The sequence below is a fragment of the Spinacia oleracea genome, chromosome 5 (genome assembly GCF_020520425.1).
Source record: "Spinacia oleracea cultivar Varoflay chromosome 5, BTI_SOV_V1, whole genome shotgun sequence".
In the NCBI taxonomy this organism is placed as follows: Eukaryota; Viridiplantae; Streptophyta; class Magnoliopsida; order Caryophyllales; family Amaranthaceae; genus Spinacia; species Spinacia oleracea.
Genome location: NC_079491.1, coordinates 7928991 through 8070236, shown reverse-complemented (window position 1 = coordinate 8070236; position 141246 = coordinate 7928991). Strand labels below are relative to the sequence as shown.

The 141246-nt window shown below is 38.4% G+C and overlaps 10 protein-coding genes and 2 long non-coding RNA genes across 19 annotated transcripts in view; 10 read left to right on the top strand and 2 right to left on the bottom strand.

Moving 5' to 3' along the window:
• Positions 1–188, top strand: part of LOC130460745 (uncharacterized) — a 1134-nt gene extending 946 nt beyond the window's left edge. Inside the window, exon 2 of the long non-coding RNA XR_008920862.1 lies at positions 1–188. This exon is cut by the window's left edge and continues 8 nt beyond it. This is a non-coding gene — a long non-coding RNA (uncharacterized lncRNA).
• An 18528-nt stretch (positions 189–18716) lies between these two features.
• LOC130460744 (uncharacterized) lies at positions 18717–22501 on the top strand. Its single transcript, XM_056828256.1, has 3 exons — positions 18717–20443; positions 20563–21575; positions 21659–22501. The coding sequence occupies exons 1-3, from the start codon at positions 19051–19053 to the stop codon at positions 22262–22264; spliced, it is 3012 nt and encodes a 1003-aa protein (XP_056684234.1). The 5' UTR covers positions 18717–19050; the 3' UTR covers positions 22265–22501.
• An 8918-nt stretch (positions 22502–31419) lies between these two features.
• On the top strand, positions 31420–41421 carry LOC110788124 (uncharacterized). Its single transcript, XM_021992769.2, has 4 exons — positions 31420–32104; positions 35872–36243; positions 36358–40656; positions 41024–41421. Exons 1-3 carry the CDS (start codon positions 31973–31975, stop codon positions 40594–40596), a joined length of 4743 nt encoding a protein of 1580 aa, XP_021848461.2. The 5' UTR covers positions 31420–31972; the 3' UTR covers positions 40597–40656; positions 41024–41421.
• Positions 41422–60400: 18979 nt separating this feature from the next.
• Positions 60401–65763, bottom strand: LOC110788125 (rac-like GTP-binding protein ARAC8). Its single transcript, XM_021992770.2, has 8 exons — positions 65054–65763; positions 64557–64644; positions 64296–64405; positions 63907–63970; positions 62692–62756; positions 62530–62595; positions 61644–61741; positions 60401–60928 (listed from the first exon to the last, which is right to left on the bottom strand). The coding sequence occupies exons 1-8, from the start codon at positions 65156–65158 to the stop codon at positions 60889–60891; spliced, it is 636 nt and encodes a 211-aa protein (XP_021848462.1). The 5' UTR covers positions 65159–65763; the 3' UTR covers positions 60401–60888.
• Positions 65764–68991: 3228 nt separating this feature from the next.
• LOC110788126 (protease Do-like 9) lies at positions 68992–76455 on the top strand. The gene is made up of 10 exons (XM_021992771.2): positions 68992–69227; positions 69858–70334; positions 70746–70945; positions 71031–71211; positions 71371–71562; positions 73065–73297; positions 74194–74289; positions 75721–75771; positions 75884–75988; positions 76105–76455. Exons 2-10 carry the CDS (start codon positions 69995–69997, stop codon positions 76213–76215), a joined length of 1509 nt encoding a protein of 502 aa, XP_021848463.1. The 5' UTR covers positions 68992–69227; positions 69858–69994; the 3' UTR covers positions 76216–76455.
• Positions 76456–80906: 4451 nt separating this feature from the next.
• Positions 80907–87807, top strand: LOC110788129 (protease Do-like 9). The gene is made up of 10 exons (XM_021992774.2): positions 80907–81073; positions 81729–82211; positions 82897–83096; positions 83180–83360; positions 83515–83706; positions 84657–84889; positions 85809–85904; positions 87055–87105; positions 87242–87346; positions 87454–87807. Exons 2-10 carry the CDS (start codon positions 81872–81874, stop codon positions 87562–87564), a joined length of 1509 nt encoding a protein of 502 aa, XP_021848466.1. The 5' UTR covers positions 80907–81073; positions 81729–81871; the 3' UTR covers positions 87565–87807.
• A 754-nt stretch (positions 87808–88561) lies between these two features.
• Positions 88562–103007, top strand: LOC110788127 (protease Do-like 9). Of its 2 annotated transcripts, none has more exons than XM_056828434.1 (9): positions 88562–88946; positions 97914–98113; positions 98201–98381; positions 98484–98675; positions 99972–100204; positions 101271–101372; positions 101507–101557; positions 101657–101761; positions 102447–103007. In XM_056828434.1, exons 1-9 carry the CDS (start codon positions 88655–88657, stop codon positions 102543–102545), a joined length of 1455 nt encoding a protein of 484 aa, XP_056684412.1. In that variant the 5' UTR covers positions 88562–88654; the 3' UTR covers positions 102546–103007. The 2 variants fall into 2 exon arrangements, with proteins under 2 accessions (XP_056684412.1, XP_056684411.1); XM_056828433.1 differs by lacking the exon at positions 88562–88946 and adding an exon at positions 90279–90890.
• Positions 103008–106771: 3764 nt separating this feature from the next.
• Positions 106772–108019, top strand: LOC110788093 (uncharacterized). The gene is made up of 4 exons (XM_021992738.2): positions 106772–107114; positions 107276–107458; positions 107551–107738; positions 107948–108019. The coding sequence occupies exons 1-4, from the start codon at positions 106772–106774 to the stop codon at positions 108017–108019; spliced, it is 786 nt and encodes a 261-aa protein (XP_021848430.2).
• Positions 108020–108730: 711 nt separating this feature from the next.
• LOC110788130 (K(+) efflux antiporter 1, chloroplastic-like) lies at positions 108731–112134 on the top strand. Of its 6 annotated transcripts, none has more exons than XM_056827900.1 (6): positions 108733–109294; positions 110996–111065; positions 111262–111314; positions 111413–111454; positions 111619–111693; positions 111789–112134. In XM_056827900.1, exons 3-6 carry the CDS (start codon positions 111282–111284, stop codon positions 111963–111965), a joined length of 327 nt encoding a protein of 108 aa, XP_056683878.1. In that variant the 5' UTR covers positions 108733–109294; positions 110996–111065; positions 111262–111281; the 3' UTR covers positions 111966–112134. The 6 variants fall into 6 exon arrangements, 4 of the variants coding, with proteins under 4 accessions (XP_056683877.1, XP_056683876.1, XP_056683878.1 ...); XM_056827901.1 differs by having other exon boundaries at positions 111218–111314; XM_056827899.1 differs by having other exon boundaries at positions 108732–111065.
• An 871-nt stretch (positions 112135–113005) lies between these two features.
• On the top strand, positions 113006–116437 carry LOC110788131 (bifunctional protein FolD 4, chloroplastic-like). 2 transcript variants are annotated; one of them, XM_021992775.2, is made up of 5 exons: positions 113006–113252; positions 113714–114051; positions 114909–115145; positions 115276–115443; positions 115934–116437. In XM_021992775.2, the coding sequence occupies exons 1-5, from the start codon at positions 113057–113059 to the stop codon at positions 116102–116104; spliced, it is 1110 nt and encodes a 369-aa protein (XP_021848467.1). In that variant the 5' UTR covers positions 113006–113056; the 3' UTR covers positions 116105–116437. The 2 variants fall into 2 exon arrangements, with proteins under 2 accessions (XP_021848467.1, XP_021848468.1); XM_021992776.2 differs by having other exon boundaries at positions 113008–113252; positions 113726–114051.
• Positions 116438–116568: 131 nt separating this feature from the next.
• On the bottom strand, positions 116569–125657 carry LOC110788094 (putative threonine aspartase). Its single transcript, XM_056830253.1, has 11 exons — positions 125423–125657; positions 124937–124987; positions 124484–124604; positions 124248–124332; positions 121305–121386; positions 121021–121153; positions 118957–119108; positions 118295–118458; positions 117470–117593; positions 117255–117359; positions 116569–116855 (listed from the first exon to the last, which is right to left on the bottom strand). Exons 1-11 carry the CDS (start codon positions 125555–125557, stop codon positions 116769–116771), a joined length of 1239 nt encoding a protein of 412 aa, XP_056686231.1. The 5' UTR covers positions 125558–125657; the 3' UTR covers positions 116569–116768.
• A 1929-nt stretch (positions 125658–127586) lies between these two features.
• LOC110788082 (uncharacterized) lies at positions 127587–129384 on the top strand. Its single transcript, XR_002533242.2, has 3 exons — positions 127587–127807; positions 127887–127984; positions 128857–129384. It is a non-coding gene; the product is annotated as an uncharacterized lncRNA (long non-coding RNA).
• Positions 129385–141246: the final 11862 nt, after the last annotated feature.

Here is a 141246-nt window from a genome sequence, read left to right as displayed (position 1 = left end):
TGATGATATAGAGGATTAAGAGATATAGAGGATTAAGAGCATATTGGACGATGAAAATTGGTGCGATGGTGCAAGCTACTAAGTTATTGTGTGATGATTTGCACTTTGCTAATTATTTCCTTGAGTTTGTAGCTTTGTACTAACTATTTTCTAATATTTGAAGGGAATGCAAATGTATTCGACTAGAATTTTTTTCAGACAATTGTAATGAATTTTGTCATAGATTCGAGCAATATCATAATTGATATATACATAAAAAAATCAGGGCAATTTTATATATAATGTAAAAAATTGAGCAGTTAAAATTATAAGCTTAGACCCATTTAGGACCCAGATCCGACCCTAGACCCGCTAGATCCAGTGGATCTGGGTCTGGGTCTAACTTTTTTAGACCCAATGGATCTGGGTCGGATCTGGATCCACCTCTCAAAAATCGGGTCTGGATCTGGATCTAGTTGGACCCGGTCCAGATCCGGCCCATTGCCATCCCTACTTGCAATAACTCCATCTAGCCTTTGGTAGAGACCATGTTGTGAATTTGTTTCCAGGAGAACTATTGTTGGAGACAACTGATATCTATGGCATTAGTCTGAGCAAGAAATTGATGAAGGACTCTACATTGGTGCCTGGTAATTGGGTTGCCCCCTATTTTGTCAGTTGTAGACAACAACTCAATAAAATCCCCTAAAAGTATCCATGAGGGGATACATTTTCGTAAAAAGTGGTAATTGCATCCCAAAAACCATCTTTATCTTGGTTTTGAGCTGGGAAATAAGCCCCTGACACTAAAATTTGTTCAATAGTTGGTTTGTGGAGGATCTTTAAATGTGTCCATCTGTCAAATAGAACATGACTTAATACTTGAATGTTATCATTATTCCAACATATCCATACTCCACCACTATGATTCGAGGGGTTTGTTGTAATCCCCCGTAAATTTATAAATTTTATTAATATATTTTAACGTATATTATTTATATTTAAATAGAATTTATGAATTTTAAGTAATAAATATATAATTAACGTATATTTATTTTATTTTAAGTACGTTCTAAATATTTAACGATTTTTGAATTTTATTATATATTTAATGTATATTTAATTTTATGTAAATATATTATAAATATTTTAACGATTTGTGCAATCAAGAATAATTTTAGAATTTTAAGTTGAAAAGAATTTGAATTACGAAAATTGATTGAATTTAGAAAACGATCCTATTCAGTTTTGGATTCGAATCATAAAAGCTAAATCCTAATTCTAGCCCACTTGGGAAAGCCCAACATTAAAACCCAAACCTCAAAACCCCACCCAAACTATTTTCACGTAAAACACCAAAGCCCTTCCTCCTCTCTGTTTCACGTACAAACAAACCACAAGCAAGCCCTCAACCGTTTCTCTCTCTCTCCTTGCTTCAACATCCACGACGCACAAACCCTGCCCTCTCCTTGTCGCCGCCGTCCAGCCAGTCACGCCGGACCACCGTCGTCCCTCGCCAGCCGCCGGTAATTCCCCTTCTCCTTCTCTCTCTCTTCGTTCTCCTTCTTTTCTTTTTCTGGATTTTTTCGTCCTCCCTCACCATTGCTTCCCTCTTGTTTAAGTTTCGCGCAGCCAAGTCGTGAGCCTCCCTCGCCGCCAGCCGTCGTCGCCGCGAAAGGTCGCCGTTGTTGCACGGTAGTTCGCCCATCCTCCCTTCTCTTTTGTCTTTCGTTCTCGTTCTTTTTCTATTTCGTTCGTGGCACTCATTCGTGCCCTGTTTATGCCGACAGCAACCGCCGCCCACCAGTCGCAACCACCAACCCAGCAGCTGCCGCGCCGCCGTGCCCCGGACCGCCGGCCGCCCACTCTCTTCTCTTTAGTTTGGTTGTTTTCTTAAACCCTAAGTTATTTAAATGTTTAATTAAGTTTATTAATTTAATTTATGTTTCTTGAATTAAATTTATGACTTTTTATGAAATTTCAGATTATATGTTGTTGAAATTAATTTAATTATTTTCAGATTTATTAACTACGTTTAATTTAGGGTCTTAATGAAGTTTTATTAATTTAATTCATTCTCCTTGAATGTAAATTATAAGTTATCATGATTAAATTATATTTTCATATTATATATTATGTTTAAATAATAAATTTAATTTTCAGATTATGTAATTGAATTGAAATAAGGAATTTAATTATTAAAGCATGGATTTTTAAGGTTTTAATATTCTAAAATCATAATAGAATGATTATATATTATTAAAGCTATTATTTTTATGATTTTAAGAACGTTGATTATGTTTTGTGGACGTTTGAAATAATTTTATATTGCTGGAAATTTTTAAAAGGGATGTTTTATTGGAGTTTAGAACGATTTGGGATCATTAGTTTAATAGTTATTATGCTTGGAGGTTATTTAGTTAAGTTTCGATATTGGGGATGGTTCAAAATATGTTTAGGATATATTTGGAATACTTTAGTATTGCTGTAAATTGTTGGAAATTGATTGGAGAATTTTATTGGTTGTTTTTAGGCGGAGAATTCTTTGTGGGCGAATTTTGAATTCGTTAAAGTGGCATATCAGTTTGTTTACACAAGGTACGTACATGCCTGTGTGCTTGGATGTGTGTTGTATTGAGAATATGATGAATATATTTATGAACTTGTTTATGTTGGAATTTCATGTTCAATGTCGTTGAATTAATGCGTTGAGCATAGAACTTTATTTATAAGAATTGAATCATGTTAGCATGGAATATTGATGTAAGCATGTTGGTTTTGTGGAACTTTATATTATTTAATATTGGTTTAGATCTTTATTGATCGTTGTTCCTCTTTAGATTTTCACTACTTTATAAGGGCCGAGGACCTTGTTTGGTAGTTGAAACTTATAACTATTAAAGGTTTTTAAATATGGATAAAGGAAAGATTAAAATAGTTGGAATTGGCTCTTGGTTGAATGTTGTGATCGCTGGTTTAATTCAAAGATAAAAGAAGTTGTGTTTACTTGTTGAATATAATATTTATGTTTGATGAGTCATAACCAAGTATTAAAAGTTAAGTCATGTAAAGTGAAAATGAGTAGCAATAGCTTTAGACTGTGCACGTCTAAAGTGACGGACAATCAGGAGTTGGGGTCATGGGTAGCCTATGGCTTTTTCTGGGGCCGGATTGATCACCGGTTCTATTTTTATTTAAAAAGTCCCTCGATATCGCAGGTCATTGGGGTTTACGGAGTCGCGCCCGTACCTCGTCTTCCTTAGTGAAGAAGAAGAAGTTTCTAGTAGTCAACTCAGTCCATTGACTATTTCAATTAAAATAATGTTAATGATACAAAGGTCTAGTTCAGTCAAATATAGTCTTCAAGTCAATATATCTTGATTATCCTTGCTTATGTTTTATTTAGTACCATGTTAGGATTGTTCGTTTAATAGAATCATGTTAGGATTATTATTGATTTAGTATGTAGTACTCAGCTTTGCTGATTACGTGCTTTTGCTTGTGCATGTTGATCATGGCTATGCCTTATTGATCCTGTGATGACCCAATCTTTGGTGAGCAGTCTCTAAGGATCAATAAGCATTGTCCATCTGCAGGTTTGAAGATGTTGCATCATTCGGATCGGGAATAGAGAGCTTGTATTTAGTTTTGATTTGCTAAGTTAACTTGGGTTTGTTAATTGGGACTTTAAACTTGTCGTACTATTTATATTTCCTTATTTTCGTTGGATGATTTTTGGGATTAAACCTGTAATCGATTATTTATAAACCTAAAGTTAGTTTTATGTTTTCCGCTGCAAAATTCTGAATAAGCCGTTACGTTTTCACACGGGCGATAATGCCTTGATAATTCTCTACGTTTTATATTAAAATGTTGTTTTAGAAAAGAGAGAATTGTCGGGGTGTTACAAAGTGGTATCTAGAAGCTAAGGTTTTACTTTAATAAATTTTTAGGCGCCTAACTATCTAGTTATTTAAAATAAATTTCTTAAAAAATCGAGATTCTACGTATTATAGTGTTCAAAAATTGGTACTTTTTTTTTGGGGGGCCGATTTCCTTTTACCTTGTTTGAAAGTATACGATATTCCTTATTTACGTTCGAAATCAAATTATTTTTCCAAGTTAAAGTGATACTTTCGACATTTTTATTTTTCTTATTAATTATTATTCAAACAAATAAATAAAAATAATATGAATACATTTTTTTTAAAAAAAGGAGTTCAAATATTTTTTTAAGTTGTTTCAAGAGTTAGAATTCGTTAATTAGGAAATATAAATCTTTTCGAATTAATAACTTTATTCTCGAATTTATTCGCTACGCATTTTCTTAACTTATTTCATTTTATTTATTTTATATTTTTATTTATGTTATTATTCTATGTTATAATTTTATTATATTTTCGTTCTTTTATTTCGTTATATAAATGATTCTAATGCTTTAGTTTATGAGAGATGGGTAGTATAAGAAGGGCATATAATATAGAATTATATGTGCATTAGTAGCTAGTCAATGATAAGAAATTGATTGTTATGTATGTGCATGTGCTAATTGTTTAAGTGTTACATTTACAAGTGCATAAAGAATTGTTTGATTCCACCAAACTTATTGATTATTGAACCTTGTTTATGTTTTGGCTGGAAAATCGTTAGTGAGACCTTGAATTGTTTATTTCAGGAATAAAATGTTTCTTTCCAAGTACACCAATATAGGATCCTTCGAGAAACTTGATATAGAAACCCCAGATATTTACGTAAAAAAAATTGTGTTTGGATGTGAATATAATGCTAAAGTTCAAGGGCAACCTATCTTAATGAGAAAGAATATCATAGCAGCCACTATCATTAATTGCTTACCTAACAAATTTCCATACCTAGAACTCAAGGAAAAGTTTAAAGACATGCATTCTGATAATGGAACTCCAAACTTGGCTAAGTATGGAACTTGGGATGGTAGATGGAAATATGATTCAGAAATTCTGACCCCCATTATTGAAGCGGCAGAAAGTGGGTTTAGAGACGGTAAAATCGTAGGGAGTCATGTTGGGGATTCAGTTACAGAAGAACCTATGGGAATAAGTGTAAATAATGAACTAGAGGAAAATGATGTAGCTGTGGAGAATGAGAATGTAGGTGTTGAGGCAGAGAATGCTAACCCAGCGGCTCATGAGCCAACCATTGAGATCTCTAGTGATTCGGATGCAGAGCTCGAAAGTGAACAGGAGATGGAAAGTGAGCCTAATCAAGATGAAGACATGGGTGAAGATGCAAACCCTGAGGAAGACCCCGATGAAGATCCTGAAGAAGAGTTCGATGATCTTGAGATCTAAATTTCACTCCGCAAGTTTCAGGAGCAATGGATAGGCAAAAGGCCACAAATATTTTGAAGTCATAAATAGTTAATTAGCTCTTTTATGTTTTAAAGAATAAGTAGCAAAGCTACAACTGTTTAAGGTTTAAGTTTATTGAAGTTTGAAATATTCTTTATTATTTTCAAGGATGTAATAAACCTCTATAGAGTTAGCAATAAAAGTTAAAGTTTTCAAGGAATTGTTCTTTATTCTATTTTGAGGATTCCATAATACCCCAACCTCTAGGTAGTACGTCGTGGATTAATCTTCCTATTGGTTGCATACTCAGTGTGAGTTGTGGATCAATTCAATTGCCACAAAAATATTAAATGATTTGAGTACATAAAGGAAGTGAGGGCCAATCTAGACCCTCATGACCAATATGATTCAAAATGTTATGCCTTAGGTGTAGTGTGTAAATGTCTTTCGTGAATTATCGAGGATGATTATTTTTCAATGATTATTGCATCTTGTAGACGATCGTTGCACCTTCGTAAACGATTGTCGCGCCTTCGTAAATGATGTGTATTAATGTGAACATTGTTGGTTGAGGCGATCTTTATGGTCAATTCAAGTATTAAATTGTATGGGATAACGTAAGTGATGTTTTAAACCTAAAGTAGAATATACTAATTGCAGGTCGCGTTCTAGAATGGCCAACAACAATGATCTAGCTGCTGCGATTCGCCTCTTGGCGGAAAAGCTAACCCAAGAGAGAACTGAGCGCCCCGACTCTGCAGGGGAAATGTTTGAAAGACTTTCTAAGGTTAAGCCACCGTATTTCAAGGGGCAAGCCGACCCAACCTTCCTGGAAAACTGGATTAGGGAGTTTGAGAAACTATTTGAGACTGTGAGTTGCCCTGAAAGTATGAGAGTAAGTCAAGCTGTCCTTTATCTGAAAGATGAGGCCGACCTTTGGTGGAGGGAAAATGGAAATAGACTAAGTGCTGTTGCGGGATTCAATTGGGATTCATTCATAGTTGCCTTGAGGGGGAAGTTTTATCCTCCTTTTATGAGAAAGCAGAAAGCGCAGGAGTTCATCAACCTTAGGATGGGGAATATGACTATTACTGAATACTATAGCAAGTTTATAGCTTTATCGAGGTTTGCACCTGAGGTTGTAGCTACTGAGGAGCTGAAAGCTCAAAGGTTCGAGCAAGGGCTGACTGATGAAATTCAACTAGGATTAGGTGGGGAAACTTTTACATCCTTAGACATAGTGTATGGGAGAGCTGCTCATATTTATGGTCTGCAGTCTAGAAGGGACAAGAAAACTTTGGTAATTGGGGAAAAGAGAAAAGATTTTAATACTGGGGGTAACCAAGAAAACTTTAAAAGGAATAGAAACAGAAATGGGAATGGAAATGGAAATTTCCAAGGAGGAAACAATCAGGGGCACCACAACAACTCGAACCCATCTGAGAGAGTGCATCATTGCAAGATGTGCAGTAACAATCACCCTGGTAAGAACTGCAAAGGAGAATTAGTGACCTGCAACTATTGTCAGAAAAGGGGGCATAGGGAGTATGAGTGCTTCACTAAGCACAGAAAGGAACAAAATAGTAATGGAGGTGGAAACCAAGTGAGGTTTAACCAGTCTGGAGGTCAAAATTCAAAGCCTGGAGGGGCACAAAACAATCAAGAGTGTTGTAGATTAAGAGTTTTCAAGGCTAAAATGAAGAACAAGAAAGTAAGACTTACGGAACTTGTTGTGCCGTGGTAACCAAACCACTGCCTTGAAAACGAGATTCGGTGCAACCGGGGTGCACAATTGTATTCACCGATTCGTTCCCTAAGGTTTACACAACCCTCAACACACAATGGCACTCTTGGGTGTGAGATGGAGTTACCAGAACTTATGCCCAAAAGAGAGGAAGAAAGGGAGATGATAAGGGAATGATTTTTCTGTAAACAAATCAAGAAATGAAGCATGTATTTATAGGATTAGAGGAGAATACAAAACAACCCAAAGAAACCAAAGGACTCAAAAGAATCCAATGGTATTGAATCACCAATTAAATCCATGATAATGAAGGGTTTATAACCCCCATAATCAAGAGAAATAATGGACCAACTTAATCATCATAATCAGAATGATAATTGTCCATAAATCATACATAAAAGGTTATCATAAAAGAGGAATCCAAAGAGAAGATAAAAAACGGACAACACTAAGAGCCGATCTCGAAACCTGCCGGTTTCTCAAAACCGGCCGGTTTTCGGTGCACTTCAAAAAATGCCTTTTAAGTCCGTTTTTCAACTCACGCTCGAAACCTGCCGGTTTTGGAAAACCTGGCAGACAGGTTTTGGGAAAACCTGCCGGTTTTCCAAAACCTGGCAGGCAGGTTTTGAGCGATTTTCCATCTTTAAATTCCAACAATCCCCCACTAAAGATGAGAAAAGATATCAAATGGAAGAGGAAAATATTGGGCATAAGAGGAGATCAATACATAGCATTCGGTGTTACATTTAAGTAAATTAAAACCAAATGTTTAGTGAAGTGGAACAATGACTTACAAGTCCAAGGGTGGACTAACCTTGAAACCCTTAAACTTTTGATCAAAGAGTGGACTAACCTTGAAACTCTAAGATTTAAGTCAAGCCCCCCACAACACATACATCACCCCAAAGATCTAGTAAACTCCGCAAAGTGAACGCGTTTTAAGCCATGCGTTTACCTTAGTTCTCATGGAAGCTCTAGGAAACCGCCCAAGTTTCCATGGAAGATGGCGAGTCTTCACAACCACGTAGGTGAATCCCTTGTGCTTCTCAATAGCACAAAACATCTCTTAGGATTCATTAAGAGTTTAAACAAACTCAACCTCCACATAAATTACAACGGTGGATTTCTCAAATGCTTAGCTAGAGCACCTACCACGTAAGTATAAATCCATTAAGAATTCCAACGAATTCAACCTACACTAAGCATTACAAACACAAACTGCCATAGGAATGGAATATTAGTAATGCTTATCATATTCACTTCATGGGCTTAAGCCCCATTCCCCTCGACGAGTCAAGAACTTGGTTCCTTGCCAACCCCTTAGTCAAAGGATCCGCCAAATTTCTTTCGGACCTTACATAGTTCAATGCAATCACTCCATTTTTGAGTAGTTGCCTCACCGAACTATGTCTAAGGCGTATGTGCCTCTTCTTACCATTATAGTTGCTATTATTAGCCACACCAATTGCCGCTTGAGAATCACAATGCAAGGATACCGAGGAAGTTCTCTCCCCCCACAATGGGATATCGGCTAGGAGGCTCCTTAACCAATCCGCTTCTTGACCTGCCAACTCAAGAGCAATGAATTCAGATTCCATGCTGGAGCGGGCTAAACATGGTTGTTTCGAGGACTTCCATGAAATAGCACCTCCACCCAACATAAACACATAACCACTAGTAGAAACCACTTCATCATTATCGGACACCCAATTAGCATCACAATAACCTTCCAAAACATTAGGAAAGCGATTAAAATGCAAACATACCTCCATGGTACCCCTTAGGTACCCAAGTAATCGATGAAGTGCTTTCCAATGTTCACTACTAGGATTGTGAGTATATCGACTTAATCTACTTACCGCATAGGCAATGTCGGGACGTGTGCAATTCATCAAAAACATTACACTTCCTATTACCTTGGCATATTGCTCTTGAGATACGCTTGAACCCTTATTCTTTGTAAGCTTTACACTTGCATCATAAGGAGTCTTACATGGCTCCACATCATAGCAATCGAACTTCTTCAAGATTTTCTCCACATAGTGAGATTGACTCATTGAGAACCCATCCTTGGATTTGGTCAAACGAATACCAAGGATCACATCGGCTTCACCTAAGTCCTTCATTTCAAACTTAGTAGACAAAAAATCTTTAGTGTAATTCACAACCTCAAGGTTAGTGCCCATAATAAGCATGTCATCAACATAGAGACAAATAATAACACAAGAGGAATCAAACACTTTAGAATACACACAAGAGTCCGAAGAATTAGTCACAAAGCCATCACTCCTAAGAGTACAATCAAACTTTTCATACCATTGCTTAGGAGCTTGTTTCAAACCATACAAAGACTTTTTAAGTCTACACACCTTATGCTCTTGACCCTTAACTACAAAGCCTTCCGGTTGAGTCATGTAAATTTCCTCATCAAGATCACCATTAAGAAAGGCCGTTTTAACATCCATTTGATGGACCACTAAGTCATGAATTGCCGCTAAAGCAACCAAAGTCCTAATGGTGGCAATCTTAGTCACAGGTGAGTAGGTATCAAAAAAGTCAATTCCCTCTTTTTGAGTGAAACCTCTAATAACAAGTCTAGCCTTAAACTTATCAATAGAGCCATCGGGTTTCTTCTTCTTAGTAAAGATCCATTTATTACTTATGGGTTTAGACCCCTTAGGCAAATCACATAAGTCCCAAGTATGATTAGACATGATTGAATCTAATTCACTTTTAATGGCCTCTTTCCAAAAACTAACATCTATGGATTTCATAGCTTCACTATAAGTCTTTGGGTCTTCTTCTAAGAGAAACAAAGAAACAACAATTTCACTCAAATAATCCACATCAAAGTCTTCTACAAGAAAAACGGTCAAGAAATCTGGTCCAAAGGTAGTCTCTACTCTAAGCCTTTTACTCTTCCTAGGTTGGACTTCTTCCACTATAGTGGGAGGAGGAGGAACACTAGGACTAGGCAAAGAAACATCCAAAGGCACATCAACACTTGACTCATGCACATGAGAAGACAAAGAGGATTTCAACGGGAAAATATGCTCAAAGAAAACTGCATCCCTAGATTCACAAATAGAATGATCACTCAAAAGCATGAATCTATATGCGGCACTATTATGAGCATAACCAATGAACACACAATCAAAAGTTTTAGACCCAATGGTGGTTTTCTTAAAATCTGGAAAAGCAACCTTTGCTAAGCACCCCCACACTTTCAAAATACTCATGTTAGGACTATAACCCTTCCAAAGCTCATAGGGTGTCTTATCCAACTTCTTATGGGGCACTCTATTGAGTACATAACAAGCGGATAAAACCGCCTCCCCCCACATGTTGTTGGATAATCCGGAACTTAGAAGCATGGCATTCATAGTCTCTTTTAAAGATTTGTTTTTCCTTTCGGCAATACCATTTTGTTGTGGGGTGTAAGGAGAACTTAGCTCATGGATAATTCCATTGGTTTCACAAAATTCTTTTAAAGACCATTTTCCATATTCACCACCTCTATCGGTTCTAACTCTTTTGATTTTAAGGTCAAGTTGATTTTCAACCTCGGCTTTATACTTTAAAAATGCACTTTCGGCCTCATCCTTAGTTTTCAAAAGATATACTTTAGTAAACCTTGAAAAGTCATCAACAAAAGTTATGTAGTAATTTTTCCCTCCTCTACTAGTAGTGCAATTTTTAAAGTCCGCTAAATCCGAGTGAATCAACTCTAACAATTTAGTACTTCTCGTTGTCACTTGCTTAAAAGGTTTCTTAGTATGTTTGGCCTCAACACAAATAGGACATTTAGAGGCTTTGTCAATTTTATCAAAAGAAATTAAGTTCATGTTTTTTAACTTTTCCATGTAAGAAACATTTAAATGTCCTAATCGATTGTGCCAAACATCCATAGACTCAACGATGTAAGCAAAAGAAGAAGTACTTTCATTATTGTTCAAAACATTCAACACAAACAAGCCTTCACTAAGGTAGCCTTTCCCAACAAAGTCTCCATTCTTAGAGATAACAATCTTTTCCGCCTCAAAGACAAGTTTTAGGCCGGCTTTGTTGAGAAGGGCACCCGAAACAAGATTCCTCCTTAGGGAGGGAACATACAAGACATTATTCAAAAACAAAGTTTTTCCGGAAGTGAGTTTAAGGTGGACCTTTCCTTTGCCAAGAACTCCGGCGGTGCTACTATTTCCCATGTAAACATGGTCTCCATCGGTAGCATCCTCAAATTCCGTCATGATAGCCTTGTTAGCACAAAAGTGTCTTGATGCTCCCGTATCCAAGATCCATTCTACCTTGTTCTCCACCAAATTGGCTTCAACCACCACCGCGGCTATCACCTCATTCTTTTCAACAAGGTTGGCTTGGGAGGCACCATTGGAGTTGCTCTTGTGGCGGTGATCACATTGATAGGCTTTGTGTCCTATCTTTCCACACACATAGCAAGCTCCTTTGGTCTTTTGAATCTTGTGGTTGTTAGTGAAGTTTCCTTTGGTTGAATGATTTTTCTTCTTCCCTTTGAACCTGTTTTTAGCCATAGGAGCACTAGATTCAACCAAGTTAGCTTTAGAAGAATTCAAAGAAAGGGATTCAAACTTATCCTTGAGGCGATTAGCCTCTTCGGTCCTCATATGACCAATGAGTTCTTGAAGGTTCATGTCCTTCTTCTTGTGCTTCAAAGAATTGCGGTAGTCATTCCATGATGGTGGAAATTTCTCCAAGAGTACATTAGCTTGGAGAGTTTCACACATCTTCATACCTTCACCCAAGATGTCGGTGACGATGTTCTCGTAATCATGGACTTGATCCATGATGGACTTGTCATCCGTCATCTTGAAATTGATCCACTTACCAACAACATACTTTTTCTTACCGGCATCATCGGCTCCATACTTCTTTTGCAAGGTGTCCCAAATGGACTTGCTTGACCGATTGGTGATGAGGAGGTCAAACAAGATTCCATTCACATGATGGAGAATGTGAGCCCGAACAAGTTTGTTGTCTTTCTCCTTCTTGGTCAATGCTTCGGCCGCCTTCTTGACATCTTCCGCCGAAAGGGAGGGATCCGGTGCTACCGCCTTGCTTGCTTCAATTGCTTCAATCACATCCTCATAGAGCACATAATCTATTTCAAGTTGCTCAAAAAAGATCAATAATTTTTGTGACCATCTCTTGTAGTTCTTGCCATCAAGAGGCTCCAACTTAGAGAGGTCGGGAAGGGTCTTGTTCATCATAGAGTTAGCCATAACAATAGACATAATATCTCGTTTTCAAATTGTTGTAGATTAAGAGTTTTCAAGGCTAAAATGAAGAACAAGAAAGTAAGACTTACGGAACTTGTTGTGCCGTGGTAACCAAACCACTGCCTTGAAAACGAGATTCGGTGCAACCGGGGTGCACAATTGTATTCACCGATTCGTTCCCTAAGGTTTACACAACCCTCAACACACAATGGCACTCTTGGGTGTGAGATGGAGTTACCAGAACTTATGCCCAAAAGAGAGGAAGAAAGGGAGATGATAAGGGAATGATTTTTCTGTAAACAAATCAAGAAATGAAGCATGTATTTATAGGATTAGAGGAGAATACAAAACAACCCAAAGAAACCAAAGGACTCAAAAGAATCCAATGGTATTGAATCACCAATTAAATCCATGATAATGAAGGGTTTATAACCCCCATAATCAAGAGAAATAATGGACCAACTTAATCATCATAATCAGAATGATAATTGTCCATAAATCATACATAAAAGGTTATCATAAAAGAGGAATCCAAAGAGAAGATAAAAAACGGACAACACTAAGAGCCGATCTCGAAACCTGCCGGTTTCTCAAAACCGGCCGGTTTTCGGTGCACTTCAAAAAATGCCTTTTAAGTCCGTTTTTCAACTCACGCTCGAAACCTGCCGGTTTTGGAAAACCTGGCAGACAGGTTTTGGGAAAACCTGCCGGTTTTCCAAAACCTGGCAGGCAGGTTTTGAGCGATTTTCCATCTTTAAATTCCAACAAAGAGAACTATAATAAGTCTGCAAATGATCACAACAACTCGAATAAGGCTCCAGGAAAGTTGTACATGATGAATCAGAATGAAAATGAACGATCTGCCGATATAGATTCTGGTACTTTTCTATTAACTCCGCGCAAGTTAAGCATTATTTAATTCGTGGTGACTTGTTCTTTTGTTTCGTCATCTGTTGTGAAAAGTCTAAAATTAGTAGTTTTAGTGAAACAAGAATTTTGAGGATAGAATTCGTCGAAAGAAATTTTGGTTAGTTATTCCCTGAGGTGAGTTACGAGGGCGTAACTCGTTTTCTTTAAGGGGGGTAGAATGCGATAGAAATTCGCGTTTTTTTACCTATTTTATGGCATTTTTATGCATTTTTATGCTTATTTTAGCAAATTTTACAAGTTTAGGCAAAGCAAATAGACTCTCCGCATAAGAAAAGGTGTTCACGAGTAACACAAACAACTTTGAGTTGGCAAAAGAGTGCACATATGTGGCACAAGTACTTCTCTAGTAAGAATAAGTTAAAAGCTTTTGGGGAAAATGTGGGAAATTTCGTATCAAGTTTCGGGACGAAACTTCTTTTAAGAGGGGTAGATTGTAATCCCCCGTAAATTTATAAATTTTATTAATATATTTTGACGTATATTATTTATATTTAAATAGAATTTATGAATTTTAAGTAATAAATATATAATTAACGTATATTTATTTTATTTTAAGTACGTTCTAAATATTTAACGATTTTTGAATTTTATTATATATTTAATGTATATTTAATTTTATGTAAATATATTATAAATATTTTAGCGATTTGTGCAATCAAGAATAATTTTAGAATTTTAAGTTGAAAAGAATTTGAATTACGAAAATTGATTGAATTTAGAAAACGATCCTATTCAGTTTTGGATTCGAATCATAAAAGCTAAATCCTAATTCTAGCCCACTTGGGAAAGCCCAACATTAAAACCCAACCCTCAAAACCCCACCCAAACTATTTTCACGTAAAACACCAAAGCCCTTCCTCCTCTCTGTTTCACGTACAAACAAACCACAAGCAAGCCCTCAACCGTTTCTCTCTCTCTCCTTGCTTCAACATCCACGACGCACAAACCCTGCCCTCTCCTTGTCGCCGCCGTCCAGCCAGTCACGCCGGGCCACCGTCGTCCCTCGCCAGCCGCCGGTAATTCCCCTTCTCCTTCTCTCTCTCTTCGTTCTCCTTCTTTTCTTTTTCTGGATTTTTTCGTCCTCCCTCACCATTGCTTCCCTCTTGTTTAAGTTTCGCGCAGCCAAGTCGTGAGCCTCCCTCGCCGCCAGCCGTCGTCGCCGCGAAAGGTCGCCGTCGTTGCACGGTAGTTCGCCCATCCTCCCTTCTCTTTTGTCTTTCATTCTCTTTCTTTTTCTATTTCGTTCGTGGCACTCATTCGTGCCCTGTTTATGCCGACAGCAACCGCCACCCACCAGTCGCAACCACCAACCCAGCAGCTGCCGCGCCGCCGTGCCCCGGACCGCCGGCCGCCCACTCTCTTCTCTTTAGTTTGGTTGTTTTCTTAAATCCTAAGTTATTTAAATGTTTAATTAAGTTTATTAATTTAATTTATGTTTCTTGAATTAAATTTATGATTTTTTTATGAAATTTCAGATTATATGTTGTTGAAATTAATTTAATTATTTTCAGATTTATTAACTACGTTTAATTTAGGGTCTTAATGAAGTTTTATTAATTTAATTCATGCTCCTTGAATGTAAATTATAAGTTATCATGATTAAATTATATTTTCATATTATATATTATGTTTAAATAATAAATTTAATTTTCAGATTATGTAATTGAATTGAAATAAGGAATTTAATTATTAAAGCATGGATTTTTAAGGTTTTAATATTCTAAAATCATAATAGAATGATTATATATTATTAAAGCTATTATTTTTATGATTTTAAGAACGTTGATTATGTTTTGTGGACGTTTGAAATAATTTTATATTGCTGAAAATTTTAAAAAGGGATGTTTTATTGGAGTTTAGAACGATTTGGGATCATTAGTTTAATAGTTATTATGCTTGGAGGTTATTTAGTTAAGTTTCGATATTGGGGATGGTTCAAAATATGTTTAGGATGTATTTGGAATACTTTAGTATTGCTGTAAATTGTTGGAAATTGATTGGGGAATTTTATTGGTTGTTTTTAGGCGGAGAATTCTTTGTGGGCGACTTTTGAATTCGTTAAAGTGGCCTATCAGTTTGTTTACACAAGGTACGTACATGCCTGTGTGCTTGGATGTGTGTTGTATTGAGAATATGATGAATATATTTATGAACTTGTTTATGTTGGAATTTCATGTTCAATGTCGTTGAATTAATGCGTTGAGCATAGAACTTTATTTATAAGAATTGAATCATGTTAGCATGGAATATTGATGTAAGCATGTTGGTTTTGTGGAACTTTATATTATTTAATATTGGTTTAGATCTTTATTGATCGTTGTTCCTCTTTAGATTTTCACTACTTTATAAGGGCCGAGGACCTTGTTTGGTAGTTGAAACTTATACCTAATAAAGGTTTTTAAATATGGATAAAGGAAAGATTAAAATAGTTGGAATTGGCTCTTGGTTGAATGTTGTGATCACTGGTTTAATTCAAAGATAAAAGAAGTTGTGTTTACTTGTTGAATATAATATTTATGTTTGATGAGTCATAACCAAGTATTAAAAGTTAAGTCATGTAAAGTGAAAATGAGTAGCAATAGCTTTAGACTGTGCACGTCTAAAGTGACGGACAATTAGGAGTTGGGGTCATGGGTAGCCTATGGCTTTTTCTGGGGCCGGATTGATCACCGGTTCTATTTTTATTTAAAAAGTCCCTCGATATCGCAGGTCATTGGGGTTTACGGAGTCGCGCCCGTACCTCGTCTTCCTTAGTGAAGAAGAAGAAGTTTCTAGTAGTCAACTCAGTCCATTGACTATTTCAATTAAAATAATGTTAATGATACAAAGGTCTAGTTCAGTCAAATATAGTCTTCAAGTCAATATATCTTGATTATCCTTGCTTATGTTTTATTTAGTACCATGTTAGGATTGTTCGTTTAATAGAATCATGTTAGGATTATTATTGATTTAGTATGTAGTACTCAGCTTTGCTGATTACGTGCTTTTGCTTGTGCATGTTGATCATGGCTATGCCTTATTGATCCTGTGATGACCCAATCTTTGGTGAGCAGTCTCTAAGGATCAATAAGCATTGTCCATCTGCAGGTTTGAAGATGTTGCATCATTGGGATCGGGAATAGAGAGCTTGTATTTAGTTTTGATTTGCTAAGTTAACTTGGGTTTGTTAATTGGGACTTTAAACTTGTCGTACTATTTATATTTCCTTATTTTCGTTGGATGATTTTTGGGATTAAACCTGTAATCTATTATTTATAAACCTAAAGTTAGTTTTATGTTTTCCGCTGCAAAATTCTGAATAAGCCGTTACGTTTTCACACGGGCGATAATGCCTTGATAATTCTCTACGTTTTATATTAAAATGTTGTTTTAGAAAAGAGAGAATTGTCGGGGTGTTACATTTGTGAATAGAGTTTTTTTGGAACCAAAGACGCTTTGTTACTAACTTACTAGTCGCATTGGAGGTCATTGTTTCTAGCACAAAAACAATATATGGGCGAAAGATAGTCGCGTAGAAGAAAAAAGAATATGGCCTTAAGCCCATCCATTTCAAAGCAGATCAATAGTTCGGTTCTTAAGTTTACAAAAACACACAAAGACCAAATGCTGATGGGGAATTCAGTCAACAGTCCGGTTCTTAAAATTATACAGTGACCAACTAACATGCCAAGCTTAGTATAATAAGGGGGAAAGAGGACCAAATGTAAATAAGCACACAAGAAGTAGCCGCATTTGGGCATTTAAGACGGGATCAAGGATGCCAACTAGATGCACACTAGGTAAGTCTGATAAACACAGCTTGCAATACTGGGCAAAAGAACATAGCTAATAGGAGAAAGGCAATTGACTTCTCGATATACGTAGAAGAATTAGGAGAGAAAGTCAACAGGCAGAAGCACAACTGTTTGATAGAGTACATAATCCTACTGAACAAGAAGGCAAGATAGTGTAAGACACTATACATTCTCCAGAAAGAAGGAGAGTAAGGGCCCTTAGGTAAAAGGAGAAGAGATCCTTTTACTGCATCATAAGGACTACCCAAAGTGGTAGTGATCTGATAACTAACTTCAAACTTACAAAGAGCTTCCTATACCATGGGTACCTCTATTTGTACGGTAGCCAAAAAAGACTACCAACTAACACAAAATCCCAGACCAAAGATCATGATACTAGGAGCCATATAATCCAAATCAGAATTAAACTTTAAAAAGGCAGGGACAACAAAAGATTAAACAAACTTAAGCAAATTCATATCATTAAGAGATATTGCTACACTTGTAGAGCTGATATACAACATAACAACTACCATAATACAACACCAGGTTGCAAAATAAAAAACAGTCTTACAAAAAATATAAGTAAAAAGCTGCAGGAGCAATTACAATGGATAAGGCAACCTGGAACAATACTACTAAATCCTAAAGGAATAAAGCACCGGCTAAGACTGGTTAACATACCTGACAAAAACCACCACCACCCAAAAAACAAGTGTAGCCAATAAATCATAACCAATCAGCTGAGGATGAGGGAGAGATGTTACTGTTCCGGTATGATTTGGGAACGGTTGGAGATGTCTTGCTGGTTGAGTGCTACTGTTATCCTGTTGATATCCTGCGCAGATAACAAAGATGAACTAGCCTCGAGGGTGATTCGAGGATCCCCCCTCCGATGCTAAAGTCAGATATGATGAGTGATAAGTATTTTGGTTTTAGTGGAAATGATTGTGTTTGCGTACCTTTTGTCATAAATGAAGCCCATATATATAGGCGCGGGTCGGGCGTACGGACAAATGGGTCCTACCCGATTGATAGCGACCCGTTGACCTCTTGGTTTGGTCACGTGCCTCCCCCCTACCGGCTTGTAAGAGATGCTGGTAGGGAATAATAACTGCTGATAAGGATTAATAATAACTGGTCACGTGCCTCCTTAACAGTTTGGCGATGCTACCAGCCAGCTGGTAGCATACCCGTACAACTAGCCCCCTCGGAGTGAGCATATCTGTCTTGACTGATGTGCTTGCTCTGAAAATAGTGCTCTCCCTACAACTAGCCCCCTCAGACTGCGCGCTTTCCGCGAAATGCTGGTGTGTTTATGTGTTAAGTGCTGATTAGCTTTCTCGTAGTGAATACCACCTGTAATTTCGCTGAAACTAAGCAGATAGGGTGTCCTGCTCCCTCTTACCGATATGCTCCTTTGGGGATGCTTGGACGCTGACTAGTCCCTTTGAGATTTTGGATGCTGACTAGCCCCCTTGAGATTTTGGATGCTGACTAGCCCCCTTGAGGTTTTGGATGCTGACTAGCCCCCTTGAGGTTTTGGATGCTGACTAGCCCCCTTGAGGTTTTGGATGCTGACTAGCCCCCTTGAGATTTTGGTTTTTTTTTTTTTTTTTTTTTTTTTTTTTTTTTTAGGAAGTATTTTGAATTTGTACCGCTTAAATTTATTCCACGTGTGATGCATCTGCGTGCTATGCGACGCGTGTCGCTTTATCATTTTATTTCAATGGCTGAGATTTGCTCTGTCCCTTCAACTGCCTTTAACTGTCAAATCGCCCGTTTTCCTCGATTTTTGACTATTTAACTTTCTTTTCTTAAAACATCAAAACACTTTCGCTCTTTTCTTCAAACTTTTCTCTCTCTTTCTCAAATCTTCTCCTTTGTTCCTGCGAGTTATTTTTTCGGCGTTGTTTCTGTTGCTGACTGCGGTGCTTGCGGAAGTGTTGTACCTCGGTTCTGGGCTGCTAAATTTCCGTTGTGCGAGAAGGTATAGTCTTTTTTGTTTTTGTTTCTTCCTTCGTATAGGTTTATATTTGGGTGCAATGTCGAGTGAGCGAGATAGTGATAATGTGTTGAGTGGGGCTGGGTATGACGATGTTGACCCTGCGTCTACCTCTGAGGATGTCAATTTTGAGGATGATGATAAGCCGTCTGCCTCTGACTATTTTGAGCCGTCTTGCGAGGATGCTGCAAAGGAATTACAGGCTCACATGCGCAAACAGGTACGAGCCGACATTCGTCATGATTTGAATTTAGTAGATAATTGCGAAACAATCCCGGCAGTGGATGCTCCCTCTATTGCCCTTGAGTACGAACTTCGATCATGGACGCAATTTATGGACCCTGCCGGTAAAGGATATGGTGACTATGGCACTAATTTTGGCAATGTTGTTGTGTCTCTCAACCAGGATGCCGTCAGGGGTGCCCATCTAGAGGACGTGGCTGGTGGGAGCCGTCAGATGGATGAAGGGGAGGTTAGCAGTCGTGCTAACGATGTTGCGGGATCCGATAACTCCGCCGGTAGCGTTGGGGGAGATGATGAGGATGCAGGGGATTCAATTTTGGAGTCTGATGATGATATTGGCCGGTTGTGGGATGATGGTGAAGACGTGACCTCTCTGTGTGAGCAGGTTTTGAGAGAAGGGGATCTGGATGTGGAACCAGATTCCGATACGGAGGAGATGAGCTACAGGGTTGAGAGTCCTCCTCCTGCTGGTAGTGCCGTTTACAAAGCTAAAATAATCAAATCTTTCCGTGATAGGGCTATCAAAGACGACCATCCGCGCTGGGCCAAAGAGTATTTGAAACTGCCCAAAGGGTACCGTCTCGTGATTCCTGCTGAGGGGAGTGTGATTTTGGATTGTCCTCCTGATCATATCGGCGTGTATGCCCATCATCTAGATTTCGGCCTCCGATTTCCTCTTCATCCTTTTATAGAGAAGGTATTCCGGGCTTGGAATGTATGTTTGGCGCAGGTAACGCCTCAGGTAGTGAGGAATGTTGTGGCTTTTACCTGGCTGCTATCTTTTAAACAATGGCCCCAAACCATTAATCTGTTTAGGCGGCTGATTTGGTTGAAAAAGTACAAGAAGAAGTCTGGATGGTGGTCTTTTTACACCAAGGCAAGCAAAATGACAGTCAACCCCAAGCTGTCTAGCTGTAAAGATTGGGAAAAGAAGTTCTACTGGTTGAGAGTGCCTTCTGATTTCCCCATTCGGACTCGCTTTCATCTCCCCCGTCCTCATATGAACCATTACCCCATTCGGGAGTTGGGTTTCAGGGAGAAAAGGGCCCACCAGTTTGTGTCCTGTTTGCATGTTGACACCGGTTTGCAGAAGTCTGTGACCGTTCCTAAGTACTGGTTGCCTCCTGCTAAGTATATTTTGGGAAATGGGCCGCTGTCTGCAGTTGGCTTGTGCCACACCCATACTCTTGGTATGGTCGTGGGGCTGATAGCTATATCCCCCTCTTATGTTGTTTAAGTATGCTTTTCTTGTTTTGTACGCATTGTTGTTTGTCTGTGTTTAAATCTTTTGTTTGTTTCTTCTTACCAGGTCTGCATACTCTCAACTTTGCTATTCTCGGTTTGGGCAAAGACGGTCGTCCTACTACCAACAACCCTCCCAATCCGAAAGGTGTGTTTTCTACTCTGTCGACCTACGCAACCCAAGCCAACAAAAAGCGTGGTTCGACTCGGGAGGAGGTTGCGAGTGAGTCTCCTGCTAAGAAGACAAAAAGATTAAGCTCCATACCAGCTCCCAAACCACTTTCCATCCGTGCGCCTACTGGAGTTGTTTTCAAAACGACTCATACTGCTCCTGACAACCCTGCTCCAAGACCTGTCTTCAAGACCGTCCATACTGCTCCTGACATGGCTGGAGGTTTTAAAAGTTTGGATTGCGGTCGTGGTGCTGCCCTTACTGGCAGGCGTCCTCGCGATCGTAACCAACCCTTCACTCGGGTGAATCGGTCTCGAGTGGACGGTACTACGCAGCCTGCCCCTGATAAGTCTCAGCAGAAGTCTCCTGAGAAAGGTTTTGAATCAGCTGCCGATGTGAACATCGCAGGCCAAGGGGGTGATGCTGTTGCGGATGTTGAGCCGATAGCCCAACCAGACTTGATGGTTGTGGATCTTATGACTCCAACCCGTCAGAACCAAGAGCAAGAGGTAAATGATACTGATGTTGCTGGTATGGGCCAGAAGACTCCTCCTCTCATGCCTCCTACTCTTCATACTTCTTCTGGGTATGTTCGCCCTAGCCAGAGTGCTGGTACCAGCTCTGGTCTGAACATGGGTGTCTTTGTCCGTCCTGGGGAGTGGATTGAGAAGACTTCGATTTGCCTATCCCCCAGGAAGATGAAGTACTTTGAGGTTCCTCCTGGTGAGCCTGATGAACCCTGGAACCCTAAAATCGATCTTCTTCGTGGTGAGTCGATACTCACCGACGACTGCAAAGGGGGTGGTTGTATGGGTTGGAGGGCTTTGAAGGATCTGGCTACTCCTCGCGACAATCCTGCTGCTGAGATTGACGCGCCGGCTGCCCAACATATGAATGATATGCTCAAGGTATGCAATCGGTGTTGTTTTTATGGTATGCTTTTTGTATATACATGCAATCGGTGTTGTTTTTGACGAATTGTCTTTTGTAGGCCTGCAACTCTGCTGTGGAGCTTGTGAAGCTGTACCTCTGCTACCAGGAGCAGAATGAAGACCTTCAGAAAAGGCAGGCTGATCTGGAGAAGCAGGTGAGTGACGCCAAGCAAGATCTGGACCAAAAAACTTCTGAGCTGAAAAGGGTGAAGCAACGCAACGAAGAGTTGGAGAATGTTGCGAACAAGCTGGAGGCAGAGGAGGCCAAGAACAAAGAGCTGTCTGAGAAGTTGCTGGAGGCGGATGAGAAGGCCAAAGCTGCTTACAAAACCGGTGCTCGGGATGGTGCCTTGCGATTTTCTCGGTCCCAGACCTATAGTAAGCGTATCACGGATAGTCATAACGGTGGCTGGTTTGCTGCCCACCGTTGTGGCGTTCATGGTATTGGCCTTACCAAGGAGGACTGTGAGGATATTGAGTATGCTTTCCTGGTGGAGGAAAAGCACAAGGTACCAACCGGTTTGGAGTCACAGATCATTCCGGAGGAGATCATTCAGAATGCTGATCCCTTGACTCTCCCTCCCATTGAGCTGAAGGAAGAAGACTACCTGGATCCTGCCCTGCTGTCTTCCAGTACCAACCAGACGGATTATCAACAAGTTTGAAGGTGCGGGCAGTCATCACCGGTATCATCCTGTGGTTCATCTGGCGTTGCTGCTTTTAAAGATTAGTTTATTTTTTTAGACGCACTTTTGGTATCAGCTGTTTGTGGCACTTTTTGCCCTGGGATATTTTATGTTTTGTTTTTGTAAACTTTACCTTGTGCCATTTTTTATCAGCTAACAAATGTCAGTTTTGGTGTTGGCTGTCGAATTTGCTTTATTCAGATGGTGTTGCTCTTATGCTTATGATATTGTGTTGTTTGTTTTATTTTTCTATTTCATGCTTGCCCTTATTTATGCAATTGTGCTGTTTGAATCTGGTACTTTACCCCGAGTCAGCAAGCTGATAGTAGCCTTGCTGACTTACTTTAAGGGTTTTGAATCATGATGTTTGACTATACATTACCCCGAGTCAGCAAGCTGATAGTAGCCTTGCTGACCTACTTTAAGGGTTTGATTCGTATCACCCCGAGTCAGCAAGCTGATAGTAGCCTTGCTGACCTACTTTAAGGGTTTGAATCACGATTTTTGATTATACATTACCCCGAGTCAGCAAGCTGATAGTAGCCTTGCTGACCTACTTTAAGGGTTTGATTCGTATCACCCCGAGTCAGCAAGCTGATAGTAGCCTTGCTGACCTACTTTAAGGGTTTGAATCACGATTTTTGATTATACATTACCCCGAGTCAGCAAGCTGATAGTAGCCTTGCTGACCTACTTTAAGGGTTTGATTCGTATCACCCCGAGTCAGCAAGCTGATAGTAGCCTTGCTGACCTACTTTAAGGGTTTGAATCACGATTTTTTGATTATACATTACCCCGAGTCAGCAAGCTGATAGTAGCCTTGCTGACCTACTTTAAGGGTTTGATTCGTATCACCCCGAGTCAGCAAGCTGATAGTAGCCTTGCTGACCTACTTTAAGGGTTTGATTCTTCTGCTTTGAATTCCTCGACTTTCTTTCATTTCATGGACCATAACAGGCCTGGCTCAATCGGCCTTTTTGGGTTAGTGACTACACATAAAACTTTCTAAGGACGCTGGCGTTCCATGAATTTTTTAGTGCTGTTCCACCCATATCCATCAGCCTAAAATCTCCTGGTACGATTTCTTCCCATATCTGATAAGGCCCCTCCCAGTTTGGGGTTAACTTCCCTTGGACCTTTGCCTTGCCTGTAGCTGCAGTTCTGCGGAGCACCAGGTCTCCTACCTCAAGTTGTCTGAGTTTTACTCTTTTGTTGTAGGCATTGCTTATGCGCTGCTTGTAAGCCGCCGATCTGATTTCTGCTCTGAGTCTGATCTCTGGTAGAAGATCCAGCTCCTGCTTTAACAGTTTACCGTTCTTGTTTTCTTCATAATGCTGGATCCTGAATGTAGGTAACCCTACTTCTGCTGGTATCACTGCTTCTGATCCGAAACATAGACGGAATGGGCTCTCTCCCGTTGCTTCCTTAACGGTGGTTCTATTTCCCCAAAGTATCTCTGGAACAATATCGGCCCAACCAGCCTTATAGTCGTCTAGCTTCTTTCTCATTGCTGCCAGTATCTGTTTGTTGGCAGCTTCTGCCTGTCCATTGCTTTGGGGATGACAAACAGAAGAGTAGGCAAACTTGACTTTGTACGTACTCAAAAAACTTTGAACTGGTGAGCAATCAAACTGTACCCCATGGTCCATCACGATTGCCATTGGTAATCCGAACCTGGTGATTATACCTTTCCATATGAACTTTTTGACCTGATTTGCAGTTATCTTTGCCAGCGGCTCTGCTTCTATCCACTTGGTGAAATAATCGACTGCCACTATCAGATATTTTCTTCCACCGGATGCCGTTGTGAATGGTCCCAGAATGTCCATTCCCCACTGGGCGAACGGTATTGGATTTAGGATTGGCATGAGATCGTTTGCAGGACGATTAATGACTGCTGAAAAAACTTGACATTTTTCACATTTCTTGACGTACTTTTGTGCGTCTGTTAGCATTGTCGGCCAGTAGTATCCTTGCCTTTGGCATTTCAGTGCAAGGGTTTTTCCTCCCTGATGATTTCCACACACTCCTTCATGTACTTCTTCTATCAGTCGTGCCGATTCGTATGCTGATATGCATCGTAACAGAGGCAAGCTAAAACCCCGTTTGTAGAGTTGGCCTCTGATGATTACGAACCAGCATGAGTTTCTAATCAACCTTCTTGCTTCCGTTTTTTCTGCAGGCAGGGTTCCATCTCTCTTGTATGCCCACAAGGTGTCATACCATTCAGGTTGGCTCGTGATTACCATGACCTGATTTTCCAATACTTCAGTGCTCCTTCGGTGCATGACCTCCATCATTACTGATTTTACCAGAGCACTTGAGCTGGCCAGTTTTGACAGGGAGTCTGCCAACATGTTCTCTGATCGGGGTACTAATTTTATTTCGAAGCTTTCCAACTGTGCCGCTAACTGTTTAAGCTTTTCGGCGTATCGTTTCATGGATTCTTCCTTCGTTTCATATTCTCCTGAGAACTGGTTTGCTACCAGCTGTGAGTCGGTTGTAAGCCTGAGCCTACGAGCACCAGCTGCCGTGCAGATCTGTATGCCAGCGATTGCGGCCTCGTATTCTGCCTCGTTGTTTGATGCCTGGAAAGAGAACTTAATAGCATACTCGAACTGGTCTCCGGCCTTCCGGTGAGGTAACTATTACCCCCGCTCCTGACCCTGATTTGGTGACCGAGCCGTCTACTGCTACTTCCCATATTCCTTCCTTTATTTCCTCCTCCTGGTATGATGCTTCGACTATGAAGTCAGACAGTGCTTGGGCCTTTATAGCCATTCTGGGCCGATATTCCATGTGAAACTCTGATAGTTCAATCGCCCATTTTAGGAGTCTACCTGATGTGTCCATTTTTTGCATTGCTTTTTCCAGTGGGTAGTTTGTGAGGACTTGGATCCCGTGTGCATCAAAGTAAGGTCTCAACTTTCTGGCTGCAATCAACACTGCCAACCCCAATTTTTCTATCAAGGAGTACCTCGTTTCTGCTTCTTGCAGGATGTGGCTGACAAAGTACACCGGTATCTGTGTTTTATCTTTCTCTATGATCAGAACTGCTGCTACTGTGTGTTGAGAAGCAGATATGTACAGCTGCAGCGTGTCCCCTTCCTCTGGTCGAGCTATTGTGGGTAGGACTTGCAGGTGCCGTTTTACTGCCTCAAAGGCTGCTCTTTCTGTTTCTCCCCACTTGAATTTCTTGTTTTGTTTTAACACGTTGAAAAAGGGCAACGCCCTATCTGCTGATTTGCTAATGAACCGAGTCAATGCAACCATTCTTCCTGTTAACTTTTGCACGTATTTTATGCAACCGGGTTCTGGTAGATTCATAATTGCATCTACCTTATCTGGATTGGCATCGATTCCCCTTTCGCTTACTAGGAAACCCAGGAACTTTCCTGATCGGACCCCGAATACACATTTCTTGGGGTTTAACTTCATCCTGAACCTCCTCAGAGTTTCGAAAGTTTCTCTCAAGTCGTCGATGTGGTCACTGGCCAATCGGCTTTTAACTATTGAGTCATCCACATACACCTCTATGTTCCTCCCTTTCTGGGAAGCAAATACCCTATCCACCAACTTCTGGTAGGTTGCTCCTGCATTCTTCAACCCAAATGGCATAGCCTTATAGCTGTATACCCCTGAATCTGTGATGAAGGCGGCCTTCTTTCTATCGGCTTTACACAAGCTGACTTGGTGATACCCTGAGAAGGCATCCAGGAAACTCAAAAGAGCGTGGCCACTTGTTGAATCTACCAGCCTATCGATTCGTGGCAATGGATAGCAGTCCTTGGGGCACGCCCCATTCAGATTGGTAAAATCTACGCACATTCGCCAACTGCCATTTGACTTTTTTACCATGACTACGTTGGCCAACCATTCGGGGTAATCACAAACTTCTATGAACCCTGCTTCCAGCAGCTTTTCCACTTCTTCTTTTATTGCAGCATTTTTTTCACTGGAGAAATTTCTCTTCTTTTGCTTTACCGGCCTGACTGACTTGTCTACATTCAGACGATGCACTATGATGTCTGGGCTGATACCGGGCATTTCATCTGCCGAGAAGGCAAAGACATCTGCATTTTCTCATAACAGGCCGATGAGATTGACCTGCTGATCTGCCTCCATATCGGCACCTATTCGTACCGTTCTTTCTGGAACTCCTTCTACTAATTCAATTTCCCGAGTTTCTCCATCTGCAGCTGGCCTTGGGATGCAAACCGGCCTTTCATCAAAATTTTCCATGCTCAAGTCCCCTCTCTTTCTTTTGGTTGGCATGTTTGCTTCTCGGGCAAGGTTGGTTTTCGGCACCATCCTTCCTGGTGCCTTTATCGCTGTCAGATAACACGATCTGGCAGTCTCCTGACTGCCATATACCCTTTCTGTTCTTTCCAGATTTGAGAGATATATCATGGTCAAATGATATGTGGACACCACCGCCTGTGCGTCATGAATGAATGGTCGACCAATTATTACGTTATACGCTGCTGGTACTTTTATCACCAAAAAGTCGACCATTAAGTCTCTGGCTGATGATCCTCTACCTACTTGAACCGGTAGACGGATACTGCCTTCTGGATAGACGCTGGCTCCAGAGAATCCGATAACGGGATAGCTCACCCTTGTTAACTCTCCGTGATCTATGTTCAGCTGGGTGAAAGCTTCCCAGAATATGATGTTCGCAGAGCTGCCTCCATCAATCAGGCATCTCTTGACGGGGAAGTTTGCTATCTCGAGTTCCAATACCAGCGGGTCATCATGGGGATATATAATGCCGCGACAATCGTCCGAGGTGAACGTGATGACCGGTAGGGGGATTGGTTCCGGCCATTTCCTTGCGCTATGGTAACTCACCAAATGCCTGTGCTCCTCTAGATTTCTTATTGCCCCGCTGACTGTACCTCCATGCACGGGCCCTCCAGAGATCACCCAAACCGTGGGTCTTTTTCCCCTGTCGGCCCCATCTTTGCCTGTTTCCGGTAATGACCGGATTTCTTGCCGGGATGGTGGTGCCTGTTCAATCCTACCAGTGGGCTGTGCATACCCTGGCTGAGTAGGTGTATATGGGGCATGACTATGTGAACTGCCCTGCCTGTTATTTCCTCCCTGGCCTTCCTGTCGGACCCTGTACTGGGATAGGTATCCCCTTCTTACCAGCTCTTCGATGTTATCCTTGAGCTCTTTGCAATGCTCCGTGTAATGACCATGATCATTATGAAAAGCACAAAAGTTCTTATTGTTACCTGGGGCATCCATCGGTAACGGTTTCCTCCACGCTGCCGATTTATTTACTGCGTAGATAGTGGCCCTGGCGGTGTTCAGGGGAGTGTACACCTGGTAAGCCCCTACCGGCTGTTGTCTGTTCGGATATCCTCCTCTCTGCTGATGGCCCTCCTTTCTACCGTTATCTTTCCGGTAATTGTGCTGCTGTATGGGAACATGATCCTTCTTGGCCGATTGTATTGCCTGATTTCCCCCCATGGGTGATATTAGCATCAGCTCATCACTCCTGATATACTCGTTTGCTTTTCTCAAGGCCTCCCCCAGCGAGGTAAATGACTTTCTTCCCAGGTACCTTTTGAACTCGCATTCCTGCATCCCTCTCAACAGAGCCAAGACGGCTATTTCTTGCTGTAAATCTGGTATTGTGATGGATTCGTTGTTAAAACGAGTAAGGTATTCTCTCAGCGGCTCCTTCGGCCTTTGTGAGATTGACATCAGCTCTCCAGATGTTTTCTTTCGTTCAACCTTGCTAATGAACCGCCTCACAAAGTCCTCTTGGATCTGCCGAAAACTGAATATCGATCCGGCCGGCAACTTCTTATACCAATCGGCTGCCACCCCTGATAATGTGGTTTGGAACACTTTGCACCACATGGCATCTGAGTCAGAATACAGCATCATGTGTTGTTCGAAAGCGGTGGAGTGATTTTCGGGGTCTGTGGTTCCGTTGTATTTGCACGTCGGCATCTTTACTTTCTCCATAGGTTGCTCCAGTATACCCCTGCAGAGTGGGGAGTCTTTGGGGTGTATGGTTCGCCTCATCGGCTCCTGGTGAGGTAGATATCCTTCATATCTATTCCAACCTGGTTGTGGAGACTGTACGATATACTCTTCGTGATACGGTGTCGATTCCCTACCAGCAAACGACCCTTCTTGCTTTGACACCGACTCCCGGCGTCTAGTGGACCTTTCTCTGCGCCGAGAGCTATGCCTTTTTCTTCTACCCGGATTTTCACTCTGTACAAGTATTGGTTCAGGTTGTGCTGGCAGTACCACTTCATGCTCTAGGGTTTCGTAGAGATTTCTAACCGGCATCACACCCGGGCGGTTGCCGGTAACCACGATCTGATTTCCCTCCGTCCTCCTTGAGGACAGTTCAGCCATTGCTTTCATGACGGCCGACGCCGTCAGCAGCTGTTGTGGTGTGAACCTTTGGGACAACGCCGAGAGGTTGCTCTGAATCTGTGGGGGTGATGGGGAATCTTGTGCCCTTTCTTCCATGGACGTTTCGTCCTCTATGATCACGTCGTTCGGGTCTTCAAAACCCGGGGGGGCAATGCTTATCTGTGACTTGAGTGTTTTTGGGGGAGGATCTGTAAGTGGTGTGACTTGGCTGGTTGAGACAGGTAAGAGAGAAGGTTTGACTGCGGGTTGTGCCACTGATGTTGGTGTGATCACTGCTGATTGTGGGAGATTGTTGTTTTTTCTAGGTTTTTTGTTGTTGGTATCCATGGTGGCTGATTTACTTGACAAGGTTGGGAGATCCCCTCCTTCTAGCGCCAATTGTTCCGGTATGATTTGGGAACGGTTGGAGATGTCTTGCTGGTTGAGTGCTACTGTTATCCTGTTGATATCCTGCGCAGATAACAAAGATGAACTAGCCTCGAGGGTGATTCGAGGATCCCCCCTCCGATGCTAAAGTCAGATATGATGAGTGATAAGTATTTTGGTTTTAGTGGAAATGATTGTGTTTGCGTACCTTTTGTCATAAATGAAGCCCATATATATAGGCGCGGGTCGGGCGTACGGACAAATGGGTCCTACCCGATTGATAGCGACCCGTTGACCTCTTGGTTTGGTCACGTGCCTCCCCCCTACCGGCTTGTAAGAGATGCTGGTAGGGAATAATAACTGCTGATAAGGATTAATAATAACTGGTCACGTGCCTCCTTAACAGTTTGGCGATGCTACCAGCCAGCTGGTAGCATACCCGTACAGTTACCATCATCTCTCTTCCTCCTTTTAGATTTGTCAACATAAGAAGGTGGAGTACAAGAAGTTAACATCGGTCCAACATCTTCATTCCTCTCATAATCAGAGAAATCCGTGTCCACATCATTCTCATGATCATCATGAGAATCATCAATATGGACATGCACAATATCTGCAGGATTGAAATCAGGCAGAATATCCTCATAAATGAGTTGAACTGCAGGGGGTTAAGAATGATGGTGTCACTAGTAGACACATGGAACTCATTCAGTCCTTGAAAGCTATTAGGTAGAGGGATATCAGGAAGACCTGGACCAATACTGTCACCAAAGGGCGCAGGGGTTTTGCTTTGTTGGCATGGGTGTAGGGTTAGAACTTAGAAGATTTTTTTTTGGAGAAAGGCTTAGGTTTTGCCCTACTTATTGGCACTATAGCAAGCCAAGTAGTTGGACAAGACCCAAACCCAGTAGACATACCAGCAACATCAACAAACAGATTAGCATCATCCAATTGGGAAACCACAAGTTCAAGACAGGGAGGGGGACGTTTGGGGCAGGTATTCAGAAAGTGTTTAGGATCCCCACGCAAAGGGCAAACCTCCCAGACACCTTCACAGCTAATAAATTGAACATCATAACCAAAATAGACCTAGGGACAGGTTTGGTTATGTTGAGTTAAGACAAACTCTAGCAAACTGACATTTCTCATCATTTTCAGAGGTAAACTTGTCAAGCTTAAAAGGTTGATCCACACGACTCACAATTTGGTTCTGATAATGCCAGGTCCAGTACTTAGTAGGCAGGAAGGGGATTTTCAACCATTGATCAACATGAGTAATATAATTGATCTGAGATTTGAAAGAAGTCCTCCATGGAACCAACGCAAACTTGAGGCCTTGAACAAATCAGGAACGGTTGCTCCAGACCTTCTCTTTGGCAAGAGGATTAGAAAACCATAGTAAAAGTGGCCGAATATGATATTGATTGTGCTTTATACTAAACGCTTATAATATCAATCGCCAGTTTGACAAGCATGACAACTAACCTCTACCTGATACTCCCTTTGTCCCTTTTTATTTGCCCCATTTTCCGTTTTAGGCCGTCCCTAGCTTATGGTATCACAACTTTACTCTCACATATAATACATTTGGCCAACCACTTTTATCTGCATTTGTGCATGAGACAAACAATTGGAGACAAAGACAATACTGAAAAACTACCCACTACTATGAGAACTACTCGCTACTCAACCACAAAACTATACTCAGATTACTAATGAATAAAGCTATAAAACCGATATATGTGATGTTGGAGGAGTTCAAGACAACCTTAACTCTTCTCTCTCACATGTGTAGAAAGCAAAACATCATAAAACTAGAAGTATACACTCCAAAAACACACACATTAGATGGGGTTTGTAAATGACATTTATACCCTTGCTCATTTAATTGGGTCCCACATATATCTCAGAAAAAACCTACACATTTGAGTTGGATGATGTAAACCCCATAAGTTCATAACCCCACTTCCCATATTTGTACACCTGCAACATGGAACAAAATTGATTTGGTTTTCACTGACCCAATTTTTAAGGACCTTCCAAACCACCTAATTTTCTTTTTATATAAAATAATAAAAATAATATATTTTTCATTTTTTATAAAATGGTTTTTAATGATTAAAAATAATACAAAAAAAAACAGTCAGAAAGTCTCAGTCAACTGCCCACGGGACAAGAAGAAGTCACATTCTGTTTTGTCTGTCACAAGTGAGTTACGTGCCTCACCATGTGACATTAACACTGCCCGTAAAAGAACTGCCCGAACTGCCCGACCCAGTTTACGCCTTTCCTTTTGCCGCCTGGCGGGTCCTCCTTCCCCATTTTTATTTCTCCTCCTTTCACTTTTTATTTTATTTTTATTTATTTACGTGGAAAAAATAATTTGGGGGTTTTAATTTTTTTTGATTTTCTCTCTCCTCAATTTCTGGGTAGATCGGCGATATTCTCTCCCATCGATTTTCTCTCTCTACTCTCGGATTTTTCTCTGTCTATCTGTATCTCTCTCTTTCGTGTTTGGATCTGGAGATTTTCAGCCAGCTTCAATCGGATTGATTAATTAGGGTTTTTGCTATTTTTATTTTTATATAAATATAAAAATCGGGAGTATTGCAAACCCTAGTTCAGCGATAATTTTGGGGGAAACAAACAAGAGAAAAGCTAAGTTTGATTATTTTTTGGGGGAAGATAAGATCGAATTTGGAAATTGGATTTCGGAATCTGGAGGTGATATTGAGAGGTTTGTGGGTATCCAAATTGGTTAGAAGTTAGGGTTTGAATTGATGTTAGAGATTGTGGAATCTGAGGTGATTTTGGGGGTGTCTGTATGTTGAATGGGTGCGAATCAGGGTTTTAGTGGGAGAAATTAGGGTTGGAATTAATGGTGGAGGCGGACAAAAGGGAAAATGCAAGGTTATTATGCATGGGCGGGACGGCGGCGAGAATAGGAAATTGAGTCGGCACATGTGGACAGTCCCTTCGACGGCGACGACGAAGACTGTAGTTGGTGTTATTGATTCAAATGGTTCTTCAGCTTCTTGTTTATTTAAGGTAATTCTGCTTATTTAAGTTTTGTTCTGCTTTATTTATCTGTTGAAGATTGTTATATTTGGTATTGGAGGATTTAGGATTAGTGTTTATTATTTGAAACTGAGGGCAGATTGTATTTCCTGGGAATTTTATTTTGAGAAGCTGTTTCAATTGATTGCCTTGTTTGTTGGAAGTTGTACTTTTAAGAAATGAGTATGTTTGGTTTCCAATTAGAAGAGTGTGAACTAAATTCTCCATTGGCTAAAATAATTGTTCTGCAACAGAAATCTTAACACCTCAGTTCGTCTCCCAGCATTGTTTCGCTAGTGTTCTGCTGGTTTAAGGGCTAAATAAATTTGGAGGAACGGGGGATTCATTTCTTCAGTACCATAATCCTGTGTCTTTAGATATAATATAGAACAGGGCACCAATGATGTAGCTCACTCTTGGGACTTGTCATTTCAGCACCTCTCATCTATACTGTTATTTTTGATTATTGATTTCAGAAGGTTTCTTTTCCTTTGCAAAGTGAAATATAAGGAGTTTGATTATTTACCGGGAATGTTACAATCAAATGCAAATGCTGTTTGGTGTTGGTGACTACTTTGTTGCTAACGAGTCTTGAAACACGAGACAATGGATTGACTATACAGAATAAAGTAACCCCAGGAGTTTGATGTGTCAATTAAAGGAGAGCAGCGTTGAAGCGCTAGAATATCTTTAAAGAGGTCCCTTTATTTTGGGTGGATTTATTACGCAATGAATAGCTCTCGTGTCCTACGTAAAAAAAATTCTGACATGTTCCTCATCCTTCCTTTAGTGTGTAAGCACTAGCAAAGGATACATTAACATCAAAGCTGTCATGTGCTTGATATTGGATAAGATTTTGTAGAGGGGTGTACACGGATGTTCCTATTAAATGCCATGGAGTTGTTCTTTAAGTTGTTCCTATTAAATGCCATGGAGTTGTTCTCTAAGTTGTTCCTCTAGATATCCCTCTTTTTCATCTGTGAACTTCATTGGACGTTGAAAGATTTTGTGTGGACTTCAAGCCTTGGGAAGGCTCAATATGAATGATTTGCTTCAAAAGCGGCAGCCAAGGGCCCAAGGCTTTAACATCTAGCATTTGTTAGCTTTGACAGGCTAATAATGAGTCGTGCACTCGTGCTCACATGCCCTTCAATGTGATATGGCTTGCTACCTTTAGAAACGACTGTTTGCAGCTTATGAAGAGTCTTGGGTCAGACCTTCGTGTAGACAAGAATGGTTGCAGATTCGGGTTGCAACTTTGGTGCGTGAAGGCGAAGAAATTGCTTTAGTGGATTATGGTAATTATTTTGGTGTGAATGGTTTGGAGCGGAAGGGTTGTATTTTTTAATTGTGTTGCGGTCCCACGTAATCTACTGTGGTATAAAATACGATTTTTGGCTTCATTATGGGCTAAGGGTGTCAGGCGAACTTGTGGTTCTGATTCCGGTCTCTTTTTGAGGAAATTGTGACCTCTTGTTGTACTTCAAAATTTCTTTTTGTGCAGCTTTAATAATTTTTTTCTTATTCAAAAAAATAAATGCTATAGATTTCATTTTGTAGAACCTCTCTTTTACACACATAATCCACTAATTTGTACTTTGTTTCTCCAATTTATATGGTCAGAAATAGTGAACACTATACCATTTGATACTTAGTGTTTCTGATCTTTTTTACACCCGAGCAATCTTACTTGAATTGTTGTTAAGAGGTTGATGTTGTCGGATTTAGGTGTAGGAGAATTACTAATTTGTTGCTCACTCCTCCACTGAATGAACACTTCAACAAAAGGGAACTAGGTTAGGGACTGCTTGTCTCCATTTGTTAGTGGATTGTGTCATTGAACGTCGGTGGTCTTTATGGGTGATAAGAAGATGGAGAACATGGAGATTAAATAGCATTGGTGGAATTTTTGTTGTTCCTTCTGAGGTTTATTACATGACGTACCATAAGAAGCGTGTAAAGAAACTCTTGCAGTTAAACCTTTTCTTTCAATGAAGTTCTTGTATGTATCAAAACAGTGGAGAGACCGGGGTGGGGGGGGGGGGGGGGAGTATTTATTTATACGGATACTTTTGTGGGTTATGGGTTTCAATATCTATTAGGAAATGTCTTTGTCATCGTGGTGCTTATGAAATTAAGCTCCTTTGATAGAATATCCCCTTCACCTTGCCCATGGCTGAAGATTTGTTGAGACATATTGATAATGACGGGAAAAAAGAATTCTACACTTGTATTTTGGAGCATCTGTTGGAGAAAAATCCCTTTGGCACAGTACCATATATATTTTCTTATCATAAAATGTATACTTTTTAGTGTTCACTTATGGGGAAAGAGAGTCTCAGGCAGCAATGTTAGCATTAATGTACATTTATTTTATCTATCCATGTGGTTGTTTGGCTTGCTCGTTTCTGGTGACGGATTTTGGGATTTACTTGACTATCATACCTACTGATTGTCAATTTTTCATGTACTTGGCAGTAATATTTCTCGCACGTAAGCTATAAAAAAATTGTACATAAATTAATTTCCAAAGAAATCTAATTGATATTCTAGCTTCCGTTAACAATGCAATGGTTGTTTAGGAGCTAAAACTTCTAGGCAAATCCTGAAGATCTAGATAGGCTTTGTCGTTCTTGTCGTCCTTTTCTTAAAAATTGTTAGTTCCCCCTTAGGTACTTGATCATTTATTAATGAAAACATCAAAGAACATCTCAAAATTGTAATTTTCTCAATCTGTAGTTTACGTTGAGATAATATGATTTGGAAACTTATTATGGTGTCTGTTATTGAGAAAGGGTATCATATTTGGGTGCGGGCGTTTCTGATGGGGATCTGTGAGAAACCTTTTTTCTTTCCGTGGTGTTGTTTAGGGAAAGGAGAGACCAAGAGAGTGTGCTCTTGAGAGGGAACGCTTGAAATGTTGGTTCCACAGGTTGGGGTACATTTCTGAAATTTGCGTGCAACTAGTCTGTCCTTTGTGTTTTGTTCCTATTATGCTTGGAACGCAAGCTATGTGCGTCATTCCCCTCGTGTTTCCTTGTAAGCACCCAAAGTTGTTATTTGTGAAATTGTAATTTGAGAATCCTACCATCATTATGGATCCTAGAGTGTCATATAGGAAATTGTTAACTTGATGATATGAGAATCAATGTCAAAAGTTACAATATGCACGTACAAACAAGAATATTTTAATGTAAGCATACTTTTTCTATGTTGACTTCTTTTTGTTATTTTGTCATGTATTTTGAGATTTTTTTTACGGATAAACGTTTTCCGCTGCTGACTTTTATAATGATTTGGTAGCTATAGAATCTCAAAGATCTAGCAATGCTACTACTTGATGGTTGGGATGGTGCTTAGGGCCTAATAATTTCCTAGGAAGAAATCTAGGTAGAACATTTCTTGCTTCATTTTCGGTGGTGTTAAACTAAAACAATTTCTTACCATGGGTACTTCATATAAGCTAATATGTTAATGCGAGATATGTGTGTTTGCAACTGCATGAATTTTTACTTCAAAATAAATATAAAATAATTTTTCCAAACTTGACCTTTTTAATATTGTATTTGTTGCATCCTTTCTATGTTTAAGGATTGTCTTGATAGATAATTTTTGTTGTCTGCATTCATTGCTTCAACATTCACTAATTTTCAAGTTTGCTAATCGTATATTTTTTTTAAAGCTCCCTATTGATGATTGTTTGCTGCGTGGTAGTTTGTACTAACAATTCTTAATTGTGCCTCTTTTCTTTTTGGTAGGATGGTCGTAAGATTGGTGTTGGTGACTGTGCCCTTTTCAAACCTGCCAAAGACTCTCCACCTTTTGTAGGTATTATTCGTGGTTGGACATCTGAAAAAGAAAGTAATTTAACGCTCCGTGTGAATTGGCTTTATCGACCTGCTGAAGTTAAACTTTCGAAATGCGTTGCGCTTGAAGCTGCGCCGAACGAAGTTTTCTATTCTTTCCACAGTGATGAGATTCCTGCTGCATCATTACTTCACCCGTGTAAAGTTGCATTTCTGCCTAAAGGTGCTGAACTTCCACCAGGGGTTTCTTCATTTGTGTGTCGGCGAGTGTATGATATTACAAACAAATCTCTGTGGTGGCTGACGGATCAGGATTATATTGATGTGAGTTCTTTTATAGTCCTCTGACATACTGGTTTATCTGCTCTTTTATCAAATTTAATGTGTCTGCTTCCCCTTGTTTCTGTCACTTGACTTTTCATTGGGTGCATTTTCCAGGACCGACAAGAAGAAGTATATCAACTGCTGCATAAAACACGTATAGAAATGCATGTATCAGTAGATCAACAGCAAGGTCCCCGTTCTCCAAGACCAGTGAATGGTTCAGTAGCAACATCTCCTTTGAAAAATAGTCCGGATAGTGTGCAGAATAGCAGCTCTAACCTTTCTTCTCATAAGAAGGGAAAGAAGAGAGAACGTGGTGATCAGTCTTTTGATGCCAGTAAACGAGAACGGTCGTCAAGACTAGATGATGTAGACTCTAGTCAGTTGAGATCGGAAAGCACGTTGAGCGCAGAAATTGCTAAATTTTATGAGAAAGGAGGACTTTTGGATTCTGAAGCTGTAGTGAGGCTTGTGCGACTCATGCAGCCTGAGAAGTCTGAGAAAAAGATAGACTTGACAGGGAGATCGATGCTCGCTGGTATTATAGCTGCTACTGATAAGCTTGATTGCCTTAATCAGTTTGTTCAGCTTAGGGGCTTGCATGTGTTAAATGAATGGCTCCAGGAGATTCACAAGGGTAAATTTGGTGATTCAGGAAATCAGAAACATAGTGATAAATCTGTGGATGATTTCCTCTTAGTTTTACTTCGGGCACTTGATAAGCTTCCTGTGAACCTTAATGCCTTACAGATGTGTAACATTGGCAAATCTGTTAATCATTTACGTTCTCATAAGAACTCCGAAATTCAGAAGAAAGCAAGGAGTTTGGTTGACACGTGGAAGAAACGTGTGGAGGCTGAAATGAATGTCAGTGATGTGAAACCTGGTTCAAATCAAGCTGTACCATGGACAAGCAGATCACAGCATGACAATTCTCATGGTGGTAATAGGCACCCTAGTGGATCTGATGCGGCTATTAGGAGCTCTCTCACGCACCACTCTTCCGTGAAATCTACTTCAGTAAAACCTGTTCCAGGAGATACTACTTCCAAATTTGGACCTGCATATCCTGGTGGTATGCGTTCAACATTGTCTCCTACATCAGCTACTGATCACTTTAAGGATGGACAGTCCAGGATAAATGTTAATGGCGGAAGCTCTGAGCCTCAGTCAGTGGCAAGAGAGGAAAGAAGCAGCAGTTCTAGCCAGTCCCACACGAACAGTCAGTGCTCCAGTGATCGTGCTAAGAATTTGGTTACATGTGGAAAAGAAGACGCTAGGGGATCCACTGATGGGTCTAGGAGTTTGAATAATACTGTAGGCAGTAGTTCCAAGCACCGTAAACAAGCTATTAGTCCTTCCTCTAGTGCTCACAGAGAAACTGCATCAAATAAAAGCTCAGCCATGGCCAGAAATTCAGTTGTAGAAAAGGTATCACGTACTGCTATTGATGCTTCTGTTCCAGAAAACAACAATCATAAACTTATTGTTAAGATTCCTAACCGAGGCCGGGGTCCTGCACAAAGCACTGCTGGAGGTTGTTTAGAGGATTCTTCCTGCAGAAATAGTAGAGCTTCGTCTCCTGTCCTTTCAGAGAAGCAGGATCAGTCAGATGCCTCTATGAGGGGTCATAAACACGACTGTCATCAATTTCCTGAGGTTGATAGATCTTCTAATTCTGCACACCAAAAAACCAGTGAAATTAGGAAACCACCTAATCTTTCAAAGATTCCGTGCTCACCCTCCAGCAATGAAATTAAGTCAAGTAAAGCGCATGATTCTTCTTTCAGCTCTATGAATGCGTTAATTGAAAGCTGTGCTAAGTTATCCGAAGCTAATGTGCCTATGTTAGCTGGGGATGATGTTGGAATGAATCTGCTTGCCAGTGTAGCTGCTGGAGAAATACCTAAGACTGGTATTGTCTCACCTGCTGCCTCTCCGCACAGGAACACCAAAATGGCCGAACACTCCAGTAGCAGTCATGTTGGAAATCAAAAACAGCTGCATGGTGATGATGTTGTTCAACAAGGTCATTCAAATGTGGATGTTGGCTCTGACCATCATATTAATGCCGCAGGTGTTCTAAAAGCCGGTGGGGAAATCAGCAAACTGGGTGGTGTTAAAAATGAGAATTTACACCGGAATGCGGAAGGCTGCCTGAAGAACAATGGGATATTGGAGGAAAAACGTGGTGCAGTTTCTTCTCCTGCCGCTGTTGCTTGCACTACAGGAAGGAGTATGGTTGATGTTGGTGTTGAAACTGCAAACCGAAAAACTGAAGATAAGGTTAAGGTTGTGAATGAGCTTCCAGTTGCAAGTCAGGGACTTGTTCCCTTGGAAGTTGAAGATAAGGTTAAGGTTGTGAATGATGACTTCGAGCAAAAAGCTCTCAAAGATACTGCATGTCCTAATGACGATGAAGACAGAAAGGTTGGTCAAGGGCTTCAAACCAACATCACATTTGAGCAAAAATCATTTGCTGTAACAATGAAATTTGATTCTACGGATACCAATGAGAAGCCAGTGATGGCTTCTTCGGTTAAGAGTCACCATTCTGCTGCAGTATTAAATGACGTCAAATCTGAAAAACCCGAAGGTGTTGCTGTATGCGGCCTTGCATGTCAGGCAGGAAATAGGATATTGGTAAAAGAGAGTGCTCCTTCTTCTGCACCTGTGAAAGAAGGTGAATCTTTTGTGTGTTGTGCTGATGTAGATCAGGACAGAAACTGCCAGGACCAAAATTCTGAAAAGAAGGATTCTCCTGTTCACCAGTCTGGCAGTTCTGCTACACAAGTAAGCAGTACTGCTGTTGCTCTGTTAGAAGCAGACTTACGTCAAAATGCAGAAGAAACCAAGTTAACTGCAAGAGAAGACGGGGGTAAGGAGAATAATGGATCCACAACAGAAGATGTTTCTACGCAACCTGCTTCAGGAGTTCCAGATGTGGACACAAAGCTTGGATTTGATTTGAATGAAGGCTTTGATGATGATGAGGGGAAGAATGGTGAGCCTGCCAACTTTGATTCTCGTCCTTGTCCAGATATTGTTTGTTCGGTGAGCCCCTTGCAAATCCCTGTATCCTCTGCATCATGTGGTCTTCCAGCATCAGTTACAGTGGCTGCAGCAGCTAAGGGCCCCTTTGTTCCTCCTGATGACTTGCTTTGGAATAAACGGGAACTTGGATGGAAAGGTTCAGCAGCCACAAGTGCATTCCGTCCAGCTGAGCCCAGAAAATCCCTTGTTCCTGATGCCCCTGCTTGCAGACCAGCTCGGTTTCCTTTGGATATTGACCTTAATGTAGCAGACGAAAGTTCTCTCCAGGAGTTCAATGTTAGGAATACTCCTGTATGTGAACTTATGACTACTGCATCATTGCGTAACTCTGGAGGACTTGACCTTGATCTTAATAAAGTTGATGAAGCTTCAGACATGACCCACGTGGGACGACACATGGCTAGCAACATCCAGAGATTTGAAGTCTCGACTCAGCATGCAAAACCATCAACATCCAATGTGTATTCTAATGGTGCAGGAAGTGGTAAGAGGGATTTTGATTTGAATGATGGGCCATCGACTGAGGAATTACCTTTTGAACAAATTCCATCTCGTCAACTTACCAGTGGGAACTTGCCTTTCCAACCAGCTTTTGGGCCTAGGATTACTAGCTCTGATACAGGGAACTACTTTTCTTGGTATCCTCCAGGAGCCAGCTACTCAGTAAGTATGACACCATCTGTTATACCTGATAGAGAAGCTTACTCGATTGTTGGGATGGGTGGTGGTGGTCAGCGCGTTATGGGTGGTCCAACCACAGCTTTGTCATTTAATCCCGACTCCTTCAATGGATCAGTATTATCATCTTCTCCTGCTTTGCCTTTCCACCCTGCCCCTTTCCAATATCCAGTCTTGCCATTTGGGAATAGTTTTTCTCTCCCTACTTCTGCCATGGCTGGTGGGTCATCTGGATTCATGGACCCAACTGCTGCTGGGCGGATTTCTGCTATTCCTTCTCAGTTGGTTGGAAATCCAGCAGCAGTTTCCTTTCAGTATCCTCATGGATATGTTGTTTCTCGCCCTATTCCAGACGCTGGCAATAATTGTATAATCGGGAGCAATCATAAGTGGGGAAAACAAGGTCTTGATCTTAATTCTGGCCCTGGAGCTTTGGACGTGGAAGGGAGAGATGAGGCGCTGCCACTTGTTTCTAGGCAGGTCTCCACCATCAGTTCACAGTCCCTCGCAGACGAGCAAGCAAGGATGTATAGCATGGGAGGTGGGCATATGAAAAGGAAGGAACCGGAGGGAGGATGGAATATAGATAAGCTTAACTTCAAGCAATCATCATGGCGATAGAGCACGAGTTTACCATATAGCGGCCTTTGAAGAATGGACGTTGGAAGTTGGTTTAGCTATGTAAGTCTCCCTTTTGATATGATGCAATTTTTTGTGCTTGATCAGTGAAGACTTATTTTCTGGCTAAAGTGTTCCCCTTCTTTTTCTCTTTGCACGTGGTTTTGTTTCCTTTATATGTTTGCGTAATCCCCATTATACATACAATCTTTGATTTTCATTTGTGAAATACATATTATTCTTTAGTAAATACTCTAAATAGAAATTGCTTGTATGTGGATAAGTACCTATTTATTTGTTGTTGGGAAAATACCTTTTAATGATATCATGAGCAGACAAATTTTATTCTTGTGCATGTAATTTTTTTTTGGGCTGGAACCGAAATATCTAATTTTAGGTTCTTTTTCATGTTTTATTTTTTGTGTTCCAGTTTGTAGAAGATGGGCCCAGGTTAACTACCAAGAAGTCATTATTTTACTCTCATCGTAAAAAGGATAGGTGGTAAGTGAGTAAAAACTGATGTGTTTATAAGTCTCCGACCCCCATCTTCTGCTGTATCAATTCAGATTACTTGATAAAGAAAAAAAAAAGTTGGGGGTTCTGCTATTCATGCTGTGAATCCATCCTCAGGTGGCTGATGGTCAGTTTTCCTTCTGTAGATAGTTGAAACTTATTGAGAAAAATGCCTGTTAATCCAAAGCCTCGGTAGCTTTGATACCATTCGTTCCCTTTTCAACCTCCCTGCAATGGATGTTGAATTTGTTTTTCTGCTCTAAGCAGAAGTGTTTGTATGTGCATTTTTCTTAATTTATCCATTCTTTCCTGGTATCTCTCATTTTAGTTACAGACAATGTCTTTCTCCCCCCAAATAGTTGTCCATTTTACTATTAATATTACAGGTTTTCATAAGCATTTCCTTCCATGAAATGTCATCTTAAAGTGAGATACAAAGTACGAAGTATCATTTATAACTGTGGCGGATGTTTCTTGACAATTTCATTTGCCTCAGCTCAATTATGATCTGTAGCATGGAGTTTTGAATTTGTTTGGCTCTCCATATTTCGAGCTCAAATGTATCTTTTTATCAGATCTGTTCGGTTTCATTTAGTTTAGTTTGACATCTGCTGTTCAAATATATGAAGACTCAAAAGTCAATAATACCCTGCGAGGTATATATAGTAGTTTGTAACTAACTAATACAGGTACATTGAAATTTCTTTGTATTATGTAGTCATGTATTAGAGCACTTTCTTATTGGGGGTGTGCGTGGCCTTGGGTGACATGCTGACATATTAGGGTTCTTGTTTGTTCTGCTTCTGCAAGAATTTTGTTGCTTGTTTTTTAGCTAGATTAAAAGATTTAGTAACCATCTGAAATCGTTCACAGATTTCGGGTTAATGTAACTGCTTCATTGGTTCATAGTCAATGGAGATAGTTGAACAGCTAGGTGCGTGTTTTAACCGATTGCCAGTTTATGTAACAGAAGACCACAGATTGGACAAGGAAACGACATTATCTACTTGTATATGAAGAAACCAAATATTTGGCTACTTGCCTGGTTTGGTCAAGTTTAACAGGTTTTGTAAGACGTCTTTATCTGTTAAAAATATACCAATTTACGGTCAGCTGTAGGGATGACCGTAGCACACAGAATTCAGTATTATCACCTTGCCTTCTTCCTCGACGAAGAGAAGCAACATAGGACTACACCCTTTGTCCATTAGAATGTTGACACAATCGTTGATAACCACATACTTGTGTACCTTATTTTGTTCTCTCGGGCTACACCCTTTGTCCTTGAATACCTTCAACAACTTTATCAGCGCACTTATCAAGATACTAGTTTGACCGTAATTATACATGGAGTACAATTATATATTGGTAAAACTTTACAAATTGATGTTTGAAGAATGTACATTAACACTATTCTAATAACATCATGGATGAATGTTGTACACTGTTGCAAGTATTCAAGAATGTTGGGAGCAATGTTTATGAACTTGCTTAAGCACAAACCTAATCGCCATCATGGATGAATACAAAGAGCCAAGGTGAAAAAGATGAGCAACAAAAAGAAAAATCTAGCCTAATTTCCTCCTACTAGCCGTTCCGAACGAGCAAGGACAACCCTCTTGGCCTCTTGTAACCTTCAATGTCTTGCAGACCATCAATAAATTCAGGACAATGAAATTATAATTAAGGATATTATTTACGGACATTGTTACATCTTATCCACTAGGTAGGTAACTCAATACTAATAAAACATTAAAAAACAATTAATGAAGCTGACGTGGATTTCACTATCACTACTCTCTATTAGTGATGGGTAGTTTATCCGGTGACTGATAAAGTTTTTTCCATTATTTACCCCCTCTATCTCTAAAAGATTGCTCCGTAGCAAAATATATTTTATTAATTTTTGAGTGTAAAAAGTGCACATGATTTGGTAAGGTGGCTTAAGGAAAGAAATAGATAGAAAATAAGTGGGAAAAATTACTAAACAAGGTATGGGGAAAACAAATAAGAACATCCCAAACCAAAAGGATATGGGACGGATGGATTACATAACAAGAGCCAGAAGGATTCACCTTCACTAACTCGAGAAGGCCAACTAAAATAACAGCCGACGGACGAACTCGAGGGTAGGCATGGCTGGTTTGCGACAATTATAAAAGTTCAATCATAACCTTATGATTAAGATGAAGGAATCAAATTCTATTATAGTATTATGGCATGTTTGGATAGAGGGAATTCATTTCAAAATCTGGATTTGGCCCAAATATTTTGTTTGGGAAGTCAAATAATTTGAAATTGAATTTGGACCAAATCCTTGACATTAACAAATTGACCTCAAAATAAGAATTTCAAATTCCAGCTCAATTCCTGGCATTTCTAATTCTAAATGAGTCGTCATTTTTTTCTTTATTATTTAACATACTCTCCTTCTCCTTCTCCTTCTCCCCTTCTTTCTCTCTCTCCTCTCCAAATCACAGACTATTAGATATATAGAGCCCGATCGATTGCAGAATTGCTACTCAATTTCAAGGCTCAATTATAAGTTGTATAACTTGAATCTCTCCTATAATTTATCTTGAATATCTTCTCTGTTTTGGATTCATGCTTTAATATCGTTTTTCTTATTTACCCTAGTTCATGATTCAATGGCTATGGATTCTTTTGTAAAATTTCAATCTTCAACCATAATTGCTGCAAATAAAATGAACAAGATGAATGATATCTCAATTTAATTAAAAAGGTTAAAGAAAATTGGATGAAAAATCTTGAACTCGGAAATTCAAGTTCGAAGTGGTGGGCGGAGATGGAGGTAGAGGTGGCGGGCGGAGTTGGCAGGCGGACATAGTGGGCAGAGGTAGTGGGCGGATTCGTCGAAGTGGTGAATGGAGGATGGGCGGAGGTACATGATTGAATAATACCTCTATTTTTTTTTTTTTTAGTATTTGAAATGGATAAATTGTTTTTTACCACCTAAAAATATTGACAAAATATTTTTTTACTGCCTACAAAAATAGAAATTATTTTTTACCACCTAAAAATAAAATAAAAGTTATTTTTTACTACATCTTAACGACAAGATGAACCAAAACGTTATGTGAGAAGATTTTTTACGCAAATCAAAAATAAATCATACCTTAAAGCAACTTGATTCTTGTTTGCAAATTAAGAAAATAATTATGCGTCTATTCGGTCGCCAAAGAAGCCCCAAGAAGCATCAAACATTTCCGAATTTGAGAAATATTACCAAATTATGTGAATTAATGGGAAGCAAAGACAAATTATAGGTTATATACATGAAAATCGTAGGAGTATAGAAGCAACTGGTCGTCGAAATGGGATCCGTATAACGCTTATGTTCATCTTAGGCACGTCACATGTGAATGACGGAAGGAGTTAACTTTCTCTCTCTCCTTTGTTTATATTTTTCAATTTCCCATGCAACCAATCTACTGTCAAAAAAGTCTTTCAACCCCTCTTACATTTTCATCATTTTTTTAATTCTTTTAGTGAATTGTTAAATGACGCCCTGATATTACACAAAAACGGCCTACTTTACCCGCCATTTCCTATTCTTCCCTTACTAACCCCCCTCCCATTTATTACTTTCTTCCTCAAATGTTACTTGTTGATATAGATCTATCTCATCACTCTCACTACTCCGACCACCTCAGACGCCAACACACCGGCCTCCTCACACCAACATTCTGGTCACCGCACATGACGACATACACCAACAATCTCCGGTCACCTTGGTCGCCTCTCTCTCCCCTCACCCTCACCCTCACCTACACCAACACACATATTTTGTAACCAATGTCATCGTCATCCGCAACTTCGCCCACCAAAGCCCTTCACCCGCCCTCCGAATCCACCACCCACCAAAGCCCTTCAACTTCCTGTTGGAGCTTCCATTTAATTTATCCATTGATCATATACGAACTAGCTTCTTCACACCATAGTGTATTTTTTGGAAGGTGTTGTTTCCTTGTTGTTGTTAGAGGTGTTTCAAATAGTTGGTGTTCCGGTGTTGTAAAGATGGAAACAATGGGCTTCGAAGGAAGGCCCTTTTGTATGTGTTGAAGATCTTGCTTGTTTGAATGAGTAGAGTCCGAATTCACCTGCACAAGAGCAAAGTCACTAGCCTCGGGGGTGTTTCCGAGGAAAGCCCCTCCGATGCCTAAGTAAGAACGATGCTCGGATTCTAGAGAGAAGTTCTCTAGAAGAGTAGTCTTAAGGCGATAAATTGGACGTACCTTGAGGTGTGAGCCTTGGCGGCCTATTTATAGTGTTTGCATAATAAATGCCCATAGGTCATTTATTGCTTTTGGGCCTTGGGCCTTGATGGATGGCTGACTAGCCATTGGTGGGTTTGATGCTGTTTGTTTAGAGCCATTGGGCTTTGGACTTAGTGGCCCAATTGAGAATCAATTGGGAGCCCAAACAACATGCCCCCCAGACCCGGTCCATTTAGAATTAAATGGGTGGGTTTCCAGCTGTCAGAAGTCCGAAAGTTCCCTCTCTTTTTTGAAAAGGGATGATTTGCATTGATGACAAGTGTTGGGAGTTGTATTGTGTCGTGGAGATCGTGGGTTGAGGAAGTTGATGCGCCCTTTTTCTTTTCTATAAATACTGGGTGCTTTGCTCTTTTCGAACTTTTTACTCCTTCTTTCAAACCCATTCTCTCTCTAAATTCCGGCGATCGCAGTGCAATTTGCTTCTTCAGATCTACGAAATTCGGCCAACTTTAGACTTCGGGAACTTGTGTTGTTCGCTTTATCGGCGAATTCCGCTTCGGAAAAAGGTAATTTGTTTCTGAGTTCTCCTTTTTTTCTTCGTTCTTCCTTCTACCCCTCAATCTAAACCCTAGATCGAGATTTCGCGACCATGGCAAAGAATAGGGGCAAAAGCAAGTTCGTCGTTGGCTCCTCTAGTGAGAGGGAGAACGTGCCTTCGGGGAGGTTACCGAAAACTTCGAGGGGTCGGCCTTCGGCGAGGCCGTTGGAGAAGAGTTCGATTGGTTGGGATGCTTCTGAAGATGATGTAGTTGGTGGGTTTGGCGTGTCTGAACGCGCAACCTCTGGTGAGAGAGCTGGCTTTTCGGGTGCTCGTCGTCGTTACCCCGAGTTTCCAGTTCATTGGACGGAAGCTGATCCGAAGGGCAGGTATGCCTCAATTTTGCACGAGACCACCAAGATCGACGGTCCGTTGGAGAAATCGGTCAGCGGTGACTGGTTGGTGGAAGCGAAGTTGGGGAATTATCATCGGAAGGCCGAGGAGCTATACGGAATTCAGCATGCTTTGGGGTACTGGTGCGAGCTTCCTGAACAAGAGCGTCCTCGGGTGACTCATCCACCGAGGGGGTTCATTTCCGTGTACACTCACCATTTGGAGAATGGTCTCCGCTTTCCTTTGGATCCGTTCGTATCCGAGCTTTTGGTGTCGTACAACATTAGTTTGGCCCAGCTCACACCCAAATCTATGAGGCACATAATCGGATTTAGATGGGTGTGTGACTTCGTCAATTTCCCTTGCTCTGTCGCTATTTTTCGGGATCTTCGCGATCTGGTTCTCAACCATGCTTCCAAGGGTGATGGGTATGGTTGGTGGACCATGGTCAACAAGAAGTCCCGAAAGAGGGGGGATCCGAACTACATCACGGCGTACCCCTACCTTAGCTCTGACCACAATTGGAAGACGGAGTGGCTGCTCGTTCGTGTGCCGACGGATCCGAAGCATCCCAACTTTTATCGTCCTCCGAAGTGGTTCGTGGCTCCTGATCCTGATATGAGGGGTGTGGCAGCTCCAGATCGGAATCATCGCCACTATGTGGACCTCCTCCAGTGGTTCTTGGCTCAAGAGGATAACCATCGACTGCCGTCTAGCTGGCTCCCGAATCTCAATTACATTTTGAGGGAGGACATTCTTGCTGTTGCCGGTCTCAGCAGGATTTTTGACAGGGGTAGGTGTCTTTCGGCTGAGACCGTTTTTTCAGTGAGTTTGTCCTTCTCTTTCCTGCTTCGTTTTGCTGACATGTTTTGTGCTTTGTTTTTGCAGAGTACGGCTTTAGCTGCATTGATCCTAAGAAGTTGGGCATTTCTTTGGATTTGAAGACTATTCACGACCCGGCTCCCGAATACAAGTTCGGAAAAGATAACCCTCGTAATCCTCGCCTGAAGGATTACGTGTTGTCTCCTTCGGGGGTTGCTCGGATATCCGAAGTTCGAGCTGATCCGTGGGATTCTGCCTCCTCTGTTGAAGCTGTTCCTGTGAAGGTTGTGCTTCCTGTGTTGAAGACAACTTCGGACCCGGTGAGTGTTCATTTATAGGCTCTATTTTCTGTTTGTCTTCTTCTTTTCGGTTGGCCGTCGGCTAACGTCTTGGTCCTGGACCATCTTTTAGGGTCCTGGGACTGACGCTGTGCCGCGTGCCGTTCCTTCGGTTTCATCTCCGGCTCGGATAGATATCTCTTTATCTAGGAACCGGGTACTTCACGCTTTTTTCTCTATTTCTTCCTTTTTCTTCTTTTACATTCGTTGACCCTTGGTCTCCCCTTTTTAGGATCAACGCAAAAGGAAGGGTAGCACTCTTTTGAGGCCTTCCACGCATCCGAAGAAAGCAAAGGCTTCTCAGCCCTCGGAGAAGGTATTTGTTCTGACTTGGAGTTTTTTGTAGTTCGTTTCTCCCTTTTTCCGAAACTAATCCTTGAACACTTGCTATGTAGGAAGCGGTTTCGGAAGCCATGCCTCCTCCTAAGAATCTTCTTCACTTCATGCCCTTGCCAGGGCAGAAGTTAAAGAGTGTGGTGGTTGCTGAACCGCCGCCCGTGGACCAGCCGCTGATCGAGGAAGATATCATCCCCTCTCCACTGAAACCATCTGCTGCTTTGGGGATTGAAATCCAGGATATCACCGAGGTGATGGAGGCGATTGAAGCCGATTGTGTTCCTGGTTCGGATGTCCCTGAGGTAGCTGGGGAGAAGGAGTCTGCTGATCTTCCCTTCGAGAGAGAGAAGAGTCCAGACAAGGAGATGATAGATCTCTCGGGCCCCGAAGTTGCGGTTCCCGAGGTTCAGAAGGAGGTTCCCTCTGCTGGAGAGGAGGAGCAGCCCGAGCAAGGTCTGACGAGGAAGAGGCGCCACTCAACTTTGGGTTCTACTTCTACCTCGGCCCTGGATAGGCTGATCCATGCTGATCCCTGTTCGGATGTTCCGCTAAAACGGATCCCCGAAGAAGTAAGGGAGGCGATGGCTCGGTATGCCAGGGCTCCGATTTTGGGAGAGGACCCCTTGGCTCACGTGGGATCCTTGGTGGGCCCTGAGGCTGCTCGGGAGAATCTGCTTCGTGCTAACCCGCAGTGGAGGGTTCCTGGGGCCGAAGAGAGGAATCCGGCTATGATGGCCCAGTACTATCTGAACGAGGTAATTGCTAGATTTTTCTCTTTGAGTTGTGTTTTTGTTTTATGTTTTTCCTATTTTTGCTCACCTTTCTCTCGTTCTCAGGCTGTTTTCTGGTCCTCGTTCGCTTCCGAGTGTAGCTCGGTTGAGGAGAAACAATTGAGGAAATATCGTGAGGCTTATGCTCGTGATATTCCCATTTTGGACCAGAAGGCTGGGCAACTCCTCTCCGAGCTTACGGAAGTCAAGCAGCTATACCTTCTGTATAGTCGCGAGGCTAGAGAGTCTGCTGAGAAGATTGGGGCCGAGGTTGGCCAGCTCATCTTCCGAGTTGAAGAGGATGCTGAGAAGATCGCTTCCTTTGCTGAGGAAAAGAAGGATATGGCCGCTAAGTTCGCTAGCGAACTTGAGGAAAAAGATAGACTCTTCCAGGAGATGAAGTCTAAATTTGAAGCGGCCGACAAGGAGCATAAAGAGGCAGAGTTAAGGCTTTGCCATTTTGTCCAGCATCGGGAGCTGATCCAGCAGCAAGCTGATAAGGTGCCTGTTCTTCGGCTGAAGCTTCGGGAAAAGGATGACTATATTCGGAAGTTGGAGCAGGAGCGAGTCGACCTCTACACTGCTGATCAGTGTAGAGAGCAGTACTGGAACGGCATCCTGGGTGCTCGGCGCATGTTTGCGAAGCACATGCCTCACTTCCCTTGGAACGAGAAAGTTCCCCTATGGATGCAGGCCGAGGACCACTTGGTGGAGTGCCAAGCTGATCGAGATGAAGCTGAAGCTGAACGCCAAGCTGCTCTCGCAGAAGCTCGGGCCCAGAAGGCAACTTCCGAGGGTGATACTACTGCTGGGGGTTCTTCGAAGGATGCTCCCTTAGGGGCCGCTCCTGAGACTCCCAAGAGTTAGGGATTCGGGCAGTCGTCTTCTTCAGAGTCGGTCGGTTCCAGTTGAGGACTTCCGAATATGTGCTTGCTTTTCCCCCTTTTGCCTCGGCGATGCGTTGTACTCGTTTCTTTTTGCTTTCTTAGTACTTCGGTAGGCCGGTATTGTCTGTTGATGGCTGCCGATTTTAACTGTTTCATTTTGTTTTCAATTTTTGAGGTTTTCAATGTATTTGTACTTCCCCCAAATATTGAATGAAAAATGAGTGTTAGTTACTTGGCTGCTTTTCAATTTTGTACTTTCGAGCTTTTCTTTGAATCCGTAGACTTGCTGAAAACCTTTTGATCTTGCGAGCTCTTCAAACCCGTAGATCTGCTAAGAGACTCTTTAGTTTATGAGTTCTTCAAATCCGTAGATCTGCTAAGAGACTCTTTAACTTTGCGAGTTCTTCAAATCCGTAGATCTGCTAAGAGACTCTTTTAGTTTTGCGAGTTCTTCAAATCCGTAGATCTGCTAAGAGACTCTTTAGTTTATGAGTTCTTCAAATCCGTAGATCTGCTAAGAGACTCTTTAGTTTATGAGTTCTTCAAATCCGTAGATCTGCTAAGAGACTCTTTTAGTTTCCAGACTCTTCAAATCCGTCGATCTGCTCAGAGGTCTGGATTGTTCTTCCGATCTCTTGTGGTTCGGAAACCTGGGCAAGAGATCGCTAGTCTGCCTCTTAGTTATGCCTTCGGCAATCCGTGGATCTGAGCCGGAGTTTTATAACTTGATTCGAGCGACTGTTTGTGGCGAACAAGTTTTATTTGGTTATCGCGAATCCGAGGATTCTGGACGATTCCCTGAAGTGTATGATTTGGTCATTCCTTGCATTTTATCAAGGAATGGGCAAAGTCAACCTGTTTTTAGTCTCGGATTGATCAGATCCGAGGCTGCATATATAAAGGGGACAATAAATATAGGGATAAGTTTAATGAAACACATGGTGCCAATGGCTTTCCTCTTCTCATTAAACAACTTACTTGGCTTACAGACAGAGATCATACAAAATATTTCTTGAGAACATCGGTATTCCAATGGTTCTTCAGAATTGTTCCATCTAACTGTTTCAGCATAAACGTGCCTGGCCTTTTTTCGGAGTGGATGATGTATGGTCCTTCCCAAGTGGCTGAGAGTTTGCCATGGATCCGTCCTTTCTGAACCGAGGCGGCGTTTCTGAGCACTAGATCACCGACTTTTAGGGGTCTAGCGTTGACTCTTCGGTTGTAATGCTTGTTGACCCTCTGCAAATAGGCTGCGTTGAGTGTCCTTGCATCGTTCCGAGCTTCGTCCAGTAGATCGAGAGCTTCAGCCAGAAGTTGGTTGTTGCTTTCTCCCTGGAGCCCATCATACCTGTTGTATGCCTGGATCCTCAGGCTTTCTGTTCCGATTTCCACAGGGATTACGGCTTCGGATCCATATACAAGGTGGAACGGTGTTTGCCCGGTAGCTTCTTTCTCAGTGGTCCGAAGGGACCATAGCGTTCCGGGTAGCTCTTCTAACCACTTGTTTTTGTCGTCCTCGACTCTTTTCTTGAGTGCATTGAGGATGAGTTTGTTAGCAGCTTCGGCTTGCCCGTTGCTTTGTGGGTGGCAGACTGCCGAGTAAGCTAGATGTATGCCGAACTGTTTGCACCACTTTTGCAACGGGGTGTTGTCGAACTGTTTCCCGTGGTCGAAGACCATCAGTCTTGGTATGCCGAACCTTGTGATGATGTTCTGCCATATGAACTTGCGGACCTGAGGTTCGGTGATGGAGGAGACAGCTTCGGCTTCGATCCATTTGCTAAAATAGTCGACTCCTACAATCAACCACTTCTTCTGGTTCGTCGCTGAGGGGAAGGGACCAATGATGTCTAACCCCCACTGTGCGAATGGTAAGGGATACAGTGTTGATTGTAGGGTTTGAGCTGGTTGATGGATGGCTGGTGCGAACTTTTGGCATTTCTCGCATTTCCTTGCCATCTGCTTTGCCTCGGAAACCATAGTGGGCCACCAGTACCCAGCCCGAAGGGCTTTATGTGCCAATGTCCTACCTCCAATGTGGTTTCCGCATATCCCGAGGTGGATTTCCCTTAGGATGTAGTCAGCGTCTGTTGGACCCACACATTTTAGCAGCGGAGCAGAGAATGATTTCCTCATGAGCTCTCCTTCGGCGCTGATGATGAACCATTTGTTGAATCTTTTCAGTTTTCTCGCTTGCAGCTTATCTTCGGGAAGTTCTCCCCTTTCTTTGTATGCAACTACTGCGTCCATCCAGCTAGGTTCGGTACGTAAGCTGCATACTGTGGTGGGTAGCAAGTCGATGCTTCTCTCTTGGTGAACTTCCACGTGGACCGATCTGTTTAGGTCGATGAGTGTTGAGCTTGCGAGTTTTGACAGTGCGTCTGCTTGCGTGTTTTGTCCTCGGGGGATGAGGATGACTTCAAAGGATCTTAACTTTGACGTTAAGGATTTAATTTTTGCTAAATAGGCTGTCATGCTGGGCCATTTGGCCTCATACTCCCCTCGGATCTGGTTGGCTACAAGCTGGGAATCAGTTTTGAGGCAAACATGCTCGGCCTCCAGGGATAAACAAAGCTCTATCCCTGCGATTGCGGCCTCATATTCGGCCTCGTTGTTGGTTGCTTTGAAGCCGAACTTCAATGCATACTCTATGCTTTTCCCCGTCGGGGGGATTAGTACAACTCCTGCTCCTGAGCCGTTTATTGTGGAAGATCCGTCAGTGAAGACCTCCCAAGTGCTTTTCGTATCATCCAGCATTTCCTGGTATGAGCACTCGGCCAAGAAGTCTGCCAATGCTTGTGCTTTGATTGCTGTCCTCGGCTGATATTTGATGCCGAACTCTGATAGTTCGAAGGCCCAGGCAGCCAATCTTCCTGACCTCTCTATTTTGTCGAGTACTTTTTCGAGCGGTTGGTCAGTTAGCACTGTGATCTGGTGGGAGTCGAAGTATGGCCTCAGTTTTCGTGCAGCTACCACTACTGCATATGCGACTTTCTCGATGAGTGGGTACCGGGTTTCGGCCCCTGTGAGTGTTCGGCTGGTGAAGTAGATTGGCTGTTGCTTCTTTTCTTCTTCCCGAAGAAGCACTGCGCTGACGGTTCCAGGGCTAACTGCGACATATAGGTACAGGGTTTCCCCCTCCTTTGGTCTGGCCAGTGTCGGCAGTTGAGCTAGGTGGGCTCTGAGTTGCTGAAAAGCTTCTTTTTGCTCCTGTTCCCATAGCAGTTCGGGATCCACTTTCCTCGGAACCCCCTTTTTCTTGACTGGTTCTGCTTCTCCTCCGGGGAGGTTCTTTGGTTTCAGTGCTTTGAAGAAGGGGGCTCCCTTGTCCGAGGCTTTTGATATGAACCTCGTTAGTGCGGCTAACCTGCCGGTTAGCCTCTGCACATCTCTCTTGGTCTTCGGCTCGGGTAAATCCAATGCCGCTTGGACTTTGTCTGGGTTCGCATCAATTCCTCTTTCGCTCACCATGAATCCGAGGAATTTCCCTGACTTTACCCCGAAGACGCATTTTTTTGGGTTCAGCTTCATGCTGTATTTCCTCAGATTTCCGAAGGTCTCTGCCAAGTCTTTGACGTGGTCTTCCTCCTTGATGCTTTTTACGATGGAGTCATCCACATAGACCTCCACATTCCTCCCTTTCTGGTCGGCGAAGACGTGATCAACTAGCCTCTGGTAGGTGGCTCCGGCATTTTTCAAGCCGAAAGGCATCATTTTGTAGTTGAACACTCCTGCGCTTGTGATGAACGCTGTCTTTGCTCTGTCATCGGGGTGCATGAATACTTGGTGGTAGCCTGAAAAGGCATCCATGAAGCTGAGCAGTGCATGGCCGCTGGTGGAGTCAACCAATTGATCTATCCTTGGCAGGGGATAGCAGTCTTTGGGGCAGGCTCGGTTCAGGTCTGTGAAATCCACGCACATTCGCCAGGAGCCATTCGCTTTTTTGACCATCACCACGTTGGCCAGCCATTTCGGATACATGCATGGTTCAATGAATCCGGCCTCCTGCAACTTTTTCACCTCCTCGGCGATGGCTTTGTTTTTCTCCGAGGAATAGTTCCTCTTTTTTTGCTTGACTGGCCGAGCTTCAGCGTTGACGTCCAGCTTGTGACAAATCAGCTTCGGATTTATCCCTGGCATATCTGCTGCTGACCATGCAAAGATGTCTTTATGATCCCTGAGTAATCGGATCAAATCGATTCGGAGCCCCGAGCTTAGGCCCTTGCCTATTCGGACGCTCCTGTCTGAATCCTCTTCGAGGAAGATATCCTCCATTTCTTGATCTGGTTCGGGAGATATGGTTTCGGGGCGGGCATCAACTTCTGCGGGAGACAAGCTGCTCGTGCTTGCTCTTCTCCTTTTTGCCTCGCTTTCCTCTCCCGTAGCTCCTTTTTCTTCCTCGGGGCCGTCCCCTAGTTTGGGCTTTCGGACAGCAGTGTGGCAGGTTCTTCTCGCCACTTCTTGATCACCTCTGATTCGTTCGGCGAATCCTGCATCCGAGACGTATATCATCAGCTGGTGGTATGTGGAGGGGACTGCTTGCATCTTGTGAATCATGGTTCTCCCCATGATTACGTTGTATACGGAGTCGCAGTCCATCACCAAAAATTCGTCCCGAAGGGTTTTTGCTGCCTGGCCTTCGCCCACTGTGACTGGCAGGGTGATCTTTCCTCGAGGGATAGCTGCGGATCCGTTGAATCCGATCAGAGGATAACTGACTTTCGTCAGTGCTTCCTCTGGCTCTTCGAGGATCAGCTGCTCGAAGCAGTTTCTGAAGATGATATTGACGGCACTTCCTCCGTCGACTAACACTCGATGTACGTTGTGGTTGTTGAGGTCCATGGAAATGACCAGAGGATCGTCATGTTTGTACTGGACTCCGAAGCAATCATCAGCAGTGAAGGTCATGTTCGGGGGGTGTGGCTGGTTGTCTCCCACCGCGCTGAAGTTGACCCGATGGGAGAGGGCTCTTAGGTGTTTCTTGCTGGCCTGGCCAGACTTCTGCCCCCCGAACACCACCAGGATGTCGTTTTTCTTAGGTCCTGTTGCTTCGTAGACCCTCTTCTGGGGTTGCTCATGTTGTTTGCCACTGGCGGCCTTTTCTTTTTCCTCCCTTCGGTCTAACAAGTACTGTTTCAGGTAGCCTCGGCGAACGAGGTCCTCAATGTTGTCTTTCAGTGAGTTGCATTCTTCGGTGTGGTGACCGAAGTCATCATGGAACTCGCACCACTTGTTCTTGTTTCTCCGAGCTGGGTTGGACTTGAGCTTCCCCGGTAGTTTCCACTTTTCATCATTTCTGTTGAGGCTAAATATCTCTTTTCGGGGCAGAGCTAGTGGAGTGTAGTTGGTGTATTTGGGTTGAAGTTCACCCCTTCTCCCGTCTTTCTTCGGGCTCATCTCTCTAGCTCCTACTTTCTCTTTCCCCTTCCTTGAGCTGCCCTCGGGCTTGCTCTGGGTATTCTTTGTGTCTCTCGGATCCGACGATCCTTTCAATCTTGCAGCGGCCTTGTTGAACTCTTCGGTTCTGATGAACGCATCAGCCATTTGGAGCACGTCAGCTATTCTGGAGGGGTTCTTCATTGAGAGTTCGTCACGGAATTTCCCTTCCTGGAGCGCGTGCTTCAAGGCGAAGATGGCCACGTCTGGCTGCAAGTTTGGTATGTTTGTTGATTCCTTCATGAATCTGGCCATGAATTCTCTCAGACTTTCGTCTCTTTCTTGTTGGATTGAGGTCAGTTCTGCTGTGGTTCGCTCGGGGCGATTGTTGCTCACGAACTGTGTGCAGAATCTCTTTTTCAGCTTTTTCCAGCTCTTGATCGATCCCTTCGGCAGCGATCTAAACCACTCTCCCGCCACTCCGGTTAGCGTGGTTGGGAAATAATTACACCAACATGCTTCGGAGTAGGGACTCAAGAACATTTGCTGCTCGTAGGAGATGACATGATCCCTCGGATCTGTGATTCCGCTGTAGGTTAGGTGCGCTGGCAGTCTTACCTTCGGTATTTCTTCCATGATCAGCTCGTCCGAGAAAGGGGATGACGTGGGAGTCATGATTCTTTTCCCGAGTCTAGCCCTGATGCCTTCGTTTGCCGAGGTTCTGTGATTAGAACGTTCGGGCGTACGATGGGGGCTAGGGGTTCGATCATGCCTCCTGTCTCTTCTTCTCTCTCGGCTACTGACCTCGGGTCGTTCGCCAGATCTGCTTGGTTCGCCCACCCCGAGTCTCGTATGGATCGAGGGTCTTAACCTTGAGTGGACCGAGGGCCTCAACCTGCTGAGCACCGAGCTTCGGACCCGAGTGTTACGAGTAGTCGATTCGCTTTGGAGAGCCGTTGGAGTAGGCGATGGTCTCGCAAACCAATCTGGTTGCTGTTGTGCCCTTTTTTGGGTGTCCCACGTGCTTTCCATCCACCTCGACGTCAAGTGCGTACCTGTCAAGGGAAGGAGTTCTCGTTCGGGTCTGGACACTTCCGCACTGGGTGGCTCGTTCAGCCTTCGCCTGGTCCTCCTCTCTTCTCTGCGGTCATTTGCCAGTCCTTGCTGCTTCTCATTGAAGAGGAAGTTTTGCATGATGGTCATGGCCGCAGTGAGCTCTTCTCTAGTTGGAATCGGAGGTCCTACATTTGTGGCGGTCGTAGCTCTGCTTGGCTGTGACCTCGCCATCGATTGAGGGTGCTCCTCTTGGTCAGATTCTGAATCTGACCGCACCATCATATCGTCGTCATTGTTGTTAACAACATCATTCACCATTTTCGCGGAAAGAGGTGATTGATGTCTTTCAAAGGCTTTGAAGTGTTCTTCCCCACAGACGGCGCCAAATTGTTCCGGTGTTGTAAAGATGGAAACAATGGGCTTCGAAGGAAGGCCCTTTTGTATGTGTTGAAGATCTTGCTTGTTTGAATGAGTAGAGTCCGAATTCACCTGCACAAGAGCAAAGTCACTAGCCTCGGGGGTGTTTCCGAGGAAAGCCCCTCCGATGCCTAAGTAAGAACGATGCTCGGATTCTAGAGAGAAGTTCTCTAGAAGAGTAGTCTTAAGGCGATAAATTGGACGTACCTTGAGGTGTGAGCCTTGGCGGCCTATTTATAGTGTTTGCATAATAAATGCCCATAGGTCATTTATTGCTTTTGGGCCTTGGGCCTTGATGGATGGCTGACTAGCCATTGGTGGGTTTGATGCTGTTTGTTTAGAGCCATTGGGCTTTGGACTTAGTGGCCCAATTGAGAATCAATTGGGAGCCCAAACAGTTGGGATAGGCTATACCATCGTCGGAGTCGAAGCCCTAAAGGATTGGAGATTTGGGGAAGATTAGCTAATATCTAGTTTCGACAAAGAATGTCACTCTACAGTTTTTAGTCTGGACCCTGAAAGGTCTACATATAACGTAGTTTAGCCATGGGATCGAGGAGGCTAAATTTGTGTGAGTGTGACCCAATGCAAGAAGAATACTAATCCCTGGGGCTAGACTCTCTTATATGTACTTTACCGGTTGGAATGGACTCGATTTAGCTTAGTCCTGCCCCTCTACAGTACAGAGAAGAACATATGATTTCTAGATTGAAAATTGCACGGGTTTTGAGGGTAAGTAAGAGGACGACACGATTTCCTATGTGGCAGGGTGGTGTGGTGGTGCCCCTTGATGAGTTTAAGGGTGAATGAAGTTCGGTAGCGTCGACGAGTCGAAGGACAACACCTTCTTGTCCGACTAGTTGTAGTGTCTAAACGGTGCTTTGACACAGGGCCTTTACATTAGGGATGTCAACGAGCCGAGCTGAGCCGATTATTTGGATGTTCGAGCTAGGCTTGATAAGAAATTTCCGAGCTCGAGCTCGAGCCGAGCTTAACCAAGCTTTCATTTTTCCTGTTCGAGCTTGGCCCATTTATGTTTTTTGCTCGAGCTTAGTTCACGAGTAGCTTGTTTAAGTTCAAGCTCGATCAGAGCCGAGCTATTGACAAACGAGCCTTAATAAACAAGCTTTTAACAAACGAGCCTTAATAAACAAGCAAGATCGAATTTAAACGATTATAATAAATGAAATATTATTTTTAAAAATTATAAAACATAAAAACATAAACTTGAGGGTTTTGACCTTTAAGAATTTTAATAATATCATTGATCGAAGAAATAAGAATAGTACACATATATGGTTTTGATAGTATACTACTACCTCTGTTCCTTAATGTTCTTTACGCTTTGGAATATGTGTATAAAGTATGAAAACTTTGACCGTGGATTCTCACTGTTGTATACATCAAAACGTTATCATATAAGATCTTGTTAGATTGGTCTCGTTATGTATTTTCAAAATATCAAATTTTTATAATTTTTTCACATACAGAAATGGATATATAAGTGGTTAAATATTGCATTAGAGTGCGTGCAAATAGTAAACGTAAAGAACATTAAGGAACGGAGGTAGTAGTATGTAGTTGATTTTTTACCCTTAATTGTAGCATAATTATATGAATAATATCATTAATATTGTTTGTTAATAATTTATTATATTTACTATAAATATTTTTTTAGAAATTTAATATAAACGATCATGAACGAACGAGAAAGAGAACGAGTTGTTCGCGATCTTTTAAACGAGCTTGTAAACGAACACGGACGAGCTTGGAAACGAACATGAACGAGTTGTTCGCGAGCCTAAACGAGCCAAATTAACACTAGGTTGTTCGAGCTATTATCATTTATTAAACGAGCTTAAATTTTTTGTTCAAGCTCGTTTATCTACTAATGAACGAGTTTTGACCGAGCTTGTTCACGAGTTGTTCATGAGCGTATCGCCTCATTGACATCCCTACCCTACTTTGTCTAAGTCTGACCTGTGCGTGCAACACCCTTTGAATAAAATTTCATGTATACTTTGTCTTTTTAATATTTTTTTTCTTACAAGATTATATTCAAGAATTCGTTACTTTCGTACTCGTATTTTTTTAAAATTTTAGTTCACTAAGGATTTTAAGGTAAGTTAATCTACTTTGAAGTTATTAATTTGTTACTGTATAATTATCGTAAATTATAATTAATCCTATTCCAGTTCCACTTAGGAACTCCAATGCTATAAATTGAAAACTCTCTAATCAAAATCATACAACCTTAATTCCCTAATCAAAAGTTTACATCCTTAATTATTCTTTCTGTATAGGTAAACCAAATTCAATGGGTATAGCTAAGGAATTGATTGAACTTCAATCCCAATTTGATGCTTTGGAACTAAATGTTCGTCGTCAATGTTTGGGCGATGAATTGTACTTTGCCCTTATCGCTCTCACCGACGAAGCTAACAAGTTTAAGTATTGTGATGATGAGCTCGTGTATCCTTATACACTTACTATGGCTGAATGTGTAGGTACTGATTTATTTGATCAAATTTCTTGCATTGGTGATTATGATGTTAATAACGATAATAATAATAATAATAATAATAATAATAATAATAATGATAATAATAGAGAGGTTATTGGTAACAACACGTTATGGCTAGATTACTTGGACACGAAGCAAGCTGAAATTAGTATTATTGATAGCGAGAATTTATGGCTCGATTACTTGGACTCGAAACAAGCTGAAAGTAGTAGTACTACTACTACTAATAATAATAATGAAGTGCCGAAAGTTGAAGGAAAACACCATGGTAATTATCGTTGTTGTAAAGACGACAACGAAGAAGAAGACGATGTTATATTATGGCATGGACAGAAATTAAAGAATTCGGAAGTTTGAGATGGATGATGTGGATTTGAAGAGCTAAGGTCGAGATTCAAAGTCAACATCACGGTTCGAGATTAAGATGACGAAGATCAAGATTTAAGACGTAAGGATCAAGGTTTAGTGTTATTGAAAATCAAGTTTAGTTTTTTTTTTTTTTTTGTGCGCCCTTCGAATCGAAAATATAGGTTTCTTATGGTAATGGAATTATGGATGTTTACAAGAATAGTTGTTTAATTAGTTGTTGATCAACTTTTTGGTAATGTTATAAGTATTGTTTTTTTTTTTTTTTTTAAAAAGAAATTTAATGGTATTGTTAATTTGGTCGATTTATTTTGCTTTGTGTGTATTTTTTTCGATTATTTAGTAAAAGTTACATTACTCTTATAAGATGTTCATATTTCCCTTGTGCTTAATTTGCGCCAAACAAAATAAAAATAAAAATAGCATTATTCGTTTTCTTATTCCGTAATTAGTTGATTACTAGATTTTAGCCCGTGCGATGCACGAATTCTATTAAATTGTTATGTTTAAATAAAACTCCTATGTATATACCAATTTTATATACTTCGTATTAGATTAAATTAGTTTTTGATTTTGCATTGAATTTTATTTTAGATTTAAATAAAATAAAATTATGAGAGTGTTTGTTTATGGATGAAATTGTATATGCGTAATCTTATTAATTAATTAATTAAAATATCTACATGGCGTTTAATTATTATCTACGTGGCACTCGACTTTTTTAATTCAAAATTAATTTTGAAATCTTATTTATCATTGGCCGAAATCATTAGATTTTCTACATAGCGCTCTAATATTGGATAATGAATTTTATTTATTTTATTTTAGATTAGTGTTTGATTTTGGATGAATTTTATTTTAGATTTTTTTTTAAATTATTATAGTGTTTGATTTTAGATGGAGTTGTATATATTAGTAATTAATTAATTAATTAAATATCTACGTGGCACTTGATTTTTTTAATTCAAAAATAAATTAGAAATCTTATTTTTTATTGGCCGAAACCAATAGTAATCCTAGGTGACGCTCTAATATTTCAGCAAATATGCCTCCTTCGTATATATATATATATTAGATTAGATTAGATTCCAAGCATATTCAGCAGACACCCAAACTACCAAGCACAACCCATGTAGTCCTTGAGTAGTTGAACCTGGGACTGACAATTAGCTAGCTATGTAATCACAATTACTGAAAAAATTAAGCATGTAATCACAAGGTTGCAGGCTAATCTTCGTTCAAAGATCGAAATTAATTAATACAATCAAGAGTATTATCTAAACAAAAGGTGAAGATCACTTACACAGGAAGTGTTGTTTCATAATATCAGAAATCCAGTAATTAAGTACAAACTGAGTTATTATTGCAGTAGTGTTAAAGAACTGTAAAGAATCTTTCACTAGAAAACAGGCAAGAAATGTTCGAACATCATTCGTTTAATTTCGGCTAATCAGTATCGCTTCCTCGAGTAAACAACTATGATCATCAAAAACGAATTGATTAGAGGAACTAAATATCACAGACTGCATATACAGGGATGAGTAACATGTTGAGTGACTAGAAGACTACTATTGACAGCATCTACATATCGAATGACAGTGTATGATATAAGTCCTGTGACGTGGGAAGTGGTGATGATGTCAGCGATGGCTGGTAGCCTGAACGTGAGAATATCTGCGTCAGTTGGTGAATGACAAAGCCGTACTTGTCAAGCAACAAATTCATTTGAGACACGGGAAGCTCTTCTGGCAACAGAGATTCCTGCAGAAAGGAATTTTAATGTTATTCAATCTCATGTGTAACAGATATAAAGAGACCATTCCTTATAGCTACTAGGTGCGTTCTTTTCACCTGATTTTTACTTATTTTTCTGACTTATCTGAACTTAACTGAACCTATCACTTATTAAAACTTATTTAGTTATAAAGTGTGTTTGGGTAACTCTTATTTTTCCTGAACTGAACTTAACTGAACTTATTTATCTGAACTTAACTAAACTATTCCCTATAGCTACTAATCAAATATGTCTTGGGGCTTTATTCTATTTGAATAAGAGTAGATTGACAAGGATTGCAAGTAATGCCACAGTTTCTTTACCGCAAAGCTGACAAAGAGTTAGTGACGCAGCCAAACTTACCAAGCCAAACTTACCAAGCAGGGGTGCCTCTGAGTTACAATTACAATAGGCCACTACTACTGCATATGAAACCTCTGGTTTTGATATTAACACATCATCAATTATGCACATTCACTTTTTTTAGGTATTACGTACAATTTAACTTCATTGGATTATTGGAACGCCAGTTCAGTTAATCCCAGTAGCGACTTTAAGACATAACTTGTTACAAGTTAAGTATTCCTAGTAGTGGACTGCCCCAGAAGCAGCTTTCAGTCTTTGGGTGACTCAATCATAGTGCATGTAAGGATTATAAAGCTATGCAATGACACAATACAAAATAGAGGGAGGGGCACTAACATTGTAAAGCCTCGTCTTGGCTTCTTTTTCTTCTCCTTTTGTTTCTGAGGTGGCTTGATGACTACTTTGATTGCAGAATCAAATACTGCTTTTACATTCTGTAATTGTACAATGAACAAAGAATTAAATGACGGTTCACTTCAACACAAGCAGAAAAGTGACACTGATGAAATGACCTTGCTCAATGGGAATGTCAGACAACAGAATATCTTGTGGTAAGTGGTAAATGGTAAATGGTAATGCATGATGAGTATGCTGCATGCTCATTTTGAACAAAAAAACAAAGGCAGTTCAAATAACTTATTTATACTAGTTCGGGATATACTATTGTCATTGTGGTTACAATATTTCACTCGATGTACTGATTGTGGAATTTCCATCCATGGTGATCGCACAGATAATTCTTGTGTTTTATGATTCCATTACTCGATACTAGATTACTTAAAGAGTAAAGAACTAAAGATATTCCAAACTCTCCAATAATGCAAAATTTACAGTTCATACTTGACTTCAAATAGAAGAAAAACAGAAAGATGCAACTGTAAAATAGTTGCAAGTAGTTATAACTAAAAAGTACTCCATAAATGAGAAGTGTATAAGAAAAACAACGATTGAGAGTGTTTATTTTGGGGAAAAGATAAAGTACATAATTGTTTATTGATAAAGTACAAATAAAAATGGATGTGGGGATGGAAAAGTGAGAAGAATGTAGAATGTGTAAGAAAAATCAATCATGATTTATGGAAAAGTGGGAAAAGTGTATGTTCAAAAAATAGAAATAGGACACTTGTTAGGGAACGCTATTTATGGAAATACGTCACTTATTTAGGAACGGAGGGAGTAGAAAATAATAACCAAAAGAACAAGTTCAGATATTCTTTATTACCTGTTGAGTCTTGGAGCTGCACTCGATGTAGTATAAAGCACCAATCTGCTTACGGAGTTCCTCTCCCTATATAAACAGGATATGCCGATCTTGATTCACACAGTTCAATGATTCATTCTAATGATTATATACAGATTACAGACCAGTGACGAGAGATTGTACCTCTAATGTGCTAACTGGAAGTACTCCGGGATGATCAGCCAAGTAATGCTTGTCACCTCGAAGATCTGAATGCACAACAGGGAAATTGTCCAGTCAGAATGATAAACCAGGAGCAAAAGGAGACACACAGTTCACATTTTTTGAAATAATTTTGTGCAACGAAGATGGAGAAGACAGCTCTTTCATGTTCAGATAATCAGATCACTTCAAAAGTTTCCCAATACGGCAGTTGCACCAAGTCAGAGGTGCTCCGTCACATTCCTAAAGGGGTTCTGACTTCTGAGGCGGTTGGTTTTAAATAAAAGAAGTAAAGAACTTTATAAAATCAATTTTGTATTTTTGTTGGTTAAAATCTAAATGGTTGCACCAAGTAAAGCTATACAACGGCTGCACTAAAATTTTCCTGAGTGTGATCAAACAGAGCTCTGGTGCCCAAAGATAGGGAAAGTGAAGCTGATCAGCAGGCTATTCGAATCTTGAATTAACGACAACAAACTTTGTACTAGTAGTACTCCCTTTGTCCCTTTATGTTTGCGCCATTTGTCATTTTAGGCCGTCTCTAAAAGATTGCCCCATTAACATAAAAGGTCATGGGACCACAATTTTACTCTCACATAAAACACATTTAGCCCACCATTTTTGTCTCTTCTCAATTCTAAACAACCAATTCTTAATAAAGCACTACTAGTGCATGGCGTAAACAATTAGGGATGGAGGGAGTATGGTATTACAAGCATTAAACAGTTTGCAAAGAAGAACCAATTCCACTCCTCAAAAAAATACATGAGCACACACAAACACTGCACAAAATAACCAGAAACTAGCAGGGAACGATTTAAGATACAATAAGTTCAATAACGTAGAATGTAAGTAAGATGTACTTCACTAATCACTATACACACCACCCAGACAGCACTAGTGGTAGGCGGTACCTAAGTAGAAACACATCTCAAAATGTAAATAGACTTTTGAGAAATGAGCATCTAGATTAAAAGCCCTTTATGTAGTATTAAGAACATCTACTACTCTCACTGATTTACAACAACCCAGTATTCTGGCAATGCCAAAAGTTACAAGATGATAACAAACCAAAAAAAACAGCAACTGGTCAAATGAAGGCTCGTTCACCTGTCAGATTTGTCAAGCTAAAGATCTATGGCACCACCGAGCAGAATTGGTAAAAATAAAAATATCACCATGAAATATAGAGCTTACCTAACTTGGTACCAACCAACACTACTGGTATTCCAGGAGCATAATGCTGAAGTTCTGGGACCCACTGAACAAGAAATTGGGTGTCAAACTGTTAGTATCTGCATAACCCAGGAAAATACATACAGCACAGATGCACAATGTCTAACCAAATGCACAATGTCACCACATACTACTCTGTATAAGGTATAACTAGCCTTCAAACTACAACGTCTCTGGTAAAAAAATGTACTCCCTCCGTCCCTTTTGTTCTTTACGTATTTCATTTCGGGTCCATTTTGTTCATTACATTTCCTTTTATATTATCACATAAATGCCTTAATATTCTATCAAAATTTGTGTCCAAGGATTATTTTAACCAATTAAATTCATTCTTTTGGTAAAAAATGTACCTTCTTTTGCACATTCTCGTAGCTCGCACGACTGACTAATGAGAAAGCCAAGACGAAGACATCAGCCCCTCGGTAGCTTAGTGGCCTTAATCTGTTGTAATCCTCTTGTCCTGTTCAACCAGGAAACATCAAAATGAGAGTTCTTATAGCCCAGCTAATCGTGATATTACTACATCACATTTCTATGTTTATGTGTCCTGAAGAAACTTACAGCAGCACCAGTATTTAAACAAAAAATCAGTGGACTAAACACAAACTCACCAGCAGTGTCCCAGAGTCCTAAGTTGACAGTGATACTTTCCACAACCACATTCGCGCTAAAATTGTCAAAAACTGTTGGGATGTAATCCTGATTACATAAAAACAATTCAATAAATTCACTTCTAATTTATTTATTTTCCAAAGAAAATACCTACAAAGCCAATATAGCAGGAAATGGAAAAACTCTCAAAGAAAGACTAAAATTTGTCCATTAAACACCCGGCATAGATGCACCTAAAGCTATTTTTTACTCATTTCGAGAGCTAGGTAGGGTGTATAATCGACAGAAAATTCAGAAAGACAAAAGATTACTTCTGACATAAACAATTATGGAAACTTTTAGGTTAAGAAACCAAGGTAAAGGCAGCAACACAAATTAAAAAAAAAAGCTGCAATACCCAGAAAAGGCATACTGAATTAATTAAAAAAAATACTACAAAAAATCAACAATAGAACTCAGAAATTGAAGAACCCAGATAGGGAAATTGGAAACTTACAGTGGGGAATTTGTTACTAGTGTAGCAAATCAACATACAAGTTTTGCCAACAGCTCCATCTCCAACTGTGACACATTTGATGAACTTTGAAGCATTTAAAGCCATTTCCAGTACTCAGAATGAAAACCCAGAATAATTCTACACAAATAAACCAGAAAAAGATCTTCCAATCGAACAAAAAGTTGCTAGATATTTAGCAGTGATTTTGATAATTAATTTTTTTAATAAAGTGAGTATAAAAGTATAAATAAATTGGGGATAATAATTGAATGAGAGGTGAAAGTTCACAAGAATCTCACTCTTTTCATCCCAACAAAAACACTCACACTCATCCTAACTGCTGGGGTTTGTGATAGCTGTTTAATTTGTGGTTTGATAATATTATTATTTATGTTTTGACAGTTTGCAGTGTCGATATTTAAGACTAGCTCACCTGCTCACCCAGAAAACCAAATAAAACACCCAAATTAAATAAAGATGATTTCTTTGTTTTTGCAATTTGCATCCGAATATTAAAGCTTTAGTTGTTTGGCTGTATATACTGAGAAGTGTGAACAAGGAAGCTGCCTTTTTTCTGGGTAATTTTTATTTTATTTTACGTTTATTTTGTTGAAGAGAGAGAAAGAGAGAAATGGGGGAGGGGGAGTGTATTTATTGAAATGGGGTTGGGTTGCTGCGGTGGTTTGCATTCGGAACCGCCAAGGAAGGAGGACGGTTCATCCGTGAATGCCACTCAGGACGGTGGTCCAAATTGTTTAATTGTTTTTTCTCTTTTTTATTTGGTTGGGTAGAGACTTGTAAAAAGGTAAATAAGAGGTGGTAAATGGGTCGTTTGGATTGAGTACGAGTCATAACTGAAATTAAAGAGAATTTGGTTCGAGTATATACCAAAATGTTTTCTTGTCTTTCCCTTTCTTTTCGTTGAATAGAGAGACGTAAAATGGTAAATTAGAGGTGACAAACAGGTCGTTTAGATTGAGAATGCATTTTCCCTGAAAAAAAGATTGAGAATACGTTAGAAGTCACATTCATTCGTTTCGATCGGGTATAATCATATTCGAGTATCGAAATTTTTTGTTCGTGTATAGTCATTCGAGTATGGAAATTTTTAATTTGTTCGTGCATAGTACAGTTCAATTCAGATTTATATTTGGTGCAATTTTAGAAAATATTATGCGTGTAGGTTTGGCTTTTGTTGTATTGATTTAGTTGGATGGGAGCTTTAATGCTAAGGTTACTAAAGTCTTAAAGTTCTAATGCTACGAACAAGGACCTCAAAATTGCACTAATTGTTTAATTTGTACTAATTGATCTATTCATTTTATTATATTTTCTTGGAGTTAAGGCTTGTTTGGCAAAATCATATGTAAGCTAGTGGTTGTTAATGAGTACGTAGATTATTGGTAGTAAGTACATAGTTGTTACTTGTTAGCTAGTAGTACAAATTAATTAATTGTCTAGAGGTTTAGTCAAGGTAGATGATCAACACAATAAATGTTGAAGTAGTAAAATAAAACTTTTGGAAAAACCATACATCAAATATGGAGTAGTAATTTAGTATTTCGCGAAACAATATCTTGAAAGATTATTATTGGACGTATCTCATAATAACTATGAGAGGAAAATGATAAGTCAGTGTACCACTAATTTCAAAGTAACGGGACAAATAGTATTGATCGAAAATTAACTTTCAAATATTCGAGTAAAAATCCTACAAAATTAGCTTGTAAAGTTTCTTACAACTACCAACTCGTCTTATTATATGATAGCACATGTTTATTTACAACAAAATTTTCTTTAATTATGCCGACCATATACACTAACATATAGTTTGTCATATATCGGGTGAGAAGCATCTCTTTACATATTGATCGACCCAGATTAAAAAAAAATGTGTAAAATACGCAATCACAGTCTAGCTAATAGCAATATAGCATATCCTATAATGGAAATCCAACACACCACAATGACAAAAGAAAAATAAGTATGTGTTCTAACATAACATTGTAAAGAAGAAGGACACACACTTAGAGGTCCCTAAGAAATGTAGGATAGGATAGGATGCTCAAATGATGTGTTGATAACTTGATATTTATTAGGTAAACAAGGGACACTAATTTAAACTTTGAAAGACATGCGTGCCCACTTTGACACTTTTGTAAATGACTAAATGGTATCCTCGGCTCAAAGGTATGTCCTAATAATTAAAGGAACATATATTTCAATCAAGGTGAATCATTCATTTATTTATTTGTAGAATATATAGTTTGTAAAAGGGGATGTGGTGGAATAAGTAAAGAGTAAGCAACCAATATGATCAAAGGCCTAGGTTTTAGTGGGGTTGAGTTCATGTTTTAGGAAAACAAAAAGCAATGTATGGAAAGTAAATGATCCAGCCTAGGTCATCATTAAGCTAATGATTCTTTATTTACGTTTTGCTAGTAATAATTAATTTGCATAATTGCAAAAAGTAGTATGGGTAGTTATTTAGTTATCAACTACTACTATGGTCATCAACTCAGTGTAAGAGAAAAGTTCGACCAACTATTACATTATTGTTGTGAATGCTGAAAGAGTACGTATACTGTTTGATTATGCGAAATTTAGGCACCAATATACTAATTTGAATGAAAAGTTCGAGAAAACGATAATGAAGATATACTCAAGAGTTTTTGTGAAGTTTCCCATTTTGTTGTTGAAGTTATGTGACAAAGTGCAATTTTATTGACAACTTTAGAATGCAAAGTACTTTGTACCATATCACCTAATCGGTCTCGAAAATTCATATGAGTGGGATGAGTCTGGACTTTGGAGGTTATGGTTGTGACCTGGTTGTGGAATTGTGGTTGTAGTCAACAATAGAAGAAAACAAGGGTTGAGGTTGTGAGAGGGGGGGGGGGGGGGAGGGGAGGAAGTGATCTAAATGTAGAAATTGTATTTGGTATTAAAAATATTACCAAATATAGTAACATTGCAGGTTTATGATGTTTTCTTAAAAGAGAGGTTGTAAGAAAAAACATACGGAGTATTCATATTGAATCTTTTTGGTTTCAATACATAATTTCAAAATACCAATTTCTATAGAAAGAATTAATAGTAAAATATTAGCTAAATTAATGGCCAAAGTTAGCATTGGCTAACACATACAATCAAAATGAAACAGCTAAAAAACACCTTAAAAAAGCAAGAAGTTTGTTAGAGGGAGTAAGAAGTTTTTTTTTTTGCTTTTAACGTTGCTTGGAAAGTGGTAGATGGTTGGTTCACTTGGCTAGTTTGATAGGTTGTTTATATTAATCGGTTATTTGACTTTTATTTGTTTAAAAAACATGTTTGATTGAAGAAAAAATCAATAGCTAAAGCTACTCCAAATAACATTTTCATTTTGGATTAATCAGCCGGTTAGAAAAGCCATTTACTAAATGTATAATTTCTTTAGCTTTTTGATCAAATTAAAGAGCTAAAAGCCAATCAAAAGCCCATTGCCAAACAACGTCATTACGTATTACATTATTTACTTCACGAGGCCGGCGATGCGGCAGACTGTGAGGTCTTTTCTCACACATAATAGGGGTAGGGACTAGGGACAATACCATTTCGTTTTAAAAAGACCATTTCTTTTTAAAAAAAAGAGTACTATTTCATTTTAAAAAGTATAATTTCTAAATAAAAAAAGTATCATTTCGTTAAGAAAGCACCATTTCTTTTTAAAAAAAAAACTTTTTCTATTCTTTGTAGGATGAGAATCGATCCCAGAATCACCTAGAATAGGGATGGAAGCTCTAACCAACTGAGCTATCAATCACTCTCACAAAATTAAACTTTTTACTTACTCATTATTTCACAAAATTAAACTTTTTACTTACTCATTATTTCACGTATTACTAGTATCATGTTAATAACATATCCTAATTTAAATATGTTTGTATCCGTTCGTTTCCGCTTTGGTCTAACTTGGTAAATTTTTGAAAATGTCAAACCAATGTAGGGTAATTTGGTCAATGGCCTCAGTAACACGGGAACTAATCTTTGCAACTTTGGAGACGATTTGCCATTGCTACTACGCTGGCATGCTGATTATGCAAGAGTCTGCTTGAATTGGAGGTCGTGCCGCCATTGATTTTCAAACTTAGCAAAGATGAAGCTTCTCTGCTCTTCTCTCTTGTCCAAGACACTGGTACTTCTTCCTTAATCCTTTTAATCACCATTCTGCTTTAGTTCTTATTTGCATGAATAGTTAAGTTGTAATTCGACTCCAAAATGTGATCAATTTTGTCCACTTTCGGTGTTGTTTCGTATGCAAGAACCCTAATTTGTCTAATTGAGGCGGCGGGATTAAAAATTGGGGGTTGTTTCTTCTCCACTTGTTGTTTTGTATGAAGAAACCTAATTTGTTTGATTGAGTGAGTGGGATTAAAAAATTAATACATTTGCTTAATTGGCATGTATGATAATTAATGTTTGATTTACCTTAATATTTCCACTTATAGTCTTTATATGCACCCTTAGTACTCCGTATATCATATCATTATTTGTTAATTTTTTCCCAATTCATTTAATATTCCATTAAAATTTTAAGGAGCTCTGAAATTCTAGTCAAGATATTACTTCGTATGAAGGAAAGAGTTGGTTTAATGGGTTGGTTGAGTTTCGTGATCAGGAAGGTAAGTACGAACTTGTTCATAAAGTTTGGAGTTGTATGATAAATTGATAATTTTATGAGATGTTCATACACTTATTTATTAATATGGACAGACTAAGACACATATCAGTCGAATTTCACCAACCCATTTTGCTACAATTTCAGTATATAAATGCCCAGAAATTGGTGGCAATCATCAGAATTCAAAAATCCAGTATATTGCTTTTCGAAATCCTAGACGCCTTACGCTCCTTCGGCGAAGCTGTATTCGATCCTGGTGACATTAGTTTCTGTATTGTCTAATGCCAAGCGTCTACGACAACAATCTGGACAAGACCCCGTCATCTATGGAGACAAATGGCAACGGTGGCCACAAACTGGGGGAGGTTTCCGCACGTGTTGTGCCATTGATGGATGCCGTGGTGAAGGTGTTTTGTGTTCATTCAATGCCCAATTATTCTCTTCCGTGGCAGAGGCAGAAGCAAGATAGTTCCTCAAGTAGTGGATTTGTCATTTCAGGGAGGAGAATTTTGACAAATGCTCATTCAGTGGTACACTACACTCAGGTTAAGCTCAAGAAGCGGGGTTCTGATACTAAGTACTTGGCCACTGTACTTGCTGTTGGGACTGAATGCGATATTGGTATGAAGTTACGAGCTTTATTGATTTATTTTTGTTTAAACTAATTGATACCTTTGTTAGGAGCTTTATTTTTTTGAATCTTTGTTTGGTATGAAAGTTTTTTTTTGTACGCAATGGGTTGAAGGAAAAATAAATACTATTGAGATATACTACAATAATTTAGATGGATTCTTTTATAGGCCGGCTTTGGCAGGTCGGATGTGTTACTGTTGGTTACTGTATCATGTATGCACTATCCTGCAAATTGTTAGAGAGATTGTTTACGAATGACTATTATTTCTTGTTGTTATTGGCTGAACTTGCTGACTGCTATAAGTCCAATTCCTTCACAGGTTTTTAAATTTTCAAGTGTGGATAATGGGTTTGGGTCTCATAAGTTTCTGGATAAAATTTATGCATGTGGTTTTGCAGCTTTGCTGACCGTCAAAGATGATGAATTCTGGGAAGGTGTTTCACCAGTGGAGTTTGGTGAATTGCCTGCTCTTCAGGATGCTGTAACTGTTGTGGGTTACCCAATAGGAGGAGATACTATCTCTGTCACCAGTGGAGTTGTCTCACGCAGGGAGATCCTCTCTTACGTTCATGGGTGGTCTGAGCTATTAGGCTTGCAGGTTATGCATACAGGATTCTTGTTTTCGTGGTTAACTTTGGCCTTGCATTCACTTTCTGATTTTTATTTCAATGCGGCTGTTGTAGGTGGATGCTGCCATAAACTCCGGAAATTCTGGTGGTCCAGCCTTCAACGACAAAGGCAATTGCGTAGGCATTGCATTTCAGTCAATGAAACAGGAAGATGCCCAAAATATTGGTTATGTTATTCCTACACCTGTCATCATACACTTTATTCAAGATTTTGAGAGGAATGGATCATATACTGGTATAGTTCAACTGACAAGTTTGGCTGTTATATTTCTTATTTTGCTGTGATGTTCTTTTAAGATACACTTGGAAACTGTTTAAGTAACTTCGTTTTTGTTTATTCTGGTGTCTAATTCAAAATGTGTTTCATCTAATGCAAAATATGTATTCTTCTCAGGGTTCCCAATTCTTGGGTTTGAGTGGCAAAAGATGGAGAATCCGGACTTACGCATAGCAATGGGTATGAAATCTGATCAAAAGGGAATACTTGTCACACGAGTTGAAGCTACTGCTCCCGAATCTGAGGTTTTGGAGTCATCAGATGTTATCCTGAGCTTTGATGGGGTTGGTATTGGAAATGATGGAACAGGTAATTACGTTCTAAAATTGTTCTGCTCTCCCTTGACCCTTTCTAGGTTTATGTTTTCTGTAGTCTGTACTACTGCATACATTTTTGGTTTATATGCTCAGTTGCTCACCTTGTTTAATGCACACACACTTCAATGTCAAGTTGTTGGGCTTTGCCATTTTCTGGAACATACCTGTTTTAACTTGAAGCTGCCTAAGCCTAAGTGTCTGTATACTGGTAACATATACTAACACAGCCACCTAGGTGATAGGAAGAGTAAATGTAAAATTGATGCTCAAATGCTCTTACAGCATTTATTCAGTCCTTTGCTTTTCCGCACTTCCCTAGATTCATCCAACTCACATGCTGGTTATATACTTCAAAGCTCACGCCTCAAGATGTCCTTTAGTACATGGCATTATGGCTTTGATGATAGTTGCATTTTGTACCTTATTTATATGAAATTGCTTTCCTGTTGAGGTTCTATTGAGATTTATTAACATACAGTCCTCTCCTAAAATATTTGAAGTTTGAGATCCCTGCTTAATCGTTTGTTTAGAACAAAGGAGACGTCAACCATACAAATTATATAGCGACAAAATACGTGTTAATTTTTTTTAGGTCAGTTTTAAAGGAGATACAAAATATGGATGTCATTGTTAAGGTGGATAAGTTACATTTCTTAGACTGTTCACTTCAGTTGCAATTGTTCCCCTTGGGTAATCTGGGTAAATAGCAAATAAACCAACAAAAGCCAGTGACCTACTGTAAGTAGTACTGTGTCCAGTTTCACATGTGCTAAGATATTATCGGTCCCGGGAAGCGTAAAACCATTTTTCCAATCAATTCTTGTCTGATGATGGCAATCCTGTTTGAATTATTTTTACTGTTTGGTGGCCTTTAAGTTTTACTCATGTAACCCCCCTTAAATAAGCAACTTTCTAAATTCATGGGAATGAAATAAAATTACTTAAGGCAACTAAAGGTTCATGGAGGTAACATAACACAGCTTTTCTGTTTTCCGTTTTCCATGGAAGTTGAAGTTCAACAGTTGGTTGTATGGTTGTACCCATACAAACTAGTTCATAAGTATTTTATAACTTATATGTTTGAGGTTTGGATCTTTTTTAGTGCAAATGTGTACCTCCTTTCTTCTAGGCACATGCCTTATGCTGGGTTCCAAGATTCCGTATGGCTTCACTGTCATGCCTCTTAGAGTTCCGACATGCAATTTCAAAGTCAGGAACAAATATTTCTTTAGCAAAATGTTTTCTGCCTTTTGCCTGCTTCTTTAATCTCTTGCTGACATTTTGAGATTGTTATCTTGGTGTAACTTGCGAAGACTACTTTGCTGAAAGGAATAAATTCCATTTTATGCATTGAAAAGATTGATTGGATAGGTTGAACCAACTATATTTTTGTTGTTGACATCAAATCAACTTAAGTTGAAAGTTATCTTTAAAATAGTGAGTGGTTTATGCAGTATTGCAACCACAACTAATGCTGTGTCTATCTTTTCATAGTTCCTTTCAGGCATGGAGAGCGTATAGGTTTTAGTTACCTTTTATCCCAGAAGTATACTGGAGATAATGCCGAAATTAAGGTACTCCGGGATTCAGTGATGCACAAATTCAACATCAAACTTGATACTCACAAGAAGATCATTCCTGCGTGTACTGAGGATGGACCTCCGTCATATTACATACTCGCAGGATTAGTTTTTACTGTCGTCTCATTCCCTTATCTCCAATCAGAGGTCTCATTCTGTTCTCTCCCCCCCCCCCCCCCCCCCCCCTCTCTTTCTCTATGTGTATGTATGTTACTCTGTGCATATATAATCACAACCCGCTGTACCTGTATATCTGTGTGTTCGCTGCTGTAACTTTTATTTTGATGGAATCTCCCAGCATTTCTCACCTCTGAAAGGAAGATTTACCCTCAAATTAACCCTTACTACCCAGTAATACCTGTACCTGTTCTTGAACCATGTTTAAGGAGGGTTGGGGCTGGAGGTATGGGAGTCAGGGACTGGGACTTTATTTGGATGTGGTATCCAATTTCCCCGAATGTGGAACAAAGGGTTTACATCATAGATTCATAGGTAGTCGTTATATTCTTTCATCTTGTTGTTTTGGAACCCTTACCTTTGTCAGGCAGTATGTGTTAATAGATTAACATGCAATTGGTTCAGGTAGTCTCAAATAATCAAGTGACTAGTTGATGCCTTGATGGTTGATACATTTGATAATTGCTTAACAAAACTGGATTTCTTCAGAACACATTAGTTGCTGTTGAATCTGGATTGACATTTGATGTTTTATGCTCATTGGATTCTCAAGATTTTTGCTGTTGACCTAAAACTAAGCTGACATTTGAAATTCGGAACTGATATGATGCGACCCATAATTCACCTCCAACTTGCTCATCTATATTGGCTCTAGGTATCCAGTGTCCAGACTTTGTATTTGATTTCATTGTCTCACGAAAAGCAGCTGCTGCAGTGCTAATTAAGAAGTTACTTTAGTTTTCTGAAGATTATCACCTGTTCAATTTCTATCTCAAGAGTGTTTATGCAACTTTTAAGCTTTAAGATGCAGCCAATTTCCAGCTCTGATTTTACAAATTTTTTTTTTCTGTATGAACTAATGGCAGTATCCAGACCCTTCTGATATTCCTGTTGAGATTTTGCACAAGCTTGAGCATTCAATGGCACAATCAAAAGATGAAGAGCTTCTTGTTATATCTCAGGTTCAGTATCTTCCTCCTCGACACCACCCTGAAGAAAATTAAACAATTAACACATGAGTGTATATATATATATATATATATATATATATATATATATATATATATATATATATATATACTTGCATAGAAGAAGCTTTTTAGAATTTTCAAGTTGTCACGACTAGCTAGTTTTATGAAATTCGGTTTACATTAAAATTTTGAAAACTATCTTATTTGTGGCATCGCATGCCAAACCATAATTTTTTTTCTAACATGGTTATATGGTTGGTGTTTAATGTATTTTGTAGTTTTGCTGTGGTTTATGGTGGTGGTTGTAATTTGTAAACTTGTAAAAATGACATAAAAATCATTGTATTGCCCTTGATGTTGCACTTGTGATGTTGAAGAGTTGTTAGGCACTTAGGCTAGGATATTATACGTAGTAGCGTTAGAGTGATCTGGTAGTCACGAGTTTGAATCTTTGAAGTTTATTGAAATTAGATGATAATGAATTTTGAGCATGACATTGAAATTAGATGAGGGTGCATGAGCTAATACAATAATGGAGCCTCTAGTGCAATTGTTCATCCACCATTTGCGGCTGATGATTTCTTAAAATGGGAATTGTATCTCGTGTCACAGTTTTGAGTATCCCTGATTGCTCCTCGAACTCCAATTGCAGAATTGATGCTGTATGCAGATTCTTAGATAGGGGTGGTCTTCTCTAGAGGAGTCCAAGTTTATTTTTATTTGGTCCCTCCTTTTATGTGGGAGACGAACTTAAAAGATATTTAGGATTTGAAAAAAAAAACAGAGTTGGTTAGCTATGTAGTGGATCAGGTTTGGGTAGCAGGTGGCTACTGATAGATAAGAGTCGTCGGAGAGGGCATACATGGTGCTGGCCAACACACTGGCCAAGGCAGTCGGGCTTTTTGAGACATTAGCCCCTGCACAAGTGCACATGTTGTCCACCAAGTTATTGGTGCCATCTTAATACCCAGGTTTAACTTGTTCAGTCTATTACAAACATTTTAAAAGTTCATCTCAAATTTAGCATTGGTTTTATTTAGAATGGATATTTTTGTTTATTTTAGAAGTGGAGAGGTGTTTCTGTTTCTAAGAATGCGTTGTAACAAGTTATCTGCTATACCTATCATTAATTTCTTAATGTATTATACGTAAACTTATTTAAATGAAGATACTGTGTATGAATTGTAAGTTGAAATCATACGACGTGCAAGTGAGTCAAGCTAGAGAAATTGAGGAACACAAATTTGAGGAAGTTGTGATTGATTTACAGTCATTTTCAACTTATGACTTGTCATCTCACAATCAATTGGCCTAAATTGAGATTGTCTTTTTCTCACTATTGTTGCAACATTTAGCACATGGCAAATTATTGTGGAGTTGTGATTGCTTATGTATTTCTTATTTTTGTCTCCTTATTTATAGGTTCTTGTAGCTGACATCAACATCGGATATGAAGATCTTGCTAACGCTCAGGTATCTATTGGCTTTCCCTTAGAACTTAAGAAGTACCTTTCATACCTGTTCTTTGCTCTACCACTTATGGGTGATGTACGTGACCGTTTTCATTTTGCTGCTTTCATGTCAGGTTCTTGCTGTCAATGGTAACCCCGTGAAGAACTTAAAAAGCTTGGCAAGTATGGTGGAGTCCTGCAACGATGAATTTTTGAAGTTCGATCTAGAATTCAACAAGGTACTCATTTCACTCCTCTTTTAAGCTTATCCATAGCATCACATATGCAATCTTAGATATTAGCATGAATACATGCGAAAGCAGTTTACGATTGATCACTGTGTTTCTTATGACAGACAGTCATTCTTCGGACGGAGACTGCTAAAGCTGCTACTGCAGATATCCTGGCTACACACTGCATACCTTCTGCAATGTCTGACGATCTTAAATCATATGCTGAAGTTTGAAGCTCAGATTTCCAGTTGCAGTTGTTTTACCTGATGTATATTTCTTCACCTATTTAGACAATAGTCTGCAAGAATTCTGTTTACACAAGCAAATCAGTCATCACAATTGAGAAGTGTATTTGATAAATTTATTGTACTCCCCATAAGTTGGTTATTTTACCATTTTTGAGAGTGAGCCAGTTATTTGTAACTTAACACATTGTTAAGTGAAATAATTATCCTTTCTCCATTCAGTTTAAATTCTATGTCCCGTAATTGTGCCCCACCCCTTTTCATTGGTCCAACTAGAATAAATTGATTTTTTTTTGATAAGGAAAGGAAAACCAGGTTAATTAGTCCCTTTGAAAGGGATAACCTAAAGCATTCTTGCGGATGATAAGGGAAAGGGAAGGATCAAAAGACGAAAACCAAAGCGACATAGAAATACAAGAGCTTCCTTTTGCCGCCATAAAATCAGCCGCTTGATTAGCCTCCCGATAGCAATGGTTGATCACAAAATTATCGGTGTTGGATAAGTCCGCCAGAGAGTCTCCAATGAGGCCATTAATTTCCCACGGGACCTGCCACACACGATTCATGGAATTGATCACCACCAAATTATCTCCCTCAATGATCAAATTTTTGCAGTCCAACGCCATTGCACTTTTGATGCCTTCTCTGAGTGCACAAGCTTCTGCAAATAGGATAGAGCCTTCTGGATGCAACACCTTTGCTCCCGCAAGGATGAGATCACCTTTCTCATTTCGAATCACATAACCCAAACTTGTGGAAGTAGATCCTCTTTTAGCACCATCGAAATTCAGTTTCAAGAAACCTGGAGGTGGACAAGACCACGCCACTTCTTTGATTATATTATGTCTTTTCTGACCTTGATGCTCTGTGGCACTATTTTGATCTTCCATACTAGAGAGAGTTCTAAAATGATTACAAATAAGATTGTAATTATCAGTGATAGAAATGCACTCATTACGAAAAACTAAAGCATTCCTAGCAAACCAAATATGCCACCAAGTAGTAGCAATCCTTGATGTTCCCTCCCAACCTAAAGAAGTCTTGAAACGTAGCAGGTTTTCTAGCAATGAGGCATTGGGACTAACAGGGGGGTAGCCCAACCTTGATTGAGATGGAGTTTAACAAAAAGATCAACACCATAAGGGCAATAGAGAAAGAGGTGGGAGCTATCCTCTGTGTAATGTGAACAAAATTGACATTGGAGAGGTACTGCTACATGACTACGAAATAATCTTTCTTTGGAGGGGAGAGCATCATTACAGATTTTCCATAAGAAATTCTTTACTTTTGGAACAACATTGAGTTTCCAAATCCAACTAAAACACACTTTATTTTCGGGAGCTAGAGATAGGCCTTGGACAAGACAAGCAGCAGATTTTGTGGAAAAACTGTCACTAGGGTCAGGCCCCCTAAATAATTTGTCAGGAATATTATTTCTAGGAATCGGAATGGACTCAATTTTGGAAACCAAATGAAGAGGCATGATGTGTTTAAGTTTATCAATATCCCATTGATTATCCAAGGAAATGAAATCTGCCACCTTAAGATTATGAAAAGTGGTGGGAATGATGACCTGGTCAGCTATAGGGGAAGGGAAGGCCCAATTATCCTTCCAAAAATCAATATCCTTCCCATTCCCCACTTGCCAACGAATTCCTTTTAGGAAGAGAGGCTTTAACTTCGTCAAATTACGCCACTGCCAGGAACAATTTGAGGAGGGGGCATAATCAAATAAAGATATATTCTTTAGGTATTTCCTTTAGACAAGTTGAACCCAGAAGTTTGAAGGATAAGTGATGATTCTCCAAAGAAGTTTTAACTGCATAGCTGTATTATTTACTTCTGCCTTTCTAAAGCCTAAACCCCCTAAACATTTTGGCTTACAAATCCTATCCCAACTTATTAAATTTGGTGCTTTAGAAAAAGTATCCCTGTTCCAGAAAAATTGTCTATATACTTTGTCTAGCTTTGAGTTTAGGGTACTAGGAAGTGTGAAGCTCTGCATTTGGTAATTAGCTTTGGAGGCTAAATTGGATTGGATAAGAACTGTTCTACCTGCTTGTGATAGTGAATTTGCCTTTCACTTTGTTAATTGGTTTTGGGTTGAAGTGAGAATACTTGAAAAAGTTTCATTGGTGACTCTACTGTCTATAATAGGACATCCTAGGTAATTTCCCAGAGAGCTAGATTCTTCCATTTGAAGTATTCTCTTGAAGTCATCTCTTTCAATTTGACTAACATTTTTGGTACATTGAAAGGCCGATTTATTGAAATTCACAAGCTGACCAGACATCTTGAAGTATTTATCAAGGATATTCTTGATAATGGTGCAGCTCTGGGAGGATGCTTTGGCAAAAATCATGGTATCATCCGCAAACGTAAGAAAAGGAATTTTCATTCGCGAATGACCTGGCGTTACAACTTCCGGACACTCATGCCCGATCGCGAGACTGCCTGTTGAACGAGCCTCTGTAATACCTCATCAGACAGGTAGCGGAAGCAGAATATAAAGATCGGCGTTCCTCCACCCAGCAGGATGCTCATTGACAATCCTTTTGTTCTCTGTACTTGACTCACATAAATCAATGGCACAAAGAGTTCCACCTCTCGGTGCGGCATCAGCCGGAACGCGGAGAGGATTTCCCTCAAACAAAGATGGGCGCGGGCCTTGCTCAGCAGTCTGGCTGACGGGATGCTGTTATGAACAAGCTTTTCTAAAAAAACCTGGTGCAAGTATTTGGGACGAAAACACTGTTTAAGGTGCGAGATTTTAGTCTCTGTTCTCGACAATCCGAAGATCGGGTCTGATTCTCCATAAAAAAAAATGTTTTGAATTTGTTTTCAAAATTCTCCTGAAGACGGGTGCGACGGGAAGAAGTGGCATTTGGAAGTGTTGCTGACTTAACATTTCGAACCCTCCGCGGAGCTCTACCCTGCCCGCATTTCCTTTTTTTTGAAGGGGGTCGCAGAAATGTCATAGATGGGCTAGCTTTTTTATGGAGCGGCCCGGGCAACGGATTGGTGCCGACGGCCCCTCGGCTCCACGCGGGCCGAACTCCTAACAGGATTGAAGTCCACGGCCGGATCGACCTATAATAAGTCTTTTCTTTGCTGGCTTGACTCCAGAAGAAAATGGTAGAGAAATTCGGCATGGTGCTCACTAAACCTCCGGGGAAGGTTTTTGGTGACAACACCTGGAGATATCAGAAGTGAGAATGCTGACATGAGTAACGATAAATCCTGTGCAAACCTGAAGCGAGAGAGAGCTTCTCGGTAGAGGTAGTCAAGCTAAGAGCTAGAAAGTAGCAACCCGTTACACCTATAAGCTTGTGACCATTAATACTATGGTAACTTAAATTTCTAGCAAGGAGCTCTGCACAGGATAAAAAGGTATGGCGATAATGGATCGCCTTGCCTAATACCTCGAGATGGAAACAATTGGTCTGTTGGGGTGCCATTTACTAGTACAGAAAAAGAGACTGAGGTAATGCATTCTCTTATCCAATTTATCCATATTTCATGGAAGCCTAGTTTTGACAATGTTTCTAGGACATAACTCCATTCTAAACGATCATAAGCCTTAATTTTCCATATCTAATTTAATCGCAATCCATCCACTTTTCCCCGTTTATTTTTAAAGGAGTGGAAAACTTCATGTGCTAGAAGAATATTGTCTTGTATTAGTCTTTCGGGAGTAAAAGCTCCTTGGAGTGGATGGATGAGTTTACCTAATACCACTTTTAATCTGTTTACTAAGACCTTCGAAATTATCTTATGGATCGTGGAGCAAAGGCTAATTGGCCGAAAATGGTTTGATGCTTATGGGTTTTCAATCTTAGGGATTAAAGCTATAAAGGTGTGGTTTACTTCCTTCAAAAGTTTTCCTGAGTGGAAGAAAGCCTTTACAGCTTTTGTTACCGAGTTGCCTACAATTGGCCAGAACTTTTGGAAAAAGAAAGGCGGGTATCCATCTGGACCTGGTGCTTTATCCGGGTCACATTGGAAAATAGCATCTTTAATTTCTTGGCTTGACACAGGCCTAATGAGCTCCAAGTTCTCCTCTTCTGAAATTAAGAGATCAAGGAGACTAAAATCAATCAAAAAGCTAGAATAAATTGATGATAATCTGATTTTTTTTCTTTTATAAAGAAAATACGGAGTACATTCCAATATTTGTTTTCCATACATAAATAATTTATACAAAAAGGATAGAAAAGAATAAAAATAAAGTAGATATATTTTTTTTAAAAAAAAATTGGCAGAAAAATTTTACACGAAAAAGTGAGTATCATTTATGATATCGGTTATAGTATAATGTACTTCTTAATAGATACTTCCTCCGTTCTTTTTTAAATGACACAATTATTTATGCACGTATGTCAATGCACGATTTCAAACATTAATATCTCTAATTGTATATCGGAAAAAATTATAAAAATTGATATTTAAATAATATTTACTGATACGAATCTAATAACACCCGACACGTTTATGTATAAACCACAAAAGGAAGTCAAAGGTGTTTGTGTGAATAGTGTCTAAAACCCCATTGTGTCATATAATTAAGAACAGAGGAAATATTAAATAGATCGATTCGTTTTCACTTTGGTCCACACTTGATAAATTTTTGACGATGTCAAACAAATGAAGGTTACTTTGGAAAATGACCTCGGTAACACGGTAACTATTATTTGCAACTTTGTTGCCAACTTGCCACTAATTATGTTGGCATGCTGGTTATGCTAGAGGTCTGCTTGAATCGGAGGTCAGGCCGCCATTGACCATTGTTGTTCAACATTAGCAAAGATGAAGCTTCTCCGCTCCTCTCTTTTGTCCAAAAAAACTGGTATTTCTTCCTTAATTGTTAACACAATTATGCTTTAATTCTTATTTGTGTATAGTTAAGCTGCAATTTGATTCCAAAATGTGATAAATTTTCTCCACTTTCGGTGTTATTTCTTATTTAAGAACCCTAATTTGTCTAATTGAGGGGGTGGGATTAATTTGGGGGTTCTTTCTCAAGTCATTTAATATCTCCACTTTCGGTGTTGTTTCGTATGATGAACCCTAATTTGTTTGATTGAGTGGGTGGGATTAATACATTTACTAAATTAGTATGTATGACGAATCATGAGTCGATCGGCGTAATTAATGTTTGATTTACCTTAATATTTCCACTTTTAGCTCTTGTATGCAGCCCTTAGTAGTTAGTATTTTTTTTTTTGGTGCTAGTAGTTAGTATATCATTTTCCTTTAAATATTGTTAATTCCCAAGTCATTTAATATTCCATTAAACTTTTAAGGTCTGAAATTCTAGTCAAGGTATTATAGAAGAAAGAGTTGGTTTAATGGGTGGGTTAAGTTTCGTGATCAGGAAGGTAATACGAAATTTGTTCATAAAGTTTGGAATTATATGATATGTTCATACACTGTTATTTAATATGAAAAGACTAAGACTTATATCTGTCGAATTTCACCAACCCAATCTGCAAAATTTTCAGTATTTAAATACCCAGAAATTGGTGGCAATAATCAGAATTCAGAAATCCAGTATATCCCTTTTCGAGATCCTAGACGCCTTACACTCCTTCATCGGAACTGCATCTTTATTCGACCCTGGTGACGTTGATTTCTGTGTTGTCTAATGCCGAGCCTCTACGACAATAATCTGGACAAGTCCCCATTATCTATGGAGTTGAATGGCGACGGTGGCCACAAACTGGGGGCGGTTTCTGCACGGGTTGTTCCATTGATGGATGCCGTGGTGAAGGTGTTTTGTGTTCATTCAAAGCCCAATTATTCCCTTCCGTGGCAGAGGAAGAAGCAGCGTAGTTCCTCAAGTAGTGGGTTTGTCATTGCAGGGAGGAGGATTTTGACAAATGCTCATTCAGTGGCACACTACACTCAGGTTAAGCTCAAGAAGCGGGGCTCTGATACTAAGTACTTGGCCACTGTACTCGCCGTTGGGACTGAGTGTGATATTGGTATGATATTTTTGGAATTGCTTTGACAATACTCTGAACTTATGATCTTTATTGGTTTATTTTTTAAAAGTTAATTGATACCTTTGTTTTGAATGTCTTTTTGGTATTTGTTTTTGCATGCACTGGGTTTAAGGAGAAATGACTATTGCTGAGATATACAAATAACAAAATTTAGATGGGTTCTTTTGTAGGCAGGTTTTTAGTCTTTTGGCAGGTCAGATGTATGCATTTGTGGCTCTTACTTGCAAATTGTTAGAGAGATTGTTTACACTCTAACTTACACGGGGAAAAGTATTAGTGTTAGCATTGTATTTTCTCTTCGCCTTATTTTCACTTATTTCAAGTCTAATAAGTTCATATAATATTAGTTAAGGCTAAGAAGTTTGAGTTAAGTTCAAGGCTAATAAGTCCATATAATATAAGTTCAAGACTAATAAGTTCAGATAATATAAGTCCAGGCTAATAAGTTCGGATAAGATAACTTCAAGATTAATACTTTCAGATAAGATAAGTTAAGTACAGAACTAATAAGTTCAGCTAATACAAGTTCAACGCAAATACGTTCAAATAAGATAAATGAAATTCAGGTAAAGAGAACACTCTTTAGAGGCTTTAAATTTGTGTATAATGGGCTTGGGTTGGTTTCAGAATTTTCCGGATAAAATTTGTGTGTGGGGTTTTACAGCTTTGCTGACGGTCAAAGATGATGAATTCTGGGAAGGTGTTTCACCAGTAGAGTTTGGCGAATTGCCTGCTCTTCAGGACGCGGTGACTGTTGTGGGGTATCCAATAGGAGGAGATACTATCTCTGTAACTAGTGGAGTTGTCTCACGCAGGGAGATCCTCTCGTATGTACATGGGTGGTCTGAGCTATTAGGCTTGCAGGTATGCATTCAGGATTCTTGTTTTCATGGTTAACTTTGGCCTTACTCGCTTTTACTGATTCCTTTTCCATGCTGCTGTTGTAGGTGGATGCTGCAATAAACTCTGGAAACTCTGGTGGTCCAGCCTTCAACGACGAAGGCAATTGCGTAGGCATTGCATTTCAGTCAATGAAACAGGAAGATGCGGAAAATATTGGTTATGTTATTCCTACACCTGTCATCATGCACTTTATTCAAGATTACGAGAGGAATGGAGCATATACTGGTAGAGTTCAACTGACAAATTTGGCCTTCTATTTTTTGAATTTTGCTGTGATGTTCTTTTAAAACACACTAGAACAACTGTTAAAGTAACTTCGTTTTGGTTTATTCTTGTGTCTGATTTATTTCATCTAATATTAGGTATATATTCTTCTCAGGGTTCCCAATTCTTGGGTTTGAGTGGCAAAAGATGGAGAATCCTGACTTGCGTGTAGCAATGGGAATGAAATCTGATCAAAAGGGTATACTTGTTACACGAGTTGAAGCTACTGCTCCTGAATCCAAGGTTTTGGAGTCATCAGATGTTATCCTGAGCTTTGATGGGGTTGATATTGGAAATGATGGAACAGGTAATTAAGTTTTAAAACTGTTCTGCTGTCCCCTTGACCCTTTAAGTAGAAAGGTGACAAACAGAATCCAGTGACCTTATTTAGTATTTTGCCTCCCTTTGTGTTAAGATTTTCTTGGTCCTGGGAAGCGTTTTGGTGTAAAACCATGTATCACGATCAATTCCAGTCTGTGGTGACATGCCTGCTCAAATTGTATTTTACTGTTTGGTTGCTTTTAAGTTTCACTTATGTAACTTCTCTTAAATAAACAACGTTCTAAATTTATGGGAACAAAATAAGTTACGGGGGCAACTAAGGGTTCAATGAAGGTGACGTAACAAAACATTTTCTATTTTACTTTTTCCATGGAAATTGAAGTTGGTACATTTAGTTGTACCCATACTGCCATTCAAACTAGCTCTTAAGTATTTTACACTGTATCTTACGAAGTACCTGTATTTATTTGGGGTTTGAAGTGTGGATCTTTTCAAAGTGCAAATGTAAACCTCCTTTTTGCTAGGCATATGCCTTATGCTAGATTTAAAGATTCCCTAAGGCTTCACTATCATGCCTCATAGTTGAATAATGGTGAAATTCAGCATGAGTTTCTAACTTTCTACATGTTGGAACATCAAATTTCGTTGTGCAATTTGCCAATTTCAAAGTCAGAAATATTTCTGTAGCTGAAAGTGTTTGGTCCTAATTATGAGATTTATGAGTATGATGCCTGATTCTTTAATCCGTTTGCTGACACTTTGATGTTGTCATCTTGGTGTAACTTGCGAAAACTACCTTACTAAAAAGAAGAAATTCTAAATTATGCATTGAAAACATTGATTGGATAGGTTGAACCAATTATATATTTGTTGTTAACATAAAATTTCAACTTAAGTTGAAAGTTACTTTTAAAATAGTGAATAAAGTATGCAACATTGCATCCACAATTGACCCCCGTGTCTACCTTTCTGTAGTTCCTTTCAGGCATGGAGAGCGTATAGGTTTTACTTACCTTTTATCCCAGAAGTATACTGGAGATAATGCCAAAATTAAGGTACTTCGGAATTTGGTGATGCACGAATTCAACATCAAACTTGATACTCACAAGAAGCTCATTCCAGCGTGTACTGAGGATGGACCTCCATCATATTACATACTCGCAGGATTTGTTTTTACTGTTGCCTCAGTCCCATATCTCCAATCAGAGGTATCATTCAGTTCTCCCCCACCCCCCACTCACCTTCTTTCTCTATGTGTATGTATGTGTGAATGTGGCAAATATAAACACAACCCCCTTGTGCCTATATATCTTTGTTTTAGCTGCTGTAACTTTTATCTTGAGGAAATCTCTCAGTATTTCGCATCTCTATAGGGATCCAAAATTTACCCTCTAATTAACCCCCATTCTCCAAGTAATACCTGGGTCCGTTCTTGATCGTTGTCCTATGGGGGGGTTGGGGGTGCAGGTATGGGAATTGGGGAGTGGGACTTTATTTGGTGTGGTATGCTGGTATCCGACCTTCCTGATTGTGGAACAAAGGGTTTTCATCACATGTACTCTGTATATTCTTTCATCTTGTTGTTATGGAACCCCTACCTTTGCCAGGCTATTTGTTATTAGATTAATATGCAGTTTGTTAACGTAGTCCCAAGATAATAGTGTGACTAGTTGATGGTTCATATATTCGATAGCTGCTTAACAAAATAGGATTTCCTTTGACCACATTTAGTTGCTGTTGAATCTGGATTGAAACTTAATGTTTTATGCTCATTGGTTCTCATTATTTTTGTTATTGACCTAAAACTACGCTGATATTTGAAATCTGAACTGATATGACACTACACATAATTCACTCTCCAACTTGCTGATTTATATTGGCACTAATCAAGGCTTCAGCTGTCATAAAAAAAGAAGCATCTAGGCTTTATATTTAATTCAATTGTCTCAAGAACAGTAGCTGCTGCTGTGCTATTTAGGAAGTTTCTTTAGTTCGATGAAATTTCCTGTGCTTCAGGATTTTCTGAAGATTACCACCTGTTGAATTTCTATATCAAGAGTCAACTTTAAGATGCAGCCAATTTATATCTCTGAGTTTACAATATTTTTCTGTATCAACTAATGGCAGTATCCAGACCCTTCGGATGTTCCTGTTGAGCTTCTGCACAAACTTCAGCATTCAATGGCACAATCAAAAGATGAAGAGCTTCTTGTTATATCTCAGGTTCAGTATCTTCCTCCTGGACACCACCCTAAAGAATTTAAACAATTAAAACATGAGTGTATATAGATATTGTTTATATTAGCAATATGACTTGAAATGCTCAACTTATGACTTGCGTAGAAGAAGGTTTTAGAACTTTCAAGTTGTCACTACTCACTAGTGTTCTGCAATTCAGTTTACATTAAATTTTTAGAAACTATAGAAGAAAGTACTGCATGCCAAACCATTTTTTTTCTTCAAACTAGCATAACTTGAACATCATAAATGGCAGATTATAAGGAAGAAGATGATTGTATTAATAAGGTGGAAATTACAGCAAAATGTAATGATCATTCAAGCTTCCAAGAGGCTTGATTCGCTCCGAAATGAACTTTTTAAAGCTCTCAATTCGGTCATTCAATATTCAAAATGATTTCTCTTTCCCTAAACCCTCTTGTTGTTGCTCAAGCTAATACGCTACACATAACAGAATTTTTATGACACTTGTGCCCTTCCCCTATATGGCCTATACCCGATGCATTACATTGGTGGTTAATGTAGTTTGTAGCTTTGCTGTGGTTTTTGGCGGTGGTTGTAGAATTGACATAAAAATCATTGTATTTTCCGTGTTGCACTTATCATGTTGAAAAGTTGTTAGCTACAATATGCGTAGCAGTTGTTAGAGTTAGCTGGTAGTCACGAGTTTGAATCTTTTAAGTTAATTGAAATTAGATGATAATGAATTTTCAGCATGACATTGACGTGGCACAATCATATGGTTTTTATTCCTTCTTTGAATGTTACTTCAAAGGGAGGGTGTGTCTGTGTCTAAGACTATGTTGTAATGGGTTCATCTTCTATATGTATCGTTGATTTTCTTGATATGTTAGATGTAAGCTCATTAAATGGTAGATACTATGCCTCACTTGTAAATTCAAATCATTGGATATGCAAGTGAAAATGCTAGGGAAACAGAGCAACACATATTTGAGGAAGCAGTGATTTAAAGTCATTTAACTTAGGACCTGTCATCTCTCACCAATGGGCCTAAATTGTGATTTGTCTTTTCTCACTATTGGATATGCATAAGTTTCAACATTCAGCACATGGCAACTTATGGCCGAGTTGCTAATTGCTTAATAGTTACTTATTTTTGTCTCCTTAATTATAGGTTCTTGTAGCTGACATCAACATCGGATATGAACATCTTGCTAATGTTCAGGTATGCATTCGCTTTCCATTAAAACCTAGAAGTACCTTTCATACCTGGGTTGTCTATGTAACTTATTCATTTGTACTGATCATCTGAAATGTGGGTAATATGTGTGACCATATTCATTTTTCTGTTTTCCTATCAGGTTCTTGCTGTCAACGGCAACCCCGTGAACAACTTAAAAAGCTTAGCAAGTATGGTGGAGTCCTGCAACAATGAATTTTTGAAGTTCGATCTAGAATTCAACAAGGTCTCTTTTTCACTCCTCTTTAAGTTTATCCCTAGCATCACATATGCGATTTTAGATATTAGCATGAATACAGCTTACAAATTGATCAGTGTGTTTTTTTATGACAGGTAGTCATTCTTCGAACAGAGACTGCTAAAGCTGCTACTGCAGATATTCTGGCTACACACTGCATACCTTCTGCAATGTCTGACGATCTTAAATCATTCACTGAAGTTTGAAGCTCCGATTTCCTGTTACAGACTTACAGTTGTATACTTCTTCACCTACTCTTGTTGTCACACAATACTATAGTCTGCTAGAAATCTGTTTATACTCTATAAGCAAACGAGTCAATCACAGTTCACAAGTGTATTCAATAAATTTATTGTACAAAAGTTAGTTAATTTACCATTTCTGAGAGTGAATCTTTATTATTTGTAACTTAAACCGATTGTTCAGTGAAAGAATTATCCTTTGTTTCATTTGACAAGTACATAAAATAATGTCGGACATGAATAGGTTACTTTACGAATTAGGTAGGCATATAGTGTTGCTAATCAACGGAAGTGTAGTGTGCAACTTTTGGAAGGAAAGTTGCACACGACGAAAGCACTTCTATTTGCTACAAACAAACAAACAAACGACGACAGCCTGAAAAGCACATACGGAAGAGTACGTTAAAAACTCCTGCTTTTTAATGCTATGAAAGATAATGGCAGCCGACTGTGTACTGCTTTCTTTCCTACGCCGACCATATATTTTGATGTGAATACGTTGACAAAGTGTCCATTAAGTAAAGACATTAAACATGTAGGCTCCGTTCTCGTATCCTGATCTAATCTGATATTTCTAGTTTTCAGTCTGGTCTGATCTGATTCTTTCTGTCTTATCGGAGTGTTTTCTGTGAGTGTTTTTCTAAGAGTGTAATTTGTTTTTTCATGACTGATCTGGTCGGATTGATCTGAATTTGGAAAAAATAAGTAATAAACAATAAGAATAAGGTGAGAAGAATCAAACCGTACTCTTCTTCGTACAATTATCTGCTTTTTGGTCAAACGAGACTATGAATATATGACAGATAGTAATAAACAATAAAAATAAGGTGAATGGAACAAAACCGTACTCTTCTTCGTACAATTATCTTGCTTTTTGGCCAATTCATGTCCAACGATGCAATGCACCAATTCCCATCACTATTTAAGAACCCCGAAGAAATGGGGTTGTAGTCTTGTAGACTTGTAATACTAACAACCACCACAACCAAAAAAAAAAGAGAGAAACGGACCTAACAATCTGAAGTAAAAAAGATCAGTAAAGTAATTCACTAATATGACACCAAAGACTAACTGCGGTGGTGGTGGTGGTGGTGGTGGTGATCATCGGTTGGTGATGGACGCGGTGGTGAAGGTGTTTTGTATGCATACAAAGCCGAATTTCTCGCTTCCATGGCAAAGGAGGAAACAGTATAAATCCACAAGCAGTGGGTTTATCATTGAAGGGAGAAGAGTTTTAACAAATGCTCATTCTGTGGACTTTTACACTCAAGTTAAGCTTAAGAAACGAGGGTCTGATACTAAGTACTTGGCCACTGTCTTAGCCATTGGAATTGAATGTGATATAGGTATGTATGTTGTTTAATTTGTTATTGGTGTTAAATAGTTTAAGACTTTTGACAATGCTAATTAGGACATCTAGTTTTGTTGAGATTGTTTTATTGATTTATCTACTGATTTAAGTCTATTCATACCTGAATAATAGGTCACAATTGACTTTAATGGTCAAAACATACTTACTTTGACCGAGAAGTTAGAAGTCATAGATAAATAATGTAGAAAATATACTTTTAGATAATTGTAAGATTGTACCGTAATTTGTAGCGTGTTAATAGTTTAGACTTTTGTCTATGCTTAGAACTTCTTAGTTTTGAGATTCTTTTATCGATATATCTGCTGATTTAATTCTATTCGTACCTGAATAATAGGTCACATTTGACTTTAATGGTCAAAACATACTTACTTTGACTGAGAAGTTAGAAATCATAGAAAAATGTTGTGGAAAACAAATTTTTAGATCATTTGAGAATTGTATAATTTAGACTTTTGATAATGCTTAGGACTTTTAGTTTTGAGATTGTTTCGATGATTTACTATTGATTTAAGTCTATTGGTGTCTGAATAATAGGTAATATTTTACTTTAACGGTCAAAACATATTAACTTTGGCTGAGAAGTTAATAATCAGAGAGAAATGGTGTGAAAAATAAAATATCATACAATGATATTTGTATGATCAATTGTCAAAGTTGATATAATTTGACCACATACCTAGCATTAGAGAGAGGGAGGGGGAGAGGAAGAAGATAAATACAGAAAAGGAAGAAAACAACGTATAATTATTGGTAGATTATCCATTTACCCACACGAGATAGAGAATCAAGAAATGATCGTTGTTGCTTAGTTGTACATGTAAGCATTACCGACACATTATTTGAACTCCATCTTTGAAGATTTATAGGTGTACTAAGGTCTAGGTATAGTTAGGATAGTTATCTGCAGGTATAACTTTAGTTCACTTTTCATTTCTTCTCATTCGAAAATATTCGATTCTAATAATCAATATAATATCTTCGAGTTAATACCTAAACAGATAACATATAAATACAAGTTTTCACTTGTCTCTAAGTATCTTATTATAACGTAAATCTCGTTTTAACTATTTTTACGTGATATCATTTAATATGCTTTTCTCATCATAACTCCAATAAACAATATTGTATACGGAGTATTTATTTTCGCACGCATTTAATACTTTATATTTTTGCATACATTTTTAATTGCAAGTTGAATATTTTTATACAGTTGTTAACACTATTTATGAAAAATTTACCAAATTAGGAAAAGAGTTTTTTTTTTTTATTTAAGAGAAAAAGGTAAAACAAATTCCTTTTAAAATAAAACATTTCACCTCCCCTTTTCCGCCATTAACAGACCTTCATACATTTCTAATTCCCCCCAAATACCACCACCCTAAAACCCTACAAATTATGGGCGACAACAACCGTAAGAGGAAGCGCAGCCGTAAACACCAATCCTCCGAAACCCTAGACTCCTCTCCTCCCGCCACCACATCCACCGCCTCATTCGACCAAACTGACGTCGGAAATATCGAACACTCCGAACCACCCTCTTCTCACCGCCGCCACCGCCGCTCCCGAAAATCTCCCGACGCTCCCGAAGCCAACCATGAGCAGCAACCCCGCCGCTCCGACACCACCGCCGCAAATGGCGCTGCGGCGGGATGGGAGTCAGTTTTATCTGCCCGTGTTTTGCCGGCGATGGATGCGGTTGTGAAGGTATTTTGCGTTCACACCGAGCCGAATTTCTCGCTCCCGTGGCAGAGGAAGCGGCAGTATAGTTCCTCCAGCAGTGGGTTTGTCATTAGCGGTAGAAGAGTGTTAACAAATGCTCATTCCGTGGAGCATTATACTCAGGTTAAGCTCAAGAAACGTGGTTCTGATACCAAGTACTTAGCTACTGTTCTTGCCATTGGTACTGAGTGTGATATAGGTATAATTTACTTATATAATCTTTAATGTTTTTTTTATCGTATTTGTTGAAGTATTAATGTGGTTCATACGGTGGAACATTAACAACATTTGAGGCTAAAGAATTTGAATTCTTTAGGCTAAAAGGCCTAAATCATTTGAGGCTAAAAGTTGGGACTTTAGATGGTTTATTAGGGTTTTATTATGGCTCCTTGTGTGCTTGCGTAAGGGCAAACTAAGATGGGGAGATGAGTGTGAATTGCATAGGTTAGAGTAGTTATTAGTGTACTGAATTTCATTCTTTAGGATGTTGCCTTGTTGTAATGTTAGGAATTGTGGAATGAGTTCCATCGAATTTCTCGTTAGAGGGTGTATGATTTGAATATAGTTATGCTGCTGCTGATGTATTGGATTTTTCTTTTGTTAAACTCCATAAGTTTGTTCAATGTTAATGGTCTATGAACAATCAACGCTCAATATTGTGATTTATTTAGAACTTAAGGAATATTGTTTGATGATACTTTTGGGTTGTAAGTGAACTAGCTTGCTGAAAATCTCTGTCTAGTCTTCGATGGAGTCTTATATTTCTTATTGTTGAATTAATGAGCCAATGTTGAACCGTTGAACGACTTTTAGGGCCATTAGCAAGTTGAAAACAAGGTGGTGCACCAGTGATTATGTGCACAAACGACTATTAGTAAATCTTTTAGAAGCACATTAGTATTTGGACCGTGCACATTGATATTTGGACCATGCACATTGAGGAGATTGAGAATGAAGACCTAGAATAAGTACAAGGGTAGCTAGACTTTCTCGTTATCTTTCCTATTTGGCATTGTACATATGTACAACTAAGCACGTACCTATCGAGAGATTTTCTGTTTTTGATCAGTTAAAGGTTAAGCTTGGTCTTTTATTGGGGAACCATAATATACATGTTTAAAGTACTTTCTTGATTGAGTTATTCTTGAATTGGCAAGCTTAAACAAAAATGATTTTGGCAAGAACGCGTTGGGCCCTCGTTCACGTTCCTGTTAGAGTTGGGTTATCATTTATGTTTTGGCTGGTTATTAATTTATGTAATTCACAGTAATATTAAAAAAAATTACCCCCTGATTTCCATTTTGGAGACTTTAAGCGATTGCACCCTTTACTATCAAAGTTGTAGTGGTCTTTTTTCTTCTTTAAGTCTGTTCCGGTATGGCTAATGCTTTTGTTTCTGGTAACAAGGACTTATTTTACGTCTACAGCTTCTAATGTACTACTTCCTTCCGTGTAATGCAGTATGAGTATGTTGGTTTGAGATAGGCACCCTGCATGGATCTTTAGTTGACTTTTTGTCGGTTTCTTGGGGATTACATATATAGGCATACAACAGTCCTTGACCTCATTTTTCTCTGATTCCCTCTCACCTTGACAATGTTCTTGAGAACAGTTATTAGCTTAGTCTTGACTCTTGACTGCTAGGAATAAGACTCTTACATGTGGAGCTTCCTTGTCAATGTTTGGAATTTGGATGAATAATGAGTGGTTGTTAATGACCTGCAGTATTGCAAGTTATTGTAGTAGTAACTAGTAAGCAGTGAGATAACTTATTGCCAAGTTTCAGAATTGATTATGCACTCATATTGGATACTGTTGGTGGAGCTCTTGAAACGTAGCCCATGGTACTAGAAAGTAGGTTACAGAAGCCAACATTAGAAGAACCTGCATTCAGGTCTTAAAGAAGGGAGTGTTACAATGTGATGGAGTATTGAATCGCTAGTATGATAGTCATAACTCATAAATGGTGTTCAATGTTATGACGTTTTTAGGTAAAGTAGTGTATATTTGATACCCTTGGTCATAAGTTATGGTGTTGCTGATCAGCGGATGTGTTGGGGTTTTTATGTTTTGTTTAATTCCGTAAGTTTGTTCAATGTTAATGGTCTCAAAGCAATTAATGTTCAATAATGTGTTTTATTTGGAACTTAAGGAAGATTGCTTGATGATATTTTTTGGGGTTGTAAGTGAACTAGCCTGCTGAAAATCTTTGTCTTGTCTTCCCTACAGTCTTGTGTTTCTTTTATTGAAGTCATGGGCCAAGGTTGGACGACATTTAAGGCTTGTTAATCAGCAAGTCCAAAACAAGTAAGGTGGTGTACAATTGGTTACGTTCATAAATGACTATTAGTAAATCTTGTAGAAGCACATTAGGTGTATGGAGTAATTTGGACCAAGGTTGTTAGGATCGGGATTCTTCCTTCGGTGGGGATAGTAGGATCAGATCGGTAGAATCAGATCATTATCATTATCATTACCCCATTGCCTCAAAGAGGCTCCCGCAAGAAGCGGGGTAAGAGGGTGTTCGGACGTACGCAACCTTTCCCCTACAATTGCAGAGAGGTTGTTTTCAATTGACCCAAATGCGATAACGGGACGACCACGGGATGACCACGGGACGACCATCTTCTACTTCATGGAAAGGAAGCGAAGAGGTTTTAAGAGCCATTTTGATTTAGTCCATTATATTCCCACAGCCAAAAGAACAAATGAATCTTTGGCTCCATCGGAAATGAACAAATGAATCAGATAATAACCTAAAAATATTTATACTACTGAAATGCTATATAAAATCATTATTTCACTTAATCTTAATGCTAATAGAGTAATAGACATTGTTTAATGTTAAACACATTGTTTTTCTCACAAAGGTCGTTACTTATGAAGTTTCAACTTTCAAGTGTAATTGATAAGATGTGTGAAAAGTTGTTTGAAAGTTTTGATCAACTTCCAGTTTTAATTTATACGGAGTATTATATTACTTTCTTTGATTTGGTCATTTTTAGTAACCAAAAATTAATATTTTTAATTATTTGTGAATTAAGGATTATTTAGTAGTAAAAAGTACGTAAATATAATTTATTAACTTAATTGTTGTATGTTGGATAGAATCGATGTGTCTTAAGATTGTATTAAGATCCTGCCATACTTATATTTTATCTAGGTAGGATTGTAAGATCTTATGCACATTAAGATCCTACTTAAGATCCAGTCGGTGACATAATTTTGGATCGTAGAATCTTAAGATCTAGAACGGGAGTTTGACAACCATGATTTGGACCATGCACATTGAGGAGAACGAGGACCCATAATTACTATTGAGCCTGTATCTATCGAGATTTTTTGTTGAGCTTGGTCGTTCATCGGGTAACTGAATATACATGTTTAAAGTGCTTTCTTGATTGAGTTATTCTTGAATTTGGCTAGCTTAATGATTTTGGCAAAACGCATTGGGCTCTTGTTTACATTCCTGCCAGAGTTGGAGGTAGAGTTAATCATTTATATTTTGGCTGACTATTGACTTATTCAGGGAGGCAGGGGAGGGGAGTACAGGCAGGGGAGGGGAGTACAGGAGGTTGTGTATTTCTTCTTTAAGTTTGTTCTGCTATGGTTAATGCTCTTGTTTATGGTAACAAGGATTTATTTTGTGCCATACGGCTTTTAATGTGCAACTTCCTTCCATTTTAGTATGAGTATGTTGATTTGAGATAGGCAACATGCATGGATCTTTAGTTGACTTAATTGTCGATTTCTTAGGGCTTACATATATATGACACTCCCTCCATTTATTAATAAGTGCATCGCTTTCCGTAATTGGCCTTTTTTTTTTATTAATTGCATCACTTCGTATTTTGGAAACTGTCTAACATTATTATTATTTCTCCCTCGTACCATATTCCCCACTCCCTGTTATTTTAATTTTTTCCTCTTCCATGGTCCTACATACTCACACCATCAATTTATTACAATAAATAATTCTTCCATTATCCTATACCTACAATAAAGAATCCACCCACTTACTTCCCCACTTGCGTAATATTATACTAAATTCAACCCAAACTTCTAAAACCACGTGCAGGTCAAACCGATGCACTTATTGAAAACGGAGGGAGTACAACAGTCCTTGACCTCGTTTTGCTCTATTTCCCTCTCACCTTGACAATGTTCTTAAGAACAGTTATAAGCCCTAGTCTTGACTGCTAAGGATAAGACTCATATATGTGGAGCTTCCTGGTCAATTATGGATTAATAATGTGTGGATTGTTTAGTGATCGCAGTATTGCAAGTTATTTCAGTAGTAAGTAGTGAGAAGCCAATATCTTGTATGTAAATAACTCCATTTTGTTCCACGAGCTACGAGTTCAAAGACAACAAATGCATTGTTCTGTATTGTCAGGTTTATTTATAACGAGTCTTTGAGTGGTGGATGCATTCATCAGAGTCTAGAAGAAGAACCTCAAAGATTGCTCCCCTAAATGTAATTGTGCCTCTTGGAGTTTGGTGGTAGAGCATGGAATCATAGTTATGGGTGTACCTATTCTAGGATCTTGTTGGTACTTTGCTGCCTGGTTAGAATTGAGCCTTTGATTAATGCATGGATTGTCTGTAAGAGTTTGGAACTAGAATTGAGCTTCTCCACACCCCATATGACCTGTTTTTACTACAAGCATTATAGCTAAGCTGACTCTCTTATTTCTTCTCTCTTTTGAATATCTGCAAAGTCATTGTCTAGCTTGCTATTAGGGAATGTTTGTTTTACCCTTTTTTCATATACCTTAATGATCCATTTGGTATTAGGGAATGAAACAGGAATGGTAACTAAAATTGTCTGGGCATTGCCTAGCGAATTCCAACTTCCAAATTGAAATGATTTGATCCCTTGATTTTATTATCATCTTTAAGATGTGAGTGGTTGTGAAAATGAATAAAGTAAACCAGTGGTTGCTAGTGCCTTAATGGAGAATTCGGGATGCGCTATCTTGGATATCAGGTTCACTTGTAGTTCATGTCCACTTGTTGGAACTAGTTTTCCATTACTTCAAGAACGAGCTTTTGTTTATTTCTCCTTTTTTTTCTTAATAAAAAAACTAACAGACATGAATTGTATTTGTAAATCGTGGAGAACTGATATAGTTGGAACTTTGTTAAGATGCGTCTTGAATGATTTTGTTCATTCTCAAAATAGTTAGAGTAACAACCTACCTCTTTTTTGCAATCCACATGTCCTTCAACCTGCTCGTACAAGCTACCTGTATATTTTTAGTTTACTGGGTTGAACCCAGACTTGATTTAAAAAGACATGGAACTCAGGTGTCACCAAGAAATCACTCAAGAACATAAAAGTAGGAGGTGACCCACTCTCTTCAGCAATGTTTTCAAAGACTACGTCCTGCAAGACTGAAATTCCCACGTTTGATTTCTTCTTCGTGGGAATATCCCTTTTGTAGCTGCCAGGCATTATATTTTTTATACTTGCTTTAGGAGGGACGTATGACCTCTAAATGGCTGGGGAAGGGAAGTCATAGTGGTAAACTCCTACAAGTATAGCAACATTTTCTCATCTAGAGTACACCTCATCCAATATGTCTTCCATAACATAAATCATCATAATCAGGTTCAATAACAATTACCGACAGAAAATATGGCTGGGTACATTCCTCTTCTGAACCAATAAGAAGATTTAGGACAAGTCCGTTTGCACTTGAGTACCTCCCGCAACACCACCTCATCCACTGAGGTTTGTTTAAGGGAGTCCACATTGATAAAGAGTTAGGATTTGAGCTTTTAGGTTGAGAGCTTAATATAGCCATTTTTATGCGAAATCCTACCATAGATTTCTAACGCCACAAATTGGATGCGATAGCTTTCCGTGCATCAAGACCATGAGTGTAACTGTCTCTTTTAATCTACAAACCTAGTTTCTCTACTTCTTATTTGTCATGGTTGGCCTTCTTTTGAAAAGCTTCTTTTCTCATTGGAGAATCACTGAAGCCATTCAATTTCTGAAAGCTTAATTCACAAGATGAAGATTGAAGAGGCCTTGTGCCAAGACACCTCTTTCAAGAAACTAGCCTCCCTTAACTCACCCAGTGAAATCCTTGTAACTCTAGTTTTTAGCCAGTAAATAGCCTTATTCAATCTTCTCTCCAGATTATTTTGCTACAGGTCAGTTGCTTAGTTCATTTTTTTCCTCATTACAGTATCTGTATGCCATAGCATTGGTTAGCAATATTAGATATTTTCGTTACTTTTGATGCATTTTGTGTACTCTGCTTTTGTTGATTTTGTCTGCTCAAAATGAAGTTAGCACTAAGAAGTACGGTAGAGCAAGCCAATGGCGAAGTTTGTTTATAATTTTTTTTTCCATTCAAGTGGAATGCTCTTTATTTGGGTGTTTGAAATTGGAAATGTACAAATGGATAGAGGTTAACTTGGCAATTACAATCTTTTCATGTTTGAATACCTTTAACTGTTATGCATGTGAAAAAAAATTCTTAGCACCTTCATCTTAAATTGCTAATGTTAAGTATAAACAGTGAAGTTAATAGTCAAAACATGCCCGACTTGTTATTTTAACCCCATAAAAACCGAGGATGAAATCCCTGATTGTTATTTGTTTTAGCACCCTGAGAAATTCCTAAAGGAAGCTTAATTTGCTAATATAAAAGCACGGCGAAGTTAACAGTGGAGTAGACAGCTCAGTCCGTAGGACCAATGAAGAATACATGTTGATTAATGTATTGGTTTATATGATGATCTGCTGTGATCTTTGCATGTTTATTGAAGTGAGATGTTAATAGGAATTATGTATTTCAGGGCATGATCTTGTAGTACGATATAACTCCTCCAAAACATTTGTGATTGTGTCCCTTGTTTGTTTTCATGTGAACCTTTACCTTGTTTGCACAAGGTTTCTGTTATTTGTTGCAAAAATTACTGGGGAGCAAGACTCTGTAGACACTGGTTCCGAATGATTTGGGATTTTTGAGGGGATTGGTTATAGCAGCAATGTAAACATTTGAATTTGGCAAATAAGAGAGGGAAGATAATCACTTATATACTTTGTATCCGTTAATTGGTAGCAACATGAAATTATTAATGTTTTATCCTACCCCAATGCTTTTATCAGTTATTAAGCTCTGATGATAATTCTATTACTATATGATTATACCGAGTTTGGTTTGAGAGTTAATGGACAATTATTGCACATTCGTTTTTGCAGCTTTGCTTACAGTCAGTGATGATGAGTTCTGGGAAGGCGTTTCACCTGTAGAGTTTGGGATATTACCTGCTCTTCAAGATGCTGTCACTGTTGTAGGTTATCCAATAGGAGGGGATACAATCTCTGTTACTAGTGGAGTGGTCTCACGTATTGAGATCCTGTCTTATGTTCATGGGTCAACTGAATTGCTGGGGTTGCAGGTGTGTATACAGAATTCTGGTTTTCGTGCTTTGCTTTTCCCCTTTGCTCTCGCATTATTGACTCCTTTTGCATTTATACTATTGTAGATTGATGCTGCCATAAATTCCGGAAATTCTGGTGGTCCAGCCTTTAACGACAAAGGCAGTTGTGTGGGCATTGCATTTCAGTCCCTGAAACATGAAGATGCAGAGAATATTGGTTATGTTATACCTACACCTGTCATCACACACTTTATTCAGGATTATGAGAAGAATGGAGCATATACCGGTAGGTTCAGTTGGCGATTATGGAATTTTTTCTATGTAGATGGTGTTGGTAATTGTGGCCAGCTTGTTATACTCATGTTTGTCTATTGGCATCCTTAATTAGGGTTCCCAATTCTTGGTGTCGAGTGGCAGAAGATGGAAAATCCTGACCTACGCATTGCGATGGGAATGAAATCTGATCAAAAAGGTGTACGTGTTCGTCGTGTTGACCCTACTGCTCCCGAGTCAAAGGTTTTGCAGCCATCAGATGTTATCCTCAGCTTTGATGGCGTCGATATTGCTAATGATGGAACAGGTAATGACTTTAACCTCCTTGTTCTTCGGAACTTTCCGTGTATACAACACTTAGGTTGATTTGTCTACAGTCTGCACTATATTATCCTGTTTTGTCTAGATGCTCACCTATTTTCCTGAGTATTGGATTTCTGAGGTACTGAACTTCGACTCTTTTACTGTTTTACACAAGCACCCTATACCGTTTCTTGTTACAGAAACTGTGGAACCTATCCAATTTTATCCAATTTTACCTCATTTTACTCTCTCTATTCTGTTTTAAAAGTCCATGTTGACTTTACGTTCCACCTTTCCTCAATTTCTGTTGGACTTGTGTCTGAGTTAGATCTTAGTAGGCTTATGGCATATACTGAGTCATCTGGTATGTCATATTCCATTCTTCTTTCGCACCTGGACTACCGCTGGCCTCTTCTGTTTACCAGGATTTTCATTTGTTATGAGCCAGGCTAGTCATATCCTAGGTTCCCAATATTGCTTATTTTATCCCTTCAGGCTGCTTTACAGATAAACATTTCAGAATGCCAGCGGTTTCTGTTTATTTTAATGTTGTGGCTTCTTTATACTACCCCCGTTTCACAATACATGCAACATTTCCTTTTTCACGTAATTTAACACGCTTCTTTTGATATTAATATCTCTAATTGTGTATAAGTAAAAATTGATATTTGGAATCCTTGCATTGATACGTATTTAACAAGATCTCACTTGGCTATGTTTTTTCTTACTTAATGGTGACAGAAAAATTGTCAAAGTTGGTTGATAAATAGTTCCCAAATGAGAAACGATGCAAGTATTGTGAAAAGGAGGTAGTAGTAAAGGCTCATGGTTGGTTTATGGATCAGTCAATTTTCTTTTAGGTCCTTGGTGCTTATACTTCAAAGTGAAATTACTCCAGTGTCACTACTGTAGTACTGTGTCAGGATCAAGATTTGAATGATTAAGTTGTAATGTTCTATTAGAACTTCAGTATATGCTATGAAATGTGGTTCAGGTCAGAATTAAATATCCTTGGACTCGATGCTTTTTATGGAAGTCAGAAATAACTCGAATAACATTGCTCCCCCATCTCAAAAACATAAGATGCCTATACTTTACAGGGTCAAACTTTGACCAGTAATTTTTCTCAAAAATATATATCTAGGAAGTATGTAGAAGTATTTAAAAATAATCTCAATAGTAAACTTTTAACGAATCTGACAATATTTTTGTTATAATGTTTTTGTTGAAATTAACAATCAAAGCTAATTCTTGAATAGCGTGGGTGAAATATCTTAGATTGACTTGTATTTCTTGACAGTTCCTTTCAGGCATGGAGAGCGTATAGGTTTCAGTTACCTTATATCCCAGAAATATACGGGAGATAAGGCTGAAATCAAGGTACTACGTGATTCGGCAATGCACACATTCAACATCAAACTTGGTACTCACAGGAGACTCATTCCAGCACATAGCAAGGGTAGACCTCCCTCGTATTACATTGTTGCAGGATTTGTTTTTACGGCTGTCTCGGTTCCCTATCTCCGTTCTGAGGTTAGGCTTTGAACTTTTTTCCACGTCTCCTGCCCCTCAACTTTTTTCCATACCTTTCTGGTTGGTCAGTAATTTATGTTTGTTTGAAGTGTGTTAATTTTGACATGCGTAATCATTAGAAGAATAAACTTTCCCCATCAGATCAAGGATTTAAAAATTTGACCCCAAATTAAAGGCTTCCCATAGTAGGATCTGCATTGTTGGGTGGGAGGGTTTGGCGGGAGACTATGGATATGGTATATGCCTTGCATGTGAATGTTTGTGTAAGTGTGCACTTTTTGGTGTTTTTTGAGTGGTTTGGTTGGAAACCAGAGATTGGTTCCAAGATCAGTTATGCGGTTCAATTCTTTGTCCGGATTGGGTTCTGTAGCTTCTTTCTGGACTCAAGTTCATGGGGGTTTTCCTTTTGTTGTCACGTGTGATGCGTTTTTTTTCTTTTTTTCTTTCTGCTTGATTGTGGTAGCTTTCTGTTTCAGGCATTGTATCTACTTTGTCCTCCATTAATGAATCTTATCTAAAAGAGTGGTCAATGGTAGTTAATAGTTTATTTGTCCCCATGGCTTTCACGATCCCTATCTTTGAATGGTGAGGTTCTTTCTCATACATATATGGGCAGGTTTAAGTATAAAGGTTTTCTCATACAATGTGAGAACAAGTCTCAGTCATTTGATCGTAAATGTTTTTAAGACAGCTTCGTAATTGCTCATTCGTTGCCTTATGCTCCCTGAACTGGTTATGAAGTTATTGATGCCCATTTTACCCTTGCTCATTTCAGTACAGCTTGCTTGTTGTCCATGATGGAATATTTCTGCTCTTGGGTTGTGTTTGTCCTATGGTCCTACTTCCTTCTCATTTTACTTGTTACCCACCCCTTGTATATGATCACAAATTTTAAGTATGTATGTATTAACTGAAGTACATTATGATATTGATATTTTGCGAAGCTGTTGTGTTGCTATGACATTTTTGTGTGATTTTATCCACCCCTCCGTATATAATATTGAATTGCTCTGAACTGAGCTGTTTCTGTATTTTAATTTTGTAATTTTCTTTGATATTATGACAGTATGGAAAAGAGTATGAATATGAGGCCCCAGTCAAGCTTTTGGACAAGCTTTTGCATGCAATGCCACAATCAAAAGATGAAGAGCTTGTTGTTATATCTCAGGTATTGTATCACTTGTCAGCCACGACTGCAAAAAACACTTGATGTCTGGTTGACCAATTAAAAATGAGAAATAACCTTTGAGATTGACATTGAAGCATGTGGTAGACCTTGCTTATCGTTTTCCTTGTTTTTAGGTTCTTGTGGCTGACATTAATATTGGATATGAAGAAATCGTGAACACCCAGGTATTGTATTTTACTTTGTTGGAGCTCCTTGTTTCCACTTACCTTGGCGGTCTACATTAGTTGTTCGTATGATTTATTTTTGTTGCTACTTGCTGTCAGGTTCTTGCCTTTAATGGTAATCCAGTGAGAAATCTGAAGAGCTTGGCAAGTATGGTGGATTCCTGCGAGGAAGAATTTATGAAGTTTGATTTGGATTATGATCAGGTTTCTTTCTCTCCCCTCTTCTTTAATCTGTCATCTAGATAGAGCATGTACAAATTATTACAGGCACCGGGGTGTAACTAAAAGGGAGCAGGTTATGGTGTGGGAGCACCGATCTGGGCAAACTATTAAGTTTTGTAGCACATGTAGCTGTTTACATTCTACCTCTTCATGTCAGTGAGACGTGAACCAGTAAAGCGCTTAATTAGGCCTAGGCAAAGCGTTTTGGAAGAAGCGCGTGAAGCGCACGAAGCATGCCTTTTCGCGCTTCATTGAATTTTTTTTCTCTTTTTTTATTTTACGTTGGATGCTTCTTTTTTTATAATCTTATTGTATTTTGCACCGCACCCTATTAATCCTTAACAATAGAAAGTTGGACAAGAGTCCGAAGGAAAAAGAAGAAAAGAAAAATACAACAATCACAACAACCGGCCCTAACTTCTTGATAAGCACTAGTTACATGCTTTATTTTTGTTAAAACAAAGAAAAATATATTTTTGGAAGCAAATCTGATATTTATATATTTTTGTGGTTATTTTAGTAAGAAGATATGCATAATAGTAAAACAACCTTTAATTCTTAAAAAAAAGTGGGCGCTTAGGCTCTAGGACTCATATCACTTTAGTGCGCTTTTTTATACAGTGGAGACGTCTAACTGGCTCATTCACAACTGTTTTTATGTCTGCAGATAGTTGTTCTTCGCACTAAAACTGCGAAACCTGCTACTTTGGATATTCTTACAACACATTGTATACCTTCTGCATTATCTGATGATCTTAAAACCTAAGCCCAAGGAATCGACCGTTTTAGTTACCAGATGATGTTCATCTTCTTCGCTATAACAAGCATTGAGGGAAAGGTACAGCGCAGGTTGAGTGCAGGGCTCTCCAATTTTGGAAAATGTTGATGGTGGCTTACAAAGTTGCACGCACAGCCTATGTCTTAGATAGTATAAACTCATCACATAGGGGACAGATATAGTTGTTATTTGTAATTCCATTTTGAATTTTATGAGGTCCATATTTCATTCAGATTGCTTATACAGAGTACATTTTTTTTTTCTTTTGGAGAGACCTGTGTAAGTTGGACCTTGGAAACAAAGAGAGATAAACTGTTAGTCTGTTACAGTTCTTAGTTACAGGTGCAAAAAATTGTTGGAGGATAATGCTTTAGCATGAATTCATGAGTCAATCTGTTCTTAATTGTTAAACTGTAACTTTATAAGCTGCCATGCGCTTGAATTCTGGTTCATTTGATCTTATACTCTGTTTTTTGCTTTAAAAGTAAACTGGGTAACCACTCCATATGAAATTTGTTCATGTACTAGTCTAATTAACTAAAATTGTTCACATGATTAATTAACTAACCAGTATAGGATCCTGCGATGCACGGTTTATATATTTAAACTGTAAGTGCAAAGTTAAATTAATTTAGAAAAAAGAATATAGAAAAATACATAGATTATTTTATTCCTTTTCATGCATTACCCATGATTTCATGTTAGGTATAAAAATCAGTTATCATCCTATACTATGGGAGATATCTATTCTAAACCTGAACTGTTGAGCTCGCTGGTTTGGTCCGATCGTTTAGAACCCAAACCGTTAATAACCCGCGAGTTGGAACCTAAAACCCAATTCAATTATATTCAACCTGAACCGACCCGATTATATTCAACCCGAACCGACCTGAAAATATTAACCCAACTTCCATTTTTCTTCGTTCCACTAACTTATTTAAATAAATAATTATTGATTGTACTTTGTGGAGTATATATATGAAAGAAAGAAATGATGTTGGCTAAAACTCAAAACCGAAACAACCCCACCACATCACCACGGAGAATACAATTTTATCTATATAAAATTATAAATCCATCACTCGTCGAATCACTACTTATATATTCCTGCCTAAACAGGTGGAGACAGATAGATGTTCATTAAACCCGTTTCACGGATTTTATTGTTTTAATTGTGGTTTAAAATATTTTATGGAGACGTTGAAGATAATAATATCATGGAATGAGAAAGCTCCATACTCGTAAAGTCATAAGAATTTAGATATCAGTAAATATTTTGGTGATAGTTTTCATATTTTAATGATGTGTTTTCATTTAATTCTTAAAACGTTAATAATTAAAATTAAAATGTTATAGCGGGACAACTACATACTTCTTAATACGTTAACAATTAAAATCAAAATAGCCAATAAAGTTATGACTAACACCTAATTGTTGTAGTAGTCAAATAAGTTATATATTTTCCAATAAAAAAAATTATCGTCACACTTAAAGTTTAAATTTGTAAACCGTAGATCGCACGGGTCTTTTTTTTTCTAATCTGCAAAGATATTCACAATTCCTTTGTATAAATGCATGAGAATGTACCATGAGATTGTATAAAGGATTAAGGGAGTATGTATGCATGTATGTATGAATATTAGTATGTTGTCAATAATATTACGGAGTATTGTTTTAGTAAAAATATTGCAGTCCAAATAAAATGTTTATGATACGTTATTTAAATACCGTAAAATACACTACCCGTAAAAAAAGTAAAATATATACTAAGATAGGATTATGCCCGGTAGTACTATGTAGATTAAGATATAAGGCATGAGGTTGACCACGTAAAACGTTTATGTATTTCATGAATTTTTCCATATTGATAAGTCATTGTTACCATGAAATGCAGTCAGCCTATCTCACAATAATGTATCTATTAATTAATTTATTTGTAATATATACTTTTTTTATATATATAATAAGATAAACAAATAAAAGAACAACGCTTGTCAGCACCGTGTAGTCAAATTTTTAGTTTAAGGGTAAGCATAATATATTAATTTTTTTTATACATAATTATATATAGGATAAATGGTTTTTTACCACCTAAAAAAATCGAAAAAATTGTATTTTACCACCTAAAAAAATTTAAAACTTGATTTTTACCACCTGAAAAATGGTAAAATGTATCAAAATGTTATGTAGGGGGCGACAATAACGGTAATACTTCTTATATGTTTTATTCTTCCACGATTTCATGTATTTAACTCTCTTTACTTCCTCAACTTCCTTATGTTTCATGAATTTGCATAATTTTTCACCACCATTAATTCACAAAACTGAAAAAAATGTAATGAAAGTAAAGCAAGAAGGGGGAAAGTGTTAAAGAAAATTATATAGGGAGTGTAAAAAATGGGAGGGAAGTTGAATTAGATAGCCATACATAAAGGATTTATCTAATTTTCCGCTTTCAAGTGGTAAAAAACAAGTTTTAATTTATTTTAGGTGGTAAAATACAAGTTTTAAATTTTTAGGTGGTAAAAATCAATTTTTCGAATTTTGTAGGTGGTAAAAAAATAATTTGTCCTTATATAGTAGGGAAAGTTTTCAAAAATGGCAAGTGTACGACTTAGTAAAATGCGGGGCGATTATGGGAATAGATTGGGCAAAGGTTAACTATTTTTTGATATCTTCTCTTGGCCTACATTCTCTGCCACTAAAGAGTACAAATGAGAAGGTACATCTGATTGCATGTATAGAACTACATGTAATCGGGTCGTTTCATACTTTCAATCCACCCAAATCGCATTTTTATAGTTTAAATCAATTTCACTCCAAGCACTCTGGAAGAAAAAGGCATTTAAGAATATTTTATTTTAGCATACCATTTTAAAATGGGTAATATAATAAATATGTTATTTAATCTATATTTATTCTTTACCATGCCAAACAAGGAAGGGATTAAATTAATAAATTCCTTACGATAAATTCCCTATTCCAACTTAAAATGACAAAAACCACTAAACAAACAACAAAAAACTACATTATTTTCTTTCCCTTTTCTAAAGACAACGACCAAACGACCCCTAAGGTCAATAGAGAAGCAATGAGAGAAGCCCGTGGGCTGTGGCAGCCCAGGCATAAGGGTGTGTGGTTTGTGTAGCTGCCAAAAAAATAAAAAATAAAAAAATAAAAAGAAAGATTACCAGGTTTAAGTTTGTTTTGAAACAGTGAGTAGCAGTTACTCCGTAGTAAGTGAGTAGCAATTACTCCGTAGTAAGTGAGTAATTGACCAGTTGACTACCCCTCTCGAAATGCAACAATTTTATTTTCTAATACTCTCTCAGCCTCTCCCTTTCTCCATATTTCGATTTCAAAGTCAGTAAAACCCTAAATAGAAAGTGAGTGCAGAGTCAGGGGCGGATTTGGGGGTGGGTCTAGGTGGGCAAAGGTCCTCCCCATTATTCAGAAAACCTTTATGTATATATAAAAGAAAACTGTAAAGAAGTATTAGATTTAAATATGTAGTCGAGTTGGTTTAGTTAGTAATTTTTTACGTATAAGAGATCTAACAACTTGTACTGAAGTAGAAATTTCAAATGTATGTTATATTTTATACACATATTGCACATATATTATACAAATAGTGTACATATACTACACTGTATATGTTCATAAATTAACAAAAGGAACAATATATCTCTACAATTGGTAGATTGCGTTGAAGGTAAGATGAAGGACCCTACAGCACTGGTAGGTCGCACAGGTATTTCAAGTCAGCTTGGCAGGTCAAACTCATTGGAAGTGAGGGGGATTATAGGGGAAATCCTCACTCCCAAAGAGCCCCTAGTGGGGTTTGATCCCATAACCTTGAGGTTTATGAGGCCAAACCTTTACCACTAGGCCAAGCCTTGCTTGGTGTTGAACTCACATGTTATCTTTCTCATTTTAACTAGCTAAAATAAGCTACATGTATTCATATTCATATTTGAAAGAAATTTATAGATAAGTAATGTCAATTGATCAATATAATTCAATACTATTTAAACACAATTCCGCCCATTATCAAAATATAAATTTGGTTTTTGTTTGAGAACAAAGTATAAATCTAGTATATATTATGGTTATTGTAGCTATTTTAAGGAAATTTAGTAAAAATTGATTTCTGGCCCACCTAATAAAAAAATGTTGGATCTGCCATTTAGTGCAGTACGATTGTGTGCGCCAAGATGAAGAACAAGGGCGGGACCAGTGAGAGGAAAAGGAAATTCGCACGGGACGATCGATTGCTGGAGGGCAGCCATCTTCAATTGCCGGAGGACAGCCATTTCCCGACGGAGCTGTTAGAGGAGTTGTTGGCGAGGTTGCCGGTGAAGACCTTACTCAGATTCAGGTGTGTCTGTAACTCTTGGTGTCAGATTATTGATTCCTCTCGTTTTATTTCTGTGCATCTTAAGGTTTTCAACAACAACAGTTCTGCAAACACTAGTGTATTAGCCATGGAAAAACATTGTCGGTTTAATCATTTTATATTTCGTCAAAGTGACATATTTGAGAAAACTGTTGACCTTGGTAAAATCTTTGGACCATACCAAATTCTTGAAAATTTTAATGGGTTGGTGTTGATGATGAAGTTTCGCAAAAAGCAGATAGTAGTGTGGAACCCTTTATTAGTAAGTCCTTGATTCTTTCCCCTTATCCTCTTGTCCTAAGATCTCGTTGTTGTATGTTAGGATTTGCTCCATCCAGTAATGAGTACAAAGTACTTGTCTATAACTTTGGTTTTGGTGTCAAGAGTTCAGAAGTGGAACTTGGAGTATATTCACTCAAGGATCAACAATGGAAGATTAAACCTGATCGGACAAATGTCTTGCGTTGGTATTCTAGTTTCAAATATGGAACACAACGTGTTTTCTGTATAGGGACTTTGTACAGGTTTGGATATGATTGAAACTTACGCCAAATTACACATTTGTCATGTTTCTTTTCCTTCTTGGTGAGTCATTAGCAATTTTTGCTACGTCCTCTGAAAGTAGTAGTATATGGGTTTTGGAAAAGGATGTTGGAGAGGATCCTTGGAGGCTTTGGTTTTTAGGTGATCCGGATTTACATGATTGCAAACTGTCCAAACCTCTTACTACGGGATATCCATTTTCAAAGGTTTTGTATGTTCTGGAGAGCAATGTATTCTTTATGGTTAGAGAGATTGAGATTGAGAGAGACAGGACAATTGAGTGTTTGATATCTTATCCCTACCCTTTAAAAAGCCAAAAGTTGACAATTAACATTACAATTAATGCCTATAATACCCCTAAAATCCTTCATGAAAAAAATCAATTTCTCTTAAGAACAGTGCACTGGCGGAATTACCCTTGTGAATTGTGATGACTCACCCCTTGTTCCAGCTTGCAGATTCGGTTCACAACTTCCCATTACCATCTTCTTCTCCAACCTTCTTCTTCACCATTTTTCTCTAACCATATATGGCTCGTTTGGTATGAGAAAGGGATATGGATAAGGATATAAATTGGTATAGGGATAGGGAATTTATGATAGGGAATTCATTAATTTTATCCCTATCCCTTGTTTGGCATGGTAGAGGATAAGGATATAGATTAAATAATAAATTTACTATATTACCCCTTTTAAAATGGTAAACTAAAATCATATCAACATCCTCCTTTACATATTAGCCTTTTAATGAAGGATAAAATAGTCTTTTAACATAAAAAGGAGAAATCCTCCATTCTATACCTCCTCCTACCCTGGTACATAATGATGGGGATAAGAACAACTCCAATGGTTACAAAATGGATATGCTCACAAAAAAAATGAGCATGTGAACAGGTAGCCCACCATTGGTACAACAATGACATAATTAGCTGTTAAAACCTTGTAGCTATTTTGGGCTACGTAGCTCAAAAAAAATATAGCTCAAATAAATAAATTATTTAAATTAAAAATTATAGAGAGCTACAAAGTATTGTAGTCCACCAATGTGATAATTTGTGGTTTTAATCAATTGTAGTTAGAAATTTAATGTGACAAACTTAACCACAACATTTTGTAGCTCACCATTGGAGTTGCTCTAAAGGCTCTATTAGTCCCTATCCCTATCCCTAAATAAATTAGAATTCCTTATAAACAAACAAGGGATAAGAGTATAAAATGATAAAATATCCTTATCCCCACCCCATATCCCTCGTACCAAACGAGCCGATAGATTCTTCCTCACCAGTCACCACATATCTTTCTCTCTCCTCTTAATCAATTCTTTCAATTTTTGCAAGACTTCTTCTGCCTCCACTTTCTTCTACCATGCTTCGATCCTCTTTCTTCTTCTATCAGATCATTCGTTTGAATTTTAGGTTTTTTTTCCATTTATGGCGAGAATGAAGAAATTGCCATCGGAAGACAACAAAAGGGAGGAAAGGGTTTATTTTATATCCTCTCTAATATTTCTCCTTTCTTTTAAATAAATGGCGTCCAGATCTAGCAGTTCTCCCTCGGCTTCCAACAGGAGTATTGGCTTAGAGGCGTTAGGAAGTGCAGGAGCACAAAAAAATAGTTCTAACTTCGATTTTCATGATTTTTAGGTAATAATTTGCGATTACCTTAATCAAGATGCCAAAGATTTAGGTTTCTAAGGGGAGTATTGATTGGACGCATGAAGAGATAGCCCCATGAAAAACCATCAAGATTTCAAATTTTCAATGGCGTATATATTGGCCCGGAGGCATTAGGAAGTTCAGGTATTTCGTGTTTGTCTAAACCAAATATTTTGGTTGGAATTGGAATTTTGTGTTTTGGAATTGGAATTGGAATTTCGTGTTTGTCTAATCGTTTTGTGTTAAGGATGAATTAGGAAGGTAGCAATATATTTTGGTTTCAAAATAGAAAAATGAAGGATGGTATTAACTATTTTGAAATCTTATTGTGATTTAACTTTTCAATCTGGGTTTCCCTGGTTTTAAACTTTGTCTCTGTGGCTATCATGGTTCTGTTTTCAGGATTACCTACACTGTTGAATCGCATCATCTTAAAGTTTGACACACACATGTCACTTTCTTTTTACATTGTATTTCCCGAGGATTGCTAAACCTCAAGTGGCTCAAATACAATTATTTTTAGTACCGACACAGCATATGTCAGTACCAATAACACAAATAATTTGTATTGGTACTTCTTAACTAGTCTTAGTACCAATGTCAAATTAGCGGGTACTAATTACAAGCCACTTGTGTCCATATGGACACAAGTCACTTGAGGCCAAGACTTCCTCGTATTTCCTTATCTTTAGTTTTAAGGAATGTGTTTCTGGGCTATTATTAACAGTCTAACTATTCATTGTAATATAGCCCTTTGGTATCCACAATGAAGGAGTAAGTCAATGAGTAGTGAATTGTTGACTCCATTTGAAATGGACAATACTCATCCAGGTCATACCTCTCTTAAATTCTGCCTAGAAAACTTTGCCTGATATTTTTATATGTGATTATTTTACAAGTCAAGGATAGAAACATGTCTCTAAAGCTTGTCTGTTTTTGGTGGCAACTGTGTCTCGAGACTTAAAGTGTAGGTTTCGGGTGTTGGATGGTGTCAACTGTTACTCTTATGGAAATGCTGACATCTTGGAAATCTACTAGATCATCATATGAAAATTGTAGTTATAGTGTGAAATGGCAAGTTATTGCCATGTTATGTAGATTTTAATATGTGCTAGCTTAAAATGTGTTACTGGTGATCTGCGAAGCATATGCTTATCTATGTAATCCTTTGTCGAGCAAAAAAAGACACTCCACAATTGGTCGACCTTGTAGCACTATTCCTTGATAATCCCATAGGAGCAAGTCAAAGACTCGCATACTTGCTTGTAATCATGCATGAACATGGCAAAAAATAGTCACATATGTTGTGTAAAGATTTTGTTCGTGATGCAACTTCCTTGCTTGATATCATTGTCTTCTCACCCTTATTGTGCTTAAACTGATGTTCTTGTCCTGTCAGAGTGCTAGACAATTCGTCGCATAGTCTTCAGTTAAGTACTCCTAGATATCATGTTCATAGTAAATTGATGAAAATTATGGATGTTATAATTAGTTGAAAATGCACCCAATTGGAAGTAAGCTCCTGCTGATTTGGTTGATTTGTTGAGATTATCTAAAACAATTTTTTTACCAATCAACCAAATCATCAAATTTCTACGCACCGATTATTGGCTAAAACTAACGAACACCAAAGTTAGTTTTAACAAGAAATACGCATGCTCTTGATTTACTCTCTCCGTTAAAATCATTCAAAAACCCTAAATTTTGACCGGCTTCGAGCAATTTCTTATGATCTTCGACATATGGTATGGATTACAAAATTTTAGCTTATTTTTGCAGAATTATTTGTTTTCAGTCGCTGGTGCTTTATTACTCCTCAATTATTAATTTGAATTATAATGCTAGATTTCTGAAAAATGGAGATGGAGACGATCTTGAAGATTTGGATGGGAAGGTTTCTTAGCTTAAAAACGAGGTGGGTTTTTTTAATTAGCTCTGTATTTTACTTACATAATATCCTTAATTTTTCATAAACCTTGAGATTTTTTTCTCATGTGAGTTTTCTCTATTTTTAAATCAATTTTGTGTGTTCGTTGACATGGAATGTTTGATGGATGGGATATGAAGGATTTTTGGCTTATGATAATTTGATACGGAGTATATCATTTCAGTTTTGAAAGATTTGTGTTCCATGAAGTTATTTTACACATTTACATGTGGCGAGGTAATTCTTTCCCCCTCTCCTCTATGCGCTATGGAATGCTGGGTTACGTCCTCCTGCCCTAAGTCGATCCTAAAAAAGTGTCTTCGATCTGGATTCAGAGGCTCCATCTAAGTATAGAGAAAGAAGAAATGAATCGAAAGGTTTCTTCTCCATCCAGTTCTTTATGGTTGATGGAAAGATGATTCAGCTGAGTTGTTTCCTTTGTCACCTAAACAATAAATTCTGCTCATGTTGATGATATTTTACAAATAGTAACGATGTGTCTTGCTTTTATGCATTAAGATGTGTTTTCCTCTGCTTTCAGGCTAAACTGCCAACGTCAGAGATAGCATCCGCGATCAATGAATTTAGATCCCGTCACCTCTCTGAGTTGACTGAGGTATGTTTATGAGGCTGTTTCATAACTCTTAGATGATGCGTTTCTACTCATGTATGAATAGGATTTTAAGACACTTGAGTTGTGTGTTATTGCAGCTGTGTGAAGCTAGTGGAAGTTCTCTAGGTTATGGATATTCTCGTGTCATGACCAAACCCAAGTCTCAACCGCTGGATCCATCAGATGATATGATAACCCAATTATTGACGGAACACTGGCAATATGAGTATGCATCAGTTAGCGAAGAAGACAACAGAAAAAACTGTATAGGTTGATTACAGTCTCGTTAGGTTAATTTGTATAGAAAATTTTGGCAATAATATTCAATATACTCGTACCTCCTTTGATTCATTGTTCAAAAAAATTCATCGTTGATCAATGATGACAAATATTCATGTTCATTTTCTGAAAGGAATCCAAAATTTTGGCTGTTCTTTTTTCTAATCGTAAACAGAGGAGCTCTTACAAATTCTAACAGATGTTCTATACCATGCCCTTTCTGAAGAACGAGACCTGAAAGGAGAAGTTAAGTCCACTATTGAGACCTAAACTTTAACAGAAATCAAGTGTTCAAAGTCAAACTCTTTTAAGAGCTCTTCTTTGGAAATGAGTGGGATTTGGAAAAATTATCTCTTGTTTGATTTTGTCCTTTGCAACTCCCTTATGTGAACAGGTAGTAGTGGTTTATGAATAGAAAATGACTTCTTATTTTTTATCAAACAAAAGAAAAAGGAAATGACTTCTTATGGCCAGGATGGGCAGTTAAATTTCAAACAAGTTACCTTTAAATTTGAAACATTTTCTGATTTTGGATACGCCACGGAAAGATTTTGAGTCTGGGTTCGAACTCAATTTTGAGTCTGAGTTCGAATTCAAGTCTGAGTTCAAGTTCGAGTTCGAGTTCGAGTTACTTGCAAGTTGCAGCTTGCAATCCATCTTGACCATGACTTGGTGCTCTGTTCGGCATTGTTTGTACTTCACGAAGATTCTTGTAATTCCAATAGAAACTTTTTAAAAAAAAGTCACTTTAAAGCCCTAAATAAACCCTTTGCCAGAGGAAGTCTTTGTCACAAGTGACTTGTACCAATACAGAATTTGGAGTACCAATACAGAATATGTTAGTACCATGTACCAATACAAATTATGTGAATACCAATAATAACACATATGACTTATATTGCTGGTATTTCTAAACAATTTTATATTTTGGTACTGACATATTATGTATTGGTACTCAAGATGATTGTATTTGGATCACTTGTGTCCATGTCACGTTTAGAAACCCTCCCCTTTGCCACCCTCATAGTCATCTAACGACATATTAAGACGACACAAGTCATATTCTCAAGCAACCCCAGGAAAAAAAATGGCTTCCATGATTTTCTCTGACTGTTCATCCTCCACGACTGCTCGTCTTCTTCCACTCCGCTGCCACAAACTCCACCGTAGCTGCAGCGTTCTCTCTTTCTCTCTTCGGGTTTTTTTACCTCTTACCTCCTCAAGGTCTTTCTTACCTTCTCTCTCCTCCTTTCAAGCTCATGTTTCCTCAACTTTTGTTTCAGGTATTAATCCTTCTTTTGTCAAGAAAATTCGTTAATTGATGCAATTAAGATCATCCCTTTTCTCTTTATTGTTTTGTTTGTGCCAATTTAGTATCTGGGTTTTCGTTCTTTTCTGTATACTTTTTTCTGTATTTTTTTTTGGAAATTCATTGGCGCATTTTATCGAACACCTCCAAGGCTAACTGAATTTTTTTTTGCATTTTTCTGTATTAATTTTTTTTTCTGTTGAATTTGATTTGGGCTTGTGGAAATTGGTGGGTTTACTGTGGATTTAACTCAAATTGTTGAGAAATTGTGTTGATGTTGTTGTAAAATTGGAGCTCTGATGTCTAGGTTCCTTCTAAGAGTTCACGATGACATTTGAATTAACTAAGAATTCCGTCCGTGTTTCATGATTATGGCAGTTGAAATGCTGTAGTTTAGGTACTCATTAAAGAAAACATGGAATGACTCTTTGCAAGTTTCTGTTACAGCTAAAATGGCAACCGAGAGTTCTGCAATAGTGATTGATGGTAAGTCGGTGGCGAAGCAAATAAGGGAGGAGATAGCTGTTGAAATAGCGAGAATGAGAGAAGCTACTGGTATTGTTCCGGGGTTGGCTGTGATCCTTGTTGGGGATAGAAAGGACTCTGCAACTTATGTTCGTAATAAGAAGAAAGCTTGTGATGCAGTGGGGATTAATTCTTTCGAAGTAAATTTGCCAGGAGATACAACAGAACAGGAAGTGCTCAACTCTATAACTAGGTTCAATGAGGATCCTTCAGTTCATGGAATACTTGTTCAGTTACCTCTTCCTAAGGTATGCATTGGTTCATCTTGTGTATAAGTTGTGGTTATATCTTGAGACTGAAACTTATTCTGCTATTATTTACTCTGGGGAGAGATTCAAAGATGATTGTTTTATTAGGTCAGTACTATTATGTGTTCTATGCTGACTCTTGTAAAGTAGCGTGTTTGTAGTCTGTGATACATATACCAAAACTCCAGAAAGGTGCTGGTTAAGGTATCTGTCAGAAATTGGTTCTTTACTGTCGTGTTTACCTGTATTTTCCTGGATAATTTTCAATAGGAATTGTCCTCTTGACAGAATAGTTGACAACTTTCTTTTAAACAACATTTACTTTTATGGGATGTTGCCTGAAATGTAGTGTACACCACACTAGAGGAGTGTTTGGTTTGGTGTAAACGTTTTCATGGAAAGCAATTTCCCACTTTCAATCATTTTACATTGTCTGGTTTGGCAAGGGGTGAAAAACAACTTTCCATAACTCCCTCAAAGGTGGAAAACCCATTTCCATTATGAGGAAGGGAAACCACCTTTCTACTTTTCCAACTTACCTCCCTCTTCCTTCTTCCCAACAATCTTCACCACATTTTCCTTTTTCTATGAATTTTTTTTTATAAGGAACCAAATAAAGGAAACTAGTTTGGACTTTTGTTTTTCCTTGGAAATGTTTTCAATGGAATATCATTTTTCACTGAAAACATTTTTCGCCAAACAAAACAAAGCCTAGATATGAGATACATGTTGGCGACTGTCTAATTTCTCTAACATTTATTTCCTGTATTCTGCGGACTCCTTGTCACTTTTTCGAACAAATTATTTTTTGATTGATATGCTGATAAAATTCTTGCTTTCCTTAATGGGTTTTGTAGCATATGAATGAGGAGAAAATTTTGAATGCTGTTGGAATAGAAAAGGATGTTGATGGATTTCACCCTCTGAATATTGGTCGTCTTGCAATGCGGGGTAGAGAACCCTTGTTTGTACCATGTACACCCAAAGGGTGCATAGAGCTATTGCATAGATATGGAATTCAAATAAAAGGGAAAAAGGCAGTTGTGATTGGCCGTAGTAATATAGTTGGGATGCCGGCTGCTCTTTTGCTACAAGTAAGTTCTTTATGTTCGTTCATGTTCTTCCTGTATGCAGGAAATCCATGTCTATATTGAACTTTCCTTTCTTGTTTTTATGGATACTTGCACTCCAACACGTTATATGAACAAACACTTATGTTTGCAGAGGGAAGATGCTACTGTTACTATTGTTCATTCTAGAACAAACAATCCCGAGGATATAATAAAAGAAGCAGATATTATCATTTCTGCTGTAGGACAAGCAAACATGGTTAGGGGTAGCTGGATTAAGCCTGGTGCTGTTATCATCGATGTTGGGATCAATCCAGTTGAGGTAAACCTAGAGCTTCTCATGTGCTCAACTACTTTCTTTCATGTTCAAATAACTTATTGTCTGACATGTTATAATATCCTATCTTCTTTAGATTTCCTATTAATAGAATGGAAATATTGGCAGCATATATATGCACATCCACGAAATCCATGTACCTCCATTATGATCTTTAAACAATAAAATATGGATAGTTAACATTACATTTTAGCACTACAAAAATTAATCGAAAATTCGGAAGTGTCGCCAATAACACTCTTAATGCAGAATAAGTCCTGTTTAGCCTTTTTGAAAAAAATTGAAAGGTTTAGTTTGGACTTTGGAACTTAGAAAACTCAAAAAAATATGTATACGCAGTATTTGTTTCAGAACAGAGGGATAAAACTGATACCAACAGCACTTTTGACATTTAGTTGTCATTTTAAGATCCAATATATTTTAATTTGTGTTTTCTCATGTCAAACATTTTTGCTAAGATTCACTTGTAAAACAGGATCCAGAAAGCCCTCGGGGATATCGGTTAGTTGGAGATGTTTGCTATGAAGAGGTTGTCAAGGTTGCTTCTGCTGTTACCCCTGTTCCTGGAGGTGTTGGTCCAATGACCATTGCAATGCTTCTTTCAAATACTCTCAGTTCAGCAAAAAGGATGCACAATTTCAACTGATAATGCAGTTGATAGTTTCAGATTAGGAAGGTAGAAAACAATTTACATGGTATCACACTCATCAGCCCATGAGTTTGCTACAACTTATTTTTGTTTCCCCCCAAAATTTGTGGGGAAAAGTCACAACAACAATATCCAATATAAAGAACATATTGCTCCCAGATTCCATGAAGAAGTTGGGGCTCCTGTCGGAATTGCCTGTTGTTTTCTTTATTATTGACATTTGCCTGATACAAGCCAGTTTGTTGTAAAAGAGAAGATGATTTTAGCTCAGAAGTCTCTGTAATCTGTATGAAAATTATTGGATGTTTTGGTCTAATGTCTCTTCTGATATGTCTATGACTTTATTGTCTTATTGGTAAACAACATACTCCATTAGATTTCCTCCATACATTGAGAGAGCATCATATATTACTAAGCAACTTCTAATGGCAGGGACATTGTATAATCGACATGAAATCCTGTTTGCAATGAAAACTGCAATAATTGTTGGATGCAATGGCATCATATAATGGTTGAATGCTTGTATAATTGATCGACAAGGATACAATTTGCATTAGATACATACAATTTTCCAGACTCACGCTAGGATACTCTATTTCATAAAATAAATATAAATATAAATAAAAATTGGTTGTCCCAGACAAAGGGACCTGAAAATTTTCTAGCTTCCAATTGTTAAACTGATTCTGGCTTCAAAGTGGTCTATCCCTGTCGTGCTCTTTAGTTTCTTGTTCCGTATAATTGAAGCCTGCAAGAAGCAAACATATGAAGTGAACTTTGCCAAATAATGAACCAGCATTTAGCTGAGATTTACTCTGTATTTTAGAATAAAATAACTATAAATAAAACAAAATGAACCTGCCAATCATTTTTACTTCTTGAAATAAACTAAACAGCAACTAACTGCTTCACTATGTAGATTACAGGGCAAAGATTAGTATCAGAACGGTTCATATGCAGAATATTGCAGTCAAATAGATGATCCATCTACTATCATCTGCAACCGTTCTGGCACTGTTGCACAATCATCCATCAGGCCAAAGGTAGGAAACAAGTAGGTAAATAGCCAACCCAATTACCCAAATCCAAATCCTGCACATGGCAATAAGTTCAACAACTGGCAATGAAAATAGAAGGAAATTTGCACCTTGGGTTTTTCCATGGAGCTGGCATAATATCCTATCCCAAACGATTGCGATGAATATACAGCTGCAATCTCCACCGCTTTCAGCTCTGGTATATTATTAGGACCCTGGAGCATGTGAAAAGGTATAAAGACATAAAAGAGTTTATGAGGAAATAACCACGAAACAAAAACAGGTTCCAGAAGGGAAAGATCTGGCCTTTGGTTGAGGTAGTTACCACCAAGGGAGCATCAGCTTGAACAAGAAGGATCCCAGCACTGCCGTCGGCTCCCTGTTGTCTACCGGCCTGAACTACCAAGCGGAGAATTTTGATACAAGCTGAAGTTGGACCTGCCTGTGATCTGTTAAAAGAGGCACCACTTCAATCATCAATTAAGGAATTGACCCAAGGCTACAGAGAAGCCTCATAAAGTAAACAGGAAGAAATGTAAGAGGACATTGAAAGTCCTATCTGTTATTTAGAAGAAAGAACTGAAGTTTTAAGGAACATATAGCCATATACAATCAAATTACCAAAATTCGCGGAAGTTTGATGCCATGTTTAACTAGGATCATGGATCAAGATGTAACTTCTTTTATAATAAGGAATGTCTATGAGGTAAAGCAACACATAGAGTCTCCAATACAGCTAATACGGGGTGAGATATGTCCTGTCACTTAAACTGGCAGTCATAGCAATCAAAGTGTGGAACAACTTTGAAGGATTATTTTCACATGCAAGAACTTCCATTCAGGGCTAATACAAAGTTGTCCACATAGCGTGAAAAAGAAGCTATTGGGACGAAAGGTCAGAACAGACTAGAATAGCACACACAAAGCCCCATCTGGTCTTCATGGAGCAATGCTAGGCGCTAGCTACTTGAAACAATGACAGAAGAAGACCAACATTTAACCTCTTGAATTTGATCTATTACTAAGCACCTAGCCGCATTAGGTGTAACGTGAAAGCAAGAGAAATTCTACTAGAAAACAGAATATGTAAAATAAAATTGTTAGGTTATCGATATTCTAGCTATGGATGAAAAAGTTCAAGATATAGTACATCGACAATGACGTGCAACACTCTCTGGCGGCAAAAGCTCTCATCAAATACTCTCCTGCGCCAGTAGTGCAACAACCTACAAGAAAAGGAGCTCCAAAGGGACTTTTCGAGGATGCCCAACAACCTGAACCATACATCCCTGCTAATCCTACTCGTCCACTTACCTATTAAGAAGAAAGACTTCAATATGAATCATTAAATTAAAAATATAATTACATTCCATTTATGAAGAAAAAATAGATGGAAATCCCAATGCTTTTTCATTGCTTGAAGTAAGCAAGTAAAAAAGAGAGTTCTCGCAATGCATAGCAGAAAGGTCTACAAAACATAAAATTATAACATTAAAAACTCACTGAAGCACACGTCTAAAACAAATGCTACCTAGATAGAATACTTTAACAAGCAATATACATTCCCTATGTCCTAGAAATTTTACAGGAAATCCAACTTAATATCCCAATAAATAAATGAGTTTGCCTTGTCCTATATATTTCGGATTTTACAGATATATTAATACATGATTCCCATTAAATGTATAAGACTAAAAACAGTGTACATAATGTGTTAAAAGTTTTACAATATTTGATATGTTTTTTAGAAGTAGGAAACATTTTAGGTCATACCAAAATAGAAAGATAATAAAACTATAACACACACAATACCTTCATTGCAATACCCCCACTAGAGGCTCCAGAGGCAACACGTCCAGCACGATCAATACAAATGACTCCAATTGTATCCACAATGCAGTCATTTTCTCTCACCCCCAATGTAGAGGATTCAACATCCTTCAACTCTTCCAAAGTATCGTCATCTAGAGCACAAAACAATAGCAATCTTGGTAGAAGGCTTGATACTCGATCAAACATGTAAGCAAAAAAAATACATGCATTCAACATACAACATTTCCATTTAGGGCATTTATTCACCTTTTCACAAGAAAATGAAAAATAAAAGGTGCCAGAAATTGACAGGAGACAACTTTGTGAATAATTAACTAGTTTGCCGGAAATTATGTGGTCTATGTTAATCTGAAATATTTGTGTCAGACATAAGTACATATCCAAGTGTTAGATTCAGCTATTTTATGAAAACTCCAGTGTTTTGGTTCAAAATGAAGTGTCAAGAATTCATACAAATGTCAGAGTGTGGAGGTTTGGCAGAGAATGAAGGATTCAAGTAACACAGGCCTTAATTGTATTCTTAAGTTGATGTGGATAAACAACACTCTAACATGTGACTTCTCCTTCCATCTAGCATCATCCTTGCCGTGAGATCTAAATGTTTTGCTTGATTTACTTCAACTCCTCATTTTTCTGAGGTACCTTGTACCCCTGTTGGACACTCAACATTCCAGCAAGGTTATGAAGGTAATATTTGGTTTTCACCTAAACACCTCTATTATCACGGAAAACATGGCGATACTCATTAATGAGCTTGAGATAAATATAGTAACACAAATTAGCAAACAAGTCAACATTAGTTTGATTATCGTTACCCCAGTGCCTTCAAAGAGGCTTCCGCAACAAGCTGGGTAGGGGCGGAAGGGGAGGGTCGGACTTACACAACCTTACCCCTGCACTTGCAGAGAGACTGTTTCCAATTGACTCATAAGCGATAACGGGATGACCATCTTCTACTTCATGGAAAGGAAGCGAAGAGATTTTGAGAGCGACTTTGATTTAGTCCATTATATATTTGCAATGTAAAAGGCAAATGAAAAAGGTCTTTTGAATTCTGAATATGCTTCACAAATGATGTGTCCTCATTCAGGGTTTACTTTTAGGATAACTCCTTGTGTCTAGTTCTTTTCTAGGATGCTCGGACTCGGGTACGGGTGTCGGACTCGGGTAAGGGATCCGAGTGTCGGACATGAGAAACTCAAAAATCAAGTACTCGGGGACACGTTTCGAAAGGGTCCAAAACTGGTATTTGGACTCGGGGACACGGCAATGCAAAAAAAAATAAAGATTTTTTATTTTTATTTGCAGATTTTTTTTTTTAAAGTACTGGTTTTTTTTTTTTTTTAAATATACATAATTTCAGTATTATGGAGAAGTAGGTGAGAAGTCAAACTCCTTGGTTGGATAAATATACCATACTTTATTGCTGATATTAAATAAAGTAAAAAACAGAAAAAGAGGCATAATAAAAGGACTCAAGAGTCAAGAATACCCCACCAATAAAGTTAAAAAACAGAAAAAGAGGTAGAAGAATCAGTAATGAATAAAATGAGAGATGGAAATCACGTGACTTTCTTCCATTACCCAACCCCACATAAAAAAATAAAAATAGAAAACCAGAACCAGAACCAGCACAATGTCCATTTTTTTTTTAAAAGGTCGAAGAGAAGGTGAAGACAGCCACCCTTCGCCGGAGAAGAAAACGAACAAGTCGCTGGTTTCAATCTACTCGGATTTTTTGGCCGAACAAAAGCCCTAAGGTTTCGGCTCTTGATTTGTTGTTTTCTTCCTTCAATTTTAGATCTAGGGTTAGCGAGTTGCCGAGTCCACTTTCTCTCCGGCGGGTCCGATCCGGATTCCGTGTCCGCACCCGGGTCGCGTCGTGTCGACACCGGTACGGAGGGGTGGTGAGCCGAGTCCGAGCATCCTAGGTTCTTTTAGCTTTTGTGTGTTTGACATTTGGATATATACCATTATCCAACACCCATTCCTGGGTCTATATAACATACAGAACCAATACTAATGTACCTGCAAAAGACTTACCATACAATTGCTCATTTTTCTGAACTCTTCTGCTACAAGGACGCATGTCAAAACCTCCTAATCGCATCTTAGCAGCATCAAGCATTGCTTTATATTTGCACCATTGAGATTTGGTTCTTTCAGTCACTAACCACTATTTCCATAAAAAGAAAAGTGAAGGCTAAGAAAAATATAGACTAAAAAAATGAGCACACCCACCCATCCGAAAATAGAAACTCCCACATGCAAAATTTACAATCTTCACTAAATATATAAGACCTAAATCTAGATGGTGTTAGAAGAACCTTTTCAGCCTCTGCTATTGTATCAGCACAACTAATGCCCTTCGATTTGGCCCACTTATGAGCACCTTCACCAACTAAGAAGCTGCAAAAAAAACCAAATTATATACATTTAAAAAACAACTGAAATGAGATACTCCAGCGCACATAAGGTACAATGTAAACCCCATAGACACCTATACACACTAAACATAATGCATGGAGACTTATTTTCTGCTTTTTTTTTGGTTCCTCCTTGAACTCCATACGATGCCCTTATTGAATTTCTTGCTTTTCTTCTCTTGAAGACCCTTGATAATTGAAAATTTTATGGACAACGCAGGCCAAGAGAGAAGTAATGTGTACACTGCTACAGGTTCCAACCTTGTTGCTGAAACAGTTGGCAAAGGATACATGTTGAGCCAATATGGTTTTGATGATGACAAACTAAATAATCAACTAACATGGTTTTTAAGTTGTATGTGTGCAAGGATCATTAATGAAATATTGTGCTTATATCATCATAAATAGAGCTTACCGGATGTTGATGATAAACTCCAGGCGAGCTAGAGGAACTCCGGAATAGAAGCAGGAGAAAGAGAACTCGAAGAGAAGAAGTCTGAACGTATGTATGTACTTTCTAGGCTTCAATGTAAGGAAACATGAACAAAGTGTTGTGGACCACTGGACCTCGTGTCAGCGGAACTCAATCTAGAAACTTGGTATGCATCTTAAATCTAAGAGTCAAAACGTCAGTATTTATTCATCAATTAGCTTAGGATGTAGACATGCATTTAGGTTAGTTTTATTTAAGAGTATAATTTAATTAAAAGTTTTACTAGTCCCTAATAAATAGGTAATTGACTTAGTCTAGGATTGTTAATAAGATAAATCAGATTTATATTATTGAATAAATTAATTAGTTAATTAAGATCCTACTAATATAGAATAAATTAATTAGTTTATTAGAATCCTATTAATGGGAATCCTAGGTAGTCATGGCTTTATTTACATAACTAAGTAAACCAATTAGTCAGGTTCCTATTAACCTGGGAATCCTATGAAGTCATGGAATAAATCACGTTTAATTCGGACATTTTGTGGGGTTGATTTTAGGAACATGGGGGTCATGCCAAGAAACTAGGATGCATTACACGTAGTGTCTAAAATGATAAAATCACATAGTAGTGAATAAAACATTTAGGAAGGCTATAAAAGCAAAGAGTTTCATTCATTTGAAAGTGTCGCTGGAAAATAATTACATTAGCTAAATATTTTTTCTACCATGTTATAGAGCCAGCTTCACATACTTGTTCCTTCACAGTTCCAAGTTCTTATTTCTTAGAGTTTACAAGTTCTTGTTTCTTAGAGTTTATATTTTCAAGCGTTTGTTTTCATTTTGAGAGAAAGACTTTGAATGAAGTGTTGTTTGGGGTAAGGGTTTGAGTGAACTCTTATAATACATGCTTTGAGTTAAGCCCGAGTCTGAGTGTGGAGAAAAGCTTTAGAGTAGAAGCAGGGGGCTGTTGTTTGACGGGACAATTCTTGGGAACTTGAGTTCCTTAGTTCATAAAGGAACTCAAGTGAGGCCCGAGTTTATAATAGGTTTGTAATTGAGTTGTTGTTGCCCTATTATAGTGAAGAGCTTTAGAGCAAATCCTGAGTGGGTAGAGGTTTTCTTTCTAGTTGGGTATCGGAGAGTTTCTTCGTGAAAATCTCTCTTGCACTTTGTGTCCTTATAGCTTTTAGTTTTTGAATTCCACAGTTATTTTGGCTATAAGTTCCTAGCACAATTCACCCCCGCTTGTAGTGTTCCATCTTAGTAACATATAGCTAGGCTACATAAATAAAAAGCACATCAAAGGGAGACTCCCAGGCCCCAAAGTACCCTTATTCCTTTAGTGAACCCATATTCCATATGGCCTCTTCGAACTATAGAAGGCACATTGACACCTGGCACAACTCATTATGTTTTAAGGCGGTAAGTCATGCAGGACGGTAAACGTTCATAAACCAAATGAAAGCTTCTTAGGGCCAAATAGAATAGAGTATATATCTAACACCAAAACGAAAAATCATGTACTTCGAGTTGCAAATATAAGTCTTCAGGGTTCGGAAATAGCCTTCACGATCACCTCAAGGCTCATGTTTTCAATTTGAATGATATACAAAACAGAACCTTCAATGCTAATCATCCCACTTTAACGAAGGCTATAATCAAAAAATAAGACCTTTCTGGGAGGCTTAGAGCTAAATGATGATAAAAACTAGGTGGATGCCTTATTGGTACTGTAATAAATGGAGGATCTACATGTGTCACAAAACCAAGTTAGATTGACCATCAACTTTATATGTGAAATAGACCTTAAATAACCCGGAAAAATCTCACTTTGAATAAATCATGACTACTAGACCCTTTTTAGACTTGACGGAAAATATTAAAAAGAAATTGGTAAAATCCTCCCCGCTTTACCAAAAGTTCATAGTGCCCTTCTATGAACACCAAAAGAAAGGCTTATCTCCCTAACAAACATTAAAAGCCATGCTACGAAGCCACTCGGGATATTAATGAGTACGGAGTAGTTAAGACTTACAATAGGTAATTAGAGTATTAGACATGGTTAAAAAGAATTCATGGGATTGAAAATTAAATTACTGTCTTTAGAATAATCTACACTTGAGTAGCAATGCCCAAAAGAGTCTTCTTTTGTTTTATTGGTTATTATGTGTTGGTTTCAGGTGGGGTTACCCCTCGTTCGTTTTGGAGATCAGTTCCTAAGTGTATTGAATGGTTAGTTTTCTTCAAACTAATTTTTATGGTTCTCGAAAATTAGAAAAATCTGTATATAAATATCCAAAGTTCATTCAAAAGCAAGTGCTGAACCAAATCAGGCAGATAGGCAGACAGGCACTCAAACAAAACAATCACTAAAGATAGAATAAGACTAGAGGCTGGAAAATCATTACGTTGGAGGCATTCGACCTAGCAGTGAAGGTCCCATCTTTTGTTCCTTGATTAGGCAAGCAGCGGCTTGGATGGGATTTCGAACACCTGATCTACAGAATAATGAAATTGATTATAGAATAAGTATCAGACTATCAGTAATTAAAAAAGATGACATCATAAACCGTAATTTGCGAACTCAGCAAAACTATAACCGAAAATGGACAGCCTGGAAATGCTGAGTTCAGCTTTTAGATACCTGGAACTGCTCCAACAGCAGCAAATGCCCCAGAATCGCCATCCATAATGCTAGCATCACATTCAACATGCCCATCCTCTGTCAAATTTGAACCACAGCCTGCATTTGTGCTGGGATCATCCTTTAGAAACCAACAACATACTGATTAACAATTGATTTTCCTCCATAAGTTCAAACAAAGACTAGTTCACCAAGTAGATGGGGATGCTGAAAATAGGATTGCTACATACTTCGTTATAAGTGCCGAAACATATACTTGAATACTTGGTATGTAGACAAAATTTGGGACTAACTATACAGTATTGGGAGGCAAATCAAATAGGTAATCAATCTCAAATGATGACATAAAGATGAATGAATGAAGGATCTCAGCATAAGGTCCATTGTTTCTCTGAAGAACAAAGCTTTACAAAACCGCACAAAATAAGATTGACAAGAAGTAAAAAAACATACCTCTAAAACTCGAATCGCTTCTTCAACTGCATCAACACATTCACCCGAATCCTAAGTTGAATTCAACAAAGAAATATTATTTCTAATGGCACTACCATAACAACAAAAGTAATTAAAATATCTAAGTCACTATCACTAAGCAAAGCATTTTCCATCATAATTTCATAAAATTGCACTTTCAATAACCCATTATGACCCTATTAACCTCTACTTGGAAAAAACAAAGAACTCAAACCCCTCATACATACATTAGAAGGTTAAATAAGACTTGAACACTTGAATCAAAATGTACCCAATGTGAAATGAAACAAATTTTAAATATTTTTTTCTATTTTGGGGATTAATAAATTCACAAAAAAGCATAATCTCTAATCTATTTTCTAGAACTCAAAAGTTAAAAATAAGAAGACAAAATCTAGGCAATCGGAAAAGCTAGAAAGAAACAAGGAAAGACGAATTAAGAGAGAGAAAGAGGAGAATACAAACCATGCGTAGGATGGCGGCGGCGGCAAGGCAAGCGCGATTCATGGCGAATCTGAGAGGCTTTTCGTTAGAAGGAGAATGGAATCCGGCGCCGACGTGAACTGCCACAAAAAATGGGGGACTTCCTTCTTGCGCCATGCTTGCTTTAGCTGAGGGCACACTGCCAGTGTTGGCAATGGCTGCTCATAAATTACTCTTTCAAATGTTTGGATTTCAAGTCGTAAACTTGTCACTCACTGTAAGTGAATAAGTGATAAATAAGGAGTAGGTCGTTCGGTTTGGAACGTCACAAATCGTAGAGCTGTCAAAACAGGTTATCGGGTCGGGTTTGGGTCTGGTCATCTCGGGTCATGATCAAGTCGGGTCATATCGGCTCAATATTTCATTCGGGTTGACTTCGGGTTTGGTCGGGTCGATTTCAGGTTGGGTCAAGTCGGATTTTTTCTTATCCCGGGTTCAGGTCGGGTTCGGGTCGGGTCACATTTCGGTCAGGTATAATTTCGTGTTCGGGTCTTATCAGGTCGGGTTTAAGTCGGTTTGTAGCAGGTAATTTCAGCTTCGGGTCTTATCGAGTCGGGTTTAAGTCGGTTTGCAACACAGTTATTTTCGGGTTCAGGTCTTTGTTTGGATCGGATAATAATCGGATTAGATAGAATTCAGGTCGGGTCACTCTCGGGGACGGGTCAAACTCGGGTCTGAACCAATATATACATTTTAATTATTTTATATTGTAAAAAATATTGTTTAACTTGTTTTAGAGTTAAAAATTATATAGACAAAATAATCGCTTGTTTTTGTCAAGTCGATACTATAAAGTGAATATAGATTACAAACCAATGATCGATTTAGTCATCTCAAAATGTGAAAGTGAAAAACATTTACTCCCGCAACTCGAATTTCATTTTTGGAATTAGGGGTAAGTGAGTGGGTCTCGAGCCAATGCGAGTTTCCCATGTGATAGTGTAACCGTTTTTCTCGTTGTTGAGCAGATTGACATAGGTCCCACAGACAAAGAGAAAGACTATCAGTTAGGATGCTAGATTCAATTCCTAGATTTCATCTCATCCAAAATGCTAAACTCCTAAACTTTCATTATCATTTGAAACTCACTAATTGTTATTGGCGAAAGACATATATCTTGTACGATTTTATATTAAGTACGAATATATATATATATATATATATATATATATATATATATATATATATATATATATATATATATATATATATATTGAAACATATTAAATCCAAATTATGATATTATAAGTTTTGTTATGTCTATGAGTGTGTACGATCGACTAGTTAGACTAGTTAGATATAGGTTACTAACACTATTTAAAGTTTTTTACCATTTGGATACAGGTTAAGTTCAATTGACATCATATTCAGTTCGGTTATGACTATAACTATGTAACTATATACAATTAAAACCACATAGCTCGATAAGAGAAGACTATAATTATATAACTCTTATATGACTATACTTAAGTAATGATAAATTGTTATATGAAGTTCAAACAACGATTCAGATAGTTTATAACATGTTCAATTACTCGATTGACTAGTTCAATTAACAACAAATTAGACAATTAGTTCAAACAAAGTCATATTACAATTAGTTTAAACAACTCAAATGATCGGAATAAGTTAAACATAATCACATTATAACGACTTTGCACTTCATATACTCTCAATCTCAATCACATCGTAAATGCTTTAGGTAATTATAACTAATATGTACTTTTTAATTATATAACACATGTATGTTTCTTATGTGGACTTACTTTGAATAATAATAACAATAGTATATTAATAATAACAATAATAATATTAACATCAACTAATAAAACACTAATTAAAAAAACATCAACTAAAATAATAAAATTAGCTTAAAGAAAATAAAACACTAATTAAATTAGTCATAAAATCCATTTGAATAAAAGATACAAAGCCCAACTTTCCAGCCCAAAAATAATCCAACAAACCCTTAATATAAATACAAATTTTTTAAAACGACGGTCTGACCGTCAGACCGCCCGATCCATGAATCAGCTCGCGGGTCAGTTCGCGGGTCAAAAAGATCCGTGGTTGTAGTTTGCGGGTCATATAAATATTTACTTTTACCCAATTTCGAAACCCTATTTCATTTCTCTCTCCTCTCAAACCCGCTGCCTCCCTCTCTGACTCTCTCTCCTCAAATCCTCTGCGTTTCTCTCTTTCAAATCGTCGGCGGTGGAGAACGGTTGTGGCGAAACTCGCCGCCTGCGAGCAAGGAGACATCCTTGATCTCTTTCTCTCTCCTCTTGATCGATACTCTCCTCCTCTCCCTCGCCTCAAAACCGTTTGCGACGACTACGACAAGATCGAGAATGAATCGGCAACGACGTAATTCTTCCATCTCTTTCCTCCATTGCCCTTCATCTTTTGGTTTTAGGTTTTTGTTTGATTTTTTCGATTTTCCTAGCATGAAGGTGGCGCCGGTGATTCGCCTTGTCGCATCAGCCGTCGGAGATGGGAGGAGAGCGGAATGGAACGAAGCACTGAACGGCGGTGGCGGCTGAGGTACTACTTTCATATTCTGATGTTAGGTTTTTTAATTTTCAGTTTTTTGTTTAATGTTGTTGATTTAGTTAGAATTAAATTTGTTTTAGTTATGATAAAGTCTTTAATAGTTAAATCCTTTTACTAAATTTTGCGATTCCTTGCCTATTTTGTTTGGCGATTCAAGTTGTGATTTGAGGCTCTTTAGTTAAACTTTTGTTGCATTTAGTTATGAAATATGATGCTTTAGTTGTATTTTCTTTGTTTTATTGACAATAGTGATTTTGGTTTCCAATTGATTTCACTGTCGTATAAGAATGGTTTATCTGTTATGTGATAAAATTTCGCTCGTTCGGTTCTCTGTCAATTAATCTGTCATGGATAGGAGTATAGGAACACCCTTGCTTATTGTACCGAGGAGGAGGAGGCGCTACTTACTGGTTCGTTAGCTTTCATGTGTTGTTTGAAACTGTCACTTGAATTATTGTACACTATCCGTACTATATGGATAATGTATGCTTATGTGGTTTTATTAATTTTGGTTTCAATTTTGTATTGTGATTTTTATGGTGTTTATTGTATTTGATGATTAGCTTTGAGTCCTTTTGACTGTTGCAGTGTTTGCTTGATTCAATTTTGTATTGTGATGGTGTTTATCAGTTTATCTATTCATTTGGCTTATTGTTAGTGCTATTGTAAAATAAACATGCTAGTTATAATAAAAGTTCAATATTGGCTTTGTTCAATTTTGCTTTGTTTAAGTTAAGCTTTGTGGTTTTGTGGTTTTGTGGTTAGACTTTACTCTTAATTGATTTTGGCCTTAAGCCTTAAGCTCTTGTTTCATATTTTAGAAGCTCGTAAGGTGGTATGATAAGCTCTTGTTTCATATGCAGAAAGCAAGGCAAGCATCTGAGAAATCATACAAGGTGAAACCAGTAGATAAGAGGGTTAACAAAGGTGTAGCAAAGGGTTAACAAAGGTGTAGCAGCTGCTAATAGAGCAGCTAATGCAGCACGAGTGGCAGCTGTGAAAGTTGTTCAGATGAGAATGCAGGCAGGAAAATCTAATCAACAGTAAATCATTGCTTCAAAGTGTATGATTTCAGGAGGATCTCCTCCTTTTGGTTTCGGCGATTCGGTGCGGCCTGGTGGTGGCAGCTCTGTCGCCGCCCATGCTGATGTTACCTAGTTCATGTTGTTGGTTGTTTTTGTTGTTTCGTGTTGTTGATGCAATCTTTGAAGAGTAGTGTCAACTCCTGTTGCTTTGGTGGTGTTGTTATTTGTTTTAGTTATGATTAATTCATTTTAGTTATATTCCCAATATGTATTTGTAAATTTAAAACAATTTTAGTTAAGAATAATTTCATCTTAGTTAAACTTTTGTTATATTTAGTTATGAGAAACTTTTGTTTATTGTTTCAGTTACATATTTGTTATATTTAGTTATAAAATGAAATGGTTTAGTTACATTTTTTCTCAATTATTGTTTTAGTTATATGTTTGTTGTATTTAGTTAAGAAATAAAACGGTTTAGTTAAATTTTTATTCATTTAAGTTGATTATTGTTTTAGTCATAATTGAATTTGTTTTAGTTACAAATTCAATTAGTTAAGTTTTGAAACCAATTAGTGAAGCACTGTAAAGCGTTGAAATTCAATTAGTTAAGCATTTGAACCAATTAAATAAGCACTAAATTAATTAGTTAAGCAATCGAATTAATTTGTTAAGCAATCAAACTAATTAGTTAAGCCTAATATTCAATTAGTTAAGCCTAAAATTCAATAAGTTATTCCTAAAATTCAATTAGTTATGTTTTGAAACCAATTAGTGAAGCACTGTAACTAATTAGTGAAGCGTTGAAAACCAATTAGTTAAGCAATGAAACCAATTAGTTAAACACTGAAACCAATTAGTTAAGCAATGATAACTATCAGTTAAGCAACCGAACAAATTATTTAAGTACTAAAACCAATTAGTTAAGCACTAAAATCAATGAAAATCAATTAGTTAAGCAATGTATTCAATTAGTTAAGCAATAAAATCAATTAGTTAAGCAATGAATTCAATTAGTTAAACAATAAAACCAATTAGTTAAGCAAACATACCAATTAGTTAAGCACTTGAACTAATTAGTTGAGCAATGAATCCAATTAGTTAAGCATTAGAACTAATTAGTTAAACAATGGAACCAATTAGTGAAGCACTGAAACCAATTAGTTAATCAATAAAATCAATTAGTTAAGCCGTAATTCAATTAGTTACGCAATAAAATCAATTAGTTAAGCAACCATACCAATTAGTTAAGCACTTGAACTAATTAGTTAAGCAATCAATCCAATTAGTTAAGCATTAAAACTAATTGGTTAAAATTTTATGAGTTTTAGTTATGATTTTAAACAATGGAACCAATTAGTGAAGCATTGAAACCAATTAGTTAATAAATGGAATAATTAGTTAAGCAATGAAATCTATTAGTTAAGCAACCGAACCAATTAGTTAAGCAATGATACCTATTAGTTAAGCAACCGAACCAATTAGTTAAGCAACCGAACCAATTAGTTAAGCACTAAAACCAATTAGTTGAGCACTAAAACCAATTAGTTAAACACTGAAACCAATTAGTTAAGCAATGATAACTATTAGTTAAGTAACCGAACAAATTAGTTAAGTACTAAAACCAATTAGTTAAGCACTGAAATCAATGAAAATCAATTAGTTAAGCAATGAATTCAATTAGTTAAGCAATAAAATCAATTAGTTAGGCAATGAATTCAATTAGTTAAACAATAAAACCAATTAGTTAAGCAAACATACCAATTAGTTAAGCACTTAGTTAAGCAATGAATCCAATTAGTTAAGCATCAGAACTAATTAGTTAAACAATGAAACCAATTAGTGAAGCACTAAAACCAATTAGTTTAGCAATAAAATCAATTAGTAAAGCAATGAATTCAATTAGTTAAGCAATAAAACCAATTAGTTAAGCAACCATACCAATTAGTTAAGCAATGAATCCAATTTGTTAAGCATTAGAACTAATTAGTTAAGATTTTATGAGTTTTAGTTATGATTTTAAACAATGGAACCAATTAGTGAAGCATTGAAACCAATTAGTTAATAAATGGAATAATTAGTTAAGCAATGAAACCTATTAGTTAAGAAACCGAACCTATTAGTTAAGCAATGATACCTATTAGTTAAGCAACTGAACCAATTAGTTAAGCAATGATACCAATTAGTTAAGCAACCGAACCAATTAGTTAAGCACTAAAACCAAATCGTTAAGCACTAAAACCAATTAGTTAAACACTGAAACCAATTAGTTAAGCTATGATAACTATTAGTTAAGCAACCGAACAAATTAGTTAAGTACTAAAACCAATTTGTTAAGCACTGAAATCAATTAGTTAAGCAATGAAATGATTAGTTAAGATTTTCGGAGTTTTAGTTATGATTTCAGAAGTTTTAGTTACATGTTTCTAAGTTTAGTTAAGATTTCAGAAGTTTTAGTTACATGTTTCTAAGTTTAGTTAAGATTTTATAAGTTTTAGTTAAGATTAAATCGATTAATGAAAATTCTTTACTAGTGACCCTAAAGTGATATTATATTGGGCAAGGTGTAATATTTTTGGGCTTTGACCCACCATTTCCTTGGAAAAGGGTTTTGACTCATGTTGTTCCTATTTCGTTAAAGTGATTTTTTTTAGTTAAAGCAATAGAACCAATTGATGAAAGAACGAAACCAAATAGTTAAGCAAATGAATAAATTAGTTAAAGTAATATAACCAATTAGTTAAGCAACGAAACCAATTAGTTAAGCAAATGAATGAATTAGTTAAAGTAATTGAACCAAGTAGTTAAACCAGAAATTCAAAGCTAACGAAGCCAATTAGTTAAGAAAATGAACGAATTAGTTAAAGTAATTGAACCAATTAGTTATGATTTTTTCCAGTTCCTTTTTTAATAATTTTGTTGATTTTATATTTAGGTGCTTCATTTTTGTTTCGATTTTGTTTTTGTTTAGGGTTTCGCAAAGGATTTGGTAACATCAACTATAGTCGCAAAGTATATTTTTCTTAATCATAAATAAGTCGAAATTACTCTTCACTAACATAAATTTAATCTTAACTAAAACACAATTATTCTTAACTAAATATAATAAAAGTTTAACTAAAACGAAAAATAAAATGCAAAAAAAATTGTACAGAGTAACTAAAATCCTTTATTTCATAACTAAATATACAAAAACTATAACTAAAACAAAATTTATACAAAAAGCTAGTATATCCCCTTGCAATCGACTGAAATACAACGCAACTGACATCCTCGATCAAACATCCGCGCTCCACCCCAATCTCCACAACCGAAGCACGGCGAGCTCTCGGAGCCGGCTTGGGAATCGACAGCCTCTCACTTGGCTGGGATATAGCTCCACCTCCACCACCGTCATCACCGCCTCTTATCATGAAATCAAAAATCGAAAATATCAACCAAATTAATCAAAAACCTAAATCGTAAATTCAACAAAATTAAAGGAAAAATAACCGCAAAATCAAAAACCTAAAAATCGGTGAGTTCGACTGTTCGAAGAGGGAGTAAGGTCGTCGGCGGCGACGAATATGATGTTAGGTTATGATACATATGATATTACATAAATCATGCGGAAACAACCATTAACCCAGGATTACATATTATTTACACATAATCATATAGCATAATTTAGATGCATACTCTTTGTTGCGTGCCCTCCCTAGCTGCGCCCGAACCGAACAAGAACAAGTCTTTAGGACTCCAAGTGTCGTCCCTCCGTAGATATTCCACAGCACGTCCGGATCCGCCTTAAGATTGACCAACTAGAATCGCCCTTAAGGTACTAGAATTTTCGGCACTTTTGAGCAAGATGTGTGGCTGAATTTTTCTCTCAAAAACTCACTTTGAATACTTTGAAACTCGTTATAAATTGTGAACCCAGGCCACATATTTATAGGGTTATGGAAAGGGAATTGGAATCCTATTCAGATACAAATTAATTAAACCTAGAATCCTACAAGAACTCTAATTTAATTAGTTTATCAAATAGAATTAGGAATTTAATCATTAACCGAACTCTGCACGTTTTAGGAAACGTGCACGAACACAAACACTTACGCGCACACACACGGCAGCCACGATGGGCCGCCCATGCGTGCGTGCGAGCAGCAGCCCACGCAGCGAGGCCTGCGCGAGCCACAAGCCCACGCAAGCACCCGCGCGCGCTGCGCGCGCTGTGCGCGCTGCCACGGCCTGCTGGGCCTGGCCTTGCGCTGGGCCTGGCGTGGCTGTTTGTGTGGCGCGCTTGGCTTGCTGGGCGATGGCCTGGCTTCGTGCTGGGCCCTCGTCCGGCAGGCCTCGTCCGATGCTTATTCGTACGATACGCTTCCGATTAAATTTCCGATTCCGGAATTCATTTCCGATACGAACAATATTTAACATTTCCGATTCCGGAATTAATTTCCGTTTCGAACAAATATTTAATATTTCCGTTTCCGGAATTATTTTCCGATTCCGATAATATTTCCGATTCTGACAATATTTCCGTTTCCGGCAATATTTCCGATTCTGGTAATATTTCCATTTCCGATAATATTTTCCGATACGTACCATGTTTCCGTTTCCGGCAACATCTACGACTTGGATAATATTTATATTTCCGATACGATCCATATTTTCGTTTCCGGCAATATCATCGTTTCCGGAGTATTCATTTCTTGCGTGTGACGATCTCAGCTCCCACTGAAACCAAGATCCGTCGATTCCGAATATCCATAGATAGAGTATTTAATGCCATTAAATACTTGATCCGTTTACGTACTATTTGTGTGACCCTACGGGTTCAGTCAAGAGTAAGCTGTGGATTAATATCATTAATTCCACTTGAACTGAAGCGGCCTCTAGCTAGGCATTCAGCTCACTTGATCTCACTGAATTATTAACTTGTTAATTAATACTGAACCGCATTTATTAGACTTAACATAGAATGCATACTTGGACCAAGGGCATTATTTCCTTCAGTCTCCCACTTGTCCTTAGGGACAAGTGTGCATTTCCTAATTCCTTTGTCGCTCGATGCTTGCTCTTGAACATAAGGTAAGAGTTGTCATCCTTATTATGTCCAGAGGTGTTCCTCGGTTTCAGAGTTCAACTGATCAAATAAACAGATAATCATAGCCTATGATTCATCCGAGCACGGCCATGCATTTCACAGTTTCTAGCTCTCCGAGTGGCCTTGTACAACTTTTAAGCATCTCATCCCGATTTATGGGAGGACAATCCCAATCTTGCGATCTTGAGATTAGACTTCGTTTGATAGGTGATTACCTGAGCGTTGCCTTTATAGCCTCCTTTTACGGTGCGACGGTTGGTCAACGTCAAAGCAACCAGTTCTCAAACAAGTAATCTCAAATCACTCAGGTATTGAGGATTTAGTGTCTAATAATTTAATGAAATTTACTTATGACAGATTTTCATCTCTTATAGTAAAGTTTCATAGGTCTTGTCCGATACTAGTCTTCCCAAAGTAAGTATCTATGCAAATGATTATGACATTGCCATGTCCACATAGTTCAAGAAACAGAACTACTAGTCATCTTGCATTCTAATCGTCTAACGTTTTCTATGCGTCCAATTTTATAGAAAACTCCGACTAGGGACCATTTTCAACTTTTGACATTCAAGTTCACTTGATAGACATTTCTTAGTCACAGGACTGGTCATGACAGTCTATCTTGAATATATCGTCAAATTGAAGGGACTCATCATTTAATAAACCACAAATTAAATGGAAAAATGAATTCTTTTCATTTATTGTGAATGATTAACCAATAATGTTTTACAAAGATTTAAACTCTAAAACTTTAAAACATTAAACAGAGACATCAAAGCCATTCTCCAATATGCTTGATTCCCATAGCTGCAGTGTGCGAGTTGTGCTTCGCCTGCGGCAGAGGTTTAGTTAATGGATCTGATATGTTGTCATCAGTTCCAATTTTGCTTATCTCGACTTCTTTTCTTTCAACGAACTCTCGTAGAAGGTGAAATCTACGAAGTACATGCTTGACTCTCTGGTGGTGTCTAGGCTCTTTTGCCTGTGCAATAGCTCCGTTATTGTCACAATACAGGGCTATTGGTCCTTTAATGGAGGGGACTACACCAAGTTCACCTATGAACTTCCTTAGCCATATAGCTTCCTTTGCTGCTTCATGTGCAGCAATGTACTCCGCTTCAGTTGTAGAATCCGCAATGGTGCTTTGCTTAGCACTTTTCCAGCTTACTGCTCCTCCGTTGAGGCAGAAGACAAACCCAGACTGTGATCTGAAATCATCTTTGTCGGTTTGGAAACTTGCGTCCGTATAGCCTTTAACAATTAATTCATCATCTCCACCATAGACCAGGAAGTCATCTTTATGCCTTTTCAGGTACTTCAGAATGTTCTTGGCAGCAGTCCAATGCGCCTCTCCTGGGTCTGACTGGTATCTGCTCGTAGCACTGAGTGCGTACGCAACATCCGGGCGTGTACATATCATAGCATACATTATTGAACCAATCAATGATGCATATGGAATCCCATTCATTCGTCTACGCTCATCAAGTGTTTTTGGGCACTGAGTCTTGCTTAGAGTCATTCCATGAGACATGGGTAGGTAGCCTCGCTTGGAGTCCGCCATCTTGAACCTATCAAGCACCTTATTGATATAAGTGCTTTGACTAAGTCCAATCATCTTTTTAGATCTATCTCTGTAAATCTTGATGCCCAATATGTACTGTGCTTCTCCTAGATCCTTCATCGAAAAACATTTCCCAAGCCAAATCTTGACAGAGTTCAACATAGGAATGTCATTTCCGATAAGTAATATGTCGTCGACATATAATACTAGGAAAGCAATTTTGCTCTCACTGACCTTCTTGTATACACAAGATTCGTCTGCGTTCTTGATGAAACCAAAGTCACTGACTGCTTCATCAAAACGTATATTCCAGCTCCTGGATGCCTGCTTCAATCTGTAGATTGATTTCTTTAGCTTGCATACCTTCTTAGCATTCTTTGGATCCTCAAAACCTTCAGGCTGTGTCATAAACACAGTTTCTGTTAAAACACCGTTTAAGAAAGCAGTTTTGACATCCATCTGCCATATTTCGTAATCGTAATATGCAGCGATTGCTAACATTATTCGAATAGACTTTAGCATTGCAACTGGTGAAAAGGTTTCATCGTAATCCACACCGTGGACTTGCCTGTAACCTTTTGCAACCAATCTAGCTTTGAAAACTTCAAGTTTCCCATCCTTGTCCTTTTTCAGTTTGAAAACCCATTTGCTTCCAATGGCTTGATAGCCATCTGGCAAATCGACCAAATCCCATACTTGGTTTTCAGACATGGAGTCTAATTCAGATTGCATGGCTTCTTGCCATTGCTTGGAGCTAGGGCTCGTCATAGCTTGTTTGTAAGTCGCAGGTTCATCACTTTCAAGTAATAGAACGTCATAGCTCTCGTTCGTCAAAATACCTAAGTACCTTTCCGGTTGAGATCTATATCTTTGCGATCTACGCGGGGTAACATTTCTAGATTGACCATGATTCTCACCAGATTCTTCTAAAGATCTCTGAGTTTCATCCTGAATGTCATCTTGAGCATTCTCTAGAGTTTGTTGTTCGACTCGAATTTCTTCGAGGTCTATTTTTCTCCCACTTGTCATTTTGGAAATGTGATCTTTCTCCAAAAAGACACCATCTCGAGCAACAAACACTTTGTTCTCAGATGTATTGTAGAAGTAATACCCCTTTGTTTCCTTTGGATAGCCCACAAGGATACATTTGTCAGATTTTGGATGAAGTTTGTCTGAAATTAATCGTTTGACGTATACTTCACATCCCCAAATCTTAAGAAAAGACACATTTGGAGGCTTTCCAAACCATAATTCGTATGGAGTCTTTTCGACAGCTTTAGACGGAGCTCTATTTATAGTGAGTGCAGCTGTATTTAGTGCATGTCCCCAAAATTCTAATGGAAGTTCGGCCTGACCCATCATTGACCTGACCATGTCTAGCAAGGTTCTGTTCCTCCGTTCCGACATACCGTTCCATTGTGGTGTTCCAGGAGGAGTCAACTCCGATAGAATTCCACATTCTTTCAGATGGTCATCAAATTCATAGCTCAGATATTCACCGCCTCTATCAGACCGCAGTGCCTTAATCTTCTTGCCTAATTGATTCTCTACTTCACTCTGAAATTCCTTGAATTTGTCAAAGGATTCAGACTTATGCTTCATTAGGTAGACATAACCATACCTACTGAAGTCATCAGTGAAAGTGATAAAGTAGCTGAAACCACCTCTAGCATTTGTACTCATTGGTCCACATACATCTGTATGGATTAAACCCAATAGTTCATTTGCTCTTTCTCCAACTTTAGAGAAAGGTTGCTTTGTCATTTTGCCAAGTAAACATGATTCGCATTTACCATAATCCTCTAAGTCAAATGGTTCTAGAATTCCTTCCTTTTGAAGTCTTTCTAAGCGTTTCAAGTTTATATGGCCTAATCGACAATGCCACAGATAGGTGAGATCTGAATCATCCTTTTTGGCATTTTTGGTATTTATGTTATATACTTGTTTGTCGTGATCTAATAAATAAAGTCCATTGACTAATCTAGCAGATCCATAAAACATCTCTTTAAAATAAAACGAACAACTATTGTCTTTTATTAAAAAGGAAAATCCCTTAGCATCTAAGCAAGAAACTGAAATGATGTTTTTAGTAAGACTTGGAACATGGAAACATTCTTCCAGTTCCAAAACTAGCCCGGAGGGCAACGACAAATAGTAAGTTCCTACAGCTAATGCAGCAATCCGTGCTCCATTTCCCACTTGTAGGTCGACTTCACCCTTGCTTAACTTTCTACTTCTTCTTAGTCCCTGTGGATTGGAACATAAGTGTGAGCCACAACCTGTATCTAATACCCAAGAAGTTGAATTAGCAAGTATACAGTCTATAACGAAAATACCTGAAGATGGAACGACTGTTCCGTTCTTCTGATCTTCCTTTAGCTTTGGACATTCTCTTTTGTAATGGCCTATTCCATCACAATAAAGACAGCTTGATGTGGACTTGTCCTGCTTTGATTTAGCATTGCCCTTGGACTTTCCACCTTTCTTGAATGGTCTCTTTCTAGCCTTGAGTAAATCTTTGGCTTCACAGTCCAGTACTATTTCAGCCTTTCTGACAAGGTGAATAAATTCTGCAACTGTTTCTTCTCTTGGTTCACTTAGGTATAGTTGCTTGAAGCGACCAAACCCACTGTGTAGTGAATTGAGCAAGACAGAGACTGCCATCCTCTCGCTTATTGGTGTTCCTAGTAGACTTAGGCGATCAAAATATGAACACATAAGATCCACATGGAACCTCAGTGGGACGCCTACCCTCTGTTTAGTGCGAAGGAGCTGAACATGTGTTTCTTGGACCTCCATCCTATAACACCTGTTGGGAGAACTAACCTTTAGACCAGACATTGATTCAATCAACTCATGGACGTTCAGGTCCCTGTCCTCCGTACTTCCACGACAGATATCCCTCAGATTCTTGATGAGCGTAAAAGGTTCATAGGCTACAAACCTTTTAGCCCAATCATCAGGGATATTGTTCAGCATGAGACTCATAACCTTTTTGAGATCCGCATCCCAGGCGTAAAATCTCTCAGGGGTCATGTCTCTGGCATAGTAGCTTGGCATGGGATGTGACAGTACATACTCAAGTCCATTGAGTTTGACTATTTCAACTAGCTTAGCTTCCCATTCAAGAAAATTTGCCAGGTTCAGCTTGACCATAAGCTCAGAACCCATGATGATGTTTTGATGGTTGTTTGCCATATTAAAACTACAATTGAAAAGAATAAACAAATAAATAACCATTCACAGTTTCTCTTAATAAACTTAAATTCTAGCATACATGCATAATTCAATGTTTATTAAGCATTTTATTCAAGTTGTGTGTTCCGGCAGGTGTGAATAAAATGATTCCAAGATCCTAAAATCATTGAAGAACTAAGCACAGTTTGTCGACTTAATCCTAGAACATCTTAGGTAAGCAAAAGCCTTTTGCTAATAGTCTAGAAACTATTCTTGGTTGATAGGTGCGTCTAAGAACTTATTAGGTAAACCTATCGAATTTGCCACGACATAAAAGGACTCCTTACTTATATCGTTGAGTTTCACCAAAATTAACATGTACTCACAATTATTTGTGTACCTTGCCCCTTTAGGACCAATAAGTAACACCTCGCTGAGCGAAAACTATTACTAGATTGATGTAAAGGATATCCAAGCAAGTGTATATTTTGGCATGGCACCTTTTAACTCAATTTTTAAGTTTGGAACTTAAGGCTCTTACTATGTTGGTTAGATTTTAAGTGAACTAAAATCCTTAATCATGCAACATAATCAAGCTTTTGATCTCATGCATTTTAAGACATATTTAAAAGCAATAAATAACTTAAAACATGCATAAGATATTTGTGATCTAGTATGGCCCGACTTCATCTTGAAGCTTTAACTTCAAAGTCCGTCTTGAAAATCTCCGTGGGAGGCACCATTTTCTTCAAATAGGATAAGCTATAACTAATTACAACTATTTGATGGTACGCAGACCATATTTGAATTGAAAAATAACTTTGGTACTTCAGACCAATTACATTCAAATTAATGGTACGCAGACCATATTTTCTATCCTATTTGGGCCATACTAGTCACTTCATAACCTGCAAAACAGTACATATACAATATATATACCATTCACCCATTCATTATCATGAATGGCCCACATAGCTGGTTAGTAAAACACATTATGCATCACGTAAACATTTGCAGCAATTAATCAAGGGCACCAATAATCTACCAATTATTCAGTCCTTATTAATTCTAATCAAGTTGTTTTAACCTTAAGGATTTGTAGACCTAATCAAGAGTTTATGACTAAAAGCGCTCCCACTCAAACCAATAAATTCATATGCTTTACTAATTTTAAACATAAAAATGTATTTCTAGTCTAACCGGAAACATACAAATTTAATTAAAATTTAAAGCTCATATGAATTTATAATTGAATCCAAAAGTTTAATTTAATTTCAGTCGTATTTAAATTAATTCATGATTTTAATTTTAGTAAAATAATTAGAATAAATAAAATTTATTATAATTACAATATTCAAAATTAAAATCCTAGAAAATAATTTAAATTATTAATTTTAAAATTAATTAAAATTACGTAAACTGAAAAATTTCAAATTAAACATTCAAAACGATCTAATCGTAACGCAAACACCCTACGCATTGCACGCCCATGGGCCGCTCGCACACAGCCATCGCTGGCCATGTGCGCGCAGCCCATGCGCTCGTCGCATAGCTGTTGCATCTCCATCGCAAGCCATCGCACGCTGTGGTGCTTGCTGCGCGCGCGCCAGCGCTCGTCGCACGCGAGCCATCGCTCGCAGTGCGCGCGAGCCATCGCTCGCTGGGCGCGCGACATCGCTCGATGTGCGCGCCACATCGCTCGCTGGGCGCGCGACATCGCTCGCTGTGCGCGCGAGCCATCGCTCGCTGGGCGCGCGACATCGCTCGCTGTGCGCGCGAGCCATCGCTCGCTGGGCGCGCGACATCGCTCGCTGTGCGCGCGAGCAACGCTGGGCGCAGCGCTCGTGGCACACGAGCTTGCGCTCGCTGCGCGCGAGGCTGCGCGCTCTTGCGTGAGGCAGTGCGCGTTGTGGCGCAGCTCGCTTGCTGCCCACACGCGACTGCCTTGGCTCGCCCTTCGCCCATGCCCATTCGTCCATTGCTCGTGGCCCACGACACAAGGCAGGGCTGCTGCCTTGTGCTCGTGCACTACGCCCTTGCTCATTGCATTCGTGCCGCACGGGCGACGAGCTCCCTTGCTCGTCGTCGCATGCCCGCATTATACAACACCCCTTAAGGGTAACACGAAGCGTCCATTGCTTTGTGCGTGCAATTATATGAACGAATCGCATAAAAAATTTAAAATTTATAAAATTAATGACAAATTAACAAATATTATTAATTTCATAATTTTAGGGCGAAAAATCGAAAATTTATTATCCAATTGATTTCTGATTGTTATGGATTCAAGTCTAGGTCATAAAAATTTAAAATTTATCATAAATTTACAATTTTTATGGTGGTTTTTAATCATAGGTTTCTAATTAAATTACAATTAATTATGAAAATCAAATTAATTATAAAT

What these genes read in the sequence shown, in the direction of transcription:
- LOC130460744 (XM_056828256.1), top strand. Translation starts at nt 19,051, where the DNA reads ATGTCGAGTGAGCGAGATAGTGATAATGTGTTGAGTGGGGCTGGGTAT. An exon ending in GTGCCACACCCATACTCTTG is followed by an intron (nt 20,444 to 20,562) that starts GTATGGTCGTGG and finishes TCTTCTTACCAG; the next exon opens with GTCTGCATACTCTCAACTTT. An exon ending in ATATGAATGATATGCTCAAG is followed by an intron (nt 21,576 to 21,658) that starts GTATGCAATCGG and finishes TGTCTTTTGTAG; the next exon opens with GCCTGCAACTCTGCTGTGGA.
- LOC110788124 (XM_021992769.2), top strand. Translation starts at nt 31,973, where the DNA reads ATGCATGGGCGGGACGGCGGCGAGAATAGGAAATTGAGTCGGCACATG. An exon ending in CAGCTTCTTGTTTATTTAAG is followed by an intron (nt 32,105 to 35,871) that starts GTAATTCTGCTT and finishes TCTTTTTGGTAG; the next exon opens with GATGGTCGTAAGATTGGTGT. An exon ending in CGGATCAGGATTATATTGAT is followed by an intron (nt 36,244 to 36,357) that starts GTGAGTTCTTTT and finishes TGCATTTTCCAG; the next exon opens with GACCGACAAGAAGAAGTATA.
- LOC110788125 (XM_021992770.2), bottom strand. Translation starts at nt 65,158, where the DNA reads ATGGCTTTAAATGCTTCAAAGTTCATCAAATGTGTCACAGTTGGAGAT. An exon ending in GTTGGTTGGTACCAAGTTAG is followed by an intron (nt 62,757 to 63,906) that starts GTAAGCTCTATA and finishes TTGTGCATTCAG; the next exon opens with ATCTTCGAGGTGACAAGCAT. An exon ending in GCAGCTCCAAGACTCAACAG is followed by an intron (nt 61,742 to 62,529) that starts GTAATAAAGAAT and finishes GTACAATTACAG; the next exon opens with AATGTAAAAGCAGTATTTGA.
- LOC110788126 (XM_021992771.2), top strand. Translation starts at nt 69,995, where the DNA reads ATGCCAAGCGTCTACGACAACAATCTGGACAAGACCCCGTCATCTATG. An exon ending in TCCCTTATCTCCAATCAGAG is followed by an intron (nt 73,298 to 74,193) that starts GTCTCATTCTGT and finishes AACTAATGGCAG; the next exon opens with TATCCAGACCCTTCTGATAT. An exon ending in AGCTTCTTGTTATATCTCAG is followed by an intron (nt 74,290 to 75,720) that starts GTTCAGTATCTT and finishes CCTTATTTATAG; the next exon opens with GTTCTTGTAGCTGACATCAA.
- LOC110788129 (XM_021992774.2), top strand. Translation starts at nt 81,872, where the DNA reads ATGCCGAGCCTCTACGACAATAATCTGGACAAGTCCCCATTATCTATG. An exon ending in TGGGACTGAGTGTGATATTG is followed by an intron (nt 82,212 to 82,896) that starts GTATGATATTTT and finishes GGGGTTTTACAG; the next exon opens with CTTTGCTGACGGTCAAAGAT. An exon ending in TCGATCTAGAATTCAACAAG is followed by an intron (nt 87,347 to 87,453) that starts GTCTCTTTTTCA and finishes TTTTTATGACAG; the next exon opens with GTAGTCATTCTTCGAACAGA.
- LOC110788127 (XM_056828433.1), top strand. Translation starts at nt 90,368, where the DNA reads ATGGGCGACAACAACCGTAAGAGGAAGCGCAGCCGTAAACACCAATCC. An exon ending in TATTGCTAATGATGGAACAG is followed by an intron (nt 98,676 to 99,971) that starts GTAATGACTTTA and finishes ATTTCTTGACAG; the next exon opens with TTCCTTTCAGGCATGGAGAG. An exon ending in TTCCCTATCTCCGTTCTGAG is followed by an intron (nt 100,205 to 101,270) that starts GTTAGGCTTTGA and finishes ATATTATGACAG; the next exon opens with TATGGAAAAGAGTATGAATA.
- LOC110788093 (XM_021992738.2), top strand. Translation starts at nt 106,772, where the DNA reads ATGAAGAACAAGGGCGGGACCAGTGAGAGGAAAAGGAAATTCGCACGG. An exon ending in TGGAACACAACGTGTTTTCT is followed by an intron (nt 107,459 to 107,550) that starts GTATAGGGACTT and finishes GTGAGTCATTAG; the next exon opens with CAATTTTTGCTACGTCCTCT. An exon ending in AGAGCAATGTATTCTTTATG is followed by an intron (nt 107,739 to 107,947) that starts GTTAGAGAGATT and finishes CCCTTGTTCCAG; the next exon opens with CTTGCAGATTCGGTTCACAA.
- LOC110788130 (XM_056827899.1), top strand. Translation starts at nt 111,282, where the DNA reads ATGAAGTTATTTTACACATTTACATGTGGCGAG. An exon ending in ACACATTTACATGTGGCGAG is followed by an intron (nt 111,315 to 111,412) that starts GTAATTCTTTCC and finishes ATCTGGATTCAG; the next exon opens with AGGCTCCATCTAAGTATAGA. An exon ending in AAGAAGAAATGAATCGAAAG is followed by an intron (nt 111,455 to 111,618) that starts GTTTCTTCTCCA and finishes CTCTGCTTTCAG; the next exon opens with GCTAAACTGCCAACGTCAGA.
- LOC110788131 (XM_021992775.2), top strand. Translation starts at nt 113,057, where the DNA reads ATGGCTTCCATGATTTTCTCTGACTGTTCATCCTCCACGACTGCTCGT. An exon ending in TTCCTCAACTTTTGTTTCAG is followed by an intron (nt 113,253 to 113,713) that starts GTATTAATCCTT and finishes ACTCTTTGCAAG; the next exon opens with TTTCTGTTACAGCTAAAATG. An exon ending in TTCAGTTACCTCTTCCTAAG is followed by an intron (nt 114,052 to 114,908) that starts GTATGCATTGGT and finishes TGGGTTTTGTAG; the next exon opens with CATATGAATGAGGAGAAAAT.
- LOC110788094 (XM_056830253.1), bottom strand. Translation starts at nt 125,557, where the DNA reads ATGGCGCAAGAAGGAAGTCCCCCATTTTTTGTGGCAGTTCACGTCGGC. An exon ending in CAATAGCAGAGGCTGAAAAG is followed by an intron (nt 121,154 to 121,304) that starts GTTCTTCTAACA and finishes TTATGGAAATAG; the next exon opens with TGGTTAGTGACTGAAAGAAC. An exon ending in GCTCCATGGAAAAACCCAAG is followed by an intron (nt 116,856 to 117,254) that starts GTGCAAATTTCC and finishes TGCTTCTTGCAG; the next exon opens with GCTTCAATTATACGGAACAA.